A 144,179-nucleotide genomic window follows, 5' to 3' on the forward strand; every position below is an offset into this window, starting at 1 on the left:
TAATGATTGAAGCAGTGACAATGTCAATATTTAACAATAGATTAGATTAGTGGTTGAAGGACAGTGTCAGAGGGATGTGGGAACAAGGCTGGCACATGGGATTAGGACAGTTGCGTGGAGGATAAACACTAATAGCACAAATGGTCTGTTTCTATATTGTAATTTCTGTATAATTCTTCAAATGGAAACAGTTTATGATCAATTAGATCAATCGGAGGCATACGTACATCATAGGACTCTGATTTACATATTACATATTACATTAGAACTAAAAAAACTGAGGTTGACTAAAGAAATTAAGACAAACCCCAGCTTGTTTAGTAACTTCACTAGGTTCACAACCATTTCTACGATGTTCCTAGTGCTGCTCCTGGAATGTCTTTCTATACTCCGCATTGAGCCAGAGATAGTTCATCGGCTTGATGGTGATGAAGAGTGAAGGATATACTAGGCTATGAGGTTACAGATTGTGGCATTATATAATTCTGCTGCTGAAGGTGGCCATATCCTTGTGGATGCCCAGTTTTGGGCAGATAGATGTGTCTCACTTCGCACAGTTGTAGTGCCGCACCACACGATAAAGGATACCCTGACAGTAGAAACAAAACTTTGTTGACACAAAGGCTTTGCAGTAGTCTCTTCTGCCAGTGCTATCATGGACAGACGTGTCAACGACAGGTAGATTTCCTGGGCTGTGTTTCACCTGAAGTGAAGATGTAAATGTTGAGGACATCAGGGTCACTTCCACCTGATTGTACATCACTGCGCCCCCCCTCATCTCTGGTGGATCAATCCAGGACATATCTAGGATGGTGATGGAGGACCCTGGGACGGTGGCTGATAGAATTCTGAGAGTACAATTATGTAAGTCTGTTGTTTGACTAGGCTGTGGGACAGCTCTCCCAACTTGGGCACCAATCCCCAAATGTTTGTTAGGAGCAATTTGCAGGGTTGACTGGGTTGAGATTGACCTAATCTTATCCCGATATGACGTCAGGTCATTGCTGATAGGTCAGTCTGATTTCCTTCTTGTTATATCACCTTAGACAAAGAAACTCAGCAAAACAATAATTAAATAGATATATTCCTATGGTTTTGTGGATTGTAAATTTTGTGATATATTATTACCACAAACATATGTTAGCTCTCGCGTGGCACTGCTTAGAGGTAGTACATATGGTTTCTGATATTTACTGAGGTCACGCTGCAGTCTAACACTATAATGGCTCATCCATCATTATAATAGGCAGATTTACTGAAGCAATGTTACGTGACCGACAACTTAAAAAAAATTATACACCTTATTAATGCTGTGGATTTGTAGCATTTGCTTTGAATTGTTTAATCTTTCCTTCTTTTTCTCAGTTATATGATAATGAACTATCTCTTTCCTTAGTTCTTAGTTTGTCTGGCACAGCAGAAAGGTTTTGCCGATCATTGAATCTCCAGTGACTAGGGGCCCGAACTTGGTCAAAGCTAAGGCCCGCCCAAGTGACGTCCAAAGGACCGCTGAGAGACTTGGCGATACTTTGGCAGGGAGATTCCTCAAAAAGATCTGCAAAGACCGCCCGGCGACAAAAAAACGACTTACGCCCTGAATGTGGGTTGCAGCGGGCAGGAGCTCCCAATCCCAGCAGCAAATGCAATCCTCACCAAAGTGCCGCCGAGGATTGAGTCAGGTCCAGGGAGGGGGGAGCACATAAAAATAGAAACATAGAAACAGAGAAAATTGGTGCAGGAGTAGGGCATTCGGCCCTTCGAGCCTGCACCACCATTCAATATGATCATGGCTGATCATTCACCTCAGTACCCCTTTCCTGCTTTCTCTCCATACCCCTTGATCCCTTTAGCCATAAGGACCATATCTAACTCCCTCTTGAATATATCCCATGAACTGGCATCAACAACTCTCTGCGGTAGGGAATTCCACAGGTTAACAACTCTCTGAGTGAAAAAGTTTCTCCTCATCTCAGTCTTAAATGGTTACCCCTTATCCTAAGACTATGTCCCCTGGTTCTGGACTTCCCCAACATCGGGAACATTCTTCCTGCATCTAACCTGTCCAGTCCCGTCAGAATTTTATATGTTTCCCCTCTCATCCTTCTAAACTCCAGGGAATACAGACCCAGTTGATCCAGTCTCTCCTCATTTGACAGTCCAGCCATCCCTGGAATCTGTCTGGTGGACCTTCGCTGCACTCCCTCAATAGCAAGAATGTCCTTCCTAATGTTAGGAGACCAAAACTGAACACAATATTCCAGGTGAGGCCTCACTAAGGCCCTGTACAACTGCAGCTAGACCTCCCTACTCTTATACTCAAATCCTCTAGCTATGAAGGCCTTCATACCATTTGCCTTCTTTACCGCCTGCTGTACCTGCATGCCAACTTTCAATGATTGATGTACCATGACACCCAGGTCTCGTTGCACCTTCCCTTTTCCTAATCTGCCACCATTCAGATAATATTCTGTCTTCCTGTTTTTGCCATCAAAGTAGATAACCTCACATTTATCCACTTTATACTGCATCTGCCATGCGTTTGCCCACTCACCTAACCTGTTCAAGTCACCCTGCAGCCTCTTAGTGTCCTCCTCACAGCTCACACCGCCACCCAGCTTAGTGTCATCTGCAAACTTGGAGGTATTACACTCAGTTCCTTCATCTAAATCATTAATGTATATTGTAAATAGCTTGGGTCCCAGCACTGAGCCCTGCGGCACCCTACTAGCCACTGCCTGCCATTCTGAAAAGGACCCGTTTATCCCGACTCTCTGCTTCCTATCTGCCAACCAGTTCTCTATCCACATCTGTACGTTACCCCCAATACCATGCGCTTTAATTTTGCGCACCAATCTCTTGTGTGGGACCTTGTCAAAAGCCTTTTGAAAGTCCAAATACACCACGTCCACTGGTTCTCCCTTGTCCATTCTACCAGTTACATCCTCAAAAAATTCTAGAAGATTTGTCAAGCAGGATTTCCCTTTCATAAATTCATGCTGACTTGGACCGATCCCGTCACTGCTTTCCAAATGCGCTGCTATTTCATCTTTAATAATTGATTCCAACATTTTCCCCACTACTGATGTCAGGCTAACCGGTCTATAATTACCCGTTTTCTCTCTCCTTTCTTAAAAAGTGGTGTTACATTAGCTACCCTCTAGCCCATAGGAACTGTTGAAAAATGATCACCAATGCATCCACTATTTCTAGGGCTACTTCCTTAAGTACTCTGGGATGCAGACTATCAGGCCCTGGGGATTTATTGGCCTTGAATCCCATCAATTTCCCGAACACAATTTCCCACCTAATAAGGATTTCCTTCAGTTCCTCCTTCTCACTAGACCCTCGGTTCCCTAGTATTTACGGAAGGTTATTTGTGTCTTCCTTCGTGAAGACAGAACCAAAGTATTTGTTTAACTGGTCCGCCATTTCTTTGTTCCCCATTATAAATTCACCTGAATCTGACTGCAAGGGACCGATGTTTATTTTCACTAATCTTTTCTTTTCACATATCTATAGAAGCCTTTGCAGTCAGTTTTTATGTTCCTAGCAAGCTTCCTCTCATACTCTATTTTCCCCCTCCTAGTTAAACCCTTTGTCCTCCTCTGCTGTATTATAAAATTCTCCCAGTCCTCAGGTTTGCTGCTTTTTCTGGCCAATTTATATGCCTCTTCCTTGGATTTAACACTATCCTTAATTTCCCTTGTTAGCCACGGTTGAGCCACCTTCCCCGTTTTATTTTTACTCCAGACAGGGATGTACAATTGTTGAAGTTCATCCATGTGATCTTTGAATGTTTGCCATTGCCTATCCACCATCAACCCTTTAAGTATCACTCGCCAGTCTATTCTAGCCAATTCACGTCTCATACCATTGAAGTTACCTGTCCTTAAGTTCAGGACCCTAGTCTCTCAAATTAATTGTGTCACTCTCCATCTTAATAAAGAATTATACCATATTATGGTCACTCTTCCCCAAGGGGCCTCGCACAACAAGATTGCTAATTAGTCCTTTCTCATTACACATCACCCAATCTAGGATGGTCAGCCCTCTCATTGATCCCTCGACATATTGGTCCAGAAAACCATCCCTAATACACTCCAGGAAATCCTCCTCCACCGCATTGCTACCAGTTTGGTTAGCCCAATCAATATGTAGATTAAAGTCGCCCATGATGAGTGCTGTACCTTTATTGCACGCATCCTAAATTTTTGTTTGATGCTGTCCCCAACCTCACTACTACTGTTTGGTGGTCTGTACACAACTCCCACTAGCGTTTTCTGCCCTTTGGTATTCCACATCATCCAAGCTAATGTCCTTCGTTACTATTGCATTAATTTCCTCTTTAACCAGCAACGCCACCCCACATCCTTTTCCTTTCTGTCCATCCTTCCTGGATGTTGAATACCCCTGGATGTAGATTTACAGAAAAATAACCCCACTCTTGTCCACCAGTGTTGCTATCACATTGCAGGTCTGCAATGACGCAGGTTTCAGTAGGCCCTAGGAAACGACTGCTGGCCCTGGGGAGCGCACATGGAGAGAAAGGACCTTGTAATAGCCCCACTCTCTTGCCCCAGCACTTAGCTGCTGAAGGCCCTGGTCTTGGCCAAGGCCTTCAGTAGGACACCAAATCCAAATTTCTGCAGCAGAGAATTTTGTAATGTCTTCAGAATTGTTATCTTGGGATGCAGTTGTTGGAGCATGTGATATTTGAATTATATGAGAGACTTGGATATGGCAACATATTAACTGAACACTTGTGGTTTAACAAAGATTTCTCTGGAAAGATTTGATGCACAGTGAATTATAGAGATCACAGAGAATACATAGATACTGTATCTGATTTGATTTTGGCAGTATTATGTTTTCAGTTATTAATTACGTTGCCTTTGCTATTTCACCACATATTTATTGGTAAAGTGTATTCATTACCCGCTTTCTTAATACAATCCTAGGTTACAGACCCTTCATTCATTGTCCCAGTTCAACTGGTGAGTAGGCTACACAATCTTGCAGGACTGCTGTAAATTCACAAAGTTTCTAAATGCAATTTGCATTTATATAATGCCTTTCATGTAAAGAATGCCTCAAAGGGCTACATAAATAGGTATAGAGGAAATAGAAAGCTAGCTTGGTAGGAAATAATTATATGGGGTGACTGAAGGTTAAAAAGGGTGATTTTGTGAAGAATTAGGAATACAGGTACAACATCTCAAATCCGGAATTCTGAAACTGGAATTGTCCAAAAACCAGGTATTTTTGAGGCGGCCAAGATGGCGAGGGATGAGGAAACCGTAAAAATAATTCAGCGCCAGGGGCCGCAGGCGGCGAGAATCAGCCGGCGGTGAAGAGCGGAGGATAGGCGACAGTGAGGTCTGAAAACCGGCACAGACTCGGTCCCGTGGTTGCTGGATTTCAGACATTGTACTTGTATAGAAACAGGACAATTATGGCTGATCTGTATCCTAAATCCATTCACCCACCATGGCTCCATATCCCTGGTTAGCAAAAATCAAATCAATCCCAGATTTACAATTATTAATTCAGCTAGCATCTGCTGCTTTTTTGTGGGTGAGAGTTCCACACTTCTACCAGAGCGTGTGAAGAAGTGCTTCCTAACTTCACTCCTGAATGGCCTGGCTCTGAGTTTAAGGTTATGTCCTCTTGCGCTGGACTCCCCCCACCAGTGGAAATGGTTTCTCTTTATTTACCCTAACAATGCCTTTCAAAATCCTAAAAACAATCAATCAAATTACCCCTTAACCTTCTATAATCCACAGAACACAAGCCTAGTTGATGTAATCTCTCTTCATAATTTAATCTTTGGTTCCCTAGTAACATTTTGGTGAATCTGCACTCCATTCCCTCCAAGGCCAATACCAATATATCCTTTCTGTACACAGTACTCCAGATATGGTCTAACCAAGGCTATGTATAGCTGTAGCATAACTTCTACCCACTTGTATCCTGGTCCTCCAGATATAGAGGTCAGCATTCCATTAGCCTTTTTGATTATTTTTGTACCTATCAACAACATTTTAGTGAATTGTGTACATGGACTCATATATCTCTTTGGACCTCCATTGTTCCTAGCTTTTCATTAAAAAAAAATACTCTGATCAATCCTTTTTTGGTCCAAAATGGATTGCCTCACACTTCCCTGCATTGGAATCCATTTGCCAGCTTTTCCCACTCACTTAATCAATGTCTCTGATTTTATGCTGCCATCTAAACGACTTACTATGCCACTTATCTTTGTTTTATCAGCAAACTTGGATATATGGGTGTCTATTGCGTTATCCAAGTCATTATTAAATATAGTGAACAACAGATCCTTGTGAGACACCTCTAGTCACTTCCTTCCAATTTGAGTACATACCCATTATTCCAACTCTCTGCCTTAACCAATCCCCTAACCGGGTCAATAATTTCTCTTCAATTCCCATGGTCTTTACTGTTAGCCAACAGTATCTAATGTGGAACCATATTGAATGCCTGCTGGAAGTCCATATAAACTACATTGAGACATTCCCTTGTCTACTGGTTTAGTTACTGCCTCAAAAAGTTCAATTAGGTTTGTTAGACATGACCTAACCATTACAAATCCACATTTGCTCTATGAGCTCAAATTTCTCAACAAAGCACTTAGTCACTTTGTCCTTAATTATAGATTCCATTAACTTCCCTACAACAGATGTTAAACTAACTGGTCTATAATTTCCTGGTTTCTCTTTCATTCATCTTTCTTAAATAATGGAGCTATACTTGCAATTTTCCAATCTAACAGGACTATTCCTGAATCAGAATGCTTCGGTAGATCACATCTGAAGTATCTGCAATTTCCTTACTACCTTCATTTAAAATCTTGGCATGAAAATGATCAGTTCCTGGGGATTTATCAGTCTTTAGTGCCCGTTATTTTTTCTAATACACTTTTCTAGCTTAAAATAAGGACTGGAAGTCATTAAAGTATTATTAGTTTTCCTGGAATGTCTTCTACTGTGATGACTGACGAGCAATTATTCAACAAGTCTGCCATTTCCTTATTTTCATTTGCAATATTGTGCCGAAAATTCCGGCCTCACCAGGTCTATACGAAGTGCGCAGGGACCAGGCGAGGCCTCGCAAAAGCGGGGCGTGATGTGCATGCGTCGAAAACCAGCTTTTCCGATCTGTCAAGATCCTCCGCATCCCCGGAGAAGGACATCTACGCAGGCGAGATTGGGCTATTTGCCCAACTCATGCCCAGTGAATGTCCTTCAAACTTTTACTCCTGGTGAAAGCAGACATATAAGCTCACTTTTACCAGCATTAAGAGTTTTAAAACATAAAAATTAAATGTAATCATATATTTTTATGTTAAAAACCCTGTTTATTAAGGTAAGTTTATTTTAAACCCTATTAAAACATTAAAAAAATTCCCCCAAATATTTTGTTTTCTAAAACATTTAACTTTAACTTCAATTAATTTTAAATATGTGAGATGTGTTTATTTATTTATTTATTTATTATGTTGTGTTTGTTTTAGTAGGGTTTTCTCATTTGATAGTAATGGGAACTCGTAAACAATGAGAATGCTAGACTGTGATTGGTGATCCAGGCCCACGTGACTCCAGCATTTTCATACGTACAGGGAAGTCATCTCCCCGTACGCTGCGCATCGAATGAAAGCTTCCAACCGGAATCGAAAGCGCCTCCGTGACCACCAGGTATTTTTTCAAAAAAATTTCCCCTATATCTGCATATTTTTTTTTAAGGGCCCACATTACCCTTGACTACCTTTTTCTTCCAATATAATTGTCCACTTTGTTACTCTTGATAACACTCAATTTTCATTTCATATTCCTTTTTGCAGCTCTTAGTCTTTTTTGTCTTCCATTGCTGTTCTTTATATCGTTCCTGGTCCCTTGGATCTTTGCACTTTAGTATGATTTTTCCTTTAGTTTTACATTTTCTCAGCTTTTTTGTCAACCATGACTGTTTTATTTATTAAGTAGAGTTCTTGCCCCTTAAGGGTATATACTGGTCCTGTATTAAGCTCAATTCTTTTTTGAGCATCTCCCGCTGTTCATCTGGAGTTTTACCAGATTATTTTTGTCAGGTTTCCTGTCGTCAGTTTCTGTCATAGCCCGTAAAGTTAGCCTTACCAAAATCTAGAATCTTAGTCATTTGTATTACATTTCTCCCTTTCAAAACTAACATTGAATTCAATCATATTATGATCAATTAATAATCTAACAGTCAGGGAATATTTATCTAAGTTTGGCTCATTACCATATCTAGTATGGCCTGTTCTTTTGATTACAAAAGATGGAGTAGCAAATAAGTTTAGGGAGGAAGTTCCAGAGTAGGAGCTACTCAACTGAAGGCTCCAAGACTAGAAACTAATATACTGGAGACTATCACTAATATTATCCCTTTTATACTAAATGTAAAAGAACGGAATTTATATACAATGGTAAATTTTTTAGTAAGAAATTTAATAGCTTTTTATTTAAAAGTCATGCACAACAGGGAGATACATAAGCAGCTGCATCATACTCTACAAATACAAATATACAGGACTTCAAGCAATATATACAGTGCATAATTTTCACAATATACAAATACTTTCATAAGACACTTTAATCTTTTTAAACTAGCTAATAACATTTCTTTGCAGAAATTCTGCAAAATAATTTGGCTGTTAGGACAGTCTATCAAATATATTCTGCCATTTCTACTGACAATGCCCTCCATCTCAATATGACATGTTAAATTATGAAGTCTGAGTAATAAACATCTTCACAAAAAATATAAAATGTCTGTTTCATATCTTACAAAAAAAATACAATGAAATCTTGGCCTTGGAGAACCACTAGTTTCCTCTTTCCCTCCCCCCCCACCATAAATATATGAAGCTTGGCAATAGAACTTATATACCCCAGCCACTGATTCAAGCGTACCGAGCACACCTGCATACACTGAATTTTAGATTTCAGACTACCGCATGTTATGATATCATGCAGCAGTTTGCAAATTCCTATATTTTGTCACAAATACGTGATTAGTTGTACCAAAACATAACAATTTAAAAAAAATGTAAATACCTAAAGTACACACATAAGCATAATGCTTGACATGAGCATTCAATGTTTGCCATGCATATACAGATGTGCTACAACACGGAAATGTGCATATAAATCTGGAGACAGCGCTTAAAAATCAGAAGCATTATTAAACACTGCTGAGGAGTGAAGGTCTCTTCAGGAGCCACTTTCAAGTTTTTAGACATGTTTATGCCATGGTATATCCATAGCTGCCACAGTGCAATGCCACAAGAATGCGATCTTTCAGGTTCTCTTTGCTGGGGTATTCTGGCAATTTTAACATGTTGATGCTGGAAAACATTTTTTTAAATAAATATGCATTATTACAAGCCACATAACATTAATATATAGCTATACAAAGAACTAATTTATATCCATTAACCTATTTAAATATAACATTACACAAAGTATGCTTGTGAATTTATGAAATATACAGATGAAATAACCTGAGCTGCTCTTGTGTCAGAGTCCTAATCACAGTATACCATTTCAGTGAAGTAAAATATCAAGTAAGCTAGCCACCACTAATGTTATTTAAAAATTCACTATTCTCCAGTTATATAAAATAATATTTAAAACAGAAAAAGGCAATTAAGCCCAATATCCCCAAGAGTTTTTGACAGATTCCAAACATTTCTACAGGCCAGGCTGCTCAGTCTCCTCCCTCTACAGAAATAAGTTTAATAGTGGATTTAAAAGCCACCTCAAAGCTTCACTGGTAAGTTACTCCACATCTATTATTACCTTTTGAGTCAGAAGTTTCTGTCTGACTTCCCACCGGTACCATTCTTGTTATCCTCCTCTACACCTTCCTCAATGTATAACATCCTTTGGGTAGTGTGGTCACCAGAAATAAACACTGTATAATGTATTATGACTGCTGCATTTTCAAGCCTTAGCATAACTGCAGTAAACCTGTACTTTTTGCTTCTTGTTTCATCACATTGTATGAACACTGAAGACAACACATTTACTATACTTCCCAGGTTCCTTTCTAAAGGCTCAAAATTGGCCCGCCCCTTTTTTCGGCGCACTCACCAGAGATGTGCTGACTTTCTGCGTGGAAAAGAGCTTTAATTTTTTTTTTTTTTTTTTTTTTTTTTAAATCGGTCCCCACTTTCGACACTATCCGGCCTCTCCCAGGTCTTCATGCAACGTGGCCAGTTGGGTCTGGGGCAGATGTAGCACCCTGCACTGAAAACAGTGCCAGGACGTCGGTACAAGCGCGTTGGAGTGTGCGCGCATGTGCAGCAGTTCCTACCCCCAGCCTCTCCGTGTGCGTGCTGCATCGTGGGACCCGATCATCATCATCAGACCGGCTGCTGGTGCATCGCGCCCCTAACCCAGGCCGAGTGGCCTATTGCACAGGCCGGCCCGCTGCCTTCCCGGGCTGAAGGTAGGGTAGGACTGACTTACTTCTATTTTTTATTTGGATATTTTGAAAAAAGTATGTAAATATGTTTTGTCTCTCGTGAATAGTGGTGACCATTTGTCAAGCCTATTTACCTGGTGCTATTGTGAAAGAAGAACATAAGTGACGGAGGAACACTGAAAGAATATCTTATTTATTGAAGTAGACTTTATTTAGATAGGTGTAAACTAATAGAGTGGACAAGGGAGAACCAGTGGATGTGGTATATTTGGACTTTCAAAAGGCTTTTGACAAGGTCCCACACAAGAAATTGGTGTGCAAAATTAAAGCACATAGTATTAGGGGTAATGTACTGACGTGGATAGAGAACTGGTTGGCAGACAGGAAGCAGAGAGTCATGATAAACGGGTCCTTTTCAGAATGGCAGGCAGTGACTAGTGGGGTGCCGCAGGGCTCAGTGCTGGGACCCCAGCTCTTTACAATATACATTAATGATTTAGATGAAGGAATTGAATGTAATATCTCCACGTTTGCAGATGACACTAAGCTGGGTGGTGGTGTGAGCTGTGAGGAGGACGCTAAGAGCCTGCAGGGTGACTTGGACAGATTAGGTGAGTGGGCAAATGCATGGCAGATGCAGTATAATGTGGATAAATGTGAGGTTATCCACTTTGGGGGCAAAAACAGAATACTATCTGAATGGCGGCAGATTAGGAAAAGGGAAGGTGCAACGAGACCTGGGTGTCATGGTACATCAGTCATTGAAAGTTGGCATGCAGGTACAGCAGGCGGTGAAGGCGGCAAATGGTATGCTGGCCTTCATAGCTAGGGGATTGGAGTATAGGAGCAGGGAGATCTTACTGCAGTTGTTCAGGGCCTTATTGAGGTCTCACCTGGAATAGTGTGTTCAGTTCTGGTCTCCTAATCTGCGGAAGGACGTTCTTGCTATTGAGGGAATGCAGCAAATGTTCACCAGATTGATTCGCAAGATGGCAGGACTGAATATGAGGAGAGATTGGATCGACTGGGCCTGTATTCACTGGAGTTTAGAAGGATGAGAGGAGATCTCATAGAAACATATAAAATTCTGACGGGACTGGACAGGTTAGATGCAGGAATAATGTTCCCAATGTTGGGGAAGTCCAGGACCAGGGGACACAGTCTAAGGATAAGGGGTAAGCCATTTAGGACTGAGATGAGGAGAAACCTCTTCACTCAGAGAGTTGTTAACCTGTGGAATTCCCTACCGCAGAGAGTTGTTGATGCCAGTTCATTGGATATATTCAAGAGGGAGTTAGATATGGCCCTTACGGCTAAAGGGATCAAGGGGTATGGAGAGAAAGCAGGAAATGGGTACCGAGGTGAATGATCAGCCATGATCTTATTGAATGGTGGTGCAGGCTCAAAGGGCTGAATGGCCTACTCCTGCACCTATTTTCTATGTTTCTATGTTTCTCGATAATATGGGCTCAATTTTGGCTCAGGATAATCACTGCAAACAAATAGTTGTTTAAATTAGTTGAACGATTAGGGCAATTTAATTCAACTATCTTTTACTTCTTTTATTTTTGTAATTTAAGCTTCCATGAATGCTTCTGTTGTATAGTAAATTAACATTGCGACATTTGTCATATGATGTCCTGTATCGCTGTTTGATCCTATTCACATTCTTTAGTCAAGTCATTAAGTTCTGCTGGCCTCCGATATACCTACCTGCACTGATTTCTTAACTCTCCGCAAGGGTTTTCACAAGCGGCCACATACGCTGGCCTAAGTTTGTTTGGAGTAAGTATTAGCTGGCCAAAGTGGCCAAAACAGGCGTAGGTGGCTGGTAACGCCCCCTTTTGAAAAAAATAAAATTAAACTAAAAAAATCCTAACGAACTCACTTACACTGCCGCAAATTGAATGTGCAAAATGTGGATTCTTAAGATACTCCAGAAAAATCAAGTTGCTCCAAAAAAAAAATTGTCACCATATTTAACATTGCATATTTTTTGCCCAATGTGCCATACTTTGCCAATATTGAAATTAATTTGGCATTTGTCTGTCCCACTGCATCACTAATCTAAATACTCTGCAAATCTTTAATTGAGCCCTTCTTGGTCTCTTCTGACGAGCTTCTCATTTAGTATCCAAATGATTTATGCAGAATATTCATGCATCCTCCAGAATTTGGATCATTGCCACAGTGACCAAAGTGCCTTGATCATCTTGGTCAATTCCCCTTTAGGATCTTTAACGTACCATTTATAAATATTTAGTTATCAGTGAATTATGACTACAATCCAATCACTGGGCTCAAATGACATCAAAAATAAACCCACCGACGCCCATAGCTAACTTGATTACACTTCCTCCCACCGTGCTTCCTGTAAGGACTCTTCCATTCTCTCAGTTTCCCCGTCTCATCGCATTTGTTCGGATGATGCCACCTTTCATATCAGCACTTCTGATATGTCTTCCTTTTTCCTCAACCGAGGATTCCCCTCCACAGTGGTTGACAGGGCCATCAACAGTGTCCGTCCCATTTCATGCATTTCTGCTCTCACCCTTTCCCTTCCCCGTCCTCCTCAAACCACAATAGGGTTCCCCCTTTGTCCTCACCTTTTTAAACCACCTGCCTCTGCATTCAACGGATCTTCCATCGTCATTTCCGCCACCTTCAGCGTGATGCCACCACTAATCACATCTTCCCCATCCCTCCCCTTTCAGCATTTCATGCCTTATTTGTTAATCAGGTTTGCTAATGATATTCAAATAGTCCATAAATATCAAATGAATAATTTCTGCACATTCCTTTGTTCTGATATCCATATATGTCAAATAAATTAGTTTATTATTTTAGCCATGTGACAGCCCTCAGGACCAATAAATACTCTTACAGTACTCAAGTATAGACCACAGGTATTAAAAAGGTAGTAAGACTGCCAGCTAAATGCAAAGAATTATTTTATTTGTTTGATGACACTTGGCTGATACGTTGGAGATTTTATTGGAGCGATTTCTGCCTGAGAACATCAGAATTTCACAGGATTTTGAACACTTCCAATACTGTATTCCATTACTTAACGCGATGCTAATCTACCACATATGTATTCATTCTGCTGTCAGCAGTTATCGTCCTTTCATAATATTTAATAGCCTGAAATCTCATGAAAGGCAACACATTTTATAAAACTGCATTGAGGGCAAAATACAATGTGCAAGACATTTCTATAGCTGATAAATAGGAGATGAAATTAAAAGAAAGCCTTTGCTTTGCCTTATAAATTCTTCTTGAATATGAAGTGTACATACCAAGTACTGGATGTCGGTAAGAGGTTTGAAGTGTATGGTACTGCAGCTACCGTGAACTTCTGCAACCCACTGCCACCCATGAGGTATGCAAAGCCACCATGAGGGACTCTGGAACTAGAAAACACAAAGAAATTAAAGAACAACTTTTCAATAAATAAATGAACATGACCATAACAATCATTGGTGATTATACAAGTGTACATCAAATTAAAATTAAAATGTCGCTCCTTTAGTTTAGACCATCAACTCTCATTTCTTGTAAATAGACGCTGGTTGCGAGAAACTGGCTCAAAGCCAATAGTAACAGGTAGGACAACAGCCCCATCACTTTAATGGAAATGTTAAGGACAGAACGAAAAATAAGTTTAGTCAAAGCCAACCCAGTTCTGAAATTATACAATGATCCTCATATTTCAGACATTACTTTCCCCAGTGAAAGCTTCAATAATGGGCTATCAGTGCTGTGTATTAGGTCGATTTTGTAAGCCGTGGCTCAATGAGTAGCACTCTTGCTTCAGAGTCAGAAGATTGTGGGCTCAAGTCCCACTCCAGAGACTTGAGCACAAAAATCTAGCACTGTTGGAGGTGCCGTTTTTCAGAAGTACATCCGTCTGGCGTAAAAATAAAACGGGGAAGGTGCCTCAACCGTGGCTAACGAGGGAAATTAGGGATAGTGTTAAATCCAAGGAAGAGGCATATAAATTGGCCAGAAAAAGCAGCAAACCTGAGGACTGGGAGAAATTTAGAATTCAGCAGAGGAGGACTATGAGTTTAATTAGGAGGGGGGAAATAGAGTATGAGAGTAAGCTTGCAGGGAACACAAAAACTGACTGCAAAAGCTTCTATAGATATGTGAAGAGAAAACGATTCGTGAAGACAAATGTAGCTCCCTTGCAGTCAGAATCAGGTGAATTTATAATGGGGAACAAAGAAATGGCAGACCAATTGAACAAATACTTTGGTCCTGTCTTCACTAAGGAAGACACAAATAACCTTCCGGAAATACTAGGGGACCCAGGGTCTAGCGAGAAGGAGGAACTGAAGGAAATCCTTATTAGACAGGAAATTGCGTTCGGGAAGTTGATGGGATTGAAAGCCGATAAATCCTCAGGGCCTGATAGTCTACATCCCAGAGTGCTTAAGGAAGTGGCCCTAGAATTGGTGGTCATTTTCCAACATTCTATAGACTCTGGATCCGTTCCTATGAATTGGAGGGTAGCTAATGTGACTCCCTCCTTTTTAAAAAAAGTGGTGAGAGAAAACAGGGAATTATAGACCAGTTAGCCTGACATCAGTAGTGGGGAAAATGTTGAAATCAATTATTAAAGACGTAATAGCAGCGCATTTGGAAAGCAGTGACAGGATCGGTCCAAGTCGGCATGGATTTATGAAAGGGAAATCATGCTTGACAAATCTTCTAGAATTTTTTGAGGATGTAACTAGTAGAGTGGACAAGGGAGAACCTTTGAATGTGGTGTATGTGGACTTTCAAAAGGCTTTTGAAAAGATACCACATGAGATTAGTGTGCAAAATTAAAGCACATGGTATTGGGAGTAATGTATTGACATGGATAGAGAAATGGTTGGCAGACAGGAAGCAAAGAGTAGGAATAAATGGGTCCTTTTCAGAATGGCAGGCAGTGACTAGTGGGGTACCGCAAGGTTCAGTGCTGGGCCCCCAGCTATTTACAACATATATTAATGATTTAGACGAAGGAATTGAATGTAATTATCTCCAAGTTTGCAGATGACAATAAGCTGGGTGGCAGTGTGAGCTGTGAGGAGGATGCTAAGAGGCTGCAGGGTGACTTGGACAGGTTAGGTGAGTGGGCAAATGCATGGCAGATGCAGTATAATGTAGATAAATGTGAAGTTATCCATTTTGGTGGCAAAAACAGAGAGACAGATTATTATCTGAATGGTGACAGATTAGGAAAAGGGGAGGTGCAACGAGACCTGGGTGTCATGGTACATCAGTCATTGAAAGTTGGCATGCAGGTACAGCAGGCGGTGAAGGCAGCAAATGGCATGTTGGCCTTTATAGCGAGAGGATTTGAGTATAGGAGCAGGGAGGTCCCAGTTGTACAGGCCCTTGGTGAGGCCACACCTTGAATATTGTGCACAGTTTTGGTCTAATCTGAGGAAAGACATTCTTGCTATTGAGGGAGTGCATCGAAGGTTCATCAGACTGATTCCTGGGATGGCAGGACTGACATATGAAGAAAGACTGTATCGACTAGGCTTATATTCACTGGAATTTAGAAGAATGAGAGGGAATCTCATAGAAACATATAAAGTTCTGACGGGGTTAGACAGGTTAGATGCAGGAAGAATGTTCCCGATGTTGGGGAAGTCCAGAACCAGGGGTCATAGTCTAAGGATAAGCGGTAAGCCATTTAGGACTGAGATGAGGAGAAACTTCTTCACTCAGAGAATTGTGAGCCTGTGGAATTTTCTAGCACAGAATGTTGTTGAGGCCAGTTCGTTCGATATATTCAAAAGGGAATTAGATGTGGCCCTTGCGGCTAAAGGAATCAAGGGGTATGGAGAGAAAGCAGGAATGGGGTAATGAATTTGCATGATCAGCCATGATCTTATTGAATGGCGGTGCAGGCTCGAAGGGGAGAATGGCCTACTCCTGCACCTATTTACTATGTTTCTATGAGACGTTAAACTGAGACCTCGTCTGCTCTCTCAAGTGGACGTAAAATATCCCATGGCACTATTTCAAAGAAGAGCAGGGGAGTTATCCCCGGTATCCTGGCCAATATTTATCCCGCAATCAATATCTCTAAAACAGATTATTTTGTCGTTATCTGGAAAATGGTGACATGATAGGTCCAAGTCAGCATGGATTTGTGAAAGGGAAATCATGCTTGACAAATCTTCTGGAATTTTTTGAGGATGTTTCCAGTAAAGTGGACAAAGGAGAACCAGTTGATGTGGTATATTTGGACTTTCAGAAGGCTTTCGACAAGGTCCCACACAAGAGATTAATGTGCAAAGTTAAAGCACATGGGATTGGGGGTAGTGTGCTGACGTGGATTGAGAACTGGTTGTCAGACAGGAAGCAAAGAGTAGGAGTAAACGGGTACTTTTCAGAATGGCAGGCAGTGACTAGTGGAGTGCCGCAAGGTTCTGTGCTGGGGCCCCAGCTGTTTACATTGTACATTAATGATTTAGACGAGGGGATTAAATGCAGTATCTCCAAATTTGCGGATGACACTAAGTTGGGTGGCAGTGTGAGCTGCGAGGAGGATGCTATTAGGCTGCAGAGTGACTTGGATAGGTTAGGTGAGTGGGCAAATGCATGGCAGATGAAGTATAATGTGGATAAATGTGAGGTTATCCACTTTGGTGGTAAAAACAGAGAGACAGACTATTATCTGAATGGTGACAGATTAGGAAAAGGGAAGGTGCAACGAGACCTGGGTGTCATGGTACATCAGTCATTGAAGGTTGGCATGCAGGTGCAGCAGGCGGTTAAGAAAGCAAATGGCATGTTGGCCTTCATAGCGAGGGGATTTGAATACAGGGGCAGGGAGGTGTTGCTACAGTTGTACAGGGCCTTGGTGAGGCCACACCTGGAGTATTGTGTACAGTTTTGGTCTCCTAACTTGAGGAAGGACATTCTTGCTATTGAGGGAGTGCAGCGAAGGTTCACCAGACTGATTCCCGGGATGGCGGGACTGACCTATCAAGAAAGATTGGATCAATTGGGCTTGTATTCACTGGAGTTCAGAAGAATGAGAGGGGACCTCATAGAAACGTTTAAAATTCTGACGGGCTTAGACAGGTTAGATGCAGAAAGAATGTTCCCAATGTTGGGGAAGTCCAGAACCAGGGGTCACAGTCTGAGGATAAGGGGTAAGCCATTTAGGACCGAGATGAGGAGAAACTTCTTCACCCAGAGAGTGGTGAACCTGTGGAATTCTCTACCACAGAAAGTAGTTGAGGCCAATTCACTAAATATATTCAAAAGGGAGTTAGATGAAGTCCTTACTACTCGGGGGATCAAGGGTTATGGCGAGAAAGCAGGAAGGGGGTACTGAAGTTTCATGTTCAGCCATGAACTCATTGAATGGCGGTGCAGGCTAGAAGGGCTGAACGGCCTGCTCCTGCACCTATTTTCTATGTTTCTATGTTTCTATGTTATCACATTGCTGTTTATGGGAGCTTGCCGTGTGCAAATTGGCTGCCACGTTTCCTACATTACTTCATGTCTGTATAGATTTCTGTATTTTTCTGTTCTTCTTCCCCATCCACCCATACCATGTGCTATTTTCCTGCAGAAGTTGATCTATGCTGCTGCTTCTCCATAATCGCTGTATTTCAGGTGGGTTAAATGTCCCTCCATCATTCTGTCTCCTTTTTTGGTGAAGGGCTCCATATCTGCTAGGCGCATCCCTTATACAGCCCAGTTCAGATTAGAAACTTACTTCAGAGTCGTCGCAAGCTCAAGCTTGCATCCAAACGTTTCACCCCACAGTGCGTTGGCTTGTTAATGTAGTGCTACTAATTTGCTGATGAAATACTATAATTGACAGCAAAGGTAAACTAGAAAGGAAAAGACGTGAAATATTTTATACTGAAAATAAAGTTTTACTTATTTTAATTTTAGATATGAGGAAAGGCTGGGGTTGTTTTCTTTGGGACAGAGGAGGCTGAGGGGAGACCTAATTGAGGTGTATAAAATTATGAGGGGTCTAGTTAGAGTGGACAGGAAGGATCCATTTCCTTTAGCAGAGGGGTCAACAACCAGGGGCATAGATTTAAAGTAATTGGTAGGAGGTTTAATGGGGATTTGAGGGGAAATCTTTTCACCCAGAGGGTGGTTGGGGTCTGGAACGCACTGCCTGAAAGGGTGGTAGAGGCTAAAATCCTCACCACATTTAAAAAGTACTTAGATATGCACTTGAAGTGCCGCTACGGACCAAGAGCTGGAAAATGGGATGAGGCTGGATAGCTCTTTTCGGCCGGTACGGACACGATGGACCAAATGGCCTCCTTCCGTGCTGTAAATTTCTATGGGCCCAAGTTTCGGGCCGCGCCTAGAACGGCGCAGCCCCGACCTGGACGCCTGTTTTTCGCGCCCCCCACCCCCCACCCCACCTCCCTCATCCGGTTCCGGACCGGACCGGCGCTCCCCCCACCCCCCAGACCGGACCCGACCCCCCGGACTGGACCCAACCCGCTCTCGCCCCCACCCCCCACACCCGACCTGACCTCCCTCTCCCTCCCCCCCGACCCGAACTGAACTGACCTCCCTCCCACCACCCCCCTGACCCGACCTGCGCTCCCGACCCCGCCCCCCCCCCAACCTGGGCCGGACGCGACCCGACCCACGCTACCCCCCCCCCGCGCTCCCGACCCCGGACCCGACCCAACGCCACCTACCTGTAAATCTGATGCTGGGGACGGGCCCTGCCCGAAGTCTTGGGCCCAGCCAGGCCCGGCCCGTTCAGCCTTCCCCCCCCCCCCGCCTCTCTTTTCTCCCCCTCTCCTTCCCCCCCCCCTTCTCTTCTTTCCTCTCCTCTCCCCCTCTTTCCCCTTCTCCTCTCCCCCCCCTTTCCCCTTCTCCTTTCTCCTTCTCCTCTTCCCCCCTCCCCCTCCCTTTCCCCTTCTCCTCTCCCCCCCCTTTCCCCTTCTCCTCTCCCCCCCCCTTTCCCCTTCTCCTCTCACCCCCCTTTCCCCTTCTCCTCTCCCACCCCCCTTTCCCCTTCTCTCCCACCCCCCTTTCCCCTTCTCCTCTCCCACCCCCCTTTCCCCTTCTCCTCTCCCACCCCCCTTTCCCCTTCTCCTCTCCCACCCCCCTTTCCCCTTCTCCTCTCCCACCCCCCTTTCCCCTTCTCCTCTCCCACCCCCCTTTCCCCTTCTCCTCTCCCACCCCCCTTTCCCCTTCTCCTCTCCCCCCCCTCCCCTTCTCCTCTCCCCCCCCTCCCCTTCTCCTCTCCCCCCCCTCCCCTTCTCCTCTCCCCCCCCTTTCCCCTTCTCCTCTTCCCCCCCCCCTGTCTCCCTCTACCCCCCCTCCTCTCCCTCCCCTCGCTGTCAGAAACACAGACACTGACAGGCAGAGAGTGAGAGACACACACAGACAGACAGAGAGATAGAGACACTGACAGAGACACACTGGGGGGGGGGGGGGGGGGGGGGTGGGGGCATCCCAGCACGCTGTTGGAGGGCTCCCAGTGCTGCAGTCGGTAAGTACAAAATGTTTTATTTGTTGATTTAAAAAAATACATTATTTCTTATTAATTTTTTTTGATTGATTTATTGGTTGATTTATTGATGTTTTTATCATTTATTATTGATGATGGCTCTTTATTTGTAAAACTGAAGTGTTTAATGTTTGTAAACTTCCCTTTAAACCCCCCCCCCCCCCATTCCCTATGCCTGATTTGTAACCTACGCCTGATTTTCTAAAGTGTAGACAAGGTTTTTTCGAGCGTACAAAAATCTTCACTTACTCCATTCTAAGTTAGTTTGGAGTAAGTTTTCACTGCTGAAACTTTGAAAACAGGCGTAAGTGGCCGGACACGCCCTCTTTTGAAAAAAAAATTCTGTTCCAAAGTGAAACTGTTCTAACTGACTAGAACTGGAGCAAACTAAATGCCGAGAATTTGAATTTCTAAGATACTCCGTTCTACACCAGTTGCTCCAAAAAATCAGGAGCAACTGAGGCCGGAACTTGGGCCCTATGATTCTATTACATCAGTGATTGAATTTCGAAAGTACTTCATTAGCAATTTTCTATTGTTACTCAGAATAATTTATCCTAAATAATTCTCTACACTTAGCATTTCACATCCAGGATTTGTACATAGATTGAAACAAAGCTGCTTAAATCTCTTTTCAATAAACAAAGTTAAGATTTTTTTTTTAAATGAGGACTTTTTTTCCTCACTAGTAAAGCATGAGATATCACTAAAGTACCTATGTTCCTGAATTTAATCGTTCCACCATTGGCAGCTATACCTTTAGCTGCCTGGGCCCGAAGCTCTGAAATTCCCTCCCTAAATCTCCCCACCTCTCTTTCCTGCTTAAGACGCTCCTTAAAACCTGTTCTTTGTTGGTCTCAAAGTAAAAGGCTTTGAGACATCCAGTGGTCGTGAAAGGCACTATATAAATACAAGTCTTTCTTTTATCTCACATGGCTCGGTGTCAAATTGTGTGTTTGATAACACTCCTGTGCTTTGAGACGTTTTACTATGTTAAATGTGCTATATAAATGAAAATTGTTGTTGTATTCAACCCAAATATAGTGGTAAAGTAGACTTCCACCATTCTTCCCATTTCACATGCTATTGTGTACCAAATCTCCAAGTTTACACAACTGGAGAAACACCCTCGTAAGAACTATATAGAGGCACAGAAGAACCATAGCAGTTTACAGCACACAAGGAAGACATATCTATGCCAGCTTTTTGTGAGAGCAATCCAAAATTAATCCCACTGCTCTGCTCTCTCCATGTGCATGTATGTTCCTCTGCTTAAATGTTTTTCTTTAAAAGATGTAATGATCTCAATTTCTGGTGATAATTTTTGATTAACTAAAACCCTATAACTATGGTTCAAGAAACAATTTCACTAACTGCATCAGAAATGAACTTTAAAAATACAGCCATCAAAGTCCACAAAGCAGCAATTTGAATATCTGAATCTGGAACAACTCTAACAGGGAGAAGTATAGATGCCAGCCAGTAATAATTTGCCCCAATAATGGTGATTAAACCCACTAGACTAACTGGATTGTTCTTCAAAAGAGCTAGCCCAGACTTGATGGGATGAATGGCCTTCTTCTGTGCTGTACTAGTCTATGATTCTATAAAAGGCACAGTCTAGCCCATGGCACACAGCACGTTTCATCTTAACAATGAATTGCCAGGTAGATTAGTTGTTCCTCTCAATGCCAATTTTACAATCTTACGTGTGAACTAAAAAAGATGACTTGCTCAATAAATATCAATTTTAATAAATACTGTTAGAACTAATGCATCAAGATGCTGAGCATATAGTCTTTGTAAAAAAAATATAGATCCTTTATTTTTTTTTGTGATGTACAGTGGTGCTACTGATAACTGGGTTCCTATTGAGCTATAATTTCCAAGCTGTTACAAAAGTGGGAGACGAATGTGATGCTTTGATATTTGGCCTTGGTGCACGTTTCTCCCTACCCTCTTTCCTCCTCCCCGTCCCCAGCTCCCACTAAGAAAATGTTGGAGCTTTTACAGCTATTAAAAAAAATCATCCAGTGTGTTGTTGGAAATTTCCTCTACAACTTCCAACATTTCTGAAGCATTCTGTATTACAATAATTAGTAAGCAATTAAGTACAGTAAGATGTAATCAGATCAGAACATCTTCAAATAAATACATTATGGCTGGCACTTGGCTTCAATAAATCAGGTATTTTAATCACAGAATATCTTACCTGCCAGTAACAAACTGCAACAGTAAAACACATTCTCCTTGGGTTAGATCTTCCACAACCTCCCAGAACCACTGGAAAAATAGAAAGATTTGACAGCAATGACATCAAATCTTATTTCTATGCAGAACTTGAGGAAATGAGGTAATACTTGTGATTCATAGGAAAAATGGCACAGAAACAGGCCATTCAGCCCAACTAGTCCATGCCGGCGTTTATGCTCCACTCGAGTCTCCGCCCATCTTTTCTTATCTAAATCTATCAGCATAACCCTCTATTCACTTCTCCCTCATATGTTTGTCTAGCCTCCCCTTAAATGCATCTATACTAGTCACTTCAACTATTCCCTGTGGTAGCGAGTTCCACATTCTCACCACTCTTTGGGTAAAGAAGCTTCTTCTGAATTCCCTATTGGATTTCTTGGTGACTATCTTATATTGATGGCCTCTAGTTATAGTTCAGTTAATGGTGGACAATTTTTCTACAACTACTTAAATAAATGTTTAACCATGAGTTTACACACACAATCTTGCATTGTGGGCACTTCAGGCAAGGCTGGCATTTATTGCCCATCCCTAGAAGCCCTCACAAAGTGGTGGTGGGCCTTCATGAACCATTGCAATCTGTGTTTGTAATGGCTTTTGATACAACCGAATGGTTTGATAGACTACTTCAGAGGGCAGATAAGAGTCAGCCACATTGGTGTGGGACTGGACTCACATAGGCCAGGTAAGGACAGCTGGTTTCCTTCCCTAAAGAGTATTAATGAACCAGCTTGGTGTTTTACAATTAAACAGCTTCCTGGTCATTTTTACTGATATCTTTTTATTTCCAGATTTTTTTTTTCATAAATTGAATTCAAAATCTCAAAGTGCTATTGTGGAATTTAAACTCATTCTCTGGATTACTAGTCTAGTAACAGCCACATTACCATAATATAAAAGGCAAAATACATGTACTGTGGATGCTGGAAATCTGAAATAGAAATAGAAACAGAAAATGCTGGAAATACTCAGCATACCAGGAATTCTGCTGTTCATCCAAATCACTCCTGCCTCCACCCTATCACAGACCTTCCCTTTTGTTCTTTCCTCCTCTTCCCCCTTTCCCAGCACCGACCGGTACTTGCTTAAAACCAGTTATATCTCTAACTTTTTCCAGTTCTGACAAAAGGCTATTGGCCTGAAATGTTAACTGTCTCTCTCCCCACATATGCTGCCTGGTATGCTGAGTATTTCCAGCATTTTCTATTCACACTACATTACCGTACTTTTTCTTTAAATAAACTATACAAGGTATCCTAGGGAACAGAAGAACTGCCCATGACACAGTAGCTAATCTATCATAAAGGATGAGGTTGTACGTGTTGTTCCATGTGACAGAGGGATTATCTAAATACTGGAACCTACTAGTGATACGTTGAATACAGACCATAAACGCAACCTTGTAAAACCATATTGTAATCTAAAACGTTGACTATAACCGTTATACTCAAATAAAATCCAACTGACACTGCAATATTGTAATATAGCTAAATTACTAGTGCCTGTAGTGATTTATACTTTAATTAATAGTAAATATCCAATTACAGTAAGTCTCAAAACATAACTTCATATTAACTATGTTATCACTTATGTTAAATGAAGTAGTGTTATTTGATGCATTTCTATATCCAATATCATTTTTGATTCTGCCAAATAATTACATTTTATTCAGTATTGTATAAGTGAGTTACACTGCAGTTACACAACCAAAAACTTCAGTTGACATGAACCTTGAAAGCACAGTTCAAGTACAATGCGTCAGCTAAGTTTTGCAAGTGATGGAATTAAATTTGTATTTTTTTCCTTCTTAATGAACAGTGGTCTAAACTGTTGCATTGTGTGGATTCTTTGTTCATTATTATTCCTACAAATTTACTTCCCCTGGCATTTCTATTATGGATATGTTCCAGTCTTGTTATACGGTAATATTGAAACCTAAGTATAGCCACGTCAAGCAACAAACACATATCAAATGGATTCAATTATAAGACTGCTATTTTTCCAGCTGATAGTAGTACCTGTATCACTGGATCTTCTTTTTCATAGCCACTGGTGTATTCTGTATTCCGTTTCCAGTCAGTCACATCAATCTCTGGCATCCCAGAGAGCAGTAACTCCTGCAGAGAAGAGAACAAAATGTTATAATTATCTATACACAGAGTGAAGTAGCCAAGCACATTTAAGGCTATAATACAACCAAAACATTTCATTTAAATTAGAAATAACATTTTAAATTTTAATTCTGCTAATCTGATCTTCCCCTTTCTTTGCAAATATTCCATCATCTTCCCAATACTATTTTATCTTTCCTTTTCATCTGTATTTAAAACGATTATAAACGGTTCTAACTTAAAAAAAACACCTCAAAGGTTAAACAAAAATTGTTTAATTTAACTTTCTTTCCCGAGTCTCTCAGGTATCACTCTTCTGTCGGAACCTATATGGTTAAAAACATTTTTTTTGTTCCTGGGATGTGGGCCTGGCTGGCAAGGCCAGCATTTATCACCTATCCCCAATTGCCCTTGAGAAGGTGGTGGTGAGCCGCCTTCTTGAACCGCTGCAGTCCTTGTGGTGAAGGTACTCCCAGAGTGCCGTTAGGGAGAGAGATCCAGGATTTTGACCCAGCAACAATGAAGGAATGGTGATTTTTTTCCAATTCAGGATGGTGTACTTGGAAGAGAATTTGGAAGTGGTAGTGTTCCCATGCACCTGCTGCCTTTGTCGGTGGTAAAGGTCACAGGTTTAGGAGGTGTTGTCAGAGAAACCTTGGCGAGTTGCTGCAGTGCACCTTATAGATGGTACACACTGCAGCCACAGTGCACCGATGGTGGAGGGAATGAATGTTGAAGGTGGTGGATGGGGTGCCAATCAAATGGGCTGCTTTCTCTTGGATGGAGATGAATCATCTCTGTCCCAGGACATCACTGCAGGCATTTCTCAGGGCAGTGTTCTAGGCCCAACCATCTTCTGTTGCTTTATCAATTATCAAGTGGGGAAGTTCGCTGATGATTGCACAGTGTTCAGTGCCATTTGCAACTCCTCAGATAATGAAGCAGTCCAGCAAGACCTGGACACCATTCAGGCTGTGGCTGATAAGTGGCAAGTAACATTCACAGCGCACAAGTGCCAGGAGTTTCTTGAGTGTTGTTTGAGCTGCACTCACCCAGGCAACTGTTCCATCATACTCCTGACATGTGCCTTGCAAAAGGCTTTGGGGAGTCAGGAAGTGAGACACACCACAGAATACCCACCCTCTGACCTGCTCTTGTAGCTACAGTATTTGTGGATGGTCCAATTTCTGGTCAATGGTGACCCCCAGCATGTTGATGGTGGTGCGGTTGAATGTGATGGGGTGGTGGTTAGACTCGCTCTTGTTGGAGATGGTCATTGCCTGGCACTTGTGTGATGCAAATGTTACTTTCCATTTATGAGCCCAAACCTGAATGTTATCCAGGTCTTGCTGGCCTGCTTCATTAGCTGAGGAGTTGCGAATGGAACTGAACACTGTGCAATCATCAGCGAACATCCCCACTTCTGACATTATGGAGGGAAGGTCATTGATAAAACTTCAGATGGTTGGGCCTAGGACACTGGCCTGAGGAACTCCTGCAGCGATGTCCTGGGGCTGAGATAATTAATATCCAACAACCACAATCATCTTCCGTTGTGCTACACATGACTCCAGCCAGTGGAGTTTTCTCCCCAACTTCAATTTTACTAGGGCTCCTTGATGCCACACTCAGTCAAATGTTGCCTTGATGTCAAGGGCAGTCACTCTCACCTCTGGAATTCAGCTCTTTGTCCATGTTTGAACCAAGGCTGTAGTGGGGTCTGGTCTGGAGCGGAGTGGTCCTGGCGGAACCCAAAGTGAGATTTGGTGAGCCGCTTGATAGCACAGTTTATGACACCTTCCATCACTTTGCTGATGATTGAGAGTAGACTGATGGGGCAGTAATTGATTGGATTGGATTTATCCTGCTTTTTGTGGACAGGACATACCTGGGCAGTTTTCCACTGATCATTTAGCCTCTGATCAGTTGAAAATGATCTTGAAAAGTCTTTTATTCAGTGAATTGAGGCTGAGGTCCACAGTCTAGTATGTTCACATCACAATTATTAGTAGTTTTTTTTTTAAAAAGGGAAAGAATGGTTCTAACAGCCTGATTGCACCAACCACAATAACTCACCAAAGGTACTTCAAACAGTTCAAGAAATTAACCACTATTAAAAAGTCCTGATTAAACTTATTTATCTGCAAATGTCAGTCATTTTAGACTATCCATTTTTACTGCTTCATTGTACCCTGTATTTGTTAATCTAGTGCTATACAGAGAGAAATAATAAACTGTGATTGATTAACTGTGGGGATGTCACCTGCAATGCATCCATTTAATATCACTGTGTCCATTTGTCTGGTCTCTTCAGAGAGCAATTACAGGATAGCTACATTAGTTGCATTTCACCATGCTGAAACCAATTAACAATGGTCATCCTAACCAATCAGCTTGATCACAGGCTTATACTCAGTGCCAGTTAACCATGATCATGTATGCTAGCCTAACCACACAAAGCCTTTCCACCTTTCTTAAAAACTTGGAACTTCAGCATGTCATATATTGTGAAAGTAGCTATGGGGATATATGATCAACTGAAGTGTCGCTCCCTCGCCCTCATTTCTCTTTCCTTCTTCCACTCCATACTCACATTATTGTATTAATCAGTATTCTGTATACACTCGTGCTCTTACCAGCTCATATTCATCAAAAAGCTGAATTAGGGAGGGTGGAATGAACAGATGAAAGCCTTGCAAAAATGCATTTATCTGAGGCTGAATAGCACAAGTCATTCGTAATTCAGTCACAAGTTGGACATACTCAGCCTGAAAAAAAAGTGTCACTGTTTAATCTTCTGAAAAAGATAACTCATTTAACCAAAACATTTAACTGAATAACAGTGTGTGCAGAGATTAATAGTAATGTAATTAAAGCACTTTTAAACATTAACTTCTGGCATATTAAAAAGAAACTTCCCTAAATTTCAAGGAACATTCTACCGAAAACCTCATTTTGAATGCAATCCCTTTAAAAAGACGACACCTACTGGTAATATTCTGAATTACTAGATTTATTTCACGTGTTCAAGTTTAGAAATAGGGATGTCCAAATTTTGACCTGTGGGCCACATGCATGTTCCAAAGTCCAGGGAACTCAGCACTGTGTGTGTATACATTTTGTTATTTGCTGGTTCATTCTGTTAGAATTGAATGAGTTTGGAGTTATTAGTACTGTTGCCTTATTGATGGATACATCCTACACCAGAGCTGCAAGATCAATTGGTATCAGCAATGTAGTACAGAAACATGACCATATCTGAATTTCTAGACTTGTGTTCCATGAGATTCACATTTTGGGGGCGGGAGGGTGGGAGTGAGAGGAGAGGACTACTCTCTCCATTTATTCAAGCAACATCAATACGTTTGCAAAGATTCCCTTTTGTAGTTGTAAAAGCATTCAAAAACAGATGTATAATTTTACTAGAAACACGGAACAGATGAAATCTTCCCGGAAACACTTCTGATATTGCGATATATAGCGACAAGAGGCATTCATAGCAAAACACCTCACTGTAATGTGCAGGGTACACTCTAGTGATTAAAATTGTAGGTCACTGCATTTCACAAATTTATTATTTTACGGAATGAGCGTGCTAAGATTATGATGCAAGTTTTTGTTCAGGAAAGACTTTTACCAAGTAAATAAAAAGTAAACTGCAAGGAAACAGGTCTGTACAAAATATGCAATGGTAAGACAGTTTCATGCCTTTGATACACAATTCAACATGTTTCCACTTCACTAAGGAGGAGAGTGGAAGTCAGTTACATCCAAGGTTGTGGGGAGAGATAGGAGAACATTTAAAAAATCATGACACCTTTAGCTTTCCTGCAGCCAGCAGTTGCTTAAAAGGCAGTAGAGAGGAGTATATAGCTTTTCAGAACATGGGTACATAGGAACAAGAGTAGGCCATTCAGCTCCTTGTTCCTATTCCGCCATTCAATGAGATCTTGGCTGATCTGCGACCTAACTCTATATACCCATATCCCTTAATACCTTAGATTAACAAAAAATCTATCAATCTCAGATTTAAAATCAACACCCTTTGTGTGTACAAGTGTTTCCTAATTTCACTCCTGAAAGGTCTGGCTCTAACTTTTAAGACTATGCCCTCTAGTCCTAGAATCTCCAACCAGCAGAAATAGTTTCTCTCTATCTACCCTATCTGTTCCCCTTAATATCTTGAAAATTTGATCAAATCACCCCTTAACTTTCTAAATTCTAGGAAATACAACCCTGATTTGTTTAATCTCTCCGGTAATTTAACCCTTAGGAGTCCAGGTATCATTCTGGGAAACCTATGCTACACTCCCTCCAAGGCCAATATATCCTTCCTGAGGCGTGGTGCCCAGAACTGCTCACAGTACTCCAGGTGTGGTCTAACCAGGGCTTTGTACAGCTGCAGCAGAACTTCTACCCCCTTATATTCTAGTCCTCTAGATATAAAGGCCAGCATTCCATTAGCCTTTTTAATTATTTTCTGTACCTGGCCATGACATTTTAATAATCTCTATACCTGGACCCCCAAGACTCTTTGGATCTCCACTTTTTTAACTTTTCATTATTTCAAAAGTAACCTGTTCTATCCTTTTTAGGTCCAAAGTGGATGACCTCACATTTGCCTACATTAAAATCCATTTGCCATGTTTTTCCCATTCACTTAATCTATCGTTATCCCTCTTGTAATTTTATGATTTCATCTACACTGCCTACAATGTCACCTATCTTTGTGACATTGGCAAATTTGGATATGTGGCTTTCTGTGCCATCATTTAAGTTGGTAATAAATAGTGAATAGTTGAGGCCCCAAAACAGATCACACCACTAGTCATGCCCTGCCCATTATCCCTACTGCACGTCTCTTGCCACTCAGCCAATTTCATGGGCTTCTACTTTAGTTAACGGTCTTTTATGAGGGACGTTATCAAAAGCCTTCTGGAAATCCATATAAATAACATCCATAGACATTCCCGTCCACTACTTTAGTTACCTCTGCAAAAAAAATTCAATCGGGTTTGTCAGGAATGACCTACCTTTCACAAATACATGCCGGGGGTCTCTGATCAACTGAAAATTTTCATGCCGTTCAGTCACCCCAACCTTAATTTATAGACGCTAGTAATTTCCCAACAAATGTTAGACTAATTGGTCTATAATTCCCCGAGTTTCCCCTTTCACCATTTTTAAATAAATAGTGGAGTGATATGCATAATTTTCCAATCTAAAAGGAACGGTTCTTGAATCGAGAGAATTTTGAAAGATTATAGTTGGAGCATCTGCAATGTGCTCACCTATTTCTTTTAAACTTAATACCAGTTCTTCATGCAGTGTTAAATATTACATTTGCATTTGTATATGTACATCAAAAAATTACTCAAAGCTGTCATATTTCTAATTTTGAAACTAATGAGCCAGAACTGGACTTGAAATTATACTAGTATCAGTGTTATGTTTAGATTTAATCCAACAGATTGGTATTTTGCACGGAATATAATGAGTTTTTAATTTTTCCCTCAGTTTCTATTTGTGTGCATCTAATAAAACGTTCTGAAAAGTCTCAGTACAAAAATATGCAATTCATTTTCCGATGCATAATATATTCAAGTTACATCGCATGCAGCAGAAGGTGAGCAAACTCGATTGGATTTCAAATCCCAACCAAGCAGTAATAAATATGTAGCATTCATCATCATCATAGGCAGTCCCTCGGAGTGGAGGATGATTGCTTTCACTCAAAGTGAGTTCTCAGGTGACTGAGGAGTCCAATGCGGGACCCACAGTCTCTGTCACGAGGGGCAGACAGTGGTTGAAGGAAAGGGTGGTCGGGGAGCCTGGGTTGACGCACGCTCCTTCTGCTGTCTACGCTTGGTTTCTGCTTGTTCTCGGCGATGAGGCTCGAGGTGCTCAGCACCCCTCCCAGATCCTCTTCCTCCACTTTGGGCGGTCGTGGACCAGGGATTCCCAGGAGACGGTGGGGATGTTGCACTATATCAAGGAGGCTTTTAGGGTGTCTTTGAAGTGTTTCCTCGGCCCACCTGGGGCTCTCTTGCCGTGTCGAAGCTCCACTTGGAGTACTTGCTTTGGGAGTCTCTTGTCAGGCATGCGGACGACGTGGCCTGATAGAGGAGCTGATAGAGTGTGGTCAATGCTGGGGATGTTGGCCTGAGCGAGAACACCGACGTTGGCGAGTCTGTCCTGCCAATGGATTTGCAGGATCTTGCGGAGGCAGCGCTGGTGATATTTCTCCAGTGCTTTGAGGTGTCTACTGTATATAGTCCACGTCTCTGAGCCATATAGGAGGGAGAGTATCACTACTGCCCTGTAGACCATGAGCTTGGTGCCGGATTTGAGGTCCTTGTCTTCAAACGCACTCTTCCTCAGGCGACCGAAGGCTGCATTGGACCTAGTCGTCAATGTCTGCTCTTGCCTGCAGTAGGCTTCAGAGGTATGGAAAATGGTCCACGTTGTCCAAGGCCTCGTCATGGATTTTGATAATCGGGGGGGGGGGGGGGGGGGCAGTGCTGTGTGGCGGGATCGGGGATTAGGAATGGCAGAGCTCACTCAGAACAGCTAGTTCTACAGAGTTAACAACCCATGTTCTCTGCTCTAAGAGTCTTGCCAAGTGCAAACAATGAAGAGCAGGAAGAGGAGACAGAGCAATGTTTTACACAAAAAATGGGAATGGTGCATTCATTTTTTTCATCACACCGATGACATCCCATTTAGTCAAGGTCACAAAATAGTTAACACTCTCTAACTTCTAAGAAAATACAGTAAAAAAAAATGAAGTAGGAACAATCAAGCTTTGGATTGCTATATGTTATAGTGAAATATCTAATTCGTGATGTTATTTCTCAGGCAAAACTCATTTAATTTATTTCTTTAATTTAAAACTACAAACAAACAGAGTTAAATGTACAGATCTAAAGGTGCGGAATACTGTTGGGATATAGTTCACATCTGGACTTCTAGAAACTGAACAGAATTTGCTATAATAAAAGTTAACTGATAAAATAATCCAATTTACCCATACCATTAAAATGTTAAATATTAAGACATTGCTGTTTTGAATAAATTTTATTTGTTTATTTGTTCCGGGATGTGGGTGTCTCTAGCAAGGCCAGCATTTATTGCTATTCCTAATTGCCCTTGAGAAGGTGGTGGTGAGCCACCTTCTTGAACCGCTGCAGACCTTGTGGTGAAGATACTCCCACAGTGCTGTTAAAGAAAGAGTTCCAGGATTTTGACCCAGTGACGATGAAGGAAAGGTGATATATTTCCAAGTCTAGATGGTGTGTAACTTGGAGGGGAACTTGCAGGTGGTGGTGATTCCATGCACCTGCTGTCCTTGTCCTTCTAGGAGGTAGAGGTTGCAGGTTTGGGAGGTGCTGCTGAAGATGCTGTGACGAGTTCCTGCAGTGCATCTTGCGTACACACTGCAGCCACAGTGCACCGGTGGTGGAGGGAGTGAATGTTGAAGGTGGTGGATGGGGTGCCAATCGAACGGGCTGCTTTGTCCTGGATGATGTTGAGCTTCTTGAGTGTTGTTGATGCTGCACTCATCCAGGCAAGTGGGGAGTATTCCATCACACTCCTGACTTGTGCCTTGTAGATGGTGGAAAAGGCTTTGGGGAGTCAGGAGGTGAGACATTTGCCGCAGAATACCCAGCCTCTGACCTGCTCTTATAGCCACTATTTACGTGGCTGGTCCAGTTAAGTTTCTTGTCAATGCTGACCCCAGAATGTTGATGGTGGGGGATTCGGCAATGTTAATGCTGTTGAGTATCAAGCGGAGGTGGTTAGACTCTTGCTTGTTGGAGATGGTTATTGCCTGGCAAACTAATGCAGTATAGAATGCCAACAGTAGCAGAGATTAAAGAATCAAAGCATGCAGGCATGTTTGCAGTTATTTTAAAAATGCACACGCCCCCAAGTGGTGTGGCGAGTAAATGTATTGACTGGTGTGGTACAAAGCCATGCAACACCACTTGGGGGCGAATTTAAGGTGCTGGCTCCTGATCGCTATCCAGTATTACCTGGCAGGAGGCCATATGTTGTGCAATGTAAAAGGTTGTGCTTAGCTGAGATTCCAATCCCCCATTGCAGTTGAATAGTCATCGACACTCACTGTCAAAGCTTACACGCAAAGAATGGCCATTTGGATGACATAGTAGGGGACTGCTGACACTTGTGAAGAGGGGGAAAAAAATAAATAACTTACCTTATTTTCCTGTGTGACAAGTATACTTATGCCCCCTGGTTTCAACGGCACCTCCTCCATTGCACCAAATACATCAGTCTCGACAGAAAACGTAAGCTCCAGGCCCAGATCACTAATATCATTGTCCAGAATCCACTGAAGGTTTTTAGCATACTCCGGGTCAATGGAGGCTACATCCTGGTAGTTTACAGGGATACCTGTAACACACACACCAGGTAAAATCTTTAGACCACCAAGGCTTTATGTAAATAATTTAAAGGCTAAGTATGAATCGTAAAGTACCCAAGTTCACGTAATACACTACAAAACCAAATCCCTGTACATACAAGGGCAATTACTGCACCCTTAAGCCACACATGCCACTTCTGGAACTACTTTGAAATTCAAGTAAGGATTTCTTAAGCTTTCCACCCATCCTGCTTCCTGCAGGGAAACTGTAACTTCTGTTTTTAATCTTTCCTTGCTAATTACTCTTGTAAACACACCTGGCTTGGTTCCTCACATCCTCTGCCCTTTATTTGCCTTTTCTCATTCTCCTTTCTGCCACATTCCTTTTGATTTTATAGACCTTGAGAATGTGAACAGGTGATCATAGACCAACGTCCCAATAACAGAGGCAGACAGACACATCTTACCTTTATTTAACATTTAAGTTTTTACACTGACAAAATTGAAATGCACGTTGTACAGTGCCTTTAATGTCTCAAACTCCTCTCTGCCACAAGCCACCTGCTCAGACCTCCATTCCCCACATCCTTATTTCAATCTCGATGTGAGGATCTCACAGACTTTGGGTTCAAGATCTAGGTCATCCATATACCTGCTATTGCCTCCTCTAGTTGTCCCTCGACCATAAGAACATAAGACATAGGAGCAGGAGTAGGCCCTACGGCCTATCGAGCCTGCTCCGCCATTCAATAAGATTATGGCTGATCATCGACCTCAACTCTGCCCTATCTCCATATCCCTCGATTCGGCTAGACTCCAAAAACTATCTGGGCACCAATCTCTGGAATTCCCTCCTGAAACCTCTCCGCCACTTGCTCATCCTTTAAGACCTTCCTTAAAACCTACCCTTTTGACCAAATTTTTAGTCACTCCTCTGATCTCCTTCTTTGGTTCAGTGTTAATTTGTATCTAATTACAATTCTATGAAGAGCTTTGAGACATTTTTTTACATTACAGACTCTAGAAAAATGAAAGTTGTTGCTGTTATTTATGAAGATAGCTTTCTTTAACCTTAAACACTGCCCGCCTCCACTTCTACCTCTCTTTTGCCCCATTCCCTGGAATACTGTGTGCAGTTTTGATTTCCATATTTACGAAAGGATATACTTGCTTTGGAGGTAGTTCAGAGAAGGTTCACAAGGTTGATTCTGGAGATGAGGGGATTGACTTATGAGGAAAGGTTGAGTAGGTTGGACCTCTACTCATTGGAATTCAGAAGAATGAGAGGTGATCTTATCGAAACGTGTAAGATTATGAGGGGGCTTGACGGGGTGGATGCAGAGAGTATGTTTCCACTGATAGGGGAGACTAGAACTAGAGGACATAATCTTAGAATAAGGGGCCGCCCATTTAAAACTGAGATGAGGATAAATTTCTTCTCAGAGGGTTGTGGATCTGTGGAATTCACTGCCTCAGAGCTGTGGAAGCTGGGATACTGAATAAATTTAAGAAAGAAATAAGACAGTTTCTTAAACGATAAGGGAATAAGGGGTTATGGAGAGCGGGCAGGGAAGTGGACCCGAGTCAATGATCGGATCAGCCATGATCGAATTAAATGGCGGAGCAGGCTCGAGGGGCCTATGGCCGACTCCTGCTCCTATTTCTTATGTTCTTATGTAAACTAGTCCATGCCTTCATCACCTAGACGTATAGTAGAAACGAGTCGTGCCAAAGTAACTTGCCAATTACGAAAAATTAACTGCTTGCAAAGTAGCCAATGTACAACTTTCCCCCAATGCAATGCTATTCTTGGAAACCAAAGAAAAATAGCACAAATTAAAATATACATTTTCAACTGAAACAATTCTTACCAAGTATATGCTTGTAGAATGAGCGTGTAAAGTAGATGTTAACCAGTTGTCGGTGATAAAGTGCCAAACCTAGAATCTGGCCTGCAAACCGAAAATAATTCAGGTGGTCCGGATTCACTGAGGAATTACTGTTAGGCTGGAATGTGGATCCTGTAAGAATGTAGATATACCTTGTGTCACTATAAACTAATATATATTGAAAGATATTGTGCAGAAAAGTACTACAAAAGCAAAATACTGATGTTGGAAATCTGAAATAAAAACCAAAAATACTGGAAATACTCAGACGTTTGTGTTTTTATACTCAAAACTCTTAGTTTGCCCTACATCATCAATCGACAACTTTTGAATTGAAAGCGAAGACTAAAGAATCCAGCTTCGGACTTTAAAGATCTCAAAATGCTATGTATATAAAATGATTTCCTTTCAAATCCACAGGAGATATGTACCGTCAGCTGACTGAGTGAAGAGTGCGTAGTCTGGATTGATTATCTCACTGGAAAGGATGTCGAACCATTCACGCACCACACCTTGGCCCTGAGTGCAGAAAAGGAACACGAAATTTTAAGGTATCATACTAATCACTTATTTAAGAGTAGAAATCCTAGTGATTTGCTCCCCACTCTTCTATCTCTCCAGATTATTTCCCAAATGTATCTCGCAGTCAAACCGACTGCAGGCCTTTTTCAATATGTGTACAACTATAACTTGCAAGAACCTGTGTGATTTGTTTCCTCTTTCACATATACTCTTCCTCTCTTGCTCTGACCACTGCCAAGTCTAGGGTCCCTGGCATCCCCATAGCATTTCCCTACACCAATGCGCTGAGAATTGGAACTCAGCAGTACCATGGAAATTGCCGGTATTGACACACACCCTACTGAAAAGGATTTATTTGGCATAAAAATACACAAATATTTTGCAGGCCTGCAGCCACAGCAGTCAAACACAAACTATAAAACTAATAGAAAGGGCAAATGCAGATAAATTTGTAAAGCCTGTAATTCTATTATTTTTTTAAATTGCTTTTCCACATTGTCTAGACATTGAAAGTGATTGGTCAGGTCCCATTTTCAGCTGCTGCATTTTAAATGAATTCCATTTATTTTATACTCATGTCTGACAGATCTACGGTCAGTTTTAACAAAATCTCTCGACAGGATTCAAATGGTGTGCAATGCATTATCAATTTACAAAACAAAATTTATCTGTCCTACAAAAATATAATATGCATTAGTCCAGCGAAAACATGGAATAGAATTAGCAAATTGAACAGAGACAAACAATTCATCCAGTTTGGTACTACAGAGCTGCCAAAGACAGACTTGTCTTTCAAATGTCTCTAAAAGCCCTTCATAACTTCAGTGCATAACTATTCAAAATTTTAAGGTATTCCTAAATAATTGCAAACTTTAACCCAGAATATTGGTTTAAATATTCCAATATTGCTGATGTCATAAAATTACTATATACTTCAATCGCTTCAGACAATTATATATTTTAAATACAGATCTCGATGAAAATCTATGTACAATACCTGGGTGCTAGCCTCTATATAAATCATTTTGAAGAGGGAAAAACCACATACCATCCCTTCTTCTCCATGAAAACGTACAGCAACACCTTGTTTCAATTTTTCGTAGCTTGCTTTTGACACAACCTCACAGCTGCTCTGGAAAATTGAATCTGCAAACAGAAAATCTAAGTGTTATTATTGTACTTTCCTGATAGACAAGATGCAGGATGCGATTCAAACAAGATACGATAGGTAAGCATTGATGACTCAGATAGTCTCATCACCCTTCTTTTCATATATTAATCTGATAAAAGTAATGTGGAATGTCATCACAATTTCAGCCCTCTATTTTTTTTCCAACTTCTATTTGCTGTCCACTTAAAGCAGCAGATAAGCCTCGAGAGAGCTTTCCAGTTTTCAATACCATCATTTTTTCTGGCATAGAAACTCAGAATACTTGTTTAACTTCCAACAGTGAAGAAAACGCTCCACCGGGATCAATTGGAGCTGCACAAAATCATCTCGTATATTTTTGATGTTTTTGTTATGTGCCATTCGCAAAGCAAATCAAAATGAAACATAGAGCAAACTCAGTTTAGACTTCTGAATTTTTATTTGGATTATTTATTTTACACAACTATGGTTTCAATGGATTGGATTTTACGGTATAAAACACCGCCTACCTTTATTTACGTGACATTGAACAGCAACTTCTGGTAACTGCACATGCACAGTTAAACACAGAAATTCAGGAAGTAGTTGTCAGAGAATTCCCTGCTCCTCCAAAAGCTGCACAATAATATCTTGCTGTCTGACTCATCATTCAAATTAATTGAACAGCATGAAGTTCCTGTACTTCCCCAATAGATACGGACTAAACTCGCCAGAAAAAGTTACAGCTTGTCCATTCCAGTGTGTATCTTTTAATGGTGTGAAAAGTCTTATTGTCAAGCAGCATCTGTGACACTGAAAATTTACTTTTAGAAGTGCGGAGTCTTAGTCCTTCAGATTTTAATTATTGTTGGAGATTTGTTTAAAGAAAAAAAGTCTCTTATAGAAACATAGAAAACATAGAAAATAGGTGCAGGAGTAGGCCATTCGGCCCTTCTAGCCTGCACCGCCATTCAATGAGTTCATGGCTGAACATTCAACTTCAGTACCCCATTCCTGCTTTCTCACCATACCCCTTGATCCCCCTAGCAGTAAGGACTTCATCTAACTCCTTTTTGAATATATTTAGTGAATTGGCCTCAACAACTTTCTGTGGTAGAGAATTCCACAGGTTCACCACTCTCTGGGTGAAGAAGTTCCTCCGCATCTCGGTCCTAAATGGCTTACCCCTTATCCTTAGACTGTGACCCCTGGTTCTGGACTTCCCCAACATTGGGAACATTCTTCCTGCATCTAACCTGTCTAACCCCGTCAGAATTTTATATGTTTCGATGAGGTCCCCTCTCATTCTTCTGAACTCCAGTGAATACAAGCCCAGTTGATCCAGTCTTTCTTGATAGGTCAGTCCCGCCATCCCGGGAATCAGTCTGGTGAACCTTCGCTGCACTCCCTCAATAGCAAGAATGTCCTTCCTCAGGTTAGGAGACCAAAACTGTACACAATACTCCAGGTGTGGCCTCACCAATGCCCTGTACAACTGTAGCAACACCTCCCTGCCCCTGTACTCAAATCCCCTTGCTATGAAGGCCAACATGCCATTTGCTTTCTTAACCGCCTGCTGCACCTGCATGCCAACCTTCAATGACTGATGTACCATGACACCCAGGTCTCTTTGCACCTCCCCTTTTCCTAATCTGTCACCATTCAGATAATAGTCTGTCTCTCTGTTTTTACCACCAAAGTGGATAACCTCACATTTATCCACATTATACTTCATCTGCCATGCATTTGCCCACTCACCTAACCTATCCAAGTCGCTCTGCAGCCTCACAGCATCCTCCTCGCAGCTCACACTGCCACCCAACTTAGTGTCATCCGCAAATTTGGAGATACTACATTTAATCCCCTCATCTAAATCATTAATGTACAGTGTAAACAGCTGGGGCCCCAGCACAGAACCTTGCGGTACCCCACTAGTCACTGCCTGCCATTCTGAAAAGTACCCATTTACTCCTACTCTTTGCTTCCTGTCTGACAACCAGTTCTCAATCCATGTCAGTACACTACCCCCAATCCCATGTGCTCTAACTTTGCACATCAATCTCTTGTGTGGGACCTTGTCGAACGCCTTCTGAAAGTCCAAATATACCACATCAACTGGTTCTCCCTTATCCACTCTACTGGAAACATCCTCAAAAAATTCCAGAAGATTTGTCAAGCATGATTTCCCTTTCACAAATCCATGCTGACTTGGACCTATCATGTCACCTCTTTCCAAATGCACTGCTATGACATCCTTAATAATTGATTCCATCATTTTACCCACTACCGATGTCAGGCTGACCGGTCTATAATTCCCTGTTTTCTCTCTCCCTCCTTTTTTAAAAAGTGGGGTTACATTGGCTACCCTCCACTCCATAGGAACTGATCCAGAGTCAATGGAATGTTGGAAAATGACTGTCAACGCATCCACTATTTCCAAGGCCACCTCCTTAAGTACTCTGGGATGCAGTCCATCAGGCCCTGGGGATTTATCGGCCTTCAATCCCATCAATTTCCCCAACACAATTTCCCGGCTAATAAGGATTTCTCTCAGTTCCTCCTCCTTACTAGACCCCCCGACCCCTTTTATAACCGGAAGGTTGTTCGTGTCCTCCTTCGTGAATACCGAACCAAAGTACTTGTTCAATTGGTCCGCCATTTCTTTGTTCCTCGTTATGACTTCCCCTGATTCTGACTGCAGGGGACCTACGTTTGTCTTTACTAACCTTTTTCTCTTTACATATCTATAGAAACTTTTGCAATCCGTCTTAATGTTCCCTGCAAGCTTCTTCTCATACTCCATTTTCCCTGCCCTAATCAAACCCTTTGTCCTCCTCTGCTGAGTTCTAAATTTCTCCCAGTCCCCAGGTTCGCTGCTATTTCTGGCCAATTTGTATGCCACTTCCTTGGCTTTAATACTATCCCTGATTTCCCTTGATAGCCACGGTTGAGCCACCTTCCCTTTTTTATTTCTATGCCAGACAGGAATGTACAATTGTTGTAGTTCATCCATGCGGTCTCTAAATGTCTGCCATTGCCCATCCACAGTCAACCCCTTAAGTATCATTCGCCAATCCATCTCAGCCAATTCACGCCTCATACCTTCAAAGTTAGCCTTCTTTAAGTTCTGGACCATGGTCTCTGAATTAACTGTTTCATTCTCCATCCTAATGCAGAATTCCACCATATTATGGTCACTCTTCCCCAAGGGGCCTCGCACAACGAGATTGCTAATTAATCCTTTCTCATTATATAACACCCAGTCTAAGATGGCCTCCCCCCTAGTTGGTTCCTCGACATATTGGTCTAAAAAACCATCCCTTATGCACTCCAGAAAATCCTCCTCCACCGTATTGCTTCCAGTTTGGTTAGCCCAATCTATGTGCATATTAAAGTCACCCATTATAACTGCTGCACCTTTATTGCACGCACCCCTAATTTCCTGTTTGATGCCCTCCCCAACATCACTACTACTGTTTGGAGGTCTGTACACAACTCCCACTAACGTTTTTTGCCCTTTGGTGTTCTGCAGCTCTCCCCATATAGATTCCACATCATCCAAGCTAATGTCCTTCCTAACTATTGCCTTAATCTCCTCCTTAACCAGCAATGCTACCCCACCTCCTTTTCCTTTTATTCTATCCTTCCTGAATGTTGAATACCCCTGGATGTTGAGTTCCCAGCCCTGCTCATCCTGGAGCCACGTCTCCGTAATCCCAATCACATCATATTTGTTAACATCTATTTGCACAGTTAATTCATCCACCTTATTGCGGATACTCCTTGCATTAAGACACAAAGCCTTTAGGCTTGTTTTTTTAACACCCTCTGTCCTTTTAGAATTTTGCTGTACAATGGCCCTTTTTGTTCTTTGCCTTGGGTTTCTCTGCCCTCCACTTTTCCTCATCTCCTTTCTGTCTTTTGTTTTTGCCTCCTTTTTGTTTCCCTCCATCTCCCTGCATTGGTTCCCATCCCCCTGCCATATTAGTTTAACTCCTCCCCAACAGCACTAGCAAACACTCCCCCGAGGACATTGGTTCCGATTCTGCCCAGGTGCAGACCGTCCGGATTGTACTGGTCCCACCTCCCCCAGAAGCGGTTCCAATGCCCCAGGAATTTGAATCCCTCCCTGCTGCACCATTGCTCAAGCCACGTATTCATCTGAGCTATCCTGCGATTCCTACTCTGACTAGCACGTGGCACTGGTAGCAATCCCGAGATTACTACTTTTGAGGTCCTACTTTTTAATTTAGCTCCTAGCTCCTTAAATTCATTTCGTAGGAACTCATCCCTTTTTTTACCTATGTCATTGGTACCAACGTGCACCACGTTCTCTCTCAATCCAATCTTTCTTACCCTGTCTTTATTTTGCTTTCTATACTTGATTGATACTGAATTCAATATTCTAACTGACACTTTCTGGTTCAGACTCTGCACAGTTCAGTAACAATTCTTCAATCTGATTGGTTAAGGAGATACACAGTTTGCCCTGTTCACAGAGTTCTCAGATGCCCTGTAGAGGGCACTACACTATTTGGATGGTTGGCGGACAGGAACTTCCAATGTAAAAGCCTATAGAAAGTCTATGGGCAAGTGCAAGTGTAACAAATGGCTAGCGCGGTTTGCTCGCCGCTGACTGCAAAATCTGGCCCATTAAATAATTTTGAATTGCTGACTATGACAACCAGCATGCATTTATATAACTCTTAATGTAAAGAACTGTCCATATATGCTTCACAAATAGGCATATGGAAATGGGCAATGAACCAAGAAGGGAGAGATTATTACAGTCAACCAAGTGTTGGTCAAATGAGTCTTAAAAGGTAGAGAAATTGAGTTAGAGAAGATGTTTCAGGAAAGAAATAGTTGAAGGCTCTGCCGTCAAGGATGGATTCGAGCAAGCAGAATGCATTGAAAGCCAGAGTCAGAAGAATGAAATGCTGGAAGGCAATAAACAGCTGCAGGGGATTTTACAGAGTTAGGCTTGTAAGAGGACAAGAATTTAATGTGTTGGAGGACAGGGAGCCAATATAGGTCAACAAGGACTCGGGGATTGTGATTGATTACCATTTGTTGGCTAGATAAGGGTTGAGGTGGATCTTCCTCTGCTGCAACATCCAAAATTGGGTGACATAGTAGCACAACATGAAGGAAAATGGTGTCGGGAAGCTTGATGGAACATCACCATTGTCGCTGGGAATCTGTTCACCCAGCAACTCAGGAGAGAAGGCTGTCCTTGCCCGTCCCCCCATATCTAAACAATGGCAGAGAGGCAGGACACAGTAACCTAACCAATTTCCCTTCTTATCACCACAAACTCCAGACACTACCAGAAAGGTCAGTGGTGTACTCTGGGGCAGTGGCACCCAAGCCCACTCTTTCAACTGTTAGATGGACAGAGCCTAGAGGTGATCGTGTTTCCCTCCTGAGCCCCCGTACCTTTGTGTGAGGGGGGGGTTGTGGCTCACTAAAACCTTTTCTTGATAGTTACAAATATATATACATTTTAAAAATAGATGCTCCTGCACTCTTAAATCTTCCTGCTCCTCCTCAAGGCACTGCAGCTGGACAGCTGCTGGGTGATGCCTCATTTCCCTTGGCAGCAGCAGTGGGCTCACTGTGTGTGGTAGGGACCATGCTGGGAGAGCCCATCTGCGTAACTAATGATCCCGAATCAAGAAATTGGGTCAGAGTCATGACAGGATCAGGGCAGCTGCCCAAAGTTCTGCACAACCTTGTCCTGGTGGCTAACCCAAACAATTTGAAAATCCAATTCTTCCCTTCTTTAGAATGGGAACAATAAAAATATCTCTGGTTAAGATATTTCTAGTAAAGTCAAACAAAACTGAGCAATCACAACACAATATAATTTATTTTAAGATCAATGATCTTCCTGCTGTGCACCATATTGTAATTTATATTTGAGGGAAAGCATTCTGACATCACATTGAAGGGACATTTGAAGCAGTGTGCTTTTTGGTTGCATTAATTGACACTTCTAAAGGTTTAAACCCAGTGTTCAACTGACATGAATTCTAAAATTATATAAAGATGATTAGTCCACTCCTTCATAGTTCACCTAAGTCTAAACAAGGGGAAATAAAAATAACATTTTAATCAAAAGATGGAATTTCCAAATGAAAAATCATTAGTACAGCCAAAATAAATAACTTCAAAGGGTACCTCGGTGAACAAGCAAGATATCATTTTCATTAACTGGCCTGTGCACCATATCAGAGTCAGGATGATTAGCATGAAGATGTTCGTAGAACCATTCACATCTTTCCTTGAAGGGCTAAATGAGGCGAATGAAAAATATAATTAATACCAATCTTCTCATTCAATTTTCAAGCAAAGAAAAAATGTATAGAAAGAAAGATAGGCAACTGAAATAGAGGTAGAGAACCTCAAGGTGTTGACAGGAGGAACTTGATGTACTCATTCCTCATCACTATTACTACACCTCAATCAATAGCCCCTTATCCCTTAATGTTAGTTCAGAGTAAAGATACAAGTTTCACGCCATGAAGTGATAATAGCGAGGTCAAGACGAGGATGGAGGGACACAACAGAGGGAGGAATAAGGGGATGTATTTACCAAGTGCTTCGAGACCAGGGGGCTGAAATTGGCCTCTTGTGCGCCTCCCGTTAACTGGGTGTGAAAGTGTTTTTGCTCGGGGTGGGGGGGCTACCGGCTCCTGTGAAATTGTATGGAAGTTAGCTGAGGCGCGAATCCAGTAGCGCCCCAGGCCGCCATGCCTCTGGCGATGCCGTAGTCGCCATGCACGGCGATCCCTTTTCACCCCATGGCGGAAAGTGGGTAGCACCCCAAGGCTGCCGCAGACAAAGTCGGCGCCAGCCTTGCGGGTCGCGAGCCAGGCAGCACTCCAGTACACAGAGGCGCTACGTAGCGCTCCGACGCTCGCCAGCATAGCACTCCCAATCCCGCGCCGAGAGGAAGTGACCCCAATTTAGGTCGCGGGGCGGGACTTCTGCGTGAGGGTAACTCCCCCCCCAATTTCCAAGCCCAGATTTCCAGCCAGTCATTTCCTCCTGCAGTACCCAAAAAAGAATAGTAATACAGTGGTGTGGCCACTATCTGCAATTACATGCAGAATAATTTACTGGCTGTACCTTAATACAACAATGTCAGTTGGTAATAGAATTTATACGGCAAGCTTCAGCCATGGTTTGATTGGTTAAGGCAGTGAGTAGCAGAGTCATACACACCATGAAGGTACCAGGTTTGATCCCTGATCTGTGTTAATCAAGCTGACTTCAGCAAAGCTGCCAGTAGAGGCACAAGATTTAGGAAGGTGGGAAAACTCTCCTCAGCACTGACTCCTTGCCAGGGTAGAGTTCCATGAGCAGAATTACCCTCTGATGTTTTTTTTACTAAAAGAGGCTAACATGCATGGGAGCTGAAATTGGTGAAGGCCCCCGCCCACCCAAGTGCCTCCCAAAGGACCGCCAAGGTACCCGACAGTACTTTAGGCGGGGTTTTCATCAAAAGGTTCTTGAAAGGGCGGCGGGTGGCAAAAGAGGAACTCACGCCACCAATTTGGGTGGCAGCCGGAGGGAGCTCCCCATCTTGGCGACAAAGGCGCTTGCCATCCAAGTGACGCCAAGGATGGAGTCGGGCCCACGGAGGGTCGAAGACCTGAAAAGGTAAGTCGCTGCAAAGAAAAATTTGAAAAAAGGTTTACTAACCTTTTTTTTCAGCTCTTCATACTCACCGTCAGGGATAGACCACCCTCCAAGCCAGCGGTCTTTCCCCGTTCTGGCGCCGACTCCCGCCCGCATCAATATGGCATCTCGACGGGCGGGAGATCAGTTGCGCCCGGGCGAGTCCCGGCAGTTCTCCCCTCCTGCCCGCTCCACAGCAGATGGAAAGTAGCACTGGGTGCAACTTCAAGAGGAATGTCAGCGGCAGTTGGCGGTAAGACCATCAATTTCGGGCCCATGGTCTCAGAGAGGCCGAAATTTATCACTCACTGCCGCCGACATTGCTCTTCTTGATCTGCGCAGTGTCACTTTCGAGCTCACGCCCGCCGAGCTCCCAGATTCCTGTGGGCGAGGTTCGGCGGCAGAATGGGGGTGGACCGCTGTGTGGAGGCTGGTCTGTCCCCGACAGTAAGTAGGAACAACCTGAAAAAAAAGGTAAGTGAACATTTTACATTTTTTTTCCAACAGCGACTTACCTGGAGGTCTTCCGATAGCTTTTTTATTTTTTATTGGTGATTTTTTTTTTTTTTCCAGCTCTTCAACCCTCCGTGAGTCCGACTCCATCCTCGGCGGTACTTGGGCGGCAAGTGCCTCTGCCACCGAGAAAGAGACCTCTCGCCCGTTGCTGCCCAGATTGGCGGTGTACGTCGTCCATTTGCCGCCCGCCGACCTTCGAGGGAGCTCGGCCATGAATATCACGCCCAAAGTACCGTCCAGTATCTCGCCGGCCATCGGCAGCACTTTGGGCGACACTTGGGCGGGCGGAGGCCATGATGAAAATCGGCCCGAGTGTCAGCAGAGCAACAGCATCGCAGCCGAACCCAATCCTGCCTTCACCAGATATACACTTCTAGCAGAGAATCATTGGATTGTAATTAGGAGTATGACCTTAGTCAACCTCCCCTTCCCCAACCAAATAATGTAGCAGTCAACTAACATCCATCACAGATGATGTCAGCAACTCAATTGAGACCAGAAATTGAATTTGATACCTCTGATTGTTTACAGATTTTAACAACAGCTTACCTGTGCTTTGATGATATGCATGAATCTTGACATCAGCTCAGGGCACTCCAGAAGAAAGTGAAAGTGGTCAAATATTATTATAGGGTTTCTGTAACAAAAATGTTTTTTTTTTTTAAATGGGCTTTTACAATAAAGCAACAGTTTAAAAAAAAACAGCTGAAGAGCACATGCTCACCTGGTCACAAAACATTTCAGAACTTCGTCATGCTTGCACACAAATTCTATAAAGCGAGGCGATGTCATTCTGTAAAAGAAAAATGCCATATGTTTATGCCCACTAACGTGTTCAACTCAAGGGATGACCATATGTGTAATGGGAGCCTGTATATTGCAGAACTACAAGCCTAAATCTATATCCTCAAAATAAGCAGCTTTTTGCCAATTTTGATATTAAATATAACTACGCGAGTTCAATTTTCCTATGCAGAGAATTTTTTTCCAATAAATCCGAAATAGTGTTAACATTACATGAACACTGAATGCTGCCGAAGAGTATAATACCCCATTATAAATATAATTCTGCATTGCAGCCAGACACGAGTGTTGCCAAACATGAAAAACCTTATTATATCTGCAAAATACTGTTAAATCACTTCAAATCTAGGTATCAACGATAGAAACATAGAAAATAGGTGCAGGAGTAGGCCATTCGGCCCTTCCAGCCTGCACCACCATTCAATGAGTTCATGGCTGAACATGCAACTTCAGTACCCCCTTCCTGCTTTCTCGCCATACCCCTTGATCCCCCTAGTAGTAAGGACTTCATCTAACTCCCTTTTGAATATAACCTTGCAGTTTGCATCAGCTCTCAATTAATTCTTTGCCTTGAAACTTCTACATCCAACAGTATATGTAGTGCACTTCCGGCAAATGTTGTCAGTCCACTCAATATTGGCATCTTTTGGCATGCATACATTTCTGCACCACTTCCTGTACATGTAGACAGCAAATGAGGAATACTGTACACCCAGCATAACAAAAGAGCTAAGATTTGAGGCAAGATCAAGATAATAGTGATGGTGCAGTCAAATTTAATTGGTCTAGTTCAGCATCATATGAACGTGCATTCCAACATCCATAAATTTCTGTATAAAGAATTCCTCTTCACCATGAATACCAATGTTAGCTCTTACAAATCCTGTACTGTAAGGCAGGTTATTGGACGGGCAGAGGGGCCACAGTTTAAGATATCATACGCCTGGGTTTTACCAGCGCTGAGGGCAGGTTCGGAGGCAAGTCAACTGCCAATATCTAAAAGATTGACAGCGGGGCAGGATTCCACTCTGAACTCGCCTCCGTATCAGTTTCCTAAGTGCCGAGTCTGCCTGCGCTTTGCAGACCCAACACTAAGCGGCAGATAAGCCAAATAGTTAAGAGAGTGTTCAAAGGTACTTAAATAGCATTTTACCAGCTTTTTGGCAAGTTTAACGGCGCTCGGGAATCATGTCAGGTAAGTGGGTCAGGTTTTCAATGACTGTCCATTGCTCTGTATAGGTGACAGCTGCAAAAGTGGTATAAAAACTACCATTTCACAGCTGTTCACTTTCCAATATTAGAAGCTGGAGCCTTCAGGATTTGGAACACATCTTTGAACTTTATGCAGGTTGGAAGTGTTTGGAGTAAACTCTCGATCCACTGTCACCTCCTTGGAGCAACCTCTCACCACTGAAGATCGCTTCTGTCATCTCAACTTCAGGCAGCTATTCCAGCAGCATCCGTGCCCTTGAAAAAATCTCACCTTGGTCCTCAGAATCACACCATGATCAGCCCCAACACTAACATCACCAGCATCAGCAGCAGCACCAACAACACCAACCTTCTCTGCAATCACCTGATGCTGCACCGGACACAGGGCATCAGCATCTAACCACATTGCTGCCTGGGAGGCAAGAGATGGCCTCGCCATGGCCAGATTTACTTCAGTTGACGCTGTACACCCTTGCTGCCACACAATGTGTCAGGAGGGCACCACCCAAAACCAGCACCATAAAGCAGCCCTGCAATGCCCAAGCCATTCCTTTCACATTCATCACCATTGCGGGGGGTACCCTTATGTCTCACCATTCACAACAACTCTCTAAGCCACATCCAAAGGTGCACACAATTCTGTCCAAGAAGGCAAATTGTTCAAAATAAAGTTTTCAATGTTTGGAAACTCTAAGCAGAAACTCTATATGAACATTGGGTAAAAGACGCAAGTGCCTTCCCTTATCCAATCAAACGGACTAACGATACACAAGGATGAGGGAGAGTTTCAGGGGTGGATCGTGAGATGGGGATGTAATAATGTAGATAGAGACAGAGGAACGGGTGGAAATGCAAGCTAAGTTGGTGTAAGGATGTGCAGAAATAGGGTAGGGAGTTAAGAGTGATGGGGATGTGATGAGTGGCACAGCAGGATGGGGTTTGAGTGTGGCTTTGCAGTAATGTTTCATGATCTACTGAGATCATTGAAAGTTTTGCGCTACTGCAGCCAGGTCCTCCTGACGACATTCCTGCTTGTGCTCTCCTGTACAATGTGCAGCCAGTCTGCATTGTTGTCCTGGGAAGGTCTCTTCCACCCATTGGAAGGGAAGAGAACCTCTCTGCATCCTCGGACTGCCTCCATAAGAATCTGGGAGTCACAGGAGAGCCTGGGTGCAGCCGTGCACCTTTGTGCAGTATTGGTCAGTGCTTCCAGCACCTCAATGTTGCAGAACACTGACTGCACAACTGTCAAAATGAATGTGGGCATGGTCCCTTTAAGGAAACCGGCTGATGATGCGTCATCAAATGACATCAGATCTGCTTGCTTTTATTTGTCCGGAAATCTCGCAGGGTGGGCTTAACAAGCCCAATCAGGGCAAAGTCACTTCAACAGAGCGCGATGGAACCGGGAGTAGGGTCGCAGTCCGCCACCTACGTCGGCCGCACTTAGTGAAATCACAGCCCTAGAGTGGGATTTAAACCCACAACCTCTTGTGTCAAGAGGTGACAGCACTGGGCACTAACATTGTCACCAAGAGTCACCTTTTGCCCAATCCATCTTTAACAATGCACAAAAGAAATTACTTGTACATATGGAAATGTGAACCAGCTTCCAATTCACGCATATTTTCTTGATCAGTATGTTTCCAGCACGATGAGGGAGGAGGCATTGCTGGATCTGGTTCTGGTTCTGAGGAATGCGGTAAGCCAAGTGGAGCAAGAGCCCCCTGGATGGGTCAAGGGACATACAGGGTAAGATAATGCAAAAAAATGGAAGCTTTTGACAAATATAGAGAACTCAACATTGCAGAAACTCTAGATGAGTATAAGAAGTGCAGGGGTGCAATTAAAAAAGATATTAGGAAAGCAAAGAGAGAGCAAGTAAAATCAGGGCAAACCCAAAGATGTTTTAGAAATACATTAAGAGCCAGAAGATAACTAGAGAAAGAGTGGGGCCTATTAGAGACCATAAAGGAATTGTGTGTATGGAGGCAGAAGACGTGGATATGATTCTTAATGAATACTTTGCATCTGTTTTCACAACAGAGAGGGGCGATGCAGACTTTGCAATGAGGGAGAAGGAGTGTGAAATATTAGACGAGATAAACATAGTGAAAAAGTTAGTTTGCAGGTGCAGCAGGTAATCAGGAAGGCGAATGCAATGTTGGCCTTCATTGCGAGAGGGATGGAGTACAAAAGCAGGGAGGTCCTGCTGCAACTGTACAGGGTATTGACGAGGCCGCACCTGGAGTACTGCGTGCAGTTTTGGTCACCTTACTTAAGGAAGGATATACTAGCTTTGGAGGGGGTAGAGACGATTCACTAGGCTGATTCCGGAGATGAGGGGGTTATCTTATGATGATAGATTGAGTAGACTGGGTCTTTACTCGGAGTTCAGAAGAATGAGGGGTGATCTTATAGAAACATTTAAAATAATGAAAGGGATAGACAAGATAGAGGCAGAGAGGTTGTTTCCACTGGTTGGGGAGACTAGAACTAGGGGGCACAGCCTCAAAATACGGGGGAGCCAATTTAAGACCGAGTTGAGAAGGAATTTCTTTTCCCAGAGGGTTGTGAATCTGTGGAATTCTCTGCCCAAGGAAGCAGTTGAGGCTAGCTCATTGAATGTATTCAAATCACAGATAGATTTTTAACCAATAAGGGAATTAAGGGTTATGGGGAGCGGGCGGGTAAGTGGAGCTGAGTCCACGGCCAGATCAGCCATGATCTTGTTGAATGGCGGAGCAGGCTCGAGGGGCTAGATGGCCTACTCCTGTTCCTAATTCTTATGTTCTTATGAAAGAGGAAGTATTAAGGGGCTTAGCAGCTTCGAAAGTAGATAAATCCCCAGGCCTGGATGAAATGCATCCCAGGCGGTTACGAGAAGAAACCTGTCTCATTACACAGTACCAGATCTAAGATAGCCTGCTCCCTGGTTGGTTCCACAATGTACTGTTCAAGGAAACCATCCCAGATCACTAATGAAGTAGTACTCGGTAAAATAATGAGACTAAAGGCAGACAAATCCCCTGGACCTGATGGTTTGCATCCTAGGGTCTTAAAAGAAGTGGCTGCAGAGATAGTGGATGCATTGGTTGTAATCTACAAAAATTTCCTGGATTCTAAGGCAGTCCCAGCGGATTGGAAAACTGCAAATATAACACCTCTATTTAAAAAAGGAGGCAGACAAAAGCAAGAAACTATAGACCAGTTAGCCTAACATCTGTCGTTGAGAAAATGCTGGAGTCCATTATTAAGGAAGCAGTAGCGGGACATTTGGAAAAGCAGGACTCAATCAAGCAGAGTCAGCATGGTTTTATGAAAGGGAAAACATGTTTGACAAATTTGCTGGAGTTCTTTGAGGATGTAACAAGCAGGGTGGATAATAAGAGGGAACCAGTGGATGTGGTTTATTTGGATTTCCAGAAGGCTTGCGATAAGGAGTCACATAAGTGGTTACTGCACAGGATAAAAGTTCACAGGGTTGGGGGTAATATATTAGCATGGACAGATAGAGGATTGGCAAACTAACAAAAAACAGGGAGTCGGGATAAATGAGTCGTTTTCTGGTTGGCAAACAGTGACTAGGGGGGTACCGCAGGAATTGGTACTGGGTCCTCAACTATTTACAATCTATATTAATGACTTGGATGAAGGGACCGAGTGTCATGTAGCCAAGTTTTGTTGATACAAAGATGGGTGCAAAAGCAAATTGTGGAGGACACAAAAAATCTGCAAAGGGATATAGACAGGCTAAGTGAGTGGGCAAAATTTGGCAGATGGAGTATAATGTGGGAAAATGTGAGGTTTAATAGAAAAGCAAATTATAAATTAAATGGAAAAAAAGTGCTGCAGTATAGAGACCCGAGGGTCCTTGTGCATGAAACACAAAGTTAATATGCAAGTACAGCAAGTAATCAGGAAGGCAAATAGAATGTTGGCCTTTATTGCAAGGGGGAAGAGAGTATAAAAGCAGAGAAGTCCTACTACAACTGTACAGAGTATTGGCAAGGCCACACCTGGAATACTGCGTACAGTTTTGGTTTCCGTACTTAAGGAAGGATATACTTGCATTGGAGGCTGTTCAGAGAAGGTTCACTAGGTTGATTCCGGAGATGAGGGGGTTGACTTATGAAGATAGGTTGAGCCTATACACATTGGAGTTCAGAAGAATGAGAGCTGATCTTATTGAAACATATGAGGGTGCAGAGAGGATATTTCCACACATAGGGGAAACTAAAACTAGGAGACATAGTCTCAGAACAAGGGGCCGCCCATTTGAAACTGAGACGAGGAAGAATTTCTTCACTCAGAGGGTTGTGAGTCTGTGGAATTCTCTGCCCCAGAGAGCTGTGGAGGCTGGGTCATTTAATATATTTAAGGTGGAGATAGACAGATTTTGGAGCGATAAGGGAGTAAAGGGTTATGGGGAACAGGCAGGAAAGTGGAGCTGAGTCCATGATCAGATCAGCCATGATCTTATTGAATGGCGGAGCAGGCTTGAGGGGCCAAATGGCCTACTCCTGCTCCTATTTCTTATGTTCTTATACACTCTATGAACTCTTCCTCAAGGCTACCTTGGCTATTTTGATTTGTTAAATCAATAAGAAGATTAAAATTGCCCATGATTATTGCCGTACCTTTCTTACAAGCCTCCATTATTTCTTTTGATTTATACTCTGTCCACAGTATAGCTACTGTTAGGGGGCCAGTAACTTATTTCCCTATTATTTCTTATCTCCACCCAAACTGATTCTACATCTTGATCTTCTGAGCCAATATCATTTCTCACTACTGCACTGATCTTCATTAACAGAGCTATCCCACCTCCTTTTCCTTTCTGTCTATCCTTCCGAATTGTCAAATACCCCTGAATATTCAGTTCCCAGCCTTGGTCACCTTGCAACCACGTGTCTGAAATGGCCATCAGATCATACACATTCCTATCTATTTGTGCAGTGAACTCATCTATCTTGTTGCGAATGCTGTGTGCATTCAGATAAAAAGCTTTTAATTTTGTATTTTTGCCATTTTCCCTGCTTTGACCCCACTTTCTGATACACTCTTATTTTTATACATTTTGTCCCTTCCTGTCACGCATGAGTTATCATTTTCCCTGTCGCTATTCTGCTCTATTGCCTTCTCCTTTCTGACATTTTAAATTTACGCTCACCAGAAAATTAACTGTCATTTTGATAGGTGTGGATTAATTAAGGAAAGTCATCACTGATTTGTTGAAGGCAAATCATGTTTAATGAACTTGAACAAGTTTTTTGATAAGGTAACAGAGAGGGTTGATGAGGGTTATGCGGTTGATGTAGTGTACATGGATTTCCAAAAGGCGTTTGACAAAGTGCCACATAAAAGGGTTGCTAGCAAAGTTGAAGCCCATGGAATTGGCTAAGTGACAGTAAACAGTAGTGGTGAATGGTTGTTTTTCAGACTAGAGGAAGGTCTACAGCAGTGTTCCCTAGGGGTCGGTTCTAGGACCACTGCATTTCTTGATATATATTAATAACTTGGATATGGGTGTACAGGGCACAATTATAAAATTTGCAGATGACACAAAACTTGGAAGTGTAGTGAACACTGAGGAAGAGTGACAAGACTTCAGGAAGCCATAGACAGGCTAGTGAAATGGGCAGACATGTGGCAGATGAAATTTAACATAGAAAAGTGTAAGTGATACATTTTGGTAGAAAGAATGCGACGACGAAATCTAAACTAAATGGTACAATCCTAAAGGGGGTGCACGAACAGAGACACTTGGGGGTATGTGTGCGCAAATCGTTGAAGTTAACAGGGCAGATTGAGAAAGCAGTTAAAAAAGTTTACGGGATCCTGGGCTTCATAAATAGAGGCATAAATTATAAGAGTGTGGAAATTATGATGAACCACTGGTTCAGCCCCAACTGGAGTACTGTGTCCAATTTCAGGCACTACACTTTAGGAAGGATGTAAAGGCCTTTGAAAAGGTGCAGAAAAGATTTACAAGAATTATTCCAGGAATGAGGGACTTCAGTTGCGTTGACAGTCTGGAGAAGCAGGATTTGTTCTTATAGCAGAGAAGATTGAAAGGAGATTTGATAGAGGTGTTCAAAATCATGAGTGCTCTGGACAGAGTAGATAGAGAGAAACTGTTCCCATTGGCAGAAGGGTCGAGAACCAGAGGACACAGATTTAAGGTGATTAACAAAAGAACCAAAGGCGATTAAAAAAAAAACTTTAGTGAGTGGTTGGGATCTGGAATGCACTACCTGAAAGGGTGGTGGAGGCAGACTCAATCTTATCTTTCAAAAGGGATTTGGATAAGAATCTGAAGGAAAAGAAATTGCAGGGCTATGGGAAAAGGGCAGGGGAGTGGGACGAGCTGAGAGTTAGCAGGGGCTCGACGGGTCAAATGGCCTTCTTCCATCCTGTAACCATTCTATGATTCTATGCACACATTTATTTTAAATACAATATTTGAAAACTGGACTTTGCCTATTTGGAAATATCACAACTACTGCGCAGCCACCAAGAAACCAGCCTGTCTAGTTCAAGAAAAAAAAGTGGTCACCCTTAACGTACAATTGATTCCAGTTAGCATGTAATAGTAACATTGTTACAAATCCAGGCTCCATGCTCTTCTTGGCGATCTTTGAATGCAACAGACAATAAAGATTAAACCAATGGATGATTTCTTCCCATCATAATGAGTTAACTCCACATTGGTGCGAGGTATAGTACGTCATTTAGTTTAGTTTCTGCTCTCTTTCCTTAATGAGTTGCCAATATGGTATATAATTATCCAGACTTCTTTAGCACCCCAGGGATTATAAATTCCTGTAAGATTACCATTCATGACCTTTTCTCCATTACAATCTTCAATACCTTTGTACATGTGTATTTCCCTTCAGTGTTCCAGGAATCGTGCTGCCAAATTAAGTTTGCCACTGTATCAATGAAACCAAACTACTGTAGAAATAATGTGACGCCAATATCCGGTTGTCTCAGGAAGCACATTTTGGAGGAGGGGGCAGAGAAACATCTACTCTTAACTAAGGAACTTTTAATTTTTACATGATTCCCATGTTTGACCCCACCCCCACTTTGCAACTAAGCACACTGCATTCAAAACGTAAATAAATTCAAAATCACAATGCTATAAATATGCCCCAAAATTGTTTCAATATTTACACTCTTTATTCACTTAAAAAATTGAACTTCTAAAAACTCGGTTCACCCAGACCTCTTTCTCCCACCTTTTCTTTTCAACTGTTTCTGTTCTCTCCTCCTCTTCATCTCACCTTCTCCAGCACTCAATCCCTCCCTCTGCTGAACACTACTCCTCAGCTTACCTTCTCTCCTAACTATCCCAGGCTCGAAGGATTCTTGATCGAGCCACAGTCTTACCAAAAACAGTGGGGAACCAAGGGGCTAATAAGAGTGAGGAACTTAAATTAATATCAGTAGAGAAAAAGTACTTGATAAACGAATAGGACTAAAAGCCATCAAAGCCCCTGTACCTGACAGCCTACATCCTAGGATTCAGAGGTGGTGGAAGAGATAGTGGCTGCACTGGTTGTGATCAAAATTCCCTAAATTTTAGAACAGTCCCATGGATTGGAAGGTAGCAAATGTAACCCCACTATTCAAGAAAGGAGGAGAGAGAAAACAGGGAACTACAGGCCAGTTAGCCTGACATCAGTCGTCAGGAAAATGCTGGAATCCATTATTAAGAAAGTGTTAACATGGCACTTAGAAAGTCATGGTATGATTAGGTAGAGTCAACATGGTTCTGAGAGGGAACTCATGTTTGACAAATCTATCAGAGTTTTTTAAGGATATAACTAGCAGAGTAGATAAAGGGGAACCAGTGGATGTAGTATATTTGATTTCCAAAAGGCATTCAATAACATAAGAATTAGGAACAGAAGTAGGCCATCTAGCCCCTCGAGCCTGCTCCGCCATTCAACAAGATCATGGCTGATCTGGCCGTGGACTCAGCTCCACTTACCCGCCCGCTCCCCATAACCCTTGATTCCCTTATTGGTTAAAAATCTATCTATCTGTGACTTGAATACATTCAATGAGCTAGCCTCAACTGCTTCCTTGGGCAGAGAATTCCACAGATTCACAACCCTCTGGGAGAAGAAATTCCTTCTCAACTCGGTTTTAAATTGGCTCCCCTGTATTTTGAGGCTGTGCCCCCTAGTTCGAGTCTTCACCACCAGTGGAAACAACCTCTCTGCCTCTATCTTGTCGATCCCTTTCATTATTTTAAATGTTTCTATAAGAACACCCCTCATCCTTCTGAACTCCAACGAGTAAAGACCCAGTCTACTCAATCTATCATCATAAGGTAACCCACTCATCTCCGGCATCAGCCTCGTGAATCGTCTCTGTACCCCCTCCAAAGCTAGTATACCCTTCCTTAAGTAAGGTGACCAAAACTGCATGCAGTACTCCAGGTGTGGCCTCATCAATACCCTATACAGTTGCAGAAGGACCTCCCTGCTTTTGTACTCCATCTCTCTCGCAATGAAGGCCAACATTCCATTCGCCTTCCTGATTACCTGCTGCACCTGCAAACTAACTTTTTGGGATTCATGCACAAGGACCCCAGGTCTCTCTGCACCGCAGCATGTTGTATTAATCCCCATTCAAATAATATTCCCTTTTACTGTTTTTTTTCCCAAGGTGGATGACCTCACACTTTCCAACATTGTATTCCATCTGCCAAACCTTAGCCCATTCGCTTAACCTATCTAAATCTCTTTGCAGCCTTTGTGTCCTCTACACAACCCGCTTTCCCACTAATCTTTGTCTCATCTGCAAATTTTGTTACACTACACTCTGTCCCCTCTTCCAGGTCATCTATGTATATTGTAAACAGTTGTGGTCCCAGCACCGATCCCTGTGGCACACCACTAACCACCGATTTCCAACCCGAAAAGGACCCATTTATCCCGACTCTCTGCCTTCTGTTAGCCAGCCAATTCTTGATCCATGCCAATACATTTCCTCGGACTCCACGTACCAGACTGATTCCCGGGATGGCGGGACTGACCTATCAAGAAAGACTGGATCAACTGGGCTTGTATTCACTGGAGTTCAGAAGAATGAGAGGGGACCTCATAGAAACGTTTAAAATTCTGACGGGTTTAGACAGGTTCGGTGCAGGAAGAATGTTCCCAATGTTGGGGAAGTCCAGAACCAGGGGTCACAGTCTGAGGATAAGGGGTAAGCCATTTAGGACCGAGATGAGGAGAAACTTCTTCACCCAGAGAGTGGTGAACCTGTGGAATTCTCTACCACAGAAAGTAGTTGAGGCCAATTCACTAAATATATTCAAAAGGGAGTTAGATGAAGTCCTTACTACTCGGGGGATCAAGGGTTATGGCGAGAAAGCAGGAAGGGGGTACTGAAGTTTCATGTTCAGCCATGAACTCATTGAATGGCGGTGCAGGCTAGAAGGGCTGAATGGCCTGCTCCTGCACCTATTTTCTATGTTTCTATGTTTATCTTCTGCAGTAACCTTTTGTGCGGCACCTTATCGAATGCCTTTTGTAAATACACCACATCCATCGGTACACCTCTATCCACCATGCTCGTTATATCCTCAAAGAATTCCAGTAAATTAGTTAAACATGATTTCCCCTTCATGAATCCATGTTGCGTCTGCTTGATTGCACTATTCCTATCTAGATGTCCCGCTATTTCTTCCTTAATGATAGTTTCAAGCATTTTCCCCACTACAGATGTTAAACTAACCAGCCTATAATTACTTGCCTTTTGTCTGCCCCCTTTTTTTTTTTAAACAGAGGCGTTACATTAGCTGCTTTCCAATCCGCTGGTACCTCCCCAGAGTCCAGAGAATTTTGGTAGATTATAACGAATGCATCTGCTATAACTTCCGCCATCTCTTTTAATACCCTGGGATGCATTTCATCAGGACCAGGGGACTTGTCTACCTTGAGTCCCATTAGCCTGTCCAGCACTACCCCCCTAGTGATAGTGATTGTCTCAAGGTGTTCCCTTCCCACATTCCTGTGACCAGCAATTTTTGGCATGGTTTTTTGTGTCTTCCACTGTGAAGACCGAAGCAAAATAATTGTTTAAGGTATCAGCTATTTCCACATTTCCCATTATTAAATCCCCCTTCTCATCTTCTAAGGGACCAACATTTACTTTAGTCACTCTTTTCCATTTTATATATCTGTAAAAGCTTTTACTATACGTTTTTATGTTTTGCGCAAGTTTACCTTCGTAATCCATCTTTCCTTTCTTTATTTCTTTCTTAGTCATTCTTTGCTGTCATTTAAAATTTTCCCAATCTTCTATTTTCCCACTAACCTTGGCCACCTTATACGCATTGGTTTTTAATTTGATACTCTCCTTTATTTCCTTGGTTATCCACGGCTGGTTATCCTTCTCTTACCGCCCTTCTTTTTCACTGGAATATATTTTTGTTGAGCACTATGAAAGAGCTCCTTAAAAGTCCTCCACTGTTCCTCAATTGTGCCACCGTTTAGTCTGTGTTTCCAGTCTACTTTAGCCAACTCTGCCCTCATCCCACTGTAGTCCCCTTTGTTTAAGCATAGTACGCTCGTTTGAGACACTACTTCCTCATCGTCAATCTGTATTACAAATTCAACCATACTGTGATCACTCATTCCGAGAGGATCTTTTACTAGGAGATCGTTTATTATTCCTGTCTCATTACACAGGGCCAGATCTAAGATAGCTTGCTCCCTTGTCGGTTCTGTAACATACTATTCTAAGAAACAATCCCGTATGCATTCTATGAATTCCTCTTCAAGGCTACCCCGTGCGATTTGAGTTGACCAATCGATATGTAGGTTAAAATCCCCCATAATTACTGCCGTTCCTTTTTCACATGCCTCCATTATTCCCTTGATTATTGCCCTCCCCACCGTGAAGTTATTATTTGGGGGCCTATAAACTACACCCACCAGTGACTTTTGCCCCTTACTATCTCTAATCTCCACCCACAATGATTCAACATTTTGTTCATTAGAGCCAATATCGTCTCTCACAACTGCCCTGATATCATCCTTTATTAACAGAGCTACCCCACCTCCTTTCCCTTCTTGTCTATCTTTCCGAATCATCAGATACCCCTGTATGTTTAATTCCCAGTCTTGGCCACCCTGCAACCACGTTTCTGTAATGGCCACCAGATCATACCCATTTGTAATGATTTGTGCCGTCAACTCATTTACTTTATTTTGAACGCTGCGTGCGTTTAGGTAGAGTGTTTTAATACTAGTTTTTAAACCATGATTTTTAGTTTTGACCCTTCCTGCAGCTCCTTTATATTCAGTGACCCTTTTTGTTTTTTGCCTTGGGTTTCTCTGCCCTCCACTTTTACTTATCTCCTTTGTCTTTTGCTTTTGTCTCCTTTTTGTTTCCCTCTGTCTCCCTGCATTGGTTCCCATCCCCCTGCCATATTAGTTTAATTCCTCCCCAACAACACTAGCAAACACTCCCCCTAGGACATTGATTCCGGTCCTGCCCAGGTGCAGACTGTCCGGTTTGTACTGGTCCCACCTCCCCCAGAACCGGTTCCAATGCCCCAGGAATTTGAATCCCTCCCTTCTGCACCACTCCTCAAGCCACGTATTCATCTGAGCCATCCTGCGATTCCTACTCTGACTAGCACGTGGCACTGGTAGCAATCCCGAGATTACTACTTTTGAGGTCCTACGTTTTAATTTAGCTCCTAGCTCCTTAAATTCGTCTTGTAGGACCTCATCCCTTTTTTTAAAACCTATATCGTTGGTACTAATGTGCACCACGACAACTGGCTGTTCACCCTCCCTTTTCAGAATGTCCTGCACCTGCTCCGAGACATCAGGATGCCACATAAAAGGTTGCTATGCAAGACAAGGGCTCATGGGGTTGGGGGTAATATATTAGCATGGATAGAGGATTGGTTAACAAACAGAGAGTAGGATCATTTTCCGGTTGGCAAGCTGTGACTAGTGGGGTGCCGCAAGGATCGGTGCTTGGCCCACCTATTTACAATCTATATTAATGACTTAGATGAAGGGACCAAGTGCAATGTATCCAAGCTTGCTGACGATACAAAGCTAGGTGGGACAGTAAACTGTAAGGAGGACAGAGAGCCTCAAAGGGATATAGAAAGATTAAGAGATTGGGCAATAAGGTGGCAGATGGAGTATAATGTAGGGAAATGAGGTTATTCACTTTGATAGGAAGAATAGAAAAACAGTATTTTTCTTTAAATGGTGAGAAATTATTAGATGTTGGTGTCCGGAGAGATTTTGGTGTCCTTGTACAAAGTTAGCATGCAGGTATAGCAAGCAATTAGGAAGGCAAATGGCATGTTGACCTTTATTGCAAGAGATTGGAGTACAAGAGTAAGGAAGTCTTACTATAATTGTACTGGACTGTGGCAAGACCACACCTGGACATAGCTTTGGTCTTGTTATGCGAGGAAGGACATACTTGCCTTAGAGGCAGTTCAACGAAGGTTCACTAGATTGATCAGAGATGAGAGGGTTGTCCTGTGAGCAGAGATTGAGTAGATTCGGCCTATATTCTCTGGAGTTTTGAAGAGTGAGAAGTGATCTCATTGAAACATAAAATTTTCTGAGGGGAATTGACAGGGTAGATGATGAGAGGTTGTTTCCCCTGGTTGGAGAGTCCAGAACTACGGAACATAGGATAAGACTATGTGAGGCCATTTAAGACTGAGATGAGGAGGAATTTCTTCACTCAGTGATATGTGATTCTTTGGAATTTTCTGCCCCAGAGGGCTGTGGATACTGAGTTTTTGAGTATATTCAAGGACGTGATCAATAGATTTATGGGGAATCAAGAGATATGGGGATTTAGCGGGAAAGTAGTGTTAAGGTTGAAAATCAACCACAATCTTATTGAATGGCGGAGCAGGCTCGAAGGCCTGTATGGCCTACTGCTAATTCTTACATTATGTTCTTCCTCTGCACTTCCTATTTGAATTCTCTGCCAAGCCCATTTATGGCATCCATCAACTGATCGACCCAACCAGAAACCCCAACTACCTTCAACACTCTCTTCCCAGCAACTATCACTCTTTAAGGGCTAACTTATATAACCTCCTCTCCATCCCTTCTACCTCCCACTCCATCCCTCCAGCAAAACAGTGGATCATCAAGCACCATGCCACTCCAAAATATTTGTTCCCTCACAAAGATCTTACCACTCATGATCTCATTGCAGGTAAACAGATCAACATCCTGGTGCTGACAACTTTTTTTGGGGGGGCGGTAAATCACTTTCATCAAAGCTTCCCCAAATGGCTATACATTCAATCACTTGCACTGCCCAAATCACCATAGCAAACCTTCCATCACCAAAAACCCCATTTTGACCCTTTAGTCCTCTGGCACCTTCAAAGTATCTGATCTCCTTCCATGTCTCCCTTATAATCTTTGTGTACCATCTTTCACACCCCCTCCAGATTTCTTCAAAGATCTCATCCCTTAGAAAGGAATAATTTGGATTTATAGATCACCTTTCATGACCTCAGGCCATCCCAAAGTGCTTTACAGCAATGAAGTACTTTTGCAGTGTAGTCACGGTTGTATAATAGGCACACGAGGCAGCCAATTGAACAAACAGCAATGTCCTGCACACAGCAAAGTCCTACAAACAGGAATGGAACAAATGACCAGCCAATCTGTTTAATGGTCCTGGTTGAGGGATAAAGGCTAACCAGCAGAACTCTCCTGCTTTCTTTGAATAATGTCAATATTTTAAAAAAACTTTTAAAAATTAATTCTCGGGTTGTGGGCATCACTGATAAAGTTGGCATTTATTGCCCATCTCTAGCTGTGCTTGGGAAGGTGAAATTGGGTCATCTTGAATTGCTGCAGGTAGCGGTTTGCTTTAACTGAATGGCTGGTTAGGCCAATTCTGAAGGCACTTAAGAGTCAACTGCTTCTGTGTGCGTTTGGAGTCACATATACGCAAGACCGGGTAAGGACAGCAGGCTTTCTTCCCTAAAGGACATTAATAAACCAGCTGGGTTTTATGACAGACAGCTTCATGGTCACTTTTACTGATATCAGCTTTTGTTTCCCCCCAAATATAAACGGAATTCAAATCCTCATACTGCCATTATGGAATTTAAACTCGCATTCTCTGAATTATTAGTCCAGGCCTCTAAATTAATAGTCTAGTAGATAACCACTACACTACCCTACCTGCTTTATATCCCGCGACAGGGCACATGGGTCCTCAGTTTCACATCTCATCTGAAAGATTGCACCACGAACAAAGTAGCGCCCCGCAGTACTGCACTGAAATGTCAGCCTAGCTTATGTGCTCAAGTCTATTGAGTGATGCTTGAACTCATGACCTTCTGATTCAGATACAAAAGTGCTACCACTGAGCCAAGGCTGACACCTTAGGTTCTGCACTACGTAATGCCTCACCCATGAGGATTTCAACGATCAGTTAAACTACCTAGCCCCAACTCCTGTGACTTCCTCCTTCAATCACGCCCTTCACATCAACTCCCTCAACCACACTCACTGGTGCAACAAGTTGCATTTATATAGCACCGCTAACATAGTAAATTGTCCCAAAACGCTTCACAGGAGCGTTACCAAACAGAATTTGACAATGAGCCACATAAGGAGATATTAGGACAAACAACCAAAAGCTTGGTCAAAGTAGTAAGTTTTAAGGAGCACCTTAAAGGAGGAAAGGAAAAGAGGCGCGGAGAGGCTTAGGAAGGAAATTTGAGAGTTTAGGGCCTAGGCAGCTGAAAGCACGACCACCAATAATGGAGCGATTAAAATAAGGAATGAGCAAGAGGCCAGAGTTGAAAGAGCAGAGAAATCTCGGACGGTTGTGGGGCTGGAGGAGGTTACAGTGATGGAGGGGACCAGGATGAGAATTTTATAATTAATGCTTTGCTGGACCAAGAGCTAATATAGGTCACCGAGTACTGGGCGAATAGGACTTGGTACCAGTTAGGATACGGGCAGCAGTTTTGGGTGAACTCAAGTTTATGGAAGGTGGAAGATGGGAGGCTGACCAGGAAGGCATTGGAACAGTCAAATCTAGAGATAACAAAGGCATGGATGAGGGTTTCAGGCACAGATGAGCTGACGCAGGAGCAGAGTCAGAGTCAGGCGATGTTATGGAGTTGGAAGTAGCCGGTCTTGATAATGGCGTGGATGTGTGGTTGTAAGTTCATACCAAGGTCAAATATGATACTAAGGTTGCAAATGGTCTGGTTCAGACAGCTGCCAGGGAGAGGGATAGAGTGGGTGGCTGGGGAATGGAGTTTGTGGCAGGGACCGAAGGCAATGGCTTTGGTCTTCCCAATAATCAGCTGGAGGAAATTATTGTTCATCCAGTACTGGATGTCAGACAAGCAGTCTGACAGTTTACGGACAGTGGAGGGGTGAGGTACCTTCTCTGATCACGCCATCACTCATGTCTACTCTATTCCTGAGATCCCTGCAACCTTCTCTGTTATATAATTTCCCACATCCTTTAGTCCTCAGACTGAGATGATGACTGGCATCTTCCTCGCCCGTTTTAGCCTCAGCCACACACTTTCCAATTCCCTCCTGAAACGCCTCGACACTTTCAAAATGTTCTCAAATCCCATCTTTTTGACCAAACTTTGAGTCACTAATTCTCCCACTGTGCATTCATTCCAATATCAATTTCATTTACTTTTTCTCTCCCTCTGTAAAGCAGTTTGGGACATTTTCTGCATTAAACTTGCTATATAAATAGTTGCTGCCGCATCTCTGAACATAAATTTTCAACTGATGAAGGGTCTAAAAATATCAAGTCCCTACATACTGTAATAGTGTTAGAAGAATGTAGGCAATGCACTGGATTTCAGTTCCAATGTCTAAAACTGGACTTGTGTCCTTAACTACGCTCTCTGAGCAACCTTTGTCAGTTACTAGGGAAAAGGAAATCTCTCTGATACTCGACAGCACATATACCAATCAATGGAGATTTCCACATCCAGACTATTTTACCCTGTAGGCAGAGGGTGAAGACAACACAAAGGATATGACTCAAAATAACCTTAAGTTTGAATTATTCTCACCCCTGAGGCATCTGACAGGAACAGCACATATAAAAAGCCTGGATGACTGTACTCAGCCGATTTGCTGTCATAGAAATTACATCTAGACCATCTGAACCTTCTGTCATGTTGTCACCATCCTCCAGCTTCTTCAAGCTGGCATGTTGGTCTTCCAAGATCTCTTTTTTTACAGTCTCGAACACCTGAGTAGTGACAACCTCCTGCTGTTCTTGGGCTCTTTGTTTCAGTAAAATGGAAGTGATATTGTTGGCATCCATTTCAGAGTCTTCTTTATTGTTCTTCAATTCTGCAGCAATGAGAACTAACCACTCATCCAGCGAGTGCCATAGTAGTTCTAAAGGCTGTGAAAACAAAAAAGATAGAAATAGTACTCTCACTATTAAAAGCTAATTTTTTTAATCACTGATCTGTCATCCAGGAAATTATTTGGTAAAATGTATAAATGTAAAAAAAAACTAATTTATGTAGAAAGTACGGTATTTGATTCCATTTGCTAGTATTGTTTCAGTCTTATCAACTGCAGAATGTGGCAATTAGAATCAAAGTAGTATTGCAATCGGAAGACAAAAACAAAAAACCTACAGCTCTTCATAATTCTGTCAGTATGGAAATGCTTCAGATTCCTTAATTTAGTATGGGTTTTCTGTAAGTTTTTAAAAATGTTAAACATTGCAAAGTAGATTTACAAAAATATATAGAACCAGAGTAAATCTCAATATACAAAATTATTCGGAGACACAAGGATGGTATCTTTTGATATTGGTTGGTAGATGTGGCAACCACCAGGTAGACCAAAGAGGGCACAGGTTCAACCACTAAGTTAGGTGACCTCAATCAGGACCTCTTGACTCAGGGAGAAACCACATCACTATCCAACAACCTCTGCTGATGGAGAGATACAGAAGAGAGAGAGAGAAAAAAAAAAGAGAGAAAAAGAGAGACCCTCCTTAAAACTTACCTCTTTGACCAAGCTTTTAGATCTCCTTCTTTGGCTTAGTGTCAATTTTTGTCTTATTGCACTCCTGTGAGGCAGCTTGGAATGTTTTCTTTGTTAAAGAATAAATATAACTATATAAATATAACTTATTATGCTGTATAACTATAACTTATTGCTGTCTTATAAAAGTATTTACCTTCATGTTGTGTGGTCTGTATATTTTATACAATTATAGGCAATCCAGCTTGAACCACAATGCCAAATCTAATAATGATGCGATAGTTTGCAACCTTATCATGCCTTGTCAGGCAAGCTCAAGGAAGTTGATGAGCATGTTCAATAGGAGGGGGTGAATGTGCACACACAAGCATGTGTATGTGTATGCGTTACAACTGTTTTGTTCAATGAGATATCTTTATCTATACCCAACAATTTATCACTAACCACACTAACCCCTAAATGCAAAGCCAGGGCATCGGGAGAACTCCCCTGCCCCTCTTCTAAATAGCGCCATGGATCTTTTATACCCACCCGAAAAGACAGATGGGGCTTCAGTTTAACCTCATCTGAAAGACAGCACCTCAGATATTGCAGCACCCAGTCATTACTGCACTGAAGTGCCAACCTAGATTAGGTGCTCAAGTCTCTGGAGTAGAGCTTGAGCCCATGAAGTTCTGCATCAGAGGCCAGAGTGATACCTCTGAGCAAAGGGTCATTATCTTAAATGTAAATGTAAAACCCAAGTTAAAAAATAGATAGACAAAACAAAGATCAGAGGATTGTCTCAGCTCAGCAAATCAAAAGAAAAATATGCATTGTATTATGCCACAAAAGAACGAAACTGAATATTACAATATTAACACGAGCAAAACAATGTTTTTTTAAAACAAGTATATCAATTGGAAAACATTAAAAAAGACTATTTCAAAATTTACAAGCTGCCATCTCCAAGAAGCTGAAGAGATTTAAATTATGAATTAGAAAATTAAATAGAAAGAAGGATTTTATAAAAAATCCAACTAAGTTTATTTTTAAGAAATCAATAGATTGATGTCGCAAATTCCAACGGAGGGTAAAGCAAAAATAAATTGTTCATTTAAAGAGAAATTTAAGCTTCACAGAACTTGTAAATGTGTACATACTCAGTCAACCAAACTTACTTCTTTTTCAAGAGTTGTCTGATTAATGTTTGCATGCTTTGTGAAATTCATCTCTTTTACTTCAATCTTCCTAATAACGTCATATATTTTTCTGACCTTGAAAACTTGGCTTCTCGGAGTTTTATTTCCATTGTAAGCCATGTCATTTCCATTACTGGGAGAGGATGGGCCTAGGCGAAACACATGACAGAATATTCGCACTATCTTCAATAAACTCTTCATCTGAGCTTCATAGTTACTTGATATACTGAGGAAGGAGGAAAATAAGTCACACATTTATTAATGTCTTATTGACCTGTAACTGATTATTTTACAAAATAGGAGTAACACATTTCAATTTCTGTAAATATTTTATTATTACAGTATGGATACTTTGTACTCTTAACAAGTAATAGCATTTTTATTCATGTTTGAAAGTTAATTCAACATGAAAACAGGTTTATGGTATATGAACTCATCACTGCAATAACCTGGCAATATCAAACTCAGATACATACCACATTATTCCTGGTGAAGCCACAAGCAAAGAAACAAAGTCAATCACTTTCTCTGTTGCTCAACCTTAGCTATAACGTAATATTCAGTGGCTCGCAAACACTTTTGTAGAAAATGTTTACTGTATAAAGCTCCCCTTTACAATCCAGCCCCACAGCCCCTTCATATACCAAAATGATTAATCAGGCCTAAGTACTTTCGGCTGGAATAGCAAGCAAACAGGCTTTTGGATCCTTCATTGCTGTGAAAATCCCAGAATGGGACCTTAATATACAGTGGGGAAATATACATACCCACATACTTGACCACCCAGCACAAAAAAATTACTTGAAAGACTAGTGCCCCGGGCTTGCATGAGAAGCATAAACAAATGAGAAAGATTGAAATTTTGAAACAAAAAATTTGACCAATTGCTCAAGAGAGATCCAGGTAATTATTCTTGGAATTTAACCTTACACTTCAAATGGTATGGGTAAACTGTGCTAATAGGAACTCAAATTAGAGTCAACACTAGCTTCTGATCCAATTACACCTCTTACATAGAAACATAGAAAATAGGTGCCGGAGCAGGCCATTCAGCCCTTCTAGCCTGCACCACCATTCAATGAGTTCATGGCTGAACATGAAACTTCAGTACCCCCTTCCTGCTTTCTCGCCATACCCCTTGATCCCCCGAGTAGTAAGGACTTCATCTAACTCCCTTTTGAATATATTTAGTGAATTGGCCTCAACTACTTTCTGTGGTAGAGAATTCCACAGGTTCACCACTCTCTGGGTGAAGAAGTTTCTCCTCATCTCGGTCCTAAATGGCTTACCCCTTATCCTTAGACTGTGACCCCTGGTTCTGGACTTCCCCAACATTGGGAACATTCTTCCTGCATCTAACCTGTCTAAACCCGTCAGAATTTTAAACGACTCACCTCAGCAGTTTGTGACCATTTGTTGTGGCAACTTCAGCAAGGCTTGTTAGGATCTTCTGATACTGACTCTCGTTCTGTGGACATAGGTGCTCAAGAACTTGACGTAACTAAATGCAAAAGAAACCAATCTGACTCTAAAATGCTTATAAGGCACAGTAAGTAAGAATGACAAATAATGAAGTTTTCTGCAAAGCAATTAGGAGCTCAAAGTTAAAATTAGCTCGCAACAGTTTCATGTTGCTCGTTTTTAAAGATGCATAAATATTAGGAAACAGGTTTCTCCTGAAGCAAATGAAGATTGGAGGCCTAACAGGTTTTCCTGCTCGATGCTTAAGTGTTCTATTTATAGAATTAAATGAAAGATCATAGAATCATAGAATGGCTAAAGCAGGCCATTCAGCCTGTCGAGCCTGTGCCAGGCTCTCTGCAAGAGCACTTCAGCTCGTCCCACTCCCCCGCCCTTTCTCTGTAGCCCTGCAAATTTGTTTCTTTTTTGAAAGCCGTGGTCTGCCTCCACCACCCTTTCAGGCAGTGCATTCCAGATCCTAATCACTCGCCGTGTTAAAAAAAAAATTTTATTTCGTCTTTGGTTCTTTTGCCGATCACCTAAAATCTGTGTCCTCTGGTTCTCAACCCTTCTGCCAATGGGAACAGTTTCTCTAGATCTACTCTGTCCAAACCACTCATGATTTTGAACACCTATCAAATCCCCTCTCAATCTTCACTAGTCTATCCCTGGAATCATTCTCGTAAATCTTTTCTGCACCCTCTCCAAGGCTTTCACATCCTTCCTAATGTGCAGTTCCCCAGAATTGGACACAATACTCCAGTTAAAGCCAAATCTGTGTTTTGTACAGGTTCTTCATAATTTTATGCTTTTGTACTCTATAGCTCTATTCATGAAGACCAGGATTCAGTAAGCTTTTTTCAAACTGCTTTCTCAATCTGTCCTGCCACCTTCAATGATTTGTGCACATATACCCCTAGGTCTCTGTTCATGAACCCCCTTTAGGATTGTACCCTTTAGTTTATATTTCCTCTCCTCATTCTTTCCACCAAAATGTATCCCTTCACACTTTTCTGCATTAAATTTCATCTGCCACGAGTCCACACAAGTCACCAGCCTGTCTATGTCCTCTTGAAGTCTATCGCTATCTTCCTCACTGTTCACTATACTTCCAAGTTTTGTGTCATCTGCAAATTTTGAAATTGTGCCCTGTATACCCACATCCAAGTCATCAATATATATCAAGAAAAGCAGTGGTCCTCGTACCGACTCCTGGGGAACACTACTGTATACCTTCCTCAGGTCCAAAAAACATCCATTCCCCACTACTCTGTTTCCGGTCACTTAGCCAATTCCATATCCAGGCTGCCACGGTCGCTTTTATTCCATGGGCTTCAACTTTGCTGGCAAGCCTATTATGTGGCACTTTGTCGAATGCCTTTTTGAAATCCATGTACACCACATCAACCGCGTTGTCCTCATCAACCCTCTGTTACCTCCTCATCAAAAAACAATTAATGTTGGTTAAACACGATTTGTCTTTAACAAATTCGTGCTATCTTTCCTTAATTAATCCACACTTGTCCAAGTGATTGTTTCTAAAAGCTTCCTAACTAACAAGGTTAAACTGACCGGCCTGTAGTTGCTGGGTTTATCTTTACATCCTATTTTCAACAAGGGTGTAACATTTGCAATTCTCCAGTCCTCTGGCACCTCCCCCGATTCTAAGGAGGATTGGAAGATTATGGTCAATATCGCCACGATTTCTTCCTTCACTTCCCTCATCATCCTAGGATGCATCACATCCGGTCCTGGTGACTTATCTATTTTAAGTGCAGCCAGTCGTTCCAGTACCTCATCTTTATCAATTCATATCCCATCCAATAGGGTGTTGGGGTGAATTTATAGGACAATTGACTATTAAATAAAACATACTATTTTGTGCTTGTACAAGGCCTTGGGTCAAGCCTCAGTTGGAATACGGCATCCAGTTTTGGTCTCCTCAAATGGTGCTTGATAGTGAGGCTTTGAAAGGGTACAGAGGAGGGCCACTATACTAATTCCTAGTTTAAAGCATCTTGGTTATCGAGGCAAGCTAAAAGAGCCGAGGCTCTACACTTTAGAAAACATAATCTTTGGGGTGATCTGATCGGTGTTTGCAAGATGATAAATGGAATAGATTGTGTTTGAGTTGACAGTTTGTTCCAATTAAATAGGTTAGGATGGACCCGGGGTCACCATTATAAGTTGTACAAGGCCAGATCTAGGTTAAATGTCGAGGTGATTATTTTTCCAGAGCATAGTGGACCCCTGGAACAGGCTGCAGGTGCGTGTGGTGGACGCAGATTCGCTGAATTCCTTTAAGCGAGAGCTGGACCCCTTTCTGGTTGGGTCGTAGATCGCAGCTTGCAAAAGGTAGGTAATGCAAGGGAATCATCAGGGCCCGAATCATCTCCTGGATGAGATCGTCATGGGAGGGTGGGGGTCAGAGAGCAATTTCCCAGACCTTCCCCCCAAAATTGGCCTGGGTTTTTAATCTGGGGATGACATGGTTTTTGAGTGGGGTGGAGGTTATATATATTATGATAGTGAGAAACAGGCTGGATGGACCAGAGGGCATCGTCTTGTCTGTTATTGTTCATATATTTTATTCAATACTGTAGGTTGCACAAGTACATTTAAAATCTATAACTAGTCTCAGGAATTAAGTTAAATGAGCAACATTACCATGTTTTCCTTGATATCCTCATTCTGTGTCATCTGAATAAGTGTTTGGAAGAGTCTGGGATGGTGCTGGATTAAAATGTCACATGTCTCCCCATACCCTCCCTAAAGAGGCAAAAGGATCACAAAATATTTGGTTAACTAAATAATCAAAAAACATTGTAAATGTTCACATGGATACTTGTATAAAGGGGGAGGATGAGGGTGAATTAATTACCTATGTATACAAAATAAAGTTGACCCATTGCCTAGCATCAATTAGAGTCTAAATTGCTCCCCTTTGTGGGCATTTAAGGTGTACTAGGCCAATAGCTTAAGTGCTGTAATGTGTTTCAAGAACTGTTGAGCAGCATCTCTAATTTTTAAGCTATTCTTAGCTGCTAAAATTCTTGCAGCCGGTTACAGGAATTGTGCAATGCACAGGGCAGGTCAAACTAATGCGTAGCGTTACCTTCACAAGAAGAGGGGGAAGTACCAATTGCTCAAAAAAGGTATCCTTTGCATGCGTCGATCAAAAGGCAGTTCTCTCGTGAAAAAGACTATCAGCAATGTTTTCCGACATGGAAATTACAAACATACAAAAGTTATATTTTATTGTAAAAAAAAACACCGCACTTTTTTTTTTGATCCATGCCACTCAACTTAACAACATGCGCATATAGTGCTTTTCACCCAAAGGAGTCTCTCAATGCACTGCATAAGCAGATGCAGTGGAACCAAGCAGAAAATGAGATTAAGGGAACAAAGGCAAGTGGAAGAGATAGATCTTAAGGAGGCTTTTGAAGGCAAAGATTTTGGAAGAAAATTTCAGACAGCAGAGATATGGCAGCTAAAAGTAGGGTGTGAGATTGTAGAGTGCAGAGAGTGCAGAGAGTGAGAAACAAGTAATCACAGTTTAAAAAAGAGTGTTCAAATGGAGTGAGAGAAGACTGCCAACAGAGTGGAATAAATCCCTCCCTGATGGAATTTGAAAGAAAGGTGGAGGATTTTGAACTCGTTTCCTCCAATCTGACAAACAACAGTTCACTACTGCTCTCTACTTTCTGTCACTCAGCCAATTTCATATCCACTGCTCCTTCAATAGGCAAGATTTTCTGCACAAACAAATTTTATATTTTCTGAGAAACCAAAACATACTCAATTGCAAGCAACTTTTATTTAAAGCCTGTCAGCTCAGGTTAGTTAAATAACTGCTGAACACCACAGTTATATTAGCCAATGTCATTACTCTATTTTTATTTTTCTCTAACACTTCATTTTGAAAATATACATATGAACTTGGGCCATAAATATAAGATAGGCAGTAATAAATCCCATTGGGAATGCAGGAGAAACGTCTTTAACCAGAGAGTGGTTAGAATGTGAAACTCGCTAGGACATGGAGTAGTTGGATGCATTTAAGGGGAAACCAGATAAAACACACGAGGGAGAAATGTATTGACGGATTTGTTAATGGGGTTAGATGAAGGCGGCTCACATGGAGCATAAACACCGGCATGGACCAGTTTGTGCTGTAAATACTGTGTAATACTATATGAAGGCATAAGGGGTCAACACAGTAAAAATTGATGTGTAGAGCATTGGGAGAGGACTCGAGCCAGCGTTTGAACACCCCTTCGTTTGTGAGGGTAGAACAGCATTATGCAACCTACCTTCAAGGTGATGAAAATGTACATACAGATTTCAGCATGGAAGGGGATCTTAATTACAGACCAGATGTGTGATGAGAAACTTGGCTCGGGAGTATGCGGGGAGGGGGGGGGCAGGGAACGAAGGAAAGGGGAGCAGGATACTCCCAACGCTCCGACACATCAATCCTGTTCCATAAACCAGGAACCATATCAAAATAAGGAGGGGAGGAGCTCACGCACGGAAACAGTTCAGTCGTGAAGAACAGAATGTAAAATGACCACATTATATTTGAATTGTCTCTTCCAACAGATAATGTGAAGTTGCTGACTAGAGATAGACAGATAGAATTGTAGACTCCTCCACAGCTTAGTTCAGACTCCAAAGTGATTTCATGATTCACCCAACAGAATTTATGCTGAAAAATAAACTTCAGTAAGCCTCGAGTACAATTTATTTTCCTCCCATGGATGTAGTACATTTCCTAAGTCACTATACCAGAAATAGCAATGTTCAGTTTATACCTGCACACAGAGATCCAGTGGAGTAACACCATTCTTGTCAGGTAAGTATTTGGCTCCCCTTGAAATCAGGATCTGTGCTGTATCCCTTTGACCATGGCTGCAATAAAATGATGGATAAATTAGTCAACTTCAAAATTTATACCCGTTAATTAAACCAATTCAATTTTTTTTTGTAGCTGTTGTCTACTTGTAGAAAATATATGGTAACATCATGTAACAACTCAGAACTGGGAATGTAGCAGGAATAATTTACTTTGTTTCAAAAGATAAGATACCTCTCAGATAGGTCTGAGAATAAATCCAGAACTTGGTGTGATACTGAGCTAGGAGAGTTCCCGGTTCAGCCCCAGATCCATGCTCAGTCTGCTACTGGAGTGTTATAACTGACCCAAGCACCTTGGTCTTTGGAGAAGGAGGAAGAGGGGAAATCAGCCAGAATGCCTGCTCATAATCGCCATCAGGTGATGCCCTGATGTCTGCATATGCATAGTTTCCATCAGGTGAGCACAGGATAAGCAAGAGATGTGATGTCTTCTCTGGAAAATTGTCTAATATACCGTCCATATTGCACATGCTCAGTTACTTGGATGAGTTCACAGACGGCTGCTACCATCCGAGTCTCTGCAGTTCAACAAGAATAAGTGTCTTCGGAGGAGGAGAGACACGAAAATGACAGCATGCATCAGGAGCAGGTGGCATGAAAATGTGTATATTATTATTAAGTTCCAGCACTCAGTGAAAGGTGTGAAAACCAGCTTTAAAAACTGGACTGCACCAAACATGCATAGTAGCTTTATATTACTGTATTCAGTACTTGAGTCTCTTCCTTTTGTTGCCAAATTGCCCCTGGAAAATCTATGTAAGCACTGATTGTTCATAAGCCCACAATGCAATATGTGCAAAATTGAGCAGGAGTCGTAGTCAATCTGGCTAGTATCCTCCCAATGTCAGGGAAATATCCATACAGAACACCCCAATGGTCAGACCCTAAATGGTGAGCCTCAAAAGTGCCATTTGCCTTTACGGTCAGTGGCACTTCCCAACAGAAACCTCTAAGTGAAGACCCAATGCCTTAGACAGAACTGGTTCCAGTCACCTTCATTACAGGACATCAATCTTCTTGCCAACTTGTAAAATAAAGGGGGCAATATGCTATCAACTATTTTTTTCCCCTCCCCTTCAACAACCTAATGCTATTCAGACAACAGCTCAACTAATTTTTCTTACAGAAAAAGTTCCTGTACTTATCAACTGTAAAAACATGTTAAATGTTAACAGCATCACACATTATTCCTTTTGATATGAAATACAAATAGAGCTTGTTTAAAAACCAATGACTGCTGAAGAATAAACTTACACTGTGATCAACATATGAATGATACTTCAAATACAATAAACGATCTATCATAGCAACGTATATGCATAACAGAGAAAGTTAGGAGTTTTCCTTTTTTAGTACTCTTCTACCATGTACTAACGCTCAGCTGATATATAAGACAGACAGCCTGTTCCCAGGCCCATGCTACTGCTTGCCTTGAGCTTTCAGTTATGCAATGTGCAAGAACAATTTTGGGGAATCCACTATTTCCACCTCCACACAGTTGGAAAGCTGCTCAGCATCTCACCAAAAATCAGGGTGTGTGTGGGGGAAAATTACTTGAACCTGCATCCTATTACTTTGGGGCAACAAATCACAGTATCCTTACTCTGTACTCAACATTTCTAATATTTAAATATTTTAAATATATCACTCTCAAACATAAAACATTCAGGAACTGGTAGAACAATAGGTTTCAGTCTAATATGCCAATTCATTTTGACTCCAGCGCTCATTCGACAATCATTAACGGGACTGCTCTGCATCACGAATGTTTGTATATAATGTTAGCTTTTTCAGTAAATAGAGTAATCATCAGACCAAGGATTGGACAGTGACCTCTGCTGGGAGTATACAGTATGGAAGAGGAACCATGGCTGATTTTTCCACACTTGGGAGCTCTGACCAACTGTGGAGCGCCGACCAACTGTGGAGCGCCGGTCACCTTGCCAGCTGAAATTAACTAACTCAGCATAGAACAGGAACCAAACTTGGCTCCCTCCTGCTCTACATGGATAAGGTACCAACTGGTTTAACCAGCTGAACCATTGGGATGGCTGGATACCTACCTTAAGAGACATAATGAGTAGGACCATATGCACTTTTTACATTATATAGAGATATATTAAGGAAGCTATTCTCATTCTTTAAAAAAAATCCACAATACCTGCAAGCAAAGTACAAAGGGGTAGCTCCAGAAACATTAGGCCTGTTAATATCTGCACCACTGTCCAGAAGACAAAGTACTGTCTGTGAAGAGAAAAAAGGATTACAGTCAACTGCCAGTGTAAATTAAATTCAAAGGACATCTCAGAAATGCTTCACAGCTAATGGACTACTTTTGAAGGGTAGTCACTGTTGTAAATGTAGGCAAATGTGGCAGCAAAGTTGCACACAGTAAATTTCACAATGAAATAGATGACAGATAATCTGTTTTAGCGATGTTGGTTGAAGGATAAATGTTAGTCAGGACAGCAGGAGAATGTCCCTGTTCTTCATCAAATAGTACCTGGGGATATTTTACCTCCATCGGGGAGGGCAGACATGTATTTGGCTTAACGTTTCATCTAAAAGACAATACTTTCATGCTCTGTGGTGTTGCCATAGCAATTCAGAATGACTCCAAATCTTAATTTAGTCCATGAAGTTAAACAGCACATCAAGACTATCAGACAGTCAGAAAAGACAATTATGAATGCTTGACAGCCATTGTCTTCTAGCCATGTACACTCACCGTCTTATGCCCATTCTGACAGGCCACATGTAAAGCAGTCTGACCCATTGCATCTTCTACATCCACATTCGTAACATGCTGCACTAGGTCATGAAGAAGCTCAGTGCGCCCATTAACAGCCAGCCAGTGAATCTGCAGCAAAAGATTTGTTCCATACCGTTAGTAAGCTGTGGTCATTGGCTTTAAAGTAAATTCTTCCTTTGAAATAACCATGTTTATTCTACATTACCATTATTTTCAATAATAAACAACCCCATCATGAAACCTACCCCCAGGATTGGAGCTATCATTTCTGTGCAATTGTTAAAATTGGGCGGCAACACATGACACCCCTGCACTTATCCTCAGCCTTCCACTGCTTTACTGAACAAAACACACAGGTACTCAAGTGCAACTATTGCTAGTTGCTTTACCGACTGCCAGCATCAATCTTGTGGCCATCCCCATGTATTTGTTCAAGCAATTTGCAATTGAATGGCGGAGCAGGCTCGAATGGTCTACTCCTACTCCTAATTCTTATATTCTTATATGGTAGACGATATTCACAATTTATTATCTTTTACTTACAAAAGTTATTATTGAAGAAATCTGACTTCAAGTTCAAAACTGATTTGTTCAACTGGAAAATAGTGTACATCACAAGAGAGAAGAGGCAGGAAGAATTGTGAAATACATTTAAAAGGTCAACCTTATTTTAGGTTGCCATAGGAAAGTTGGAGTGAATCAAGAAGCTAACTGGAATCTGTCTTATACTGAAATAAGATATTACAACAGTGACTGCACTTTCAAAAGGTAAAGCACTTTCGGATATCGAGGTCATGAAAGACACTATATAAATATGATATTAATCCACAAATTCATGAAAAACAAAGGCAATCAAACTTTAAGCATTCTAGATTGCCTCTTTTCTGGGCAATAATCAAAGGAAAAATATCAACCCTAAAGATTCCAACCTTACCGCAGTCAGCCCTTCATTGTTGCAGATGTTCACATCAGCAGTATACTCCAACAGTTTCCCCATGCACTTCTTCTGCCTACAAACAGAGCGCATCCCTTAACAATAATGCTGGTTTATCACACATACCTACTGACAGAAAACGTACACTACAATTTGACACATGGGTTCAGCTTCCACACATGCATGAATGACACCTAGCTTTATCTCGCCACCTCCTCCATCAAGCTGAAGACCGTGATTACAGTCTCTACCTGTCAGTCTGACTTGAATGTACCAAAAGATCCTTTATCTTAACACCAGCAAATCCAATGTCACCATCTTCAACTTCTGCTAGTACTAACATCCAACTAACCTCAACTCCAACAAACTGGCCGACTGCCACCTCAGGGGGTCTGGAGGTGCAGGCCCTGTGCATTCCACTTTGTACTCAGCTTCCTTCTCCACATACATTACTACCAAGTCCGTTTTCTTCCCCCACATATTCTTCCCCCACAAAGGAGATGAGGAAAAGTGGAGGGCAGAGAAACCCAAGGCAAAGAACAAAAAGGGCCACTGTACAGCAAAATTCTAAAAGGACAAAGGGTGTTAAAAAAACAAGCCTGAAGGCTTTGTGTCTTAATGCAAGGAGTATCCGTAATAAGGTGGATGAATTAACTGTGCAAATAGATGTTAACAAATATGATGTGATTGGAATTACGGAGACGTGGTTCCAGGATGATCAGGGCTGGGAACTCAACATCCAGGGGTATTCAACATTCAGGAAGGATAGAATAAAAGGAAAAGTAGTTGGGGTAGCATTGCTGGTTAAAGAAGAGATTAATGCAATAGTTAGGAAGGACGTTAGCTTGGATGATGTGGAATCGATATGGGTAGAGCTGCAGAACACCAAAGGGCAAAAAACGTTAGTGGGAGTTGTGTACAGACCTCCAAACAGTAGTAGTGATGTTGGGGAGGGCATCAAACAGGAAATTAGGGGTGCATGCAATAAGGGTGCAGCAGTTATAATGGGCGACTTTAATATGCACATAGATTGGGCTAACCAAACTGGAAGCAATACGGTGGAGGAGGATTTCCTGGAGTGCATAAGGGATGGTTTTCTTGACCAATATGTCGAGGAACCAACTAGGGGGGAGGCCATCTTAGACTGGGTGTTGTGTAATGAGGATTAATTAGCAATCTCGTTCTACGAGGCCCCTTGGGAAAGAGTGACCATAATATGGTGGAATTCTGCATTAGGATGGAGAATGAAACAGTTAATTCAGAGACCATGGTCCAGAACTTAAAGAAGGCTAACTTTGAAGGTATGAGGCGTGAATTGGCTAGGATAGATTGGCGAATGATACTTAAGGGGTTGACTGTGGATGGGCAATGGCAGACATTTAGAGACTGCATGGATGAACTACAACAATTGTACATTCCTGTCTGGCGTAAAAATAAAAAAGGGAAGGTGGCTCAACCGTGGCTATCAAGGGAAATCAGGGATAGTATTAAAGCCAAGGAAGTGGCATACAAATTGGCCAGAAATAGCAGCGAACCCGGAAACTGGGAGAAATTTAGAACTCAGCAGAGGAGGACAAAGAGTTTGATTAGGGCAGGGAAAATGGAGTACGAGAAGAAGCTTGCAGGGAACATTAAGACGGATTGCAAAAGTTTCTATAGATATGTAAATAGAAAAAAGTTAGTAAAGACAAACGTAGGTCCCCTGCAGTCAGAATCAGGGGAAGTCATAACGGGGAACAAAGAAATGGCAGACCAATTGAACAAGTACTTTGGTTCGGTATTCACTAAGGATGACACTAACAACCTTCCGGATATAAAAGGGGTCAGAGGGTCTAGTAAGGAGGAGGAACTGAGGGAAATCCTTATTAGTCGGGAAATTGTGTTGGGGAAATTGATGGGATTGAAGGCCGATAAATCACCAGGGCCTAAGGACTGCATCCCAGAGTACTTAAAGAGGTGGCCTTGGAAATAGCGGATGCATTGACAGTCATTTTCCAACACTCTATTGACTCTGGATCAGTTCCTATGGAGTGGACGGTAGCCAATGTAACCCCACTTTTTAAAAAAGGAGGGAGAGAGAAAACAGGGAATTATAAGACTGGTCAGCCTGACATCGGTAGTGGGTAAAATGATGGAATCAATTATTAAGGATGTCATAGCAGCGCATTTGGAAAGAGGTGACATGATAGGTCCAAGTCAGCATGGATTTGTGAAAGGGAAATCATGCTTGACAAATCTTCTGGAATTTTTTGAGGATGTTTCCAGTAGAGTGGACAAGGGAGAACCAGTTGATGTGGTATATTTGGACTTTCAGAAGGCTTTCGACAAGGTCCCACACAAGAGATTAATGTACAAAGTTAAAGCACATGGGATTGTGGGTAGAGTGCTGACATGGATTGAGAACTGGTTGTCAGACAGGAAGCAAAGAGTAGGACTAAATGGGTACTTTTCAGAATGGCAGGCGGTGACTAGTGGGGTACCGCAAGGTTCTGTGCTGGGGCCCCAGCTGTTTACATTGTACATTAAGGATTTGGACGATGGGATTAAATGTAGTATCTCCAAATTTGCGGATGACACTAAGTTGGGTGGCAGTGTGAGCTGTGAGGAGGATGCTATGAGGCTGCAGAGCGACTTGGATAGGTTAGGTGAGTGGTCAAATGCATGGCAGATGAAATATAATGTGGATAAATGTGAGGTTATCCATTTTGGTGGTAAAAACAGAGAGACAGACTATTATCTGAATGGTGACAGATTAGGAAAAGGGGAGATGCAAAGAGACCTGGGTGTCATGGTACATCAGTCATTGAAGGTTGGCATGCAGGTACAGCAGGCGGTTAAGAAAGCAAATGGCACGCTGGCCTTCATAGCAAGGGGATTTGAGTACAGGGGCAGGGAGGTGTTGCTACAGTTGCACAGGGCCTTGGTGAGGCCACACCTGGAGTATTGTGTACAGTTTTGGTCTCCTAACCTGAGCGAAGGTTCACCAGACTGATTCCCGGGATGGCGGTACTGACCTATCAAGAAAGACTGGATCAACTGGGCTTGTATTCACTGGAGTTCAGAAGAATGAGAGAGGACCTCATAGAAATGTTTAAAATTCTGATGGGTTTAGACAGGTTAGATGCAGGAAGAATGTTCCCAATGTTGGGGAAGTCCAGAACCAGGGGTCACAGTCTAAGGATAAGGGGTAAGCCATTTAGGACCGAGATGAGGAGAAACTTCTTCACCCAGAGAGTGGTGAACCTGTGGAATTCTCTACCATAGAAAGTTGTTGAGGCCAATTCACTAAATATATTCAAAAAGGAGTTAGATGAAGTCCTTACTACTAGGGGGATCAAGGGGTATGGCGAGAAAGCAGGAATGGGGTACTGAAGTTGCATGTTCAGTCATGAACTCACTGAATGGCGATGCAGGCTAGAAGGGCCGAATGGCCTACTCCTGCACCTATTTTCTATGTTTCTATGTTTCTCTCTTCCTCAGGCTGTAGAAATCCTAATCCACACCCATCATCTTAAGGCCCACTTTTTCAAATGCTCGCCTAGTTAGCTTCCGTCCTTTACAAATGACAACTCATTCAGAATGCAGTGGCCCTTGCCCTATACTCCCATCACCCTGGTTAAGTCCCACTGGCTCCATTGAATTAATTTTATGTGTGACCACACTTTCAAACTCTTGCCCCAACCTAATCAATGACCTTCAGCTATATGTAATCTCCATTTTGCCAACTCTAGTTTATTCTTTGCACCTTAATCCTTCTGCTCCATTGATTGTTTTGCCTCGGCCCTTTGGACCTCTCCACTTAACTTCCTTTGCCTCAATATCTAACTTCCTGCTTTCAAAAGCACCTTAAACTTCCTTCTATTTGACCATGCTTTTAATCCTACTCTGTTTCTTTGCTGTTTTCCCTCTTGCCCTCATGCTCAATATCCACTTTTTTCCCCTGCCTTATAGAATTTAATGGTGTCCTTCTGCATAAATTTACATTGTTAAACAATGAACTGCTTCACCAAAATAACTATTCCATCACTAACCGCATGACCTCTGTACTACATTATCAATTGTGCCACAAGGGAAAGTTTAAGGGATTAAAAACTGCCTAAATGGCCAGATTGGAGTCTTCTGTCCCAGCCTTTAGGACTATATTGGAATCCAAATCACATTTTGCACAGTTTCCAGACACCAAGCCCAGTCCTCTGCTTCACAAAATGCTAGTGTAGTACTGTAAAATTAACTTGAGGTTAAGCTTGTAGTCTAAAAATATTTTGGTCATCACATAATAGTGCCAAAGCATTTGTGGCTATTTCAATAGTTAAGAATTATTTTTTTCGATTTCCAAAATTCATGGCTATATGACTAAACACGCTGCATCACAATTACATTTTGACACAATTATGTTTCAACTAAATATGACCACATGCTTCAGTATTGCAAGAACTATCTGAAAAATTCACTAATATATTTTCTAAATATTCTAAGAGTGATTACCAGCTGAAAAAGAGTACTAATTTCTTAAAGAACTCAAAAGGATTGAGATGGCTTAGCACACTCACCCATTCCGAGCTGCCAAGTGAAGGGGTGTACACCCAGAAATGTCCTGGTAGTTTGGATTTGCTCCTTTCTTCAGAAGCAGGATAAGGCATTCAACAGAGCCACAACTGTACAACATAAAGAAAACAATCAATAGGCATTCAACAGAGCCACAACTGTACAACATAAACACTCAGCAATAGGCAACACTTTGCCTTTATTTGAATGTTAGCATTTTGGAAATTTATTGAAATAGTTTATTCAGCCAATATTCAAATCCCCTTAATTAAGGTTCAACTAAATCTGGAGAGCATGGAATGCCAAAGGGCTTCTGCTTTTAACCAGCCAGCAACTAAAGCTTGGTATTAAATGAAACTTTACTGGTAAATACAATAGACTTAGATCATCATCCAAGCCAGCTCAAGTTTGCAATTAAAGAAAAGATTTGATTTGTTCAATCTCATTAGGAGATATTTGCAATGAACTATATAGACGAAAAGGCACAAAATAAATAGTAAACAGGTGCAAGAATGTTAACATTAGCAGCAAAAAAGGAGAAAACACTTAAATAGTATAAAACTTTCTTCAAGCTGCTATACTGATCTATCCTGTAACTGACAGCTTTGGTGGAGAGTTAGCATTCTCACCTCAGAGTTCAAGCCCGACAGAGACTTGAATGCATAATCAAGGCAGTACTAAGGGAATGCTGCATTGTCAAAAGCGCCACCTTTCAGATAAAATCTTAATCCGAGGCCCAGCCAGCCCACTCAGGTGGATATAAAAGATTCCCTGGCACTATTCCAAGATTTGGGGAGTTTTCCCAGTCTCCTGGCCAACATTTAGCCTTCAACCAAAACAACTACAACAGCAATCAATGCTCTCCTGTCCAGCCTCGCATTTTCTACCCTCCGTTAACTTGACCACATCCAAAACTCTGCTGCCCGCATCCTAACTCGCACCAAGCCCCGTTCTCCTATCGCCTTTTACTCACTGACCTACATTGGTTCCTGGTCCAGCAACGCCTCAAATTTTAAATTCTCATCATTGTGTTCAAATCCTTCCATGGCCTCATTCCTCCTGGTCTCTGCAGCATCTTCCAGACAAAAAAGACTTGCATTTATATAGCACCTTTCACAACCTCAGGACATCCCAAAGCACTTTACAACCAATGAAGTACATTTTAAGTGTAGTCACTGTTGTAATGTAGAGAACGCAGCAGCCAATCTGCACACAGCAAGCTTCCACTAACAGTAATGTGATAATGACCAGATAATCTGGATATTTCTTTTCTTAAAAGTGATGTTGGTTGAAGGATAAATATTGACCAGGGCACCGGGGAGAACTCCCCTGCTCTGCTTCGAAATTGTGTCACGGGATCTTGTATTTACAACTGAAAGAGCAAACAGGGCCTCGGTTTAATGTCTCATCAAAAGACACCTCTGATAGTGCTGCACTCACTCACTACTGCACTGGAGTGTCAGCCTAGATTTTTGTGCTCAAGTCTCTGGAGTGGGACTTGAAAGCTTAGCCTTCTGACTCAAGAGGTGAGAGTGCTACCCACTGAACCACAGCTAGAAACCCCAAGATCTATGCATTCCTCAAATTCTGGCCTCATGTGCATCCCCAATTTCCTTCGCATCACCATTGGCGACCGTGCCTTCACCTGGCTATGGTCTAAGCTCTGGAATTCCCTCCTTAAACCTCTCGGGCTCTTCACCTCTCTCTCTTCCTTTAAGACATTCCTTAAAACCTACTTCTTTGATCACGGTTTTAGTCACCTGTCCCAATATCTCAAGGCCTGGTGTCAAATCTTGTCTGATAATGCTCCCGTGAACTGACTTGGGACATTTTACTATGTTAAAAGGCTCTATATAAATTCAAGTTGTTGTTGAAATGCGCTATATAAATGCAAGTTATTTCTCATCATCCATAAATGTTTCTTCCTCAACACCAAGTTCAAAACTGCAGGTCAGGGCTTATCAAATCGATGCTGCAGGTGAGAACTCATGTCCTACAACTTTCTAGTGCAGCACAGTGGTACTTGCGGTACACTATACTGCCTCCTTTAGTTTTTGATTGAAGGCATTAGAAGTTATGAAACTTAACCTTTGATGACAAGTCATCTGAACCAGAAGCTAACAGAATTGAACTAGACAGTCGAACAGTTTGTTGAAACTCACCAGTTCACACAAAGAATAACCACTTGAGCAAGGTAACACAGGCTACAAGGACTACATGCCAGCATAGATCAGTGCCCAAGGGAGAGGAAGGTTGCTAAGAGGTTGTAGGGTGACTTGGACAGATTAGGTGAGTGGGCAAATGCATGGCAGATGCAGCATAATGTGGATAAATGTGAGATTATCCACTTTGGTGGCTAAAACATGAAGGCAGAATACTATCTGAATGGCAGATTAGAAAAAGGGGAGGTGCAATGAGATCTGGGTGTCATGGTATATCAGTCATTGAAAGATGGCCTGCAGGTACAGCAGGCGGTGAAGGCAGCAAATGGCCTTTATAGCTAGGGGATTTGAGTATAGGAGCAGGGAGGTCTTATTGCAATTGTACAGGGCCTTGGTGAGGCCTCACCTGGAATATGTTTTCAGTTTTGGTCTCCTAATCTGAGGAAGGACATTCTTGCTATTGAGGAAGTGCAGCGAAGGTTTTCCAGACTGATTCCCGGGATGGCAGGACTGACATATGAGGAGAGTCTGGATCGACTGGGCCTGTATTCACTGGAGTTTAGATGAGAGGGGATCTCATAGAAATATAAAATTCTGACAGGACTGGACAGGTTAGATGCAGGAAGAATGTTCCCGATGTTGGGGAAGTCCAGAACCAGGGGTCACTAAGGATAAGGGGAGTGGTAAGCTATTTAGGACCGAGATGAGGAGAAACTTCTTCGCTCAGAATTGTGAGCCTGTGGAATTCTCTACCACAGAGAGTTGTTGAGGCCAGTTCGTTGGATATATTCAAGAGGGAGTTAGATATGGCCCTTATGGCTAAAGGGATCAAGGGGTATGGAGAGAAAGCAGGAAAGGGGTACTGAGGGAATAATCAGCCATGATCTTATTGAATGGTGGTGCAGGCTCGAAGGGCTGAATGACCTACTCCTGCACCTATTTTCTATGTTTCTAAAATACTAGAAGAAAAATCACCGAGTTTAAAAAAAAAAAATTCAGGAGGATCCGAAAAAAGAGAAGTTGTTCATGGTACACTTTGCATTTATATTCCTGCTATCCTCATTTAAGAAATCTATGACGGTCCAAGCCCACATAGATAACCAGACAGGGAGGGAGTATGCTTTAGCAGTGTGATGAGGAGCCCAACCTTGGCTATTTTCCTTTGTAAATAAAACCGATTTGAGACTGGCATCTTCTCAAGAAATCCAAGTGAAAGAATGACTTATTTTAACCTACTAAGAGTCCAGCGGTAGAACAAGTTTTCTTCCAGGTTAGATCTATTTCCAACTAGGAAATATATCCATTAAAATGTGAGATGGGACTTACAGCAATAGTTACATCACCATGAATAATATTTAAAATTCTATCACATAAATCATACAACAAAACAGTAAGCTGCTTGGAATCTTACTTTGCTGCAATATGCAGTAAGCTTCTCTTGACACGGCCAAAAGCATAATTGACATCAAACTTGGAATTTGTCAACAACTCTGAAACAGACCTTGGAAAGAAACAATCCATTACTATGTCACTGAATCACTTACAGGTTAAATTCCTACATAAAATTGCCACATTATTAGTCACAATGAAAACACTCGAGGGCTAGAAATTCGGTTCTTGGCGATAATTGTATTTTTTCGCCCAAATTATTGTTATGGCAACGCTATGGCTATGAGGCAGTAAATTCGAGCTTCAATTTGCGCAGCAGTAAAAATCAGCATTGAATGAGGATTCGTGGCGCAAACTGCGATCCTCGCCAACTTTACTCCGAGGCCGATACCGCTGCGAGTTGGGCCTAGGGAGGGGGGAAAAACACCTCAAAATAAATTGCCAAAACAAAATATAAAAATCACAAAACACTTAACTAGCAAATCACTGCAAAAGAATTAAAAAATGTAAACTTCAACTTACCTTATTTGCAGGTCTTCATACTTACCGCTGATCCAAGGGCGGCAACGCAGCTTCTTTCGTCTTAAATAAAGTGTGCTGTGAGCCAAATTTTTGGAAAAATGGAATTTCAAGTCTTGCACGACAGCGAACCTCTCTCCAGCAGTATTGAAAAGCGCCGCAAGACTTCACCAAATTTCCTGCCGAACCATTTTTTGCCAAAACGGCAAAATAGTGCCGAAAAAACAGCCACAAGGTCAGCGAATTTTTAGCCCTGAGGTTCTTAGCCTATTCGAAGACTCTCTTCATCATTGAAATTAATAAAACTAAAGACGGCTGAAATTAGTGACAACGGTCTGTTTTCTTAGTTCAACAGAATAACAAACTGCATAGGAATGCAAGTGGAGTTATAGATGGTTGGGAACGTATCGCAAGAGGACTTTAATTTTAAATCAGAAGAAAGACAACAGAGGATCGTAAATGAAACAAACTTAACTGGTTTGTATGCATTATCACAACATACAATTGGAACTAGCACAACATGATCAACATCCTCTAAACCCCAAGACTGAACTACAGCCTTCCGCACTGTCAATAAAATGAAAAGAAAATTACCCCATATTGGGCGATCTTACTCAGTGGCCACAGGATAGCTGGTGTTGTAAATGGAAAACAAAACACTGGTGCAGTGCAGGATTCTCTGTCGAGTATGGGACCCGAGGCACTTTGCTGGGACAGAGCAGAGGGACATTAGCACTGCATCCGCTCGCACCACATCGAAAGTGGGAGTCCTTGATGCGGATGCTTGAAATTCACATAAAACACTTTTAAGAGCAGTGACAATGTCAATGATATTACACAGCAATAACAGTTGCAGTCGCCAGAAAACCCAATCTAAAACAGAAGGAAACTCCCATTGGTACCAACAATATAGGTAAAAAACGGGATGAGGTCCTACGAGACAAATTTAATGAGCTAGGAGCTAAATTAAAAATTAGGACCTCAAAAGTAGTAATCTCGGGATTGCTACCAGTGCCACGTGCTGGTCAGAGTAGGAATCGCAGGATAGCTCAAATGAATACGTGGCTTGAGCAGTGGTGCAGCAGGGAGAGATTCACATTCCTGGGGCATTGGAACCGGTTCTGGGGGAGGTGGGACCAGTACAAACCGGACGGTCTGCACCTAGGCACGACCGGAACCAATGTCCTAGGAGGACTGTTTGCTGGTGCTGTTGGGGAGGAGTTAAACTAATATGGCAGGGGAATGGGAACCAATGCAGGGAGACAGATGAAAACAAAATGGAGACAGAAGCAAAAGACAGAAAGGAGATGAATAAAAGTGGAGGGCAGAGAAACCCAAGGCAAAAAACAACAAGGGCCACTTTGCAGCAAAATTCTAAAGGGTCAACGTGTGTTAAAAAGGCAAGCCTGAAGGCTCTGTGCCTCAATGCAAGGAGTATTCGGAATAAGGTGGACGAATTAACTGCGCAGATAGCAGTTAACGGATATGATGTGGTTGGCATCACAGAGACATGTCTCCAGGGTGACCAAGGCTGGGAACTCAACATCCAAGGCTATTCACCATTTAGGAAGGATAGACAGAAAGGAAAAGGAGGTGAGGTGGTGTTGCTGGTTAAAAAGGAAATTAATGCAATTGTAAGGAAAGACATTAGCTTGGATGATGTGGAATCGGTATGGGTGGAGCGACGGAATACCAAAGGGCAGAAAACGCTGGTGGGAGTTGTGCACAGACCTCCAAACAGTAGTAGTGATGTTGGGGAGGGCATCAAACAGGAAATTAGGGGTGCATGCAATAAAGGTGCAGCAGTTATCATGGGTGACTTTAATCTACATATTGATTGGGCTAACCAAACTGGAAACAATACGGTGGAGGAGGAGTGCATAAGGGATGGTTTTTTAGACCAATATGTCGAGGAACCAACTAGGGGGGAGGCCATCTTAGACTGGGTGTTGTGTAATGAGAGAGGATTAATTAGCAATCTCGTTGTGCGAGGCCCCTTGGGGAAGAGTGACCATAACATGGTGGAATTCTGCATTAGGATGGAGAATGAAACAGTTAATTCAGAGACCATGGTCCAGAACTTAAAGAAGGGTAACTTTGAAGGTATGAGGCGTAAATTGGCTAGGATAGATTGGCGAATGATACTGAAAGGGTTAATTGTGGATGGGCAATGGCAGACATTTAGGGACCGCATGGATGAACTACAACAATTGTACATTGCTGTCTGGCGTAAAAATAAAAAAGGGAAGGTGGCTCAACCGTGGCTATCAAGGGAAATCAGGGATAGTATTAAAGCCAAGGAAGTGGCATACAAATTGGCCAGAAATAGCAGCGAACCCGGGACTGGGAGAAATTTAGAACTCAGCAGAGGAGGACAAAGGGTTTGATTAGGGCAGGGAAAATGGAGTACGAGAAGAAGCTTGCAGGGAACATTAAGACGGATTGCAAAAGTTTCTATGGATATGTAAAGAGAAAAAGGTTAGTAAAGACAAACGTAGGTCCCCTGCAGTCAGAATCAGGGGAAGTCATAACGGGGAACAAAGAAATGGCGGACCAATTGAACAAGTACTTTGGTTCGGTATTCACTGAGGAGGACACAAACAACCTTCCGGATGTAAAAGGGGTCGGAGGGTCCAGTAAGGAGGAGGAACTGAGGGAAATCCTTATTAGTCGGGAAATAGTGTTGGGGAAATTGATGGGATTGAAGGCCGATAAATCACCAGGGCCTGCTGGACTGCATCCCAGAGTACTTAAGGAGGTGGCCTTGGAAATAGTGGATGCATTGACAGTCATTTTCCAACATTCCATTGATTCTGGATCAGTTCCTATGGAGTGGAGGGTAGCCAATGTAACCCCACTTTTTAAAAAAGGAGGGAGAGAGATAACAGGGAATTATAGACCGGTCAGCCTGACATCGGTAGTGGGTAAAATGATGGAATCAATTATTAAAGATGTCATAGCAGTGCATTTGGAAAGAGGTGATATGATAGGTCCAAGTCAGCATAGATTTGTGAAAGGGAAATCATGCTTGACAAATCTTCTGGAATTTTTTGAGGATGTTTCCAGTAGAGTGGACAAGGGAGAACCAGTTGATGTGGTACATTTGGACTTTCAGAAGGCTTTCGACAAGGTCCCACACAAGAGATTAATGTACAAAGTTAAAGCACATGGGATTGGGAGTAGTGTGCTGAAATGGATTGAGAACTGGTTGTTAGACAGGAAGCAAAGAGTAGGAGTAAATGGCGACTTTTCAGAATGGCAGGCAGTGACTAGTGGGGTACCGCAAGGTTCTGTGCTGGGGCCCCAGCTGTTTACACTGTACATTAATGATTTAGACGAGGGGATTAAATGTAGTATCTCCAAATTTGCGGATGACACTTAGTTGGGTGGCAGTGTGAGCTGCGAGGAGGATGCTATGAGGCTGCAGAGTGACTTGGATAGGTTAGGTGAGTGGGCAAATGCATGGCAGATGAAGTATAATGTGGATAAATGTGAGGTTATCCACTTTGGTGGTAAAAACAGAGAGACAGACTATTATCTGAATGGTGACAGATTAGGAAAAGGGGAGGTGCAAAGAGACCTGGGTGTCATGGTACATCAGTCATTGAAGGTTGGCATGCAGGTACAGCAGGCGGTTAAGAAAGCAAATGGCATGTTGGCCTTCATAGCGAGGGGATTTGAGTACGGGGGCAGGGAGGTGTTGCTACAGTTGTACAGGGCCTTGGTGAGGCCACACCTGGAGTATTGTGTACAGTTTTGGTCTCCTAACCTGAGGAAGGACATTCTTGCTATTGAGGGAGTGCAGCGAAGGTTCACCAGACTGATTCCCGGGATGGCGGGACTGACCTGTCAAGAAAGACTGGATCAACTGGGCTTGTATTCACTGGAGTTCAGAAGAATGAGAGGGGACCTCAGAAACGTTTAAAATTCTGACGGGGTTAGACAGGTTAGATGCAGGAAGAATGTTCCCAATGTTGGGGAAGTCCAGAACCAGGGGACACAGTCCAAGGATAAGGGGTAAGCCATTTAGGACCGAGATGAGGAGAAATTTCTTCACCCAGAGAGTGGTGAACCTGTGAAATTCTCTACCACAGAAAGTTGTTGAGGCCAATTCACTAAATATATTCAAAAAGGAGTTAGATGAAGTCCTTAATACTAGGGGGATTAAGGGGTATGGTGAGAAAGCAGGAATGGGGTACTGAAGTTGCATGTTCAGCCATGAACTCATTGAATGGCGATGCAGGCTAGAAGGGCCAAATGGCCTACTCCTGCACCTATTTTCTATGTTTCTATGTTTCTATAGATATGTAAAGAGAAAAAAAGTTAGTAAAGACAAACGTGGGTCCCCTGCAGTCAGAATCAGGGGAAGTCATAACTGGGAATAAAGAAATGGCAGACCAATTGAACAAGTACTTTGGTTCGGTATTCACTAAGGAGAACACAATCAACCTTCCGGATATAAAAGGGGTCAGAGGGTCCAGTAAAAAGGAGGAACTGAGGGAAATCCTTATTAATCGGGAAATTGTGTTGGGGAAATTGATGGGATTGAAGGCCGGTAAATCCCCAGGGCCTAATGGTCTGCATCCCAGAGTACTTAAGGAGGTGGCCTTGGAAATAGCAGAAGCATTGACAGTCATGTTCCAACATTCCATTGATTCTGAATCAGTTCCTGTGGAGTGGAGGGTAGCCAATGTAATCCCACTTTTTAATAAAGGAGGGAGAGAGAAAACAGGGAATTATAGACCAGTCAGCCTGACTTCGGTAGTGGGTAAAATGATGGAATCAATTATTAAGGATGTCATAGCAGCGCATTTGGAAAGAGGTAACATGATCGGTCCAAGTCAGCATGGATTTGTGAAAGGGAAATCTTGCTTGACAAATCTTCTGGAATTTTTTTAAGGATGTTTCCAGTAGAGTGGACAAAGGGGAACCAGTTGATGTGGTGTATTTAGACATTCAGAAGGTTTTCGACAAGATCCCACACAAGAGATGCAAAGTTTGGGATTGGGGGTAGTGTGCTGACGTGGATTGAGAACTAGTTGGCATACAGGAAGCAAAGATTAGGAGTAAATGGGTATTTTTCAGAATGGCAGGCAGTGACCAGTGGGGTACTGCAAGGTTCTGTGCTGGGGCCCCAGCTGTTTACATTGTACATTAATGATTTAGACGAGGGGATTAAATGTAGTATCTCCAAATTTGCGGATGACACTTAGTTGGGTGGCAGTGTGAGCTGCGAGGAGGATGCTGAGGCTGCAGAGTGACTTGGATAGGTTAGGCGAGTGGGCAAATGCATGGCAGATGAAGTATAATGTGGATAAATGTGAGGTTATCCACTTTGGTGGTAAAAACAGAGAGACAGACTATTATCTGAATGGTGACAGATTAGGAAAAGGGGAGGTGCAACGAGACCTGGGTGTCATGGTACATCAGTCATTGAAGGTTGGCATGCAGGTACAGCAGGCGGTTAAGGCAGCAAATGGCATGTTGGCCTTCATAGCGAGGGGATTTGAGTACAGGGGCAGGGAAGTGTTACTACAGTTGTACAGGGCCTTGGTGAGACCACACCTGGAGTATTGTGCAGAGTTTTGGTCTCCTCACTTGAGGAAGGACATTCTTGCTATTGAGAGAGTGCAGCGAAGGTTCACCAGACTGATTCCCGGGATGGCGGGACTGACATATCAAGAAAGACTGGATCAACTGGGTTTGTATTCACTGGAGTTCAGAAGAATGAGAGGAGATCTCATAGAAACGTTTAAAATTCTGACGGGTTGAGACAGGTTAGATGCAGGAAGAATGTTCCCAATGGTGGGGAAGTCCAGAACCAGGGGTCACAGTCTAAGTTTAAGGGGGTAAGGCATTTAGGACCGAGATGAGGAGAAACTTCTTCACCCAGAGAGTGGTGAACCCGTGGAATTCTCTACCACAGAACGTTGTTGAGGCCAATTCACTAAATATATTCAAAAAGGAGTTCGATGTAGTCCTTACAACTAGGGGGATCAAGGAGTATGGCAAGAAAGCAGGAATGGGGTACTGAAGTTACATGTTCAGCCATGAACTCATTGAATGGCGGTGCAGCCTCGAAGGGCCGAATGGCCTACTCTTGCACCTATTTTCTATGTAAAATAAAAACTGAGGAACAGTAAAAGGCACAATTACTAGATGAAAGATATAAACCTTCTAGTCTTTGTCTTCCTTCCATTCGATTATTGTATTATTACTCTCATATCTTTCCTTTCAACATAGTATTAAACTTATTCATGGAAAATGAGACTGTAAACAAAGCTCACCTGTGCTGATCAGCCATTACCATCGGCATCAATGTATAAACTGCAGTTTCATTATCTGTAAGAGGGGAAACAAAAACATGGTTTGTTAGCCTGGCTAAGATGATGCACTGAACATCTTGAAGCAGCAGAATACCAAATGTTCCTTTTCATTTTCTCATAAATAAGACCGAAAAAGGATAAACAACTGATTAGAAACGATTGGAATGTTCCAATTATCTGGAAAACTGAATCAAATATACTTGGCCGCACAAGAATATTCCTTGATTTCCAATATCTTTCCTCCTTCCACTCCTCAAAACTTACCTTTATTAGAAATAAAAAAAACAGGAGGCTGGAAACACACACTGGACTAATCAGCTTTATTAAAGAGAAACAGAAAGTTATGGCGTTTCGGGCATATACCCTTCATCAGATCCACATCCGAAATATCATGACCTGCCTTTTCTCTTTACCGATGCAAACTGGCCTATTGTTTATTATTTCAGATTTCCACCATTTGCATTTTTTCCTTTATCATTTTCTTTTACAGAACTCCCCTACATAATATTGGAAATAACCATTTTATGTAGCAGCTTGTAGGGTCAGTGTACTGAAGTTAAGCAGTGGGATTCCTTTTATTTTGTCCACTCCGGAATCTCTTTCGGTTAAATTGGAGAGATAAACTGGACCACGTTTCATTGTGGAGAGGAGGGAAGAAAAGGAGTTAATTATCCACTGAAAATAGATAACACTCAGAACTGTTTTTAAATCTTTCGAGATGGCGGCCACCAATCTCCACATTGAAGCTGCTGATATCTCTTTCTGACAACACTTCAACATATCCGTTCTACAAATTGCTGCATGAAATGGATGTTTGCAGGGCTTTGTTGCAGGGCATGTGTGTCAAACACAGGGTGCACCCAAAGACAGTGCTGATATAATTTCCCACTTCTCACTACCCCCCTCCCCCAACCTCAATGATATCCTAGCTCTATTCCCTGCTCAACAAATAGCATGCTCCCAAGGCTCTGCCAATGTCATTCAGTAACCAGTAAGAATTACACTGGAACAATCCAAGCTAATTCACCCCCTGGTTCCTCTCTCAGTAACCGTATTGGTACAGACAAATCACTGATTAAAACCATGCCCTAGCAAATAGATGGTGCAATATTGATGATGCAATATTGAACCACACTGGCCAATGTTCGATCCAGTCTGTGCTGAGGAAGTCATCTCAGTCATGATGCCAGTGGGACGCCACAACTGACATTAGCATTCCTACCGAGGGCCCCATCTCTCCAGTAACTTTTGCTTGAAAGTACACTAATGCTGGCATCAAACGGAGACAGGAACAGGCTTTGCAGTGTTGTTTTCCATGGTCAAATGCCCTCCTGACATTCACTGACTCAGCTCCTATAAGAATATTCACTTGGACAAAGTACCAGAGGGCATTGCTGCTCACAGAATTGTACCCCACAGCCAAGAGAGAGAAAAAAAATCAAATGGTTATTGAGGCTATTTGAATATATGAATGAAGTTATTTTAAAAAGCTACATTTTCCTAGAGTAATGTAGTTTCAAAATGTTGCATGATAAAGTAGTGACATAAACACAAAAACCTGGATCATCTGAACAATTCCAAGTTAAGACGATTATGCAAATTACATTCAGCTAAAGAACAAAAGTACACTATAGTCTTTGTTTTTCTAACATAACTCCCTAATCACCATGTTGCCCATGGAAAAACATGCAGGTAAATAATAGGTCAATTTACAAAAACAGCTCGCTTCAAAATGTTAAATTGCCTAAAACGGAATGACAGATTTCAAAACGGGATGACCGACACCGCACCAAGACCAACCTGAATTTTAATTCATTAATTGGCATTACATGAGCAAACCCATATATTTGCATTTAACTCAACAATCAGCTATCATGGAACACGCTGTATCAGAGACTGCTTTTTGGAGATACAAGAGTTTGTTTCTGCTAATGAAACAGGGCTAGTCTCTCAGTTCACCATAAGGCGGCAGTTGTTTCAGGCTAGTCCACTGGGTAGACAACAGCACACTTAAGAACAGGCCAGTGACCATCCAAATGCAGCTGGTTTGATGGTTCAGTGAATATATTCAAACACCAATCTTCACTCGTGGCTTTATGGCCCACAGCTAGAAAGCTTCTGGTGCAAGATTTTTGACAAACCACGCCCAATGCACACTGCTGTGTACATGGTGCATTAAGGTTCTGTAAATATATTGGAATGTTTTGCTAATTGAACAGCAACAACTTGCATTTATATAGCATCTTTAACATAGTAAAACGTCCCAAGGTGCTTCACAGGAGTGTTATCAAACAAAATTTAACATCGAGCCACATAAGGAGTTATTGGGGCAGACGGCAGGTAGATTTTGAGGAGCGATTTAAAGGAGGAAAGAGGTACAGCAGCGGAGAGGTTTAGGGAGGGAGTTACCAACCAAGGATGACAGCGACTGTGTTACAGTACATGTAATATTTATAGGAAGTACATACCATACAAGATTAACATTAATACACTGTGGAAGCCACGCGTCCTCGCCCTTCTGCCCACAAGAATGTGTCTTGCGACAGACACAGGCATCCTCTATATAGCACCAACATAACATCCATAGACTTTAATGTAATCACTAGAACGCTATTAATTTGATCATCAACGGGAGTGAACTTTTGATCACGAGCAAAAAGAAAAATTGAAATAAATAAGTGTGGGAAACAATGAAGGCACTGATTGAGGATTAAGACAGCCTACTTAAGGAAACAGCTGATGAAAATTGTTAGGTTTTAGGAAGGATCTTTCGGGCACCATTAGAATTGCTAATTGCACCAAAGGATTGGAGAGAAAGGAACGCAGCACCTACCTTTAAAAAAAGGGCAAAAAGACTGTTTTAGAAAATACAGGCTAATGATCCAGACATCTGTCACAGATAAAACATTACTAGTTACCCTGAAGATGAGCTTCACAAAACAACAAGGGGAGTATGAAGTCCATCAGGGGATGAATTAACTGCGCAGATTGCAGTTAATGGATATGATGTAATTGGCATCATAGAGACATGGCTCCAGGATGACCAAGGCTGGGAACTCAACATCCAGGAATATTCAACATTTAGGAAGGATAGACAGAAAGGAAAAGGAGGTGGGGTGGCGTTACTAGTTAAAGAGGAAATTAATGCAATAGTAAGGAAGGACACTGGCTTGGATGATGTGGAATCGGTATGGGTGGAGCTACGGAATACCAAAGGGCAGAAAAGGCTGGTGGGGGTTGTGTACAGACCACCAAACAGTAGTAGTGAGGTTGGGGACAGCATCATACAAGAAATAAGGGATGTGTGCAATAAAAGTACAGCAGTTATCATGGCAACTTTAATTTACAAATATATTGGGCTAACCAAACTGGTAGCAATGCGGTGGAGGAGGATTTCCTGGAGTGTATTAGGGATCGTTTTCTTGACCAATATGTCGAGGAACCAACTAGAGAGCTGGCCATCCTAGACTGGGTGATGTATAATGAGAAGGGACTAATTAGCAATCTTGTTGTGCGAGGCCCCTTGGGGAAGAGTGACCATAATATGGTATCATTCTTTATTAAGATGGAGAGTGACACAGTTAATTCAAAAACTAGGGTCCTGAACTTAAGGAAAGCTAACTTTGACAGCATGAGGTGTGAATTGGCTAGAATAGACTGGCAAATGATACTTAAAGGGTTGACGGTGGATAGGCAATGGCAAACATTTATAGATCACATAGATGAACTTCAACAATTGCACATCCCTGTCTGGAGTAAAAATAAAACAGGGAAGGTAGCTCAACCGTGGCTAACGAGGGAAATGAAGGATAGTGTTTGATCCCAAGGAAGAAGCAGATAAATTGGCCAAAAAATAAAGCCAACCTGAGGACTGGGAGAAATTTAGAATTCAGCAGAGAAAAACAAAGGGTCTAATTAGGAGGAGGGAAATAGAGTATGAGAGGAAGCTTGCCGGGAACATAAAAACTGACTGCAAAAGCTTCTATAGATATGTGAAGAGAAAAAGATTAGTGAAGACAAACGTAGGTCCCTTGCAGTCGGACTCAGGTTAATTTTTAATGGGGAACAAAGAAATGGCAGACCAATTGAACAAATACTTTGGTTCTGTCTTCCCTAAGGAAGACATAAATAACCTTCTGGATGTAGTAGGGGACCGAGGGTCTAGAGAGAAGGAGGAACTGAAGGATATCCTTATTGGCAGGAAATTGTGTTGGGGAAATTGATGGGATTGAAGGCCGATAAATCCCCAGGGCCTGATTGTCTGCATCCGAGAGTACTTAAGGAAGTGGCCCTAGAAATAGTGGATGCATTGGTGATCATTTTCCAACAGTCTATCAACTCGGGATCAGTTCCTATGGACTGGAGGGTAGTTAATGTAACACCACTTTTTAAAAAAAGGGAGAAAACAGGTAATTATAGACCGGTTAGCCTGACATCAGTAGTGGGGAAAATGTTGTAATCAATTATTAAGGATGAAATAGCAGCGCATTTGGAAAGCAGTGACAGGATCGGTCCACGTCAACATGGATTTATGAAGGGGAAATCATGCTTGACAAATCTTCTGGAATTTTTTGAGGATGTAACTAGTAGAGTGGACAAGGGAGAACCAGTGGATGTGGTGTATTTGGACTTTCAAAAGGCTTTTGACAAGGTCCCACATAAGAGATTGGTGTGCAAAATCAAAGCACATGGTATTGGGGGTAATGTACTGGCGTGGATAGAGAACTGGTTGGCAGACAGGAAGCAGAGAGTCAGGATAAATGGGTCCTTTTCGGAATGGGAAGCAGTGACTAGTGGAGTGCCGCAGGGCTCAGTGCTGGGACCCCAGCTCTTTACAATATACATTAATGATTTGGATGAAGGAATTGAATGTAATATCTCCAAGATTGCAGATAACACTAAACTGGATGGTGGTGTGAGCTGTGAGGAGGATGCTAAGAGGCTGCAGGTGATTTGGACAGGTTAGGTGAGTGGGCAAAAGCATGGCAGATGTAGTATAATGTGGATAAATGTGAGGTTATCCACTTTGGAGGCAATAACACGAAGGCAGAATATTATCTGAATGGCAGCAGATTAGGAAAAGGGGAGGTGCAACGAGACCTGGGTGTCATGGTTCATCAGTCATTGAAAGTTGACATGCAGGTACAGCAGGCGGTGAAGGCAGCAAATGGCATGTTGGCCTTCATAGCTAGGGGATTTGCGTATAGGAGCAGGGAGGTCTTACTGCAGTTGTACAGGGCCTTGGTGAGGCCTCACCTGGAATATTGTGTTCAGTTTTAGTCTCCTAACCTGAGGAAGGGCGTTCTTGCTATTGAGGGAGTGCAGTGAAGGTTCACCAGACTGATTCCAGGGATGGCTGGACTTACGTACAAGGAGAGACTGGATCAAGTAGGCCTTTATACACTGGAGTTTAGAAGGATGAGAGGGGATCTCACAGAAACGTATAAGATTCTGACGGGATGCGACAGGTTAGATGCGGGAAGAATGTTCCCGATGTTGGGGAAGTCCAGAACCAGGGGACACAATCTTAGGATAAGGGGCTCAGAGAGTTGCTAACCTGTGGAATTCCCTGCCGCAGAGAGTTGTTGATGCCAGTTCATTGGATATATTCCAGAGGGAATTAGATATGGCCCTTATGGCTAAAGGGATCGAGGGGTATGGAGAGAAAGCAGGAAAGGGGTACTGAGGTGAATGATCAGCCATGATCTTATTGAATGGTGGTGCAGGCTCGAAGGGCCGAATGGCCTACTCCTGCACCTATTTTCTGTATTTAATTTTATATGTTTAACAAAACTTCAATTGTTTTGAGGATATCAGAGTTTGTGGATAAAGGGTACTCTCTGGGCATTGTTTATCAGGACTGCAAGGCTTTTGATACAATGCCACATGGGAGATTGGTCCTAAATGTAGAACAACATGGAATAGAAGGGCAGTTATTGAAGTGAATTAGCTACTAGCTGCATCAGAGACACAGTGGCCATGCATTGAGCAACATCAGAGTGGTAGGAAGTAATTAGTGGGGTGCCTCAAGAATCAGAAATAAGAAATCGCATCTTTATTATTCATGGTGTACGGCAATAATTTTGAAGTGGAGGTAGAGGCAAAAAGAATCAAAATTTGCCAATGACACTAAGGTGGGATGGGATTTGCAAACCATTCACAGCAGACAGATGAAGTACAAAGAGGAAAGTTAAGCTGAGAAATAGCAATTGGAAATCCAATGTTAATAAGTACAAAGGGAAGCAGAATAAACATTGCAGCTATAAACTGAAGAGTGCCAGTCTACAGGATGCAGCACAAGTTAAAAACGTGCTTGCCACACACGTGTATACTTACTTAAAAGATTTGGGAAGGAAAGCAGACACAGCGGTCAAAAAAAAACACACTCGGTTCTCTCAAAAACACACGAAAAGGTTAACGTTCACACAAATAGTCCTTGCAAATATTAAGATCACAAGTCCAACAATAGTTGTCATGTTACCCTTTTTTTTTAATTCACTTGATCAGATTGCCTTAGAGGCAGTGCAACGAAGGTTCAATAGATTAATTCCAGGGATAAGAGGGCTGTTCTTTGAGCAGAGATTGAGTAGAACATGCCAACATTCTCTGGAGTTTAGATGACTGAGTGGTGATTTCATTGAAACGTAGAACATTCTTAGAGGGTTTGACAGGGTAGATGCTGAGGGGCTTTTTCCCCGACTGGAGAGTCTAGAACTAGGGGGCATAATCTTAGGATAAGGGGTCAGCCATTTAGAACTGATAAGAAATATTTTCACTCAGAGGGTTGTGAATCTTCGGAATTGTCTACCCCAGAGGGTTGTGCGTGTTCAGTCATTGAGTGTATTCAAAGCCGAGATAGATAAATTTTTGGATACTATGGGAATCAAGTGATAGGGTGGGAAAGTGGAGTGGAGATAGAAGATCAGCCATAACCTTATTGCATGGCAGAGCAGACTCGAGGGGCCGAATGTATCTCGAGCTCCTATTTCTTATGCTCTTAACTGGAATTATACCTTTATAGTCCTGCACATTTCTATGTTTCTATCAATCCAGTTAAATATTACCCGACACCCCTGGATGTTGCTCGCGTGTTGTTTGGGGGCCTACAGCAGAATTGTTCAGCTGCTAAAATGACTTGTCCTTTTGTCAGTGCCCAGATATTCCCTGTGAGGAAAGTAGTGCAATGGATCCCAAAGGACAATTGTAGCTAAACAGGTGTCAGCTTAGGAAATTTCACAAATCACCTGATACTTGTAAAATTTCAGGCTCCAATCAATCAAGCTGCAAACATTCCTTACCAAGAAACCAACCCAAATCTGTAATTGATCTGCAATATGCCTGGGAAGTGTAACACATCACGAGTGTAAGGAATCAGGAGGATTGAAAAAAAAATTAACGGGATGCAGGGCGCCCCTAATTACCCTCAAGAACATGGTGATGAGCCTTCTTAAACCGTAGTCCATTTTCGTAGCAGTTTGTTACAACTGAGTGGCTTGCCGTGCCGTTTCGGAGGGCAGTTGAGGGTCAATATTGCTGTGGGTCTGGAACCACATAGGCCAGACCGGGTAAGGACGGCAGATTTCCTTCCTTCCCTAAAAGGACATTAGTGAACCAGGTGGGTTTCTAGACAACTCGGTAGTCAACATTGCTGATACCAGCTTTTTATTTAATTTTTAATTCAATTAACTGAATTAATTTAATTAACTATTGTGGTGGGATTTGAATTCATGTCTCTAGATCATTTGTCCACATCTCTGGACAAAAACATAAAAAATAACAAAAAAATGATCTGGTCATTATCACACTGATGTTTGTGAGAGCTTGCTTTGCGCAAATTGGCTGTCGCGTTTCCTATTACGATAGTGCCCATACTCCAGAAGTACTTAATTGGCTGTGAAATGATTCCGGAGATGAGGGGGTTGACTTATGAGGAAAGGTTGAAAAGGATGGACCTCTACTCACTGGAATGAAGAATGAGAGGTGATCTTATCGAAACATATAAAATTATGAGGGGGCTTGACAAGGTGGTTGCAGAGAGGATGTTTCCACTGATGGGGAAGACTAGAACTAGACGGCACGATCTTAGAATAAGGGGCCGTCCATTTAAAACTGAGATGAGGAGGAACTTCTCTCAGAGGGTTGTAAATCTGTGGAATTTGCTGCCTCAGAGAGCTGCGGAAGCTGGGACATTGAATAAATTTAAGATAGAAATAGATAGTTTCTTAAACGATAAGGGGATAAGGGGTTATGGGGAGCGGGCAGGGAAGTGGAGCCGAGTCCATGAACGGATCAGCCATGGTCTTATTGAATGGCGGAGCAGGCTCGAGAGGCCGTATGGCCTACTCCTGATCCTATTTCTTATATTCTTATGCAAGTGCTTTGAGACGTCTTGATGATCGTGAAAGGCGCTATATAAATGCAAGTCTGTCTTTCTTTCTCTGCAGTACTGGCACAGTAACACAAGCACGATGCTACCGTGCCCGCGCAGTGCGGGCCATGGTGTCAACAGAAGCAGCGTTTCCAGCCCCTTGCATCCACCCGTGTCCGGCCGCCTCACCTTCCGGGAGCTCCACGGTCCGGGCCCGTCTCAGGGAGCGGGTCAGTCGGCTCAGCTGCACGTTCAGCTGCTCCATCGCCCGTTCCATCATCTACAGGCGCGGCGAGTGTAGACAGAAAGCGCACAGGCGCAGGCCCTGTCTGTCCTCCGGCCGGCCCGGCTCTCTCAGGGCAGAGGCTGTTGCTGCTGTCCCTGCCGCCGCCGCCTCCCGTGTTGTTGTTGTTGTTGTTGTTGCTGCTGCTGCTGCCAGCCGCTTCCCCTCATCGCGCGGCCGCCGCTCCGCTCCGCTCCGCCCCGCACACCGTTCAAAAATCAATCCGAACCCCAGGCCGTTACCACCCCAACCGTCACTGCTCCCAGACTTCCGACTTCCGCACCGCTTCCGGCTAGGCGGCGCTCGCCATTGGAGGACGCTCAGAGCCGGAAGCGCGTCGCGCACTGCATCCTGGGGGCTGTAGTCCTGCCACCTTTCCGTCAGTTGAACAGGTCTGAGTGGGATGTCCACACACACACTGATACTTGGAGCTCATTTACGTGTTTTTTTTTAAAGAAGTGTTTTAACAGATTTGAAGCAGGGGTTATGAAAGAAAAGACTTGTATTTCTACAGAGCCTTTTAACAAAAGCAAGTTACATTTATATAGCGCCTTTGACAACAACAACAGGGGATTAACATCTGATCCGACAGTGTAGCATCCCCCCAGTACTGCACTGAAGTGTCAGCTGAGATTTTGTGCTCCAGTTCCTGGAGTGGGAACAACCTTGATGCCATAACCTTCTGACTCAGGTAGAAGTGCTACCAACTGCACCAAGGCTGAGGGTGGGTGGTGGAGGGGGTGCACAGTAGTGGGATTACTTTTGGATTTCTCTCACAAATATGGCATAAATATGATGGTCCAATTGACCTCCTTCTGTGCTGAAAACCTGTATGGTTCTTGTTGTGTCTCAAATAAAGCAATGTGATTGAGTACTGTAGACTTGAGTAAGTGTGACCTTAGTCTCTTTACTCTGACCCCAGAGTGTTGGTACAGCATGGGAGACCTGCTTATATGCAGTGCTCCCAAGGGATGCTGGGATCCCTTGGGACTCCAACAGATGCGCCCTCTGGTGGCAGTAGAATGCTGGTTACAAGGTGTTGCAAATCTAACATCACTCCCTCCCGCAAAGTACATAGTACACTTATTTACAGTGTGAGACGATCTGGGGCTTTCCGCTCCCTAATCGATCGTCTCGGTACAAACAGAGGTGCAGGTGAGTTGGTTGGGCCTTCGCTGTGCTGCTGTGCAGCTGGCCTTGCTGGGCTGCTGCAGATGATGAGTTCAGCTTCATGGTCAACCGTGATGTCGGTTGCCACTTCTGTCTGTATCGGAGGGTTGAAGTTGGTGGTGTCCTCTTCAGGTTGCTCGTGGCTGTCTGTGAATCACAGTTTGGTTTGGGCCAAATGCTTTCTGCAAGTTAGTCCATTTGCAAGTTTGACACCCTACTCCCTTCTTTAGCTACGACAGTGCTAGCAAGCCAGTTGAATACAAATACAGGGTCATTGACTTCAATATCGCGTGACAAATTTACATAAGCGTGGTATATGCTTTGTTGATGCCGCCTGCCCTCGACATGATCATGGAGATCAGGGTGCACTAGAGAGAGCCTTGTTTTGAGTGCCCTTTTCATGAGCAGTTTGACAGGGTGAACCCCGGTGAGCGAGTGGGGTCTTGTGCGGTAGCTGAGCAGGTCTCGGGACAGGCGGGTCTGCAGGGAGCTTTCTGACACGCGTTTCAAGCTTTGCTTGATGGTTCGCACTACCCAATCTGCCTGGCCGTTAGATGCGGGCTTGAACAGGGAAGATGTGACGTGCTTGGTCCCATTGCGGGTCATGAATTCCTTGAATTCAGCGCTGGTGAAGCACGGCCCATTGTCACTGACAAGGATATCAGCCAGGCCGTGCGTGGCAAACATGGCTCGGAGGCTTTCGATGGTGGCAGTGGACGTGCTTACAGACGTTATTACACACTCAATCCATTTTGAATAAGCATCCACATCAACCAAAAACATTTTGCCTAGAAACGGGCCAGCAAAGCCAACGTGGATAATAGACCACGGGTTGGAGGGCCACGGCTACAAACTTCGCGGTGCCTCCCTGGGTGCATTGCTCAGTTGAGAGCAAGTGTTGCATTGGTGCACACAAGACTCCAAATCTGAGTCGATGCCGGGCCACCACACATAGGATCTGGCTATAGCTTTCATCATTACTATGCCTGGGTGGGTATTGTGTAAGTCACGTATGAACGTTTCCCTGCCTTTCTTCGGCAAAACCATGCGATTACACCACAAAAGACAGTCCACCTGTATGGACATTTTGTCTTTGTGCCTCTGGAACGCCTTGATCTCTTCATGCATCTCCGCTGGGACGCTGGACCAGCTCCCATGGAGGACACAGTTTTTTTACAAGGGACAGTGGTGGTGGGCAATGGTAGCCGACTGAGAGCATCAGCACAGTTCTCTGTGCCTGGCCTGTGGCGTATCACATAGTTATATGCAGACAGCGTGAGCGCCCATCTTTGGATGTGAGCAGAGGCCTTTGCTCTCTGAGAATAGCGATATGAGTGGCTTATGGTCAGTTTCTAACTCGAATTTAAGCCCAAACAGATACTGGTGCATTTTTTTCACCCCGTAAACGCATGCCAGAGCTTCTTTTTCAATCATGCTGTAGGCCCTTTCAGCCTTGGACAAACTCCTGGATGCATAAGCGACCGATTGCAATGTTCTCGATTCATTTGCTTATTGTAACACACACCTGACCCCGTACGAAGACGCATTGCAAGCTAGCACTAAACGTTTACATGGGTCATACAAAACCAGAAATTTGTTGGAACATAATAGATTTCTGGCTTTCTCAAAAGCAGTCTCTTGTGATTTCCCCCATACCCAGTCATCTCCCTTGCGTAGCAACATGTGTAGAGGTTCTAGCAAGGTGCTTAACCCGGGTAGGAAATTACCAAAATAATTGAGGAGTCCCAGGAACGACCGCAGCTCCATCACGTTCTGTGGTCTCGGCGCGTTCTTGATGGCCTCCGTCTTGGCGTCGGTGGGTCTGATGCCATCTGCCGTGATTCTTCTCCCTAAGAACTCGACCTCTGGTGCCAGGAAAACACACTTCGAGCATTTCAACCTGAGTCCCACACGATCTAGCCGACTTAGAACCTCTTCCAGGTTCTGCAAGTGCTCGATGGTGTCCCAACCTGTGATCAATATGTCGTCCTGGAAAACCACGGTGCACGGAATTGACTTTAGCAGACGCTCCATGTTTCTTTGAAAAATAGCCGCGGCAGATTGAATACCAAATGGGCATCTATTGTAGATGAACAGATCTTTGTGCGTGTTGATGCTTTTGAGACCTTTCAAAGTTTCCGCCAGCTCCTGCATCATGTAGGCCGAGGTCAGGTCCAACTTGGTGAACGTCTTCCCTCCTGCCAGCGTCGCAAATACGTCGTCTGCCTTGGGTAGTGGGTACTGGTCCTGCAGCGAAAAATGGTTCATCGTTACTTTAGAGTCCCCACAAATTCTGACCGTGCCATCGCCCTTGAGAACCGGAACAATCGGACTGGTCCACTCGGTGAACTCAACCGGCATGATGATGCCCTCTCGTTGCAGCCTGTCCGGCTCGATCTCCACTTTCTCTTGCATCATGTATGGCACCGCATGTGCCCTGTGGTGGATGGGTCGTTTACCGGGAACCAAGTGGATCTGCACCTTCGCCCCAGAGAAATTTCCGATGCCTGGCTCAAACAACATAAAAACATAGAAACATAGAAAATAGGTGCAGGAGTAGGCCATTCGGCCCTTCGAGCCTGCACCACCATTCAATATGATCATGGCTGATTATGCAACTTCAGTAACCCATTCCTGCTTTCTCTCCATACCCCTTGACCCCTTTAGGCGTATGGGCCATATCTAACTCCCTTTTGAATATATCTAATGAACTGGCCTGAGCAACTTTTTGTGGTAGAGAATTCCACAGGTTCACAATTCTCTGAGTGAAGAAGTTTCTCCTCATCTCGGTCCTAAATGGCTTACCCCTTATCTTTAGACTGTGATCCCTGGTTCTGGACTTCCCCAACATCGGGAACATTCTTCCTGCATCTAACCTGGCTAATCCCGTCAGAATTTGATATGTTTCTATGAGATCCCCTCTCATTCTTCTAAATTCCAGTGAATATAAGCTTAGTCGATCCAGTCGTTCTTCAAATGTCAGTCCTACCATCGCGGAAATCAGTCTGGTGAACCTTCGCTGCACTCCCTCAATAGCAAGAATGTCCTTCCTCAGATTAGGGGACTAAAACTGTACACAATATTCAAGGTGTGGACTCACCAAGGCCCTGTACAACTGCAGTAAGACCTCCCTGCTCCTATACACAAATCGTCTCGCTATGAAGGCCAACATACCATTTGCCTTCTTCACCGCCTGCTGTACCTGCATGCCAGCTTTCAATGACTGATGTAGCATGACAACCAGGTCTCGTTGCACCGCCCCTTTTCCTAATCTGTCAACATTCAGATAATATTCTGCCTTTCTGTTTTTGCCACCAAAGTGGATAACCTCACATTTATCTACATTATACTGCATTTGCCATGCATATTTGCCTACTCACCTAACCTGCCCAAGCCAACCTGCAGCCTCTTAGCATCCTCCTCACAGCTCACACTGCCACCCAGCTGAGTGTCATCTGCAAACTTGGAGACATTACATTCAATTCCTTTGTCAAAATCATTAATGTATATTGTAAATAGCTGGGGTCCCAGCACTGAACCTTGCGGTACCCCACTAGTCACTGCCTGCCATTCGTCCTCTTTGCTTCCTGTCTGCCAATCAGTTCTCTATCCACGTCAGTACATTACCCCCAATACCATGTGTTGTGTATCTGTAAAGCATGCACTTCCATGTTCCACCACCAGGGAGCACATCCCCTGAAGTCCCAAGTGATCCCAGCATCCCTTGGGAGCACTGTAGATAAGCCGGCCCCTAAGGCCTGCTCCTCACTCTGGAGTGTCTTAATAAAGACTGAAGTCACTGTTACTTTAACCTCCCTGTGCGCAGTCTCAGTTAGGAACACAACAACTGGTGACAAGTACACGAATCCAACGCAAAGATGCAGCAAACTGTGAGCATCCTGGAGAAGTTCTCGGAGGGTGAGGACTGGGAAGCCTATGTCGAATGGTTAGACCAGTACTTTGTAGCCAATGAGCTGGACGGAGAAGGAAGCGCTGCAAAAAGGAGAGCGGCCCTCCTCACGGTCTGCGGGACACCGACCTACAGCCTCATGAAGTATCTTCTGGCTCCGGTGAAACCCACAGATAAGTCGTATGAGGAGCTGTGTACACTGGTTCTGGAGCATCTTAACCCGAGGGAGAGCATGCTGATGGCGAGGTATCAGTTCTATACGTACCAGCGATCTGAAGGTCAGGAAGTGGCGCGCTACATCACCGAGCTAAGGCGACTTGCAGGACAATGTGAGTTTGATGGCTACCTGGAGCAAATGCTCAGAGACTTTTTTGTACTGGGCATTGGCCACGAGACCATCCTACGAAAATCTTTGACTGTAAAGACACCGACCCTCAGTAAGGCCATTGCAATATCACAGGCGTTTATGTCCACCAGTGATAACACCAAACAAATCTCTCAGCACACAAGTGCGAGCAATGTTCATAAATTAACTGGAACTGTGTTTGCGAGCAGAAATGTACAGGGCAGAGACCACGACTCTGCAACTGCCAGCAGGCCTCAGGTGATCCAGATGACTCAGAGTCCACAACAAAGGATGAATGCAAGGCAATTCACACCTTGTTGGTGTTGTGGAGGCTTCCATTCAGCCTATTCATGCCGCTTCAAAGGCTATGTTTGCAAGAGCTGTGGAACAATGGGGCACCTCCAACGAGCTGCAAGCTCTGCAAAACCTGCTAACCACCACGTGGCAGAGGAAGATCGGTCCATGGTGGACCAGAGCAATTTCAAGCCTCAGAGAGAGGAGGCAGATGCTGAAGTACACGGGGTGCAAACATTTTTGACAAAATGTCCACCGATAATGCTAAACGTAAAATTGAATGGCTTACCCGTAGCCATGGATCTGGACACTGGCGCTAGCCAATCCATCATGAGTAAAAAGATGTTTGAGAGACTGTCATGCAACAAGGCACTCAGACCAGCCCTGAGCACCATTCACAAGAAACTGAGAATGTACACCAAAGAGCTTATCATTTTCCTGGGCAGCGCCATCGTCAAGGTTAGCTACGAGGGCACGGTGCACGAACTGCCACTCTGGATTGTCCCGGGCGATGGCCCCACACTGCTTGGAAGGAGCTGGCTGGGCAAAATCCACTGGAACTGGGATGACATCCGAGCGCTATCACATGTCGATGAGGCCTCATGTACCCAGGTTCTTAACAAATTTCCTTCCCTTTTTGAGCCAGGCATTGGAAACTTTTCCGCGGCGAAGGTGCGGATCCACTTGGCCCCAGAGGCACGACCCATTCACCACAAAGCGCGAGCGGTACCTCACATGATGAGGGAAAGAGTGGAAATCGAGTTGGACAGGCTGCAATGTGAGGGCATCATCTCCACAGTGGAATTCAGCGAGTGGGCCAGCCCGATTGTTCCAGTACTCAAAAGTGATGGCACGGTCAGGATTTGCGGCAATTATAAAGTAACTATTAATCGTTTCTCGCTACAGGATCAATACCCGCTACCTAAGGCAGACGACCTATTTGCGACGCTGGCAGGAGACAAGACGTTCACCAAGCTCGACCTGACTTCGGCCTACATGATGCAGGAGCTGGAGGAGTCTTCGAAGGGCCTCACCTGCATCAACACACACAAGGGACTGTTCATCTACAACAGATGCCCGCTTGGAATTCGGTCGGCTTCAGCGATCTTCCAGAGAAACATGGAGAGCCGACTAAAGTTGGTACCACGCACAGTGATTTTTCAGGACGACATATTGGTCACGGGTCGGGACACCGTCGAACCCCTACAAAACCTGGAGGAGGTCCTCCAGCGACTGGATCGCGTAGGGCTGCAGCTGAAGAGGTCGAAATGCGTCTTCATTGCAACAGAAGTGGAGTTTTTGGGGAGAAAGATCGCGGCGGACGGCATTCGGCCCACAGACGCCAAGACAGAGGCTATCAGGAACGCGCCCAGGCCACAGAACATCACGGAGCTGCGGTCATTCCTGGGACTCCTCAACTATTTTGGTAACTTCCTACTGGGGTTAAACACCCTCTTAGAGCCCCTACAAGTGTTATTGCGCAAAGGTGAGAACCGGGTATGGGAAAAAAAACAAGTAATTGCTTTTGAGAAAGCCAGAAACATTTTATGCTCCAACAAGCTGCTTGTATTGTAAACCCGTGTAAAAGACTCGTGCTAGCATGTGATGCATCGTCGTACGGAGTCGGGTGTGTATTACAACAAGCTAACGTTGCAGGGAAGTTGCAACCTTTCGCCTTTGCTTCCAGGAGCTTGTCTAAGGCCGAGAGGGCCTACAGCATGATTGAGAAAGAGGCATTAGCGTGTGTGTTCGGGGTAAAGAAAATGCATCAGTACCTGTTTGGCCTCAAATTTGAGCTGGAAACCGATCACAAGCCCCTCATATCCCTGTTCGCTGAAAACAAGGGGATAAATACTAATGCCTCAGCCCACATACAAAAGTGGGCACTCGCGCTATCAGCGTATAACTATACCATCTGCCACAGGCCAGGCACCGAGAACTGTGCGGATGCTCTTATTCAGCTACCATTGCCCCCCACGTGGGTGGAAATGGCGCAGCCTGCAAACTTGTTGATGGTGGCGCAGCCTGCAGACTTGTTAGTGGGCATAGAAGCATTTGAAAATGATAAATCACCTTTCACGGCCCGCCAGATTCGGACTTGGACCAGCCAAGATCCTCTGCTGTCCCAAGTAAAAAACTGTGTACTGCATGGGAGCTAGGCCAGCATCTCCGTTGAAATGCAAGAGCTAATCAAGCCGTTCCAGCGGCGAAAGGATGAGCTATTCATTCAGGCAGACTGCCTGTTGTGGGGTAACCGCATAGTGCTACCCAAAAAGGGCATGGAGACATTCATCTCGGATCTCCACAGCAAACACCCGGGTATAGTAATGATAAAAGCGATAGCCAGATCCCACCCAGAAAGGCACCACTAAGGTTGTGGGCCTGGCCCTCCAGACCATGGTCGAGGATCCATGTCGACTATGCGGGCCCGTTTCTTGGTAAAATGTTCCTGGTGGTGGTGGATGCTTTTTCAAAATGGATTGAATGTGAAATAATGTCGGGAAGCACCTCCACCACCACCATTGAAAGCCTGAGGGCCATGTTTGCCACCCACGGCCTGCCTGACATACTGGTCAGTGACAACGGGCCATGTTTCACCAGTGCCGAATTTAAAGAATTCATGATCTGCAATGGGATCAAACATGTCACCTCAGCCCCGTTTAAACCAGCCTCCAATGGGCGGGCAGTAAAAACAATCAAACAGAGCCTCAAACGAGTCACAGAAGGCTTACTCCAAACCTGCCTGTCCCGAGTACTGCTCAGCTACCGCACGAGACCCCACTCGCTCACAGGGGTGCCCCCAGCTGAGCTACTCATGAAAAGGACATTTAAAACCAGACTCTCGCTGGTTCATCCCCACCTGCATGATCAGTTAGAGAGCAGGCGGCAGCAACAAAATGTAAACGATGGTCGCGTCACTGTGTCACAGGAAATTCATCTGAATGACCCTGTGTATCTGCTAAACTATGGACATGGTTTCAAGTGGATCGCGGGCACCGTGATAGCTAAAGAAGGGAGTAGGGTGTTTGTGGTCAAACTAGACAATGAACAAATTTGCAGAAAGCACCTGGACCAAATGAGGCTGCGGTTCACAGACTGCCTTGAACAACCCACAGCAGACACCATCTTATTCGAGCCCACAACACACACCCAAAGGATCAACGACACCACGCCGGACCAGGAAATCGAACCATCAGGCCCAACAGCCCAGCAAGGCCAGGCTCACCTAGCAGCCCTGCAGGGCCAACAACACGCCAGCCCAGCGAGGGCACAGCCAAAACACCAGAACAGACATTTGTACCGAGGGAAAGAAAGGCTCCCGACCGCCTCACCTTGTAAATAGTTTTCACTTTCACTTTGGGGGGGAGTGATGTTGTGTATCTGTAAAGCATGCACTCCCATGTTCCGCCACCAGGGAGCACATCCCCTGAAGTCCCAAGGGATCCCAGCATCCCTTGGGAGCACTGTATATAAGCCGGCCCCTAAGGCCTGTTACTCTGGAGTGTTTTAATAATGACTGAGGTCCCTTAAGGGAGGTTAAAGTAACATCTGTGTTCGGAACACAATACCATGTGCTTTGATTTTGCACACTAATCTCTTGTGTGGGACCTTGTCAAAAGCCTTTTGAAAGTGCAAATACACCATATCCAATGGTTCTGCCTTGTCCACTCTACTAGTTACATCCTCAAAAAATTCTAGAAGATTTTCAAGCATGATTTCCCTTTCATAAATCCATGCTGACTTGGACCGATCCTGTTACTACTTTCTAAATGCGCTGTTATTACATCTCTAACAATTGATTCCAACATTTTCCCCACTATTGATGTCAGGCTAACTGGTCTATAATTCCCTGTTTTCTCTCCCCCTCCTTTTTTAAAAAGTGGTGTTATATTAGCTACCCTCCAATCCATAGGAACTGATCCAGAGTTGGTAGACTGTTGGAAAATGACCACCAATGCATCCACTATTTCGAGGACCACTTCCTTAAGTACTCTGGGATGCAGACTATCAGGCCCTTGGGATTTATCGGCCTTCAAGCCCATCAATTTCCCGAACACAATTTCCTGACTAATAAGGATTTCCTTCAGTTCCTCCTTCTCACTAGATCCTCGATCCCCAAGTATTTCGGGAAGGTTATTTGTGTCTTCCTTAGTGAAGACAGAACCAAAGTATTTGTTCAATTGGTCTTCCATTTCTTTGTTTCCCATTATAAATTCGCCTGATTCTGACTGCAAGGAACCAACATTTGTCTTCACTAATCGTTTTCTCTTCACATATCTGTAGAAGCTTTTGCAGTCAGTTTTTATGTTCCCTGCAAGCTTGCTCTCATACTCTATTTTCCTCCTCCTAATTTGTCCTCCTCTGCTGAATTCTAAATTTCTCCCAGTCCTCAGGTTTGCTGCTTTTTCTGGCCAATTTATATGCTTCTTCCGAGGATTTAACACTTAATTGATAATTTCCCTTGTTAGCCATGGTTGTGCCACCTTCCCCATTTTATTTTTATGCCAGACAGGGATGTACAATTGTTGAAGTTCATCCATGTGATCTTTGAATGTTTGCCATTGCCTATCCACCGTCAACCCTTTAAGAATGCTGAGAATGACGTGAGTAGCACGTGTAGCGAGTTGGTCTTACCGCAGGTGAAGGGTCCACAGCCAGCTAGGGAATGGAAGACCAGCAGGAAGAGCAGTGCAAGGAAGGTAGTGCAGGGGTCCCCTGCGGTCATCCCCCTGCAAAACAGATACACCGCTTTGGGTACTGTTGAGGAGGATGACTCATCAGGGGAGGGCAGCAGTAGCCAAGTTCATGGCACCGTGGTGGCTCTGCTGCACAGAAGGGTGGGATAAAGAGTGGGAGAGCTATAGTGATAGGGGCCTCGATTGTAAGGGGAATAGATAGGAGTTTCTGCGGCCGCAACCGAGACTCCAGGATGATATGTTGCCTCCCTGGTGCAAGGGTCAAGGGTGTCTCTGAGCGGCTGCAGAGCATTCTGGAGAGGGAGGGTGAACAGCCAGTGGTCGTAGTACATGTAGGTACCAACGATATAGGTAAGAAGTGGGAAGAGGTCCGACAAGCTGAATTTAGGGAGCTAGGAGTTAAATTAAAAAGTAGGACCTCAAAGGTAGTAATCTCTGGATTGCTACCAGTGCCACGTGCTAATCAGAGTAGAGGGAGCAGGATAGTTAGAATAAATACGTGGCTTGATCAGTGGTGCAAGATGGAGGGACTCAAATTCCTGGGGCATTGGAATCAGTTCTGGGGGAAGTGGGACCTGTGCAAAAGGGATGGTCTGCACTTGGGCAGGACTGGAACTGATGTCCTAGGAGTAACATTTGCTAATGCAGTTCGGGAGTGTTTAAACTAATATGGCAGAGGGATGGGAACCTATGCAGCGAGATAGAGCGAAGTAATATGGAGTCAGAAACAGATGGTAGAAAGGTAAAAAGCAATAGGGGAAGGCCGAGTAAACAAAGGCAAGAAACAAAAAGGGCCACACTACATCATAATTCTAAAAGGACAAAGGATGTTAAAAAAAACAAGCCTGAAGGCTTTGTGTCTTAATGCAAGGAGTATCCGTAATAAGGTGGATGAATTAACTGTGCAAATAGATGTTAACGGATATGATGTGATTGGGATTACAGAGACGTGGCTCCAGGATGATCAGGGCTGGGAACTCAACATCCAGGGGTATTCAACATTCAGGAAAGATAGAATAAAAGGAAAAGGAGGTGGGGTAGCATTGCTGGTTAAAGAGGAGATTAATGCAATAGTTAGGAAGGACATTAGCTTGGATGATGTGGAATCTATATGGGTAGAGCTGCAGAACACCAAAGGGCAAAAAACGTTAGTGGGAGTTGTTTACAGACCTCCAAACAGTAGTAGTGATGTTGGAGAGGGCATCAAACAGGAAATTAGGGGTGCATGCAATAAAGGTGCAGCAGTTATCATGGGTGACTTTAATCTACATATTGATTGGGCTAACCAAACTGGAAGCAATACGGTGGAGGAGGATTTCCTGGAATGCATAAGGGATGGTTTTCTAGACCAATATGTCGAGGAACCAACTAGGGGGGAGGCCATCTTAGCCTGGGTGTTGTGTAATGAGAGAGGATTAATTAGCAATCTCATTGTGCGAGGCCCCTTGGGGAAGAGTGACCATAATATGGTGGAATTCTACGTTAGAATGGAGAATGAAACAGTTAATTCAGAGACCATGGTCCAGAACTTAAAGAAGGGTAACTTTGAAGGTATGAGGCGTGAATTGGCTAGGATAGATTGGCGAATGATACTTAAGGGGTTGACTGTGGATGGGCAATGGCTGACATTTAGAGACCGCATGGATGAACTACAACAATTGTACATCCCTGTCTGGCGTAAAAATAAAAAAGGGAAGGTGGCTCAACCGTGGCAATCAAGGGAAATCAGGGATAGTATTAAAGCCAAGGAAGTGGCATACAAATTGGCCAGAAATAGCAGTGAACCTGGGGACTGAGAGAAATTTAGAACTCAGCAGACGAGTACAAAGGGTTTGATTAGGGCAGGGAAAATAGAATACGAGAGGAAGCTTGCAGGGAACATTTCGACGACTGCAAAAGTTTCTATAGATATGTAAAGAGAAAATGGTTAGTAAAGACAAATGGAGGTCCCCTGCAGTCAGAATCAGGGAAAGTCATAACGGGGAACAAAGAAATGGCAGACCAATTGAACAAGGACTTTGGTTCGGTATTCACGAAGGAGGACACAAACAATCTTCCGGATATAAAAGGGGTCAGAGGGTCTAGTAAGAAGGAGGAACTGAGGGAAATCCTTATTAGTCGGGAAATTGTGTTGGGGAAATTGATGGGATTGAAGGCCAATAAATCCGCAGGGCCTGATGGACTGCATCACAGAGTACTTAAGGAGGTGGCCTTGGAAATAACGGATGCATTGACAGTCATTTTCCAACATTCCATTGACTCTGGATCAGTTCCTATCGAGTGGAGGGTAGCCAATGTAACCCCACTTTTTAAAAAAGGAGGGAGAGAGAAAACAGGGAATTATAGACCGGTCAGCCTGACCTCAGTAGTGGGTAAAATGATGGAATCAATTATTAAGGATGTCATAGCAGCGCATTTGGAAAGAGGTGACATGATAGGTCCAAGTCAGCATGGATTTGTGAAAGGGAAATCATGTTTGACAAATCTTCTGGAATTTTTTGAGGATGTTTCCAGTAGAGTGGACAAGGGAGAACCAGTTGATGTGGTATATTTGGACTTTCAGAAGGCTTTCGACAAGGTCCCACACAAGAGATTAATGTGCAAAGTTAAAGCACATGGGATTGGGGGTAGTGTGCTGACGTGGATTGAGAACTGGTTGTCAGACAGGAAGCAAAGAGTAGGAGTAAATGGGTACTTTTCAGAATGGCAGGCAGTGACTAGTGGGGTACCGCAAGGTTCTGTGCTTGGGGCCCCAGCTGTTTACATTGTACATTAATGATTTGGACGAGGGGATTAAATGTAGTATCTCCAAATTTGCGGATGACACTAAGTTGTGTGGCAGTGTGAGCTGCGAGGAAGATGCTATGAGGCTGCAGAGTGACTTGGATAGGTTAGGTGAGTGGACAAATGCATGGCAGATGAAGTATAATGTGGATAAATGTGAGGTTAACCACTTTGGTTGTAAAAACAGATAGACAGACTATTATCTGAATGGTGACAGATTAGGAAAAGGGGAGGTGCGACGAGACTGAGGTGTCATGGTACATCAGTCATTGAAGGTTGGAATGCAGGTACAGCAGGCGGTTAAGAAAGCAAATGGCATGTTGGCCTTCATAGCGAGGGGATTTGAGTACAGGGGCAGGGAGGTGTTGCTACAATTGTACAGGGCCTTGGTGAGGCCACACCTGGAGTATTGTGTACAGTTTTAGTTTCCTAACTTGAGGAAGGACATTCTTGCTATTGAGGGAGTGCAGCGAAGGTTCACCAGACTGATTCCCGGGATGGCGGGACTGACATATCAAGAAAGACTGGATTAACTGGGCTTGTATTCACTGGAGTTCAGAAGAATGAGAGGGGATCTCATAGAAACGTTTAAAAAATCTGACGGGTTTAGACAGGGTTAGATGCAGGAAGAATGTTCCCAATGTTGGGGGAAGTCCAGAACCAGGGGTCACAGTCTAAGGATAAGGGGTAAGCCATTTAGGACCGAGATGAGGAGAAACTTCTTCACCCAGAGTGGTGAACCTGTGGAATTCTCTACCACAGAAAGTTGTTGAGGCCAATTCACTAAATATATTCAAAAAGGAGTTAGATGTGGTCCTTACTACTATGGGGATCAAGGGGTATGGCGAGAAAGCAGGAATGGGGTACTGAAGTTGCCTGTTCAGCCATGAACTCATTGAATGGCGGTGCAGGCTTGAAGGGCCGAATGGTCTACTCCTGCACCTATTTTCTATGTTTCTATGTTTCTATGTATCATTCGCCTGTCTATCCTGCCAATTCACGTCTCATACCATCGAAGTTACCTTCCTTTAAGTTCAGGACCCTAGTCTCTGATTTAATTGTGTCACTCTCCATCTTAATAAAGAATTCTACCATATTATGGTCACTCTTCCCCAAGGGGCCTCGCACAACAAGATTGCTAATTAGTCCCTTCTCATTACACATCACCCAGTCTAGGATAGCCAGCTCTCCTCGTTGGTTCTTCGACATATTGGTCAAGAAACCCATCCCTAATACACTCCAGGAAATCCTCCTCCACCGCATTGCTACCAGTTTGGTTAGGGTAATCTATATGTAGATTAAAGTCACCCATGATAACTGCTGTACCTTTATTGGACGCATCCCTAATTTCCTGTTTGTTGCCATCCCCAACCTCACTACTACTGTTTGGTGGTCTGTACATAACTCCCACTAGCATTTTCTGCCCTTTGACGTTCTGCAGCTCTACCCATACAATTCCACATCATCCAAGCTAATGTCCTTCCTTTATATTGCGTTAATCTCCTCTTTAACCAACAATGCTACCCCACTTCCTTTTCCTTTCTGTCTATCCTTCCTGAATATTGAATACCCCTGGATGTTGAGTTTCCAGCCTTGGTCACCCTGGAGCCATGTCTCCGTAATCCCAATTACATCATATCCGTTAACAGCTATCTGCGCAGTTAATTCATCCACCTTATTATGAATGCTTCTCGCATTGAAGCACAGACCCTTCAGAGCCGACTGGAACTTGCTCAAAACCTGGGCACATGAGGCGGCGTCGACGGATGAAAGTGCTCGGATGTCGTCACAGTTCCAGCGGATTTTTCCCAGCCAGCTTCTGATGAACAGTGTGGGGCCATCTCCTGGTACAATCCATAGTGGTAGTTTGTGCACCGCTCCATCATAGGAGACTTTTACTGCTGCATGCCAATTTCAGGGATCAGCTCTTTCGTGTAAGTTCTGAGCTTGGCATGAATAGGGCTCAGCTTGGGCCTTTGTGCCTTGTTGCACCACAGCCTCTCGAAACCTTTTTGCTCATGATAGAGTGACTCGCACCCGTGTCCAATTCCATGGACACTGGAAGTCCATTCAGTTCAACTTTTAATGTGATCGGTGGAAATTTCGTGGTGAAGGTGTGTACCCTGTACACTTCTGCCTCCTTGGTTCGAATCTCTAGTTCAGTTTAATCCGCCATGGATCGGTCTTCCTCTGCAACGTGGTGGTTTGCAGCATTTGCAGCTCATCTGCACATTCGTTGAAGGTGTCCTATTGTTCCACAGCCTTTGCACGCATAGTGTTTGAAGCGGCATTGATGATCACCTCTGCAGCACCAACAAGGTGTTAATTGCCTCCCATTCACACTTGATACGGACTCCGAGTCATCTGAGGTTGTGCAGCTGCAGGCGTGTACGTTCTGCCATATGCATTACTGCCTGAAAACGACGTTACTTTGTGTGCAGTACTTGCCGATGCATCTTTATGCTGCAAAATTTGTTTGGTGTTATCGCTGGTGGACTTAACTGCCTGGGCTGTCATTATGGCTTTGCTCATGTTCGGTGTTTCAACAGTCAATAGTTTGCGAAGGATAATTTCATGGCCAATGCCAAGCACAAAAAAGTCTCTTAGCATTTTCTCCAGGAATCCACCGAAATTCGCAATATCCTGCAAGGCGCCATAGCTCACCACTTCTTGGCATTGAGACTATTGGCATGTATAAAATTGCTACCTTGCCATCAGAATGCTCTCCTTCGGATTTAGGTGCTCCTGGACCAGCGTACACAGTTCTTCATGCGATTTGTTTGTTGGTTTCACTGGAGCAAGAAAATTCTTCGTGAGGCCATAGCTTGTTGCCCTGCAGATGGTGAGGAGGATCGCCCTTCGTTTGGCAGCATTCTCATTCTCTTCCAGCTCATTAGCCACAAAGTATTGGTCGAGTCGCTCCACGAAGGCTTCCCAATCGTCACCTTCTGAGAATTTTTCCAGGATATCAACAGTTCTCTGCATTTTTGCATGATGGTTCATTATTTATTACTCGTCGCCAGTTGTTGTGTCTCAAATAAAGCAATGTCACTGAGTACTGTAGACTTGAGTAAGTGTGATCTTAGTCTCTTTATTCTGACTCCAGAGTGCTCGCACAGCGTGGAGGCCTGCTTATATGCAGTGCTCCCAAGGGATGCGGGGATCCCTTGGGACTCCAACAGATGCAACCTCTGGTGGTGGAAGAATGCTGGTTACAAGGTGTTGCATACAACAGTTCTATGTAGTTTATTTTCATGAACCTCATTCTTCAACCATTGCTCTATCAATCCAAATACTGCTTTCCATTAAAACTTGGAGCACCCAAAATTCCTCTAGCTTAATATTGATAAATTCCTGCCAATACCTCTGACCTTGACTCCATCGCCTCCCTTGGTTGCCATCTGAAACTTTATCGGGTCATTCTAAACCTTAATGTGCTGCTCATCCCCAAGCTTCCACCCTACAGACGCTCCATAACCAAGACCAATTTGTTCCATCTCCATGATTTTGTCCACCTGCGCCTTTTTCCCACTCCAGCCCAAACCCTTACCCATGAGTGAGAGGGGAGCGACCTGTCAAAAGCCCAGCGGGAGATCGAGAGCCAGCGGCAGTTGGTGAGAGGGGAGCGACCTATCAAAAGCCCAGCGGGAGATCGAGAGCCAGCGGCAGTTGGTGAGAGGGGAGCGACCTGTCAAAAGCCCAGCGGGAGATTGAGAGCCAGCGGCAGTTGGTGAGAGGGGAGCGACCTGTCAAAAGCCGAGCGGGAGATCGAGAGCCAGCGGCAGTTGGTGAGAGGGGAGCGACCTGTCAAAAGCCGAGCGTGAGATCGAGAGCCAGCGGCAGTTGGTGAGAGGGGAGCGACCTGTCAAAAGCCCAGCGGGAGATCGTGAGCCAGCGGCAGTTGGTGAGAGGGGAGCGACCTGTCAAAAGCCCAGCGGGAGATCGAGAGCCAGCGGCAATTGGTGAGAGGGGAGCGACCTGTCAAAAGCCCAGCGGGAGATCGAGAGCCAGCGGCAGTTGGTGAGAGGGGAGCGACCTGTCAAAAGCCCAGCGGGAGATCGAGAGCCAGCGGCAGTTGGTGAGAGGGGAACGACCTGTCAAAAGCCCAGCGGGAGATCGAGAGCCAGCGGCAGTTGGTGAGAGGGGAGCGACCTGTCAAAAGCATACCGGTGCAGCTACAGCGGGAGAGAAAGCAAAATAGAAGTAGAAAGTAATCAAAAAGTGACGTCACAGCCAATGTGGTAAGTGATTGGCTGGTGATTGGTGAGTAGCTTTTCTTTTCTTTTTATTGTTATTACCAATTTAAGGGTATCTAAGGTTAAGACATGGCAGGAGAGCTCGGTCACGTGATATGCTCCCCCTGTACCATGTGGGAACTCGGGGACACTTCCGGTGTCCCTGGGCGCTACGTGTGTGGGAAGTGTATCCGCCTCGAGCTCTTGACGATCCGCGTTGCGGAATTGGAGCTGAGGGTGGATTCACTCTGGAGCATCCACGATGCTGAGAATGATGTGAGTATCACGTGTAGTGAGTTGGTCTTACCGCAGGAGAAGGGTCCACAGCCAGATAGGGAATGGAAGACCAGCAGGAAGAGCAGTGCAAGAAAGATAGTGCAGGGGTCCCCTGTGGTCATCCCCCTGCAAAACAGATACACTGCTTTGAGTACTGTTGGGGAGGATGACTCATCAGGGGAGGGCAGCAACAGCCAAGTTCATGGCACCATAGGTGGCTCTGCTGCAAAGGAGGGCAGGAAAAAGAGTGGGAGCGCGATAGTGATAGGGGATTCGATGGTGAGGGGAATAGATAGGCGTTTCTGCGGACGCAACCGAGACTCCAGGATGGTATGTTGCCTCCCTGGTGCAAGGGTCAAGGATGTCTCGGAGCGGGTGCAGGACATTCTGAAATGGGAGGGAGAACAGCCAGTTGTCGTAGTGCACATTGGTACCAACGACATAGGTTAAAAAAAGGGATGAGGTCCTACGAAAAGAATTTAAGGAGCTAGGAGCTAAATTTAAAAAGTAGGACCTCAAAAGTAGTAATCTCGGGATTGCTACCAGTGCCACGTGCTAGTCAGAGTAGGAATCGCAGGATAGCGCAGATGAATACATGGCTTGAGCAGTGGTGCAGCAGGGAGGGATTCAAATTCTTGGGGCATTGGAACCGGTTCTGGGGGAGGTGGGACCAGTACAAACCGGACGGTCTGCACCTGGGCAGGTCCGGAACCAATGTCCTAGGGGAAGTGTTTGCTAGTGCTGTTGGGGAGGAGTTAAACTAATATTGCAGGGGGATGGGAACCTATACAGGGTGACAGAGGGAGACAAAAATGAGGCAAAAGCAAAAGACAGAAAGGAGATGAGGAAAAGTGGAGGGCAGAGAAACCCAAGGCAAAGAACAAAAAGGGCCACTGTACAGCAAAATTCTAGAAGGACAAAGGGTGTTAAAAAAGCAAGCCTGAAGGCTTTGTGTCTTAATGCAAGGAGTATCCGTAATAAGGTGGATGAATTAACTGTGCAAATAGATGTTAACAAATATGATGTGATTGGGATTACGGAGACGTGGCTCCAGAATGATCAGGGCTGGGAACTCAACATCCAGGGGTATTCAACATTCAGGAAGGATAGAATAAAAGGAAAAGGAGGTGGGGTAGCATTGCTGGTTAAAGAGGAGATTAATGCAATAGTTCGGAAAGACATTAGCTTGGATGATGTGGAATCTATATGGGTAGAGCTGCAGAACACTAAAGGGCAAAAATCGTTAGTGGGAGTTGTGTACAGACCTCCAAACAGTAGTAGTGATGTTGGGGAGGGCATCAAACAGGAAATTAGGAGTGCATGCAATAAAGGTGCAGCAGTTATAATGGGTGACTTTAATATGCACATAGATTGGGCTAGCCAAACTGGAAGCAATACGGTGGAGGAGGATTTCCTGGAATGCATAAGGGATGGTTTTCTAGACCAATATGTCGAGGAACCAACTAGGGGGGAGGCAATCTTAGACTGGGTGTTGTGTAATGAGAGAGGATTAATTAGCAATCTCATTGTGCGAGGCCCCTTGGGGAAGAGTGACCATAATATGGTGGAATTCTGCATTAGGATGAAGAATGAAACAGTTAATTCAGAGACCATGGTCCAGAACTTAAAGAAGGGTAACTTTGAAGGTATGAGGCATGAATTGGCTAAGATAGATTGGCTAATGATACTTAAGGGGTTGACTGTGGATGGGCAATGGCAGACATTTAGAGACCGCATGGATGAATTACAACAATTGTACATTCCTGTCTGGCGTAAAAATAAAAAAGGGAAGGTGGCTCAACCGTGGCTATCTAGGGAAATCAGCGACAGTATTAAAGCCAAGGAAATGGCATACAAATTGGCCAGAAATAGCAGCGAACCTGGGGACTGGGAGAAATTTAGAACTCAGCAGAGGAGTACAAAGGGTTTGATTAGGGCAGGGAAAATGGAGTACGAGAAGAAGCTTGCAGGGAACATTAAGGCGGATTGCAAAAGTTTCTATAGATATGTAAAGAGAAAAAGGTTAGTAAAGACAAACGTAGGTCCCCTGCAGTCAGAATCAGGGGAAGTCATAACGGGGAACAAAGAAATGGCAGACCAATTGAACAAGTACTTTGGTTCAGTATTCACTAAGGAGGACTCAAACAACCTTCCGGATATAAAAGTGGTCAGAGGGTCTATTAAGGAGGAGGAACTGAGGGAAATCTTTATTAGTCGGGAAATTGTGTTGGGGAAATTGATGGGATTGAAGGCCGATAAATCCCCAGGGCCTGATGGACTGCATCCCAGAGTACTTAAGGAGGTGGCCTTGGAAATAACGGATGCATTGACAGTCATTTTCCAACATTCCATTGACTCTGGATCAGTTCCTATCGAGTGGAGGGTAGCCAATGTAACCCCACTTTTTAAAAAAGGAGGGAGAGAGAAAGCAGGGAATTATAGACCGATCAGCCTGACCTCAGTAGTGGGTAAAATGATGGAATCAATTATTAAGGATGTCATAGCAGCGCATTTGGAAAATGGTGACATGATAGGTCCAAGTCAGCATGGATTTGTGAAAGGGAGATCATGCTTGACAAATCTTCTGGAATTTTTTGAGGATGTTTCCAATAAAGTGGACAAAGGAGTACCAGTTGATGTGGTATATTTGGACTTTCAGAAGGCTTTCGACAAGGTCCCACACAGGAGATTAATGTGCAAAGTTAAAGCACATGGGATTGTGGCTAGAGTGCTGACGTGGATTGAGAACTGGTTGTCAGACAGGAAGCAAAGAGTAGGAGTAAATGGGTACTTTTCGGAATGGCAGGCAGTGACTAGTGGGGTACCGCAGGGTTCTGTGCTGGGGCCCCAGCTGTTTACATTGTACATTAATGATTTAGACGAGGGGATTAAATGTAGTATCTCCAAATTTGCGGATGACACTAAGTTGGGTGGCAGTGTGAGCTGCGAGGAGGATGCTATGAGGCTACAGAGTGACTTGGATAGGTTAGGTGAGTGGGCAAATGCGTGGCAGATGAAGTATAATGTGGATAAATGTGAGGTTATCCACTTTGGTGGTAAAAACAGAGAGACAGACTATTATCTGAATGGTGACAGATTAGGAAAAGGGAAGGTGCAACGAGACCTGGGTGTCATGGTACATCAGTCATTGAAGGTTGGCATGCAGGTACAGCAGGCGGTTAAGAAAGCAAATGGCATGTTGGCCTTCATAGCGAGGGGATTTGAGTACAGGGGCAGGGAGGTGTTGCTACAGTTGTACAGGGCCTTGGTGAGGCCACACCTGGAGTATTGTGTACAGTTTTGGTCTCCTAACTTGAGGAAGGACATTCTTGCTATTGAGGGAGTGCAGCGAAGATTCACCAGACTGATTCCCGGGATGGTGGGACTGACCTATCAAGAAAGACTGGATCAACTGGGCTTGTATTCACTGGAGTTCAGAAGAGTGAGAGGGGACCTCATAGAAACGTTTAAAATTCTGACGGGTTTGGACAGGTTGGATGCAGGAAGAATGTTCCCAATGTTGGGGAAGTCCAGAACCAGGGGTCACAGTCTAAGGATAAGGGGTAAGCCATTTAGGACCGAGATAAGGAGAAACTTCTTCACCCAGAGAGTGGTGAACCTGTGGAATTCTCTACCACAGAAAGTAGTTGAGGCCAATTCACTAAATATATTCAAAAGGGAGTTAGATGAAGTCCTTACTACTCGGGGGATCAAGGGGTATGGCGTGAAAGCAGGAAGTGGGTACTGAAGTTTCATGTTCAGCCATGAACTCATTCAATGGCGGTGCAGGCTAGAAGGGCTGAATGGCCTGCTCCTGCACCTATTTTCTATGTTTCTATGTTTCTATACCTAAAATGTGATGCTTTGAGCCGGGAGTACAAAAGTGGAAAATTACCCTTTACATTACTTCCTCTATCTCTACTGAAGGAGTGCTACTAATACCTCTATGTCCCCCAGTAGGTATTGATCCAGCTCCCTTTAAGTGTGCCACTGGATCCTGAATCTGTAAGCTGCACTCTGCACCCATTATTCTAATGTGCGTAATGTTTTGTGCAAGGAGCCCAAAGGTGGAATGTTTACCATTTAGCATTTCTTAAAGTAGGAGATCAACTGTTTTGGTGGTAGGTAGAGTAGCAGGGAAAGTCCTTCATAGAATAATCATGCAGTAATTCTGGAAGAATGGGCTTGATAGGCCCTTTTCTCATTCCAGATTTCTACGTATTTATCAACTCATATCATTACACTATTTGTGTCCAATGTGTCTAGCATCATTTTCCTGTAACTGATTGGGTAAGTGCCATATTCAACAAAAAAAATCATATTTGATTGACAGCTCTGTTGACCAATGAAACATACAAATAGTTACACCACTGCCCCTACCACTCTTCCCAGAATCCATCTTGGCCTCAACTTCTCTCCTGGCTCTCAAAGTTAGCCGAATCCTCAACTTCCAGACTGAGCCCCACTTATGCCTTCATCAACACTGTATACTGTTGCTCCCAGTTGCCAGTTAACAGGTAACTGACCTCCCTTCATATCCATTTCCACTTGGGTCTTTAATTTCCATCTCCTGACCTGCTCCACTCCTGGATTTCTCATGCATCGATCCTGGAAAGCCTAACTCATACCTAACTGGCTTATTTACTGCAATGTAGGGTTCTTTGAAATTATATATTATTTTGATTTAAAAATATAAACCATGATACATAATTACATCTTTGTGCTCCAAAATATTTAGTGAACAAAAATTGCAAAGAAATGACAGCCAATAAAATTGTTTAAACTATAATTGTCAAAATAACCTAAGAAAGACGTCAATATGTACCAAAACAAGTAACATTGATTATTTCAAATTGTGGTTGGGAATATTAGCATTATACATAATAAAAGTGGCACCTGTTTTCAATCGGACTACAAATTCCAGAATCCAAAGTACCCTGTATTACATTTCAATCTTAGGAAAGAACATGCACAAGTGTCTAGAAATCCTGTATTACAAACTAAACAGTGCCCTCTGGAGGTGGATGTCACAATTTGTGTGGCATTTCATTGGTTAATTTTAGATTGCACCTTTAAGAACTTTTGGGGGTTTAAGTACATCAAAAAGAATAATAGGCTTGAGTGCATGGATCAGTAATAGCTTTCTAATACACAGTAATAGATGTGAAATGGAAAACAGATTTATAATCAAGTTAATAATATTAGTTCAATATTCCTTTGCAGATTGAAGGAGACCTAGTAAAACAATTACTGTGCCAAATGGGAAGTAAATCATTGTGGTTATCACTTAATTCCATTCTAAGGTGCCCTATTTTTCCAAATGCCAATCATATTCAATTTATTTCAAATTGCTTTGTCTCTTAACAGAAGAGAGACTGTTTCTTCTTGTAGGTTTTTGTTTTATATTCTTTCACTTTGCCCTCTTCTTGGTCTCCCTGAACCATGCAATCGGCTTTCTGTTCCCAATCTTGCTGATTTCCTTTACTATGGGAAAGCCATCTGGCACCTGTGCTGCAAAGAAAATAATTTGCATTTATATAGCACCTTTCACAACCTCATGACATCCCAAATTGCAATTAAGTCCTTCTGAAGTACTTTAATGTTATAACTGCTATAATGTAGAAATCGTGGCAGCTAATATGCTCACGGCAAGGTCCCATGAATAGCAAAGAGATAATAACCAGTTTAAGCGATGTTGATTGAGGGATAAATATTGGCCAGGACACTGGGGATAACTCCCCTGCTGTTCTTCGAAGTAGCATGGGATCTTTTACATCCACCTGAGAGGGCAGACGGGGCCTCGCTTCAACATTTCATCCAAAAGAAAGCACCTCCACTAGTGCAGCACTCCCTCAGTCCTGCACTGGAGTGTCAGCCTAGATTTTGAGCTGAAGACACTGCACTTCCTCATGACGATTTGGCTCAAAATAGGGACTCACTAACGGGACAAAGTTCTCCAAGTTTAAAATTTGGGCCTCTAAACAACCTAATTGTCATCAAATGCGAAGTATTTATGAACAAGTGGAATGCTGAGGTTTTCTTCAATTGAAAAAGAAATCAGGGCTGTAGGAAAAGAGCAGGGAGTGGGACTAATTGGATAGCTCTTTCAAAGAACTGGCACAGGCACAATGGACCGAGTGGACTCCTACTATGCTGCACGATTCCATGATTTCTCTCAGCACTTTATTCGCTTTATACTAACATAGTAGCAAATTTCACTGTACAAGAGCTGCAGGCTCAAAGGATAGCAACATTCATATCTGGCACACACCACATTCCAATAAAGAAACGTGGCGGAGAACATCAGACAGGTCAACACATTACCCACCACCCATGGAAGGCAGTAAGTGAGCAGGAAGCGATTCATAGAATTACACAGAATTTTACAGCACGGCCATTCAGCCGAACACATTGTTTAACCACATGCTGCTCTGTGTAACAGTAACAGCTGATAAAAAATTGAAAACAGAAAATACAAAGCAGCTACTTTACAGGTCTGTGAATCTATTATTGAAAATGTATCATACCCCATGACACTAGAGATTGCAAGTAATTACCAGTATAGCCACAGAAGCACCAAAAATATTTGATGGTCTTCAGTTTGAGACAGGTGACGACAAACTACAACAGCTTGCATTTATATAGCACCTTTAACATAGTAAAACACCTGAAAACTGATATAGAGGCTTTACTTAGTGAGCTGGAACATTTCTGTGCAAGAAATACTAATGAAGCCTATGAATGATATCGTTTCAACAACTGAGCCCAATATCCTGATGAGACAATAGAGTCATATGTATTGAGCCGCCAAATCTCAGCTACATCATGTAACTACGGGGTTCTAGAAGAAATCCTATCATGTCATTTCCCGTAGTATTTACAGTCTATTTCAGGAGCTTTCCAAAATTTGATTTGGCATCACATCTGTAGTTACTTTTCTGTTTTCCCTCCTAAATATTTGGCAGTTAGTGACATGGCACGAGAGAGATATTTTTACAAGAGCCACAACTGACACTTAAAGCTGGAACAACACGTCTCAAGCTAGTGATCACCAACAAAATGGCTGAAAGTAAGTAAGTACCCAGAAAAAAGTGGAATATTTAGTGCAGACCAGTGGCTTGTTCCTATCACAGTATTACACTGTACTAAAATCTTAAATATGGAATTTCAAAGTATTTCTTTAAAGTTAAGTGCAACTCATCACTACTTCAACCCCATTCCCTATTTTATTTCTAAACTTTGGCAACTCCAAAAAGAAAACTAGAATAAATCTAGTTAATGTATTCACATCAGAAAACAAGCTTCTTATCACAAAGTAGTGTCCATTATCAGTCTTCTTCACATGATGGATGTATCCAAAATGTTATTTTCTAATGCAACCAGGAGAGATAGACCTGTCAGTGGGGGGCTGAGATTCTTCCCACATGGCTCCAGATAGACCTGCAGGTCAAAGTCCTAAAGGGTAAGAGTGATCCTATCTGATCAAGCAGCGGGAAGCTTACCAAAGACTCTGGGCTCAATTTTCCCCAGTATTTGCGCCATTTTCTTTGGAGTAGGCTGCTTTTTCTGGCCTTACTTAAAAATCCTCAGTTTCCCCAATCAATTTGCGCCAGCGTAACTCAATTAGTTATGTTTTTTTTTTTAGAAGTTTTTTTTCTCAGAAGGGTGTTACCAGCTACCTACGCCAATTCTGGCCATTTAGGCAACTTTGGCCAGCTAATAGTTATTCCTTTTTTTTTGTGTATGCAACCCTATATAACCTGTATTCTACCGCCACCAGAGGGTGTGTCTGTTGGGAGTCCCAAGGGATCCCAGCATCCCTTGCTAGTACAGTATATAAGCAGGACTCCCATGCTGTACCAACACTCTGGAGTTAGAATAAAGAAACTAAGGCCACACTTACTCACATCTACAGTACTCAGTTACATTGCTTTATTCGAGACATAACAACTGGCGACGAGATAATGAACCACCAAGTGAAAATGCAGAGAACTGTTGGCATCCTGGAGAAATTCTCAGAAGGGGATGATTGGGAGGCCTTCGTGGAGCGACTCGACCATTACTTCGTGGCCAACGAGCTGGAAGGGAGCGCGAACGCTGCCAAACAAAGGGCAATCCTCCTCACCGTCTGCACAGCAACAAGCTATGGCCTCATGAAGAATCTTCCTGCTCCTGTGAAACCAACAGCCAAATCATATGAAGAACTGTGTACGATGGTCCGGGAGCACCTAAATCCAAAGGAGAGCGTTCTGATGGCAAGGTATCGATTTTACAAGAAATTAATGATGCATGCAATAAAGGTACAGCAGGTATCATGGGTGACTTTAATCTACATATACATTGGGCTAATCAAACTGGTAGCAATACGGTGGAGGAGGATTTACTGGAGTGTATTAGATCTGGTTTTCTAGATCAATATGTTGAGGAACCAACTAGAGAGCTGGCCATCCTAGACTGGGTGATGTGTAATGAGAAAGGACTAATTAGCAATCTTGTTGTGCGAGGCCCCTTGGGGAAGAGTGACCATAATATGGTATAATTCTTTATTAAGATGGAGAGTGACACAGTTAATTCAGAGACTAGGGTCCTGAACTTAAGGAAAGATAACTTTGATGGTATGAGATGTGAATTGGCTGGAATAGACTAGCAAATGATACTTAAAGGGCTGACAGCGGATAGGCAATGGCAAACATTTAAAGATCACATGGATGAACTTCAACAATTGTACATCCCTGTCTGGAGTAAAATTAAAACATGGAAGGTGGCTCAACCGTGGCTAACAAGGGAAATTAAGGATGGTGTTAAATCCAAGGAAGAGGCATATAAATTGGTCAGAAAAAGCAGCAAACCTGAGGACTGGGAGAAATTTAGAATTTAGCAGAGGAGGACAAAGGGTTTAATTAGGAGGGGGAAAATAGAATATGAGAGGAAGCTTGCTGGGAACATAAAAACTGACTGCAAAAGCTTCTATAGATATGTGAAGAGAAAAAGATTAGTGAAGACAAACGTAGGACCCTTGCAGTCAGATTCAGGTGAATTTATAATGAGGAACAAAGAAATGGCAGACCAGTTGAACAAATACTTTGATTCTGTTTTCACAAAGGAAGACACAAATAACCTTCTGGAAATACTCGGGGATCGAGGGTCTAGTGAGAAGGAGGAACTGAAGGAAATCCTTATTAGCCAGGAAATTGTGTTCGGGAAATTGATGGGATTGAAGGCTGATAAATCCCCAGGGCCTGATAGTCTGCATCCCAGAGTACTTAAGGAAGTGGCCCGAGAAATAATGGATGCATTGGTGATCATTTTCCAACAGTCTATCGACTCTGGATCAGTTCCTATGGATTGCAGGGCAGCTAATGTAACACCACTTTTTAAAAAAGGAGGGAGAGAGAAAATGGGTAATTATAGACCAGTTAGCCTGACAGCAGTGGTGGGGAAAACGTTGGAATCAATTATTAAAGATGAAATAGCAGTGCATTTGGAAAGCAGTGACAGGATCAGTCCAAGTCAGCATGGATTTATGAAAGGGAAATCATGCTTGACAAATCTTCTAGAATTTTTTGAGGATGAAACTAGTAGAGTGGACATGGGAGAACCAGTGGATGTGGTGTATTTGGACTTTCAACAGGCTTTTGACAAGGTCCCACACAAGGGCCCCAAGTTTCCACATGATTTGCTCCTGATTTTTAGGAGCAACTGGTGTAGAACGGAGTATCTTAGAAATCGGAATTCTCGACATTTAGTTTGCTCCAGTTCTAGTCAGTTAGAACAGTTTCACTTTGGAACATAATTTTTTTTTCAAAAGGGGGCGTGTCCGGCCACTTACGCCTGATTTCAAAGTTTCGTGAATGAAAACTTACTCCAAACTAACTTAGAATGGAGTAAGTGAAGATTTTTGTACGCTCGAAAAAACCTTGTCTACACTTTAGAAAATCAGGCGTAGGTTACAAATTAGCCGTAGGGAATGAGGTGGGGGGGGAGGGAGGGGAGGGAAGTCATTAAATTCTACAATCAATCCTTAGTTATACTTATACAAATATTATACAAATAAATCCAACCTGAATAAAAATTTATAAGCAAAGAAAAGATTAAATAAACCATGTTCCTACCTGTGTGAAATAGCATCAGCCTTCGAGCTGCTGTGCTTCAGGCAGGCCTTTCATGTTGGAGACAGGCAGGGATGTGGCATCAGTGTCTCGACGGCAGCGGCAGCAAGCTTCGAGCTGAGCTGCAGTGCTTGAGGCAGGCCTTCATTCTCTTCGTGGCTGGCCGCGAAGAAGCAACACCGGACAGACCCGAGGCCTTTCGGCCATGAGATATCAGCGGCATCAGTGGCTGGCCGGCAGCCGAAGAATCAGCAGCGGACCGACCGACGTGAGGCCATTCGGCCATAGGATATCAGCGGCGTCAGTGGCTGGCCGGCAGCCGAAGAATCAACACCTGACACACGCAGCTCTTTATGGTGCTTGAGGCCATTCGGTCACGCTTTAGGGGTGGCGTCAGTGGCTCGATGGCAGCCGAAGATACAGCAGCAGCCTTCGAGCTGTGAGGGGGACTGAGGCCATTTGGACAGGGAGAGGCAGCCACATCGACAGTTTTATATTTAAATTTGCAGAATGGGTGCTGCATTGACAACACCACGTATTATGCAATGGTTTGCCATCAATTCACTGCATAGGAGAGAATTGATTAGAGCTCACTGCACTAGGATCGTCGTAGCCCGTAGGTTTTTTGGGCAGGAGACCTTACCCACGTTGACAATATCGAACCAGGCGCTCGTACCTGGACATGAGCGAGGCTGATTGTGTGAAAAGGCTGCGTTTTCGCAGAGAAGTTGTCACTGAGATCTGTGATATGGTGAGAGCAGATTTGCAGCCCAGAAGCAGAAGGACAACTGCCTTGTCTGTTGAAGTGAAGGTAACAGCTGCACTTTCTTTCTATGCCTCGGGATCGTTTCAGGCTACAACTGGAGATGTGTGTGCCATCTCTCAAAGTGCAATACATGCCTGCGTTTACCAGGTCACGGCTGCACTTTATGCGCGAAGGAATGACTTCATCAATTTCCCAATGACCACACAAGCGATCCATGAGAGGGCTGTGGGCTTCTTCAGGATTGCCGGCTTCCCAAAGGTACAGGGCTGTATTGATTGCACCCACATAGCCTTGCGAGCATCTGTGGAGGATTCTGAGCAGTACCGAAATAGGAAAGGTTTCCACTCTATCAATGTGCAGCTCGTGTGTGACGACAAGCAGCGCATCATGTCAGTCGATGCGAGATACCCTGGCAGCACCCATGATGCGTTCATCCTATCCGACAGCGTTCTATCTGACATGTTTGAGCAGCAGCCAGAAGGGCAGAGCTGGCTACTGGGAGACAAAGGGTACGGCCTGACCACCTGGCTCATGACGCCCATACGCGTGACACGGACAGAAGCTGACCGTCAATACAACATGGTGCACATTGCGACGCGCAGCATCATTGAGAGGACAATTGCCATATTGAAACAGCAATTCCGATGCCTGGACCATTCCGGAGGACAGTTGCTATACTCTCCTCAGATTGTCGGTCACTTCACTGTTGTGTGCTGCATGCTTCATAACTTAGCCATCATGAGGCAGCAGGAGCTGGTAGTGGAACCCGAAGACCGACGTGAGGGTCCAGTGCATGATGATAGTATTACGGAAGACCAGGATGTGGATGATAACGACAATCGGGAAAGCATGCAAGTGCCTGATGCCGAAGCACGAGGTCGGAGGAGGGCCGTCCATCGTGCCCCTTTAACGATTGTACGAGACTTGCGCCAGCAGCTCATCCGTGAACGCTTCAACTACTGATGCCTGAGGACTCTGCGACCACTTTTGCATATGGACATGTTTATTCTTTGCAGTTGTTCCTACGTTGTGTTGTGTTAATGGAACATGAAACAGTTTTAATGAAAAAATATTTTATTGAAAAGTTAACGTCACTCTAATAAAATATTTGTTGTATCAAACTATACTTTTTAATATGACTCTTGAAGATCACTTAAAAACTTTAAGATCACTTATAAACTTGTAAAGTTACAAAAGTAACAAAACACTTTCTATGTGAAAAGTTTTACACTCTAAGATCACTTACACTTCAAGATCACTTTTTAGATGCAAAATTAAATAATTTACAGAATGTGAGAGCATTTACACTATAAGATCACTTGAAACCCCTGAGATCACTTATATGTTGTAAAGTTACAAAACAGTTTCATTGTGAAAAATCTTACACTCTGAAGAACACTTAAACTTCAGGATCACTTTTTAGGTGCAAAATTAAATAAGATACAAAAAAATGTGAGAGCATTTACACTATAAGATCACTTAAAACCATAAGATCCCTTATAAGTTGTAAAGTTACAAAACTTACAAAACAGTTTCATTGTGAAAAATCTTACACTCTGAAGAACACTTAAACTTCAGGATCACTTTTTAGGTGCAAAATTAAATAAGATACAAAAAAATGTGAGATCATTTACACTATAAGCTCACTTAAAAACCATAAGATCCCTTATAAGTTGTAAAGTTACAAAACTTACAAAACAATTTCAATTTGAAAAACGCTACTACAGCTACATCAAGAACAAGAACAAAAGCAGCAAAGAAAGGCTGCAACCATGTCTCATCCATATCTCAGTGAATGTTCACTTCCTCATGGGGGTATCATTTGACTGGCTGGGCTGTGTGCCCTTATTTCAGCAGCTACCTCAACCAGGCCCATCCTGACGGCCTGTGCCGACACTTGCATGCCCTCCCTGATGGCCAGTGCCATCATTTGCATGCCCTCCCTGACGGCCTATGCCGTCGATTGCACTCCCTTGGACATTCCCTCCCTAAGTTCCCATCTCATTACTGCTATTTCTCCCATCAGGACCGTCAACTCTTCACCTACTGCATTGACGCCACCGATGAGTGATCGGGTAAGCTCATTGGTCTCCATAGCCAATGCCACAACCTGAGTCGCATCTGTTGCACGCTGTATCTCAGGAGAGCATGTCTCCAATCTCCTTCTCCTCTGCCTGGGTCTGCCTTGTGGCACCACTACACTAGGAGACGCGGGCACGGACGGTGGGATGCTCGGTGTTGCAAGCGGCACCACTGCACAGGGAGATGCAGGCTGGGACTGTGGGACGCTCTGTGTTCCAGACGGCTGAACTGGAGGGAGAGGCTCGTGCTGGAATGGTGGGATGCTCTGTGTTCCAGACGGCAGTACTAGAGAGAGAGGCTTGGGCTGGGATGGTGGGGCGCTCTGTGTTGCAGACGACAGCACTCGAGTGCGAGCCGTGGTCTGGGATGTTGGACGAATGGGTGTAAACTGCTCCATGATATCAGCAGCAACACTGGGATCCGAAGCGTCGGAATCGAAACCATAGTAGGTGGAACCAGAACCTACGCGAGAGGGAGGCACAGGCTCGGACGGTAGTGCACTGACTGTAGAATGCTGCATTATACCAGCAGCACCACTGGGACCCGCAACATCGGAAGCGAAACCATGGAAGGTGGAACCAAGACCTATGCTAGGGGTTGAAACTCTGATGCCCCTTGATGGGGGCTCATAAACATTAAATTGGAAACTCTCCCCTGCAGACATTTCAGTCATCGCTGCCATCATCCAGTCTGGATCGTCCGCAGCTGGTTGTACTGGTTCTTGTTCTGTACCCTCAGGATCCTCAGGGTTGGCAGCAGCAGCATCGTCATCATCATCATCATCATCATCATGTTCTGCAAAATACATCAGAACAGTCAAATGTTTAACAGCAAGGGAGGGGGCAGGATGGGTGGCATGAGTACTCTCACACATAGCAGGCCAGGCAGCAGGTTGATTTAAAGGGCCATGATGCATTTTCAGGACTTACCCTCTTCCTCGCGTGCGAACCCAGCTTGTGCTGTACCGATTGCTTTACTCCATGTCTGACTCATCATAGCAGCTACCCTTTGTTCCAAGGGTGTCAGTGGATGCAGATTGGGCACGTCTCCTCCTGTCCGAGTTGCCTCCCTTTTGTTGTGGGCCAATTTCTTCTGCAAAGAGTAAAATATAACTTTTTACAGAGTGTGTCAGTCTGCAAGGTGGGACATACAGATAGCCAGGTTACAATTACGATTAAATTAAAAATGGGAAATATTACTTACACTAACTACTTGACCAAGGTTGTGCCATTTCTTTTTACACTGACTTCCAGATCTCCTGGTATGCACCACTGCGCAGTAATCTTCTGCAACTTGGTTCCCGCGTTTCTTCATTTCTTTTGGTGGCACTTTTATGTGACCTCTGTTGCTGGTATCTAGCTCCTGCCATCTCTGCTCAATTACGTTGACTAATATCTCCACTTCCTCATGCAAGAAATTCTTTGTTCTTGGTGGACGTTGATCCATTGCAAAGTTGAATTGGCACTCTTATTTCTCCAAACACACAGTCCTTAATTTGCATGCACCAATGCAGCACCGATTCTGCAAGTTTAGCAGTGAAAAGCTGAACTCACTGATTTCAGCAGGTGATTTATTCAGCAGTGCTGCTAAAATTAGCACTCCCTCACACACAGAAATATAAAAAAAAATTAAATTACAAGCCTTTGCAGGGGTCCAAGAAACAAATCTTCACTTTTTCTGCAGTATTTTTAAAAATGGCCGAGTGCCAATGTTTGTGTGAGACTGCGCATGCGCGCATACTCCAAAGCGCACGCGCAGGGTTGCCGGCACCACGAAGGCTAATTTAAATTGTACCCGCCCCCTGCTACTTAGAAAATCGGTGCGAGTGTAAGGCTCCGCCCCCTGCTGCGAAGAGCGCGCCGCGGCAAGCAGACATCGAGCTCCAAGGAGCTCGAGAATATCGGACCTTTTTTTAGGCGCAGTTTTCGTCGCGAAAAACAGGCGCCCAGCTCGGAGGTGCGCCGTTTTCACCGCGGGACGAAACTTGGGGCCAATAGATTGGTGTGCAAAACTAAATCACATGGTATTGGGGGTAATGTACTGACATGGATAGAGAACTGGTTGGCAGGCAGGAAGCAGAGAGTCAGGATAAACAGGTCCTTTTCAGTGGGGTGCCGCAGGGCTCAGTGCTGGGACCCCAGCTATTTACTGTTATATATGTGGACTTGTATTTACACTGTACAACCATCAGAGGGCTCATCCCCTAGAGTCCCAAGGAATCCCATAATCCCTTGGGAGCACAGGTACTTAAGAAGGCTTCACAGGTTGGAGAGGCACTCTGGAGACCTGCAATAAAAGTCTACGGTCACGCTTTATTTTGAGCTCACAGTGGTCAGTCTGACTCTTTCTCCATACACAACATTTACAATATACATTAATGATTTTAGATGAAGGAATTGAGTGTAATATCTCCAAGTTTGCAGATGACACTAAGCTGGGTGGCGGTGTGAACTGTGAGGAGGATGCTAAGAGGCTGCAGGATGACTTGGACAGGTTAGGTAAGTGGGCAAATGCATGGCAAATGCAGTATAATGTGGATAAATGTGAGGTTATCCACTTTGGTGGCAAAAACACGAAGGCAGAATATTATCTGAATGTCGCCAAATTAGGAAAAGGGAAGGTGCAACGAGACCTGGGTGTCATGGTACATCAGTCATTGAAAGGTGGCATGCAGGTACAGCAGGCGGTGAAGAAGGCAAATGGTATGTTGGCCTTCATAGTGAGGGGATCTGAGTGTAGGAGTAGGGAGGTCTTACTGCAGTTGTACAGGGTCTTGGTGAGGCCTCACCTGGAATATGTGTTCAGTTTTGGTCTCCTAATCTGAGGAAGGATGTTCTTGCTATTGAGGGGGTGTAGCAAAGGTTCACCATACTGATTCCCGGGATGGCAGGACTGACATATGAGGAGAGACTGGATCGACTGGGCCTGTATTCACTGGAGTTTAGAAGGATGAGAGGGGATCTCATAGAAACATGTAAAATTCTGACAGGACTGGACAGGTTAGATGCAGGAAGAATGTTCCCAATGTTGGGGAAGTCAAGAACCAGGGGACACAGTCTAAGGATAAGAGGTAAGCCATTTAGGACTGAGATGAGGAGAAACTTCTTCACTCAGAGAGTTGTTAACCTGTGGAATTCCCTACTGCAGAGGGTTGTTGATGCCAGTTCATTGGATATATTCAAGAGGGAGTTAGATATGGCTCTTACGGCTAAAGGGATCAAGGGGTATGGAGAGAAAGCAGGAAAGGGGTACTGAGGTGAATGATCAGCCATTATCTTATGGAATGGTGGCGCAGACTCGAAGGGCCGAACGGCCTACTCCTGCACCTATTTTCTATGTTTCTATGATTTTACACATGTCAACAGTCTGAAGGCCAGGAACTTGCAAGCTACATCGCCGAACTAAGGCACCTTGCAGGATATTGCGAATTCGATGGATTCCTGGAGCAAATGCTAAGAGACTTTATTGTGCTTGGCATTGACCATGATGTTATCCTTCGCAAATATTGACTGTTAAAACACCGAACCTGAGCAAAGCCATAACGATAGCCCAGGCATTTATGTCTACCAGCGATAACACCAAACAAATTTTGCAGCATAAAGAGGTTTCAACAAGTACTGTACACAAAGTAATTTTCAGGCAGGAATGCATATGGCAGAAAATACACGCCTGCAGCTGCACGACCTCGGATGACCCAGAGCCCGCCATCAAGCGTTAATGCGAGGCAATTGACACCTTGTTGGCGCTGCGGAGGTGATCATCGAGTCGATCAATGCCACTTCAAACACTGCGTGCAAAGGCTGTGGAACAATGGACACCTCCAGCCAATGTGCAGATGAGCTGCAAACCCTGCAAACCACCACGTTGCAGAGGAAGACTGATCCATGGCGGATTAAACTGAACTAGAGACTCAAACCGAGGAGGCAGAAGTGTATGGGGTACACAGCTTCACCACGAAATGTCCACCAATTATGTTAAAAGTCAAACTGAACGGAATTTCAGTATCCATGGGCTGGACACGGGTGTGAGTCAGTCTATCATGAGCAAAAAGGCCTTCAACAGGCTGTGGTGCAGTAAGGCACACAGGCCCAAGCTGAGCCCTATTCATACCAAGCTCAGAACTTACACTAAAGAGCTGATCCCGGAAATTGGCAGCGCAGCAGTAAAAGTCTCCTATGATGGAGCAGTGCATGAACTCCCACTGTGAATTGTACCAGGAGATGACCCCACACTGTTCGGCAGAAGCTGGCTGGGAAAAATCCGCTGGAACTGGGACGACATCCAAGCGCTTTCGTCCGTCAAGGACGCCTCATGTGCCCAGGTTCTGAGCCAGGCATCGGAAATTTTTCTAGGGCGAAGGTGCAGATCCACTCGGTTCCCAGTAAACGACCCATCCACCACAAGGCATGTGTGGTGCCATACATGATGCAAGAGAAAGTGGAGATCAAGCTGGACAGTCTGCAACAAGAAGGCATATCGCGCCGATGGGGTTCAACGAGCGGGCCAGTCCGATTGTTCCGATCCTCAAGGGCGATGGCATGGTCAGAATTTGTGGGGACTATAAAGTAACGATTAACCGTTTTTCGCTGCAGGACCAGTATCCGCTACCCAAGACAGATGACCTATTTGCGATCCTGGCAAGAGGAAACACTTTCACCAAGCTGGACCTGACCTCGGCCTACATGACGCAGGAGCTGGCTGAATCTTTGAAAGGCTTCACCTGCATCAACATGCACAAATGTCTGTTCATCTACAATAGATGCCCATTTGGGATTCAATTGGCCATGGCTATTTTTCAAAGAAACATGGAGAGCACGCTAAAGTCGGTTCCGCGCACCGTGGCCTTCCAGGATGACATACTAATCACAGGGCGGGACACCATCGAACACTTGCAGAACCTGGAAGAGGTTCTAAGTCGGCTAGATCGCGTGGGACTCAGGTTGAAATGCTCGAAGTGTGTTTTCCTGGCACCAGAAGTCGAGTTCTTAGGGAGAAGAATCGCGGCAGACGGCATCAGACCCACTGACACAAGGCAGAGGCCATCAAGAACGCGCCGAACTGCAGTTGTTCCTGGGACTCCTCAATTATTTTGGTAATTTCCTACCCGGGTTAAGCACCTTGCTAGAACCTCTACATGTGTTGCTATGCAAGGGAGATGACTGGGTATGGGGGAAATCACAAGAGGCTGCTTTTGAGAAAGCCAGAAATCTGTTATGTTCCAACAAATTGCTTATTCTGTATGACCCATGTAAACATTTAGTGCTAGCTTGCGATGCGTCTTCGTACGGGGTTGGGTGTGTAACAACAAGCAAACGAATCGAGAACATTGCAACCGGTCGCTTATGCGTCCAGGAGTTTGTCCGAGGCTGAAAGGGCCTACAGCATAATTGAAAAAGACACTCTGGCATGCGTTTACGGGGTAAAAAAAATGCACCAGTATCTGTTTGGGCTTAAGATCGAGTTAGAAACTGACCATAAGCCACTCATATCGCTATTCTCAGAGAGGAAAGGTATTAATACCAATGCCTCTGCTCGCATTCAAAGATGGGCACTCACGCTGTCTGCATATAACTTTGTAATTCGCCACAGGCCAGGCACAGAGAACTACGCTGATGCTCTCAGTTGGCTACCATTCCCCACCACCGGGGTGGAAATGGCACAGCCTGTAGACTTGCTTTTGGTGATGGATGCATTTGAAAATGAAAAGTCACCCATTACAGCCTGCCAGATCAGGACCTGGACCAGTCAGGATCCTTTACTGTCCCTTATTAAAAAAACTGTATCCTCCATGGGAGCTGGTCCAGCATCCCAGCGGAGATGCATGAAGAGATCAAGGCGTTCCAGTGGCACAAAGACGAAATGTCCATACAGGTGGACTGTCTTTTGTGGGGTAATTGTATGGTTTTGCCGAAGAAAAGCAGGGAAATGTTCATACGTGACCTACACAGTACCCACCCAGGCATAGTAATGTTGAAAGCTATAGCCAGATCCCATATGTGGTGGCCCGGCATCGACTCAGATTTGGAGTCTTGCGTGCGCCAATACAACACTTGCTCTCAACTGAGCAATGCACCCAGGGAGGCACCGCTAAGTTTGTGGTCATGGCCCTCCAACCCGTGGTCTATGATCCACGTTGACTTTGCTGGCCCGTTTCTAGGCAAAATGTTTTTGGTTGTTGTGAATGCTTACTCAAAATGGATTGAGGTGTAATAATGTCTGTAAGCACATCCACGGCCACCATCGAAAGCCTACGAGCTATGTTTGCCACCCACGGCCTGGCTGATGTCCTTGTCAGCGACAATGGGCCGTGCTTTACCAGCATTGAATTCAAGGAATTCATGACCCGCAATGGGATCAAGCACGTCACATCTGCCCCGTTCAAGCCCGCATCCAACGGCCAGGCAGAATGGGCAGTCCAAACCATCAAGCAAAGCTTGAAACGCATGTCGGAAGGCTCCCTGCAGATTCACCTGTCCCGAATCCTGCTCAGCTACCGCACCAGACCCCACTCGCTCACCGGGGTTCCCCCAGCCGAGCTGCTCATGAAAAGGGCGTTCAAAACAAGGCTCTCTCTTGTCCACCCTGATCTCCATGATAACGTCGCGGGCAGGCAGCATCAACAAAGCATGTACCATGATCGTGCAAATTTGTCACGCGATATTGAAGTCAATGACCCAGTATTTGTACTCAACTATGGACATGGTCCCAAATGGCTTGCTGGCACTGTCATAGCCAAAGAAGGGAGTAGGGTGTTTCAGATCAAACTAGCAAATGGACTAACTTGTAGAAAGCATTTGAACCAAACCAAACTACGATTCACAGACTGCCACGAGCAACCTGAAGAGGCCACCACCAACTTCAACCCTCCGGCACACACACAAGTGGCAACCGACATCACGGTTGACCACGAAGCTGAACTCATCATCCCCAGCAGCCCTGCAAGACCAGCTGCGCAGCAGCCCAGCGAAGAAGCAACCAACTCACCTGCACCTGCATTTGTACCGAGACGATCGACTAGGGAGCGAAAGGCCCCAGATTGTCTCACCCGAAGTGTACTATTGACTTTGGGAGGGAGTGATGTTATGTATGCAACCCTATGTAACCAGTATTCTATACCACCAGAAAGCGTATCTGTTGGATTCCCAAGGTGTCCCAGCATCCCTTGGGAGCACTGTATATAAGCAGGCCTCCCATGCTGTACCAACACTCTGGAGTTAGAATAAAGAGACCAAGGTCACATTTACGCACGTTTACAGTACTCAGTTACATTGCTTTATTCGAGACATAACAATTTCTACTTAGGCCAGCGTATGTGGCCTCTCGAGAAAACCCTTGTGGAAAGTTAAAGAAATCGGCGTAGGTAAGTACATCGGAGGCCATTCGGCCTGGGCTAGGGGCGGGAAGTGGAGCGGACCTGGACCGGAATGAAATCAGAGGCCACAGAGTGGCGGGAACGCACCGGAGAGGCTCAGGGTGAATGGAGCGAACTGGCCGGCACAAAATCGGGGGCCATAGAGCGGCAGGAAGGCGCCAGAGAGGCTTGGGGTGAAGGGAGCAAGCTGACTGGCATGAAATCGGGGCCACAGAGCGGTGGGAAGGCACCAGAGAGGCTCGGGGTGAAGGAAGCGAACAGGCCGGCACGAAACCGGGGGCCACAGAGCAGTGGGAAGGCACCAGAGAGGCTTGGGGTGAAGGGAACAAGCTGACCGGCATGAAACCGGGGGCCACAGAGTGGCGGGAAAGCACCGGAGGGTACTCACCACAGCTGACCAGGAAGGCACCTCACTTGGAGCTCTACTGCGCATGCGCGGCCATTTCAGCGACGTCAAGAATGTCAGTTTTTTCCCCCGCGCATGCGCAGAAGGCCCGGTTCCTTTTTCCAGCACAGACCGCAGGCTCCACCCCCCCGAGGCAACTGGCCATGCTGCGCGGCTGCAGATTAGAGGCCAAACATCAGGAAAACTTCGGAGATTTTTTTCTGCCGCATTTTTTTACTTAATTAAGCGGCGCAACTCTGGCAATACACCAGAAAACGGGCTCAGGGAAAATTGAGCCCCTGTTCTGGTAATATGCATGGTTTTAACTGGTTACATTCCAATCGTATCCCTGTGCAAACTTGGGGGTCCCTATGCTCTGGTTCTGACAATCTGCACCTATACTTTGTAGACTTGGGGAAGTGGGATGAGTTCTATGGGGAGAGTTTGTGCACTCCACATTGGACAAACAGAAATCCTATAATATATGGCTCTATGATTCTATGATAGATGTAGATTTGCTAAGAACATATGAAATAGGAGCAGGTGTAGGCCATTCGGCCCCTCGAGCCTTTTAATAAGATCATAGCTGATCTACCTCAACTCCATTCTCGTGCACTATCCCCATATCCCTTGATTCCTTTAATATCCAAAAATCTATCAAACTCTCTTGAATATATTCAATGACTGAACCTCCACAGACAGCCCTGTGGGCCTCCTCAACCCTCTGGAGTAGAGAATTCCAAAGATTCACCACCCTCTGAGTGAAGAACTTTCTCCTCATCTCAGTCCTAAATGGCCGACCCCTTATTCTGAGACTGTGACTTCTGGTTCTAGACTCCCCAGCCCGAGGAAACATTTTCCCTGCATCTACCCTGTGAAGCCCTGTAAGAATTTTGTATGTTTCAATGAGATCACGTCTCATTCTTCTAAACTCGAGAGAATATAGGCCTAGTCTACTCAATCTCTCCTCATTGAACAATCGTCCCTTCCAAGAAATCAATCTGCTGAACCTTTGTTGCACTCCCTCTGTGGCAAGTATATCCTTTCTTAGGTAAGGAGACCAAAACTACACAATACTCCAGGTGGGGTCTTACCAGGGTCCTATATAATTGCAGTAAGACATGATAGCTTGAATTAGATAGAGATTTTTAAACAGGTGACCAAAAAAAGAGAGAACAGGGATTTAGGGATATGATGAGTTGGGCTGTTTTTAAAAAGTTCTTATGATATCCACCTTAGGTTTTGTAAGAAATAATTACTACTTGATAGTAACATTTTAGCTTGGACTAGTATAAACAAAATAAAAGCCTGCCTTCACACCTCCTGGTATTTGTTACTCAATTGCCATCTAGTCCAGATCATGTATCGAAGGCTATATCCAGCAAAGAAGTGTCAGAAGCACAGGACCATGTTATTTAAAGCTCGGAAACCAAACCCCACACCAACTGTGCCAAAGCATTTCTCCCAGATGATCGCTGCCTTTTCCTTCCACTTAAAAGCCCTCCATATGTTATGAAAATACTTCTCTTTAATTTGAATAAAGATCAATGTCAGCAGCTTCGGTTTCCCTCTCATTTATTTCAATCATCAGTTCAAAGCATCTAACTAACTAATTTCTATTACAATAAAGCAGTTGGGAAGTAACTAAAAACCCAACCCACATTTTGGCTGCAGAATCTGAAATGTTTTGTAATGCAATCACTGTCCATCTCCACAGCTGTTCTACTTTTTAATTTCAACATCAAAGTTTGACAGCCACAAAGAACACAATGAGAAAGAAATCATTCTCAGCTATGAGTTACTTTCAGTATCAATAATTGGAAATTAATAAAATTAAATAATTTGCAAGACCGTCGACTTATCCTGCTACTTGTAAGGCTGAATTAAAGTTTGTCAACTAATTCCATTCTGTCAGGCAATCATTTTCTTTGGTTGGCATTTTGGTTGTGCGGGGGAATGTGTGGAAGCATTCAATATTGTGGCCAAATCTTTGTTACCATTCACATTCATTATAACAACTACTGAAATATCCAGGTTTATCAACACCCATTTTCTGTGACCTGTGACCTCTAAGCAGTGACTGAAATTGTTCTAAAAAGAGCAAGACCTTGTTGATCTCTCATTAATCCTAATATTTGACAGATTGTTTAAAATTAAGCATATGTGCCCTTCCATTGAAAGCTAATGAAAGAAAGAACATTTAAAGTCTATGCTTTTTGTCATTAAATAACATAATAACAAGGTGCAGCTGGAGGCAACTAACAGGGATAGAGGTCTCATGAGTCTGACTTGGCAGTTGCTAACAGTATCAAAGGGCCCAAGTTTCCGCCCTCTGTAAAAACGGCGCACCTCCATAAGGTGCGCCGATTTTCTGGAATAAAAAGGGCGCCGAAAACTTACCTTGTAATTCTGCGAGCTCCTCAGGACGTCTTCATATTCGGCGTGGTGCAGCACAAGGGGTCAGGGGCGGAGCCAGGTCCCGGCACTGAAAACAGCGCCGGAACCTCTGCAAATGCTCGCTAGAGTGCGCGCGTGTGCAATAGCTCCTCCCCCCCCCGAGGCTGCGTGAGAGGAGCCCGAAGCACGCCGCCCCTAGCCCTGGCCGAATGGGCTCACCGCGCGAAGATCGGACTCGGGCCTCCCTCCCGTTCAGCTCCCGATCCCCGCCCCCCTCCGCCTCCCGTTCAGCTCCCGCTCCCCGCCGCCGCCCCCCCGTTCAGCTCCCGCTCCCCGCACCCCCACGCCGCCCCCCCGTTCAGCTCCCGATCCCCGCCCCCCCCCGCCTCCCTTTCAGCTCCCGCTCCGCCACACACCCCCCCACCTCCCGTTCAGCTCCCGCTCCCCGCTGCCCCCCCCCGTTCAGCTCCCGCTCCCCGCACCCCCCCGCCGCCTCCCGTTCAGCTCCCGATCCCCGCCCCCCCCGCCTCCCGTTCAGCTCCCGCTCCGCCACACACCCCACCGCCTCCCGTTCAGCTCCCGCTCCCCGCTGCCCCCCCCCGTTCAGCTCCCGCTCCCCGCACCCCCCCGCCGCCTCCCGTTCAGCTCCCGATCCCCGCCCCCACCCCGCCTCCCGTTCAGCTCCCGCTCCGCCACACACCCCCCCACCTCCCGTTCAGCTCCCGCTCCCCGCTGCCCCCCCCGTTCAGCTCCCGCTCCCCGCTGCCCCCCCCGTTCAGCTCCCGCTCCCCGCACCCCCCCCCCGCCTCCCGTTCAGCTCCCGCTCCCCGCTGCCCCCCCCCCGTTCAGCTCCCGCTCCCCGCCGACCCCCCCCCTTCAGCTCCCGATCCCCGCCCCCCCCCGCCTCCCGTTCAGCTCCCGCTCCCCGCCGACCCCCCCCCTTCAGCTCACGATCCCCGCCTCCCCCCGCCTCCCGTTCAGCTCCCGCTCCCCGCCGACCCCCCCCCTTCAGCTCCCGATCCCCGCCTCCCCCCGCCTCCCGTTCAGCTCCCGCTCCCCGCCGACCCCCCCCCTTCAGCTCCCGATCCCCGCCCCCCCCCGCCTCCCGTTCAGCTCCCGCTCCCCGCCGCCCCCCCCCCCCGTTCAGCTCCCGCTCCCCGCACCCCCCCCCGCCTCCCGTTCAGCTCCCGCTCCCCGCCGCCCCCCCCCCCGTTCAGCTCCCGCTCCCCGCCGACCCCCCCCCCTTCAGCTCCCGATCCCCGCCCCCCCCCCCGCCTCCCGTTCAGCTCCCGCTCCCCGCCCCCCCCCCCGTTCAGCTCCCGATCCCCGCCCCCCCCCCCGCCTCCCGTTCAGCTCCCGCTCCGCCACACACCCCACCGCCTCCCGTTCAGCTCCCGCTCCCCGCCGCCCCCCCCCGTTCAGCTCCCGCTCCCCGCCGCCCCCCCCCGTTCAGCTCCCGCTCCCCGCCGCCCCCCCCCGTTCAGCTCCCGCTCCCCGCCGCCCCCCCCCCCGTCTCCCGTTCAGCTCCCGCTCCCCGCTGCCCCCCCCCGTTCAGCTCCCGCTCCCCGCCGACCCCCCCCTTCAGCTCCCGATCCCCGCCCCCCCCCCACCTCCCGTTCAGCTCCCGCTCCGCCACACACCCCACCGCCTCCCGTTCAGCTCCCGCTCCCCGCCGCCCCCCCCCCGTCTCCCGTTCAGCTCCCGCTCCCCGCCGCCCCCCCCCGTTCAGCTCCCGCTCCCCGCACCCCCCCCCGCCTCCCGTTCAGCTCCCGCTCCCCGCCGCCCCCCCCCCGTTCAGCTCCCGCTCCCCGCACCCCCCCCCCGCCTCCCGTTCAGCTCCCGCTCCCCGCCGCCCCCCCCCGTTCAGCTCCCGCTCCCCGCCGCCCCCCCCCCGTCTCCCGTTCAGCTCCCGCTCCCCGCTGCCCCCCCCCCGTTCAGCTCCCGCTCCCCGCCGCCCCCCCCCCCGCCTCCCGTTCAGCTCCCGCTCCCCGCCACCCTCCCTCCCTCCCGTTCAGCTCCCGCTCTCTCCCATTCAGCCGCTCCCGCTCCTCCCTCCCTCCACGTCCTTGGTGGGGCCTGCCCACCCAGCATCTTGCTGGGGGTGGGCCCCACCCGAAGTATTCGGCGCAGCCAGGCGCCGTCATCGTCGGGGCCCATTCAGCCTCCCTCTCCCCCCCCCCCGCTCCTCTCCCCCCCCTTCCCCCCCTCTCCTCTTCCCCCCTCCTCTTCACCCCCCCTCTCCTCTCCCCCCTCTCTTCTCCCCCCTCTCTCCCTCCCTCCCTGCCCCATCCCCCCCTCCTCTCCCTCTCCCCCCTCCTCCCTCTCCCCCCTCCCCTCCCCCTCCTCTCCCTCCCTTCCGTCCACCCTCCTCTCTCTCCCCCACTCCTCTCCCTCCCTCCTCCTCTCTCTCCCCTCCTCTTCCTCCCCCTCCTCTTCCTCTCCCCCGCTCCTCCCTCTGTCAGAAACACAGAGAGACACTGACAGAGAGAGAGCGAGACATTGACAGAGACAGAGAGAGAGACACTGGGGGGTGCCCGTTCCAACACGCTGTTGGAGGGCTCCCGGTGTTGCAGTCGGTGAGTAGAAACGTAATTTTTTATTTATTGATTGATTTTTTTATTATTTTTTTAATTTTTAATTTTTTGATTGATTTATTGGTTGATTTATTGATTTATTTATCATTTATTATTGATGATGGCTCTTTGTTTGCAAAAGTGAAGTGTTTAATGTTTGTAAACCCCCCTCCCCTGTCCCCCCCGCCCTCCCGCCCCGGGTATCTCTCATTCCCTACGCCTGATTTATAAATGCAGGCAAGGTTTTTCTGAGCGTACAAAAATCTACACTTACTCCATTCTAAGTTAGTTTGGAGTAAGTTTTCGTTGCCTAAACTTGCAAAACAGGTGTAAGTGGCTGGACACATAGAAACATCGAAAATAGGTGCAGGAGTAGGCCATTCAGCCCTACAAGCCTGCACCACCATTCAATAAGATCATGGCTGATCCTTCACCTCAGTACCCCTTTCCCGCTTTCCCTCCATACCCCTTGATCCCTTTAGCCGTGAGGGCCATATCTAACTCCCTCTTGAATACATCCAATGAACTGGCATCAACAACTCTCTGTGGCAGGGAATTCCACAGGTTGACAACTCTCTGAGTGAAGAAGTTTCTCCTCATCTCAGTCCTAAATGGCCTACCACTTATCCTAAGATTGTGTTCCCTGGTTCTGCACTTCCCCAACATCGGGAACATTCTTCCCGCATCTAACCTGTCCCGTCCCGTCAGAATCTTATACGCTTCTATGAGATCCCCTCTCATCCTTCTAAACTCCAATGTATAAAGGCCCAGTTGATCCAGTCTCTCCTCATATATCAGTCCAGCCATGCCTGGAATCAGTCTGGTGAACGTTTGCTGCACTCCCTCAATAGCAAGAACGTCCTTCCTCAGATTAGGAGACCAAAACTGAACACAATATTCTAGGTGAGGCCTCACCAAGGCCCTGTACAATTGCAGTAAGGCCTCCCTGATCCTATACTCAAATCCCCTAGCAATGAAGGCCAACATGCCATTTGCCTTCTTCACCGCCTGCTGTACCTGCATGCCAACTTTCAATGACTGATGAACCATGACACCCAGGTCTCGTTGCACTTCTCCTTTTCCTAATCTGCCGCCATTCAGATAATATTCTGCCTTCATGTTTTTGCCACCAAAGTGGATAACCTCACATTTATCCACATTATACTGCATCCTTCCTTATTATTGCATTAATTTCCTCTTTAACCAGCAACGGTACACTGCCTCCTTTTCCTTTCTGTCTATCCTTCCTAAATGTTGAATACCCCTGGATGTTGAGTTCCCAGCCTTGGTCACCCTGGAGCCATGTCTCCATGATGCCAACTACATCATATCCATGAACTGCTATCTGCACAGTTAATTCGTCCACCTTATTCTGAATACTCCTCGCATTGAGGCACAGAGCCTTCAGGCTTGTCTTTTTAACACACTTTGCCCCTTTAGAATTTTGCTGTAATGTGGTCCTTTTTGTTTTTTGCCTTGGGTTTCTCTGCCCTCCACTTTTACTATTCTCCTTTCTATCTTTTGCCTCTGTCTCCCTTTTATTTCCCTCTGCCTCCCTGCATAGGTTCCCATCCCCCTGCCATATTAGTTTAACTCCTCCCCAACAGCACTAGCAAACACTCCCTCTAGGATATTGGTTCCGATCCTGCCCAAGTGCAGACCGTCCGGTTTGTACTGGTCCCACCTCCCCCAGAACCGGTTCCAATGTCCCAGGAATTTGAATCCCTCCCTTCTGCACCACTCCTGAAGCCACGTATTCATCTGAGCTATCCTGCAATACCTACTCTGACTAGCAATCCTGAGATTACTACTTTTGAGGTCCTACTTTTTAATTTAGCTCCTAGCTCCTTAAATTCATCTCGTAGGACCTCATCCCGTTTTTTACCTATATCGTTGGTACCAATGTGCACCACGACAACTGGCTGTTCACCCTCCCGTTTCAGAATGTCCTGCACACGCTCCGAGACATCCTTGACCCTTGCACCAGGGAGGCAACATACCATCCTGGAGTCTCGGTTGCGGCCGCAGAAACGTCTATCTATTTCCCTTACAATTGAATCCCTATCACTATCGCTATCCCACATTTTTTCCTGCCCTCCTGTGCAGCAGAGCCACCCATAGTGCCATGAACTTGGCTGCTGCTGCCTTTCCCTGATGAGTCATCCCCCCCAACAGTACCCAATGCGGTGTATCTGTTTTGCAGGGGGATGACCGCAGGGGACCCCTGCACTACCTTCCTTGCACGGCTCCCTTTTGGAAAAAAAGAATCTGTTCTAAAATGAAACTATTCTAACTCACTAGAACTGGAGTAAACTCAATGCCGAGAATTGCAATTTCTAAGATGCTCCATTTTAAACTAGTTGCTCCAAAAAAATAGGAGCAACTCAGGCCGAAACTTGAGCCCAATAGGTCTGAAGA

At 44.2% G+C, this 144,179-nt stretch overlaps 1 protein-coding gene across 4 annotated transcripts; it reads right to left on the bottom strand.

Moving 5' to 3' along the window:
- Positions 1 to 8,491: 8,491 nt before the first annotated feature.
- On the bottom strand, positions 8,492 to 98,637 carry hace1 (HECT domain and ankyrin repeat containing E3 ubiquitin protein ligase 1). 4 transcript variants are annotated; one of them, XM_070885609.1, is made up of 24 exons: positions 98,272 to 98,637; positions 89,676 to 89,730; positions 82,892 to 82,981; positions 79,324 to 79,428; positions 74,774 to 74,849; positions 73,816 to 73,947; positions 73,249 to 73,331; positions 70,985 to 71,081; positions 68,835 to 68,936; positions 66,101 to 66,207; positions 64,782 to 64,932; positions 62,589 to 62,929; positions 45,201 to 45,269; positions 45,026 to 45,113; positions 42,458 to 42,569; positions 36,194 to 36,291; positions 35,055 to 35,142; positions 34,606 to 34,755; positions 32,567 to 32,763; positions 26,982 to 27,113; positions 24,253 to 24,351; positions 22,194 to 22,264; positions 13,764 to 13,877; positions 8,492 to 9,382 (listed from the first exon to the last, which is right to left on the bottom strand). In XM_070885609.1, the coding sequence occupies exons 1-24, from the start codon at positions 98,360 to 98,362 to the stop codon at positions 9,280 to 9,282; spliced, it is 2,751 nt and encodes a 916-aa protein (XP_070741710.1). In that variant the 5' UTR covers positions 98,363 to 98,637; the 3' UTR covers positions 8,492 to 9,279. The 4 variants fall into 4 exon arrangements, with proteins under 4 accessions (XP_070741710.1, XP_070741709.1, XP_070741711.1 ...); XM_070885608.1 differs by having other exon boundaries at positions 64,686 to 64,932; XM_070885610.1 differs by lacking the exons at positions 89,676 to 89,730; positions 98,272 to 98,637 and adding an exon at positions 83,983 to 84,020 and having other exon boundaries at positions 64,686 to 64,932.
- Between the last annotated feature and the right edge of the window lie 45,542 nt (positions 98,638 to 144,179).

Source organism: Pristiophorus japonicus, chromosome 7 (genome assembly GCF_044704955.1).
Source record: "Pristiophorus japonicus isolate sPriJap1 chromosome 7, sPriJap1.hap1, whole genome shotgun sequence".
NCBI classification, from domain to species: domain Eukaryota; kingdom Metazoa; phylum Chordata; class Chondrichthyes; family Pristiophoridae; genus Pristiophorus; species Pristiophorus japonicus.

Coding starts and splice junctions, on each gene's coding strand:
- hace1 (XM_070885608.1), bottom strand. CDS start 98,362: ATGATGGAACGGGCGATGGAGCAGCTGAACGTGCAGCTGAGCCGACTG. Junction 42,570..45,025: donor TGCATATCATCAAAGCACAG/GTAAGCTGTTGT, acceptor CGCCTCATTTAG/CCCTTCAAGGAAAGATGTGA. Junction 36,292..42,457: donor TATCTTGCTTGTTCACCGAG/GTACCCTTTGAA, acceptor TTCTGTTTGCAG/ATTCAATTTTCCAGAGCAGC.